The sequence below is a fragment of the Anomaloglossus baeobatrachus genome, chromosome 6 (genome assembly GCF_048569485.1).
Source record: "Anomaloglossus baeobatrachus isolate aAnoBae1 chromosome 6, aAnoBae1.hap1, whole genome shotgun sequence".
Lineage (NCBI taxonomy): Eukaryota > Metazoa > Chordata > Amphibia > Anura > Aromobatidae > Anomaloglossus > Anomaloglossus baeobatrachus.
The window spans coordinates 540560848-540670859 of NC_134358.1; the positions used below are offsets into that span (position 1 = coordinate 540560848).

The 110012-nt window shown below is 46.6% G+C and overlaps 2 protein-coding genes across 3 annotated transcripts in view; one reads left to right on the top strand and one right to left on the bottom strand.

Moving 5' to 3' along the window:
* Window positions 1-5273: 5273 nt before the first annotated feature.
* Window positions 5274-62308, top strand: SLC25A40 (solute carrier family 25 member 40). The gene is made up of 11 exons (XM_075315610.1): window positions 5274-5401; window positions 21195-21298; window positions 21466-21525; window positions 27381-27487; window positions 35421-35488; window positions 35904-36025; window positions 36534-36707; window positions 37585-37694; window positions 43268-43349; window positions 50850-50930; window positions 60671-62308. Exons 2-11 carry the CDS (start codon window positions 21199-21201, stop codon window positions 60787-60789), a joined length of 1023 nt encoding a protein of 340 aa, XP_075171725.1. The 5' UTR covers window positions 5274-5401; window positions 21195-21198; the 3' UTR covers window positions 60790-62308.
* A 19707-nt stretch (window positions 62309-82015) lies between these two features.
* The window catches only part of RUNDC3B (RUN domain containing 3B), a 192181-nt gene continuing 164184 nt past the window's right edge, over window positions 82016-110012 (bottom strand). For both annotated transcript variants that reach the window (XM_075315611.1, XM_075315612.1), the window contains 2 exons: window positions 84064-84182; window positions 82016-82685 (listed from right to left, as the gene is read on the bottom strand). In XM_075315611.1, coding sequence (XP_075171726.1) covers window positions 82540-82685; window positions 84064-84182 — 265 coding nt within the window. In that variant the 3' untranslated portion in view covers window positions 82016-82539. The remainder of the gene's footprint in view (window positions 82686-84063; window positions 84183-110012) is intronic.

Below are 110012 nucleotides of genomic sequence, written 5' to 3' on the forward strand. Positions count from 1 at the left end.
GGCTCCACCCACCGAGGAGTTCACAGGCCTGGAGGCGGGAACCCAAGTAGTCTAGCTCAGGCTCTGGAAGAGTCAAGTGCAAGTTCGAGTGTAGAGCAGACAAGTTCACGGGCAGTCCTGTGTCCAGGCTGTCCAGTGACTACCAGGTGGCTGGGTCGTAGCCAGTCGCCACTGGCAAGGAGGCAGACGGTAGTGGCCACCTGCAGGAGACCGGGAAAACGACCGGTGGAACCGTAAGGGACCGGGACAGGGTAGTGGCCCGCCGGAACCGAACCGGGGAGCCAACTGGATACCGGAGTACCAGGCAGGGTACTCAGACCCCGAACTAGGCTAGAAGCCACCATAATAGTCAAATTAACTGATTACGGTCTGGACCTCAGGGGTTCATTCCCACCTAAGTCCCGATTGAAGGCAACAGCCCAACCATTCCGGATAAGTGCCACCGCCAAGGGCAAGAGATCCAAAGGGCCAGCGTCTGCGGGCAAACGGGCTCCTACGACAGATACACGTTGGGGAGCGGACTACCGGTGTCTAGACACAGGAGTCAAGATTCACCCACAGAGGTGCAGGAGAAAGGCGGGCACCACCAACCTATTCTGGGAGAAGCTGCAGCCGGCTGCGGGCCCCGTTCATCACTCCGTTTGGTTTACCAGTGACTCCAGTGTCTTGTGTCAGAGTGAGTCCAGCAGTGCCATCAGGCACCGCGCCGCGCTGCACCGCAACACTACACCCTGCACCCAGGCCCCGGCCCGCCGGACCCCGGGAACAACATCCCCTACCCACGGAGTGGTCAACACCTAGCTGTACTACTACACTGCTCCCCGGGGGTCCCCACACCTTCACCGCAGCAGTGGTGTCTACAATCACCACAACCCGTGGGTGGCGTCACGAACTATCATTTCAAACCAAACAACCAAATCCCCGTGTGTAGCGCCAACTCCCTTGCAGAGCGACGTGACCCCCGGGTCTGTGAGAGGCTCGAGCCACCACTCGTAGTGCGAGCACAGATCCGAGCGGTTTGGTAGGCACAGCCGAGCCCGCGGGGCGGTACACACATTGAGTTTTTTCTCCTTGCAGATTTAAATCTGCATCATGTTAGTTCTTTCAACATTTTTGATGCAGATTTCTCCCATACTAATGAATGAAAAAAATCTGCACCAAAAAATGCAGTTAAACACCCCCCTCCACACATTTTTCCTGCCAAGAGATGCAGGAATGGTGCAAATATTTTTGCGCCAAATACAGTACTTAACGTGTGCACATACCCTAATAGGCCGTGATAACAAGTCACTTCTCTTTTCTATCCAGCACCCGGAGGGGGTCACGGAGGACATCATAGAAGCATGGAGACAGCACTAACCCAAAGTGGGGCACCAATTTTCACCTATCGGCTCAAATTTTTAATTTTCAGAATATAATAATTTTATTTTCAGAATATAATCCAGAATATACACTATACAGCACTCTCCACTTTGCTCACCTATAAAAAAAAGTCTGAATATTTTAATGTGTTAACCCTATATATATATATATATATATATATATATATATATATATATATATATACATATACATATATATACACATATACACTGAAGGCATCGCTCTGATCAGCACAAGAGATCGCCCCTAGGGGGACTAGTAAAATCAATGGAAAAAAATAAATAAATAAAGTGTTTTGTTAAATATGTAAAAATTAAAAAACGTTCAAATCACCCCCTTTGGCCCCATTAAAAGTAAAACAATAAAAAATAAATAAAAAATACACATATTTGGTATTGACACATTCAGAACTGCCCGATCTATGACAATATAAAATCAATTTATCTGATTGGTAAAAAGCGTAGTGAGAAAAAAGTTCCAAACACCAAACTTACGTTTGTTTCGTTGCCGCAACATTGCATTAAAATGCAGTTAAAGACGATCAAAACATCACATCTACCCAAAAATAGTATAATTAAAAACGTCATCTCAGTATGAAAACAATTCTAAGTCTCGGAAAATGACAAAGCTGCAATTTTTATTTGTTTATTTATTTATTTTTTTTACAAAATTCTGAATTTTTCACCAGTTAGATAAAAGTAAAAGTATACATGTTTGGTATCTACAACCTTGTACTGACCTGGAGAATCATAATGCAAGGTCAGTTTTACGGTATAGTAAACATCTAATATATAAAGCTGAGTGTGTGCGTGTGTGTGCGTGTGTGTGTGTGTGTGTGTGTGTATGTCCGCTAAAGGAATCCGCACCGTCGCATTTACAATCACAAAATTTTGCGCAGACGCCTCATGTGACCCAGGAGCATAGTAGACTATGTTTTGACAGGAAAATTTAACCCCACGCTTTACAGTTACTCTCCAAAAAACCTGCCTCCATTAAAGTGAATGGAGCCTGGAACTACAGGTTATTAATAGCAGCTGTGATTGCTGTAGAAACAAAGGACATTGTTAGTATAAGAAGCTTATGTGTGAGGTAATAAGATGTCGGTGGGGAGACAGATAGAGAGAGAGAGAAAAATAGAGAGACAGACAGGGAAAGAGACAGAGAGATAGAGACAGACGATGAACGAGACAGACAGGGAAAGAGACAGATGGATAAATAGACAGACCTGGAAAGAGACAGACCTGGAAAGAGACAGATGGGGAAAGAGACAGACAGAGACAGGCAGACAGGGACAGAGACAGGCAGAAAGAGAAAAAGACAGACAGAGAGACAAAGACAGATGGGGAAAGAGACAGACCTTGATAGAGACAGACGGGGAAAAAGACAGAGAAATAGAGACAGACAAGGAAAGAGACAGACAGAGACAGGCAGACAGGGAAAGAGACAGAAAGGAAAAGACACAAAGAGATGGACAAAGACAGACAGGGAAAGATACAGGAAAAGAGATGGGGAGACAGACGGGGAAAGAGACAGACCTGGGAAAAAGGCAGACCTGGAAAGAGACAGATGGTGAAAGAAACAGAGAAATAGAGAGACAAAGAAAGAGACAGACAGAGACAGGCAGACAGGGAAAGAGACAGACCTTGAAAGAGACAAACCTGGAAAGAGACACGGGGAAAGAGACAGACCTGGAAAGAGACAGACGAAGAAAGAGATAGACGAGGAAAGAGACAGACAGGGAAAGAGAAAGACGGGGAAAGAGACAGACGGGGAAAGAGACAGACGGGGAAAGAGACAGACAGAGAAAGAGACAGACAGAGAAAGAGACAGACAGGGAAAGAGAAAGACGGGGAAAGAGACAGACGGGGAAAGAGACAGACAGAGAAAGAGACAGACAGAGAAAGAGACAGACTGAGAGACAGACAAAGACAGACGGAGAAATAGACAGATAAGGAAAAAGACAGACCTTGAAAGAGACAGATAAGGAAAAAGACAGACCTTGAAAGTGACAGACCTTGAAAGAGACAGACTTGGAAAGAGACAAAAGGGTAAAGAGACAGACGGGGAAAGAGACAGACAAACAGACAGACACAGAGATAGAGACAGAGATAGAGAGACAGACACAGAGATAGAGAGACAGACACAGAGATAAAGAGACAGACAGACACACCGAGATAGATACAGATAGACTGATATACAAGGACAGAGAGATAGAAACAGAAACACAAGGAAAGAGACAGACAGAGAGACAGACAGACAGCGACACACAGACAGAGACTGGGAGAGAGACAGAGAGACAGTTACTATCCCGAGCAATGCCCGGGTACTACAGCCAGTTGTAAATAAAATAAAATAAAAAAAAAACAATTGTGCAATTGCACTTTTGCAATTTCACCATTTTCTCAGTACACTATATGCTAAAATGAATGGTGTCGTTTAAAAGTACAACTCATCCCATAAAAAGAAAATCAAACCCTCACATGGCTATATTGATGCAAAAAGAAAAAAGTTATGACTCTTGGAAGAAGGGGAGGAAAAAAACAAAACGGAAAATCACCGGGGTGTAAAGGGGTTACAGGGTACCAACCACCAGGTTTTTGCCCCATAGACTAGAGGCAGTGCCATAAGGGAGCTAGTATGGTAATTAACATTATTCCTTTAGATGAGAAATCCAATACTTTATTGGAAAGGGGCTGCAAGCATTCTAGTGTTCCCAGCCTACGGCTTGGCGCCATTGTGTTTCTAAGGCACCTTCCCCTGTAGAGAGGTGTCTGAAGAATTAGGTTCCTAGTGTGTTCGTTCCCGCTAGCACATCAGTCTGCTGTCTGTCTCCTGATACTGACTGTTGTCTGTAGCTCTTATCCCGTCCTGCCAGTCTCTGAACTGAACCCTACTTGCCAGCCTTCTGTCTCCACTCCCACTCTGTCCTGCTTGCCCTTCCGTATCTGCGCACCTGACCTTCCGATCAGCTGCTGCGGTACCGGGAAATGCTCTGGAGTGGTACCTGGCCTCTACTGGCATCCTAGTCCATCCTCATCATCAGAGCCTTTGGTGAAGACTCAGTAGGCACTTAGTCTCTGTAGATTTGATGGGTTGTTACCGACATCTGGTGAGAAATTAATTTCAATAGCATCTTTAGAAATATATTTACTCAGAAGATTGTTGACATGTTCAATATTTATTTCACACTTTTTTTAAAGTAAATTTTTCATGTTTTTTTTATGCAGAAAATTCCATGACTATGGTAAAATACAGGTAAAATATATCTTTGTACCGTATTAGCCAGTAGAGATAAAAAAAGTTTGTTTTAAACAAACTTTTTTTATGGTAAAATATAAATCACACTGCAAATATCATGGCTGTTGTTATTATTGTGTTGTTGTTGTTTTTTTTGTTGTTGTTGTGCTATTTAAAAATGTAGTATTTTTTGTGTTTTCCCAAAGGCTTAAACAATTTATAAAACTAAGGTAATGGAATAAAAACACATACAAGTTATGGTATTTAAATAAAATGTATGAAGGAGCCTATCAGAGGTTTATATAGCGAATCTGCTTTATTGAATGTTGACTAGCATGCAGCAGAGCAAATGTCAACTGAGCTAGCCAATGAGTAAACAACGTCGCGTCATGTGACTGGACTGATGACAGTAGCGGCCATGTTTGTGTCGGGCAGAGTGTTCTTTCGTAAACGTAAAACAGAGGGGGGTTTTCTTCCAACATTCCCTTCGCTCTCTATGATCAATCAAGAACAGGTAGATCGTGATAACGCGTTCATTCTCTCCGGTAATATGGACGTTGTACTGGCTGAATGCCCTTTTTAAACATGGCGGCAGCTGCTCACGTGTCGCTGTGTAGTGGGCGTGCATGTTGCGATTCAGTCCACCAGGCGGCGCGTCCTGGCTGTCCCACGTGTTTCTTCGGGGTCATCCACAGGGAGAATGAACTGTGATCTGTGTTGACAGCCGGAGGATTCCCACCAGCGACTGATCACACGGGTCAGCGGACTGCAGGGGGCAGAGGTACAGTGCAGCACGTGGCAGGAGCAGGGCATGCTGGGAGTTGTAGTGCTGGGATGGCACTGCCATCTGCTGATATGTATTATTCTATAATCTGGGTGGGACAGATCCCGTATAGCGGGTGCCCTTGGGTGATGGAGTGCTGGTGCTTTGCTCCTGGAGGGCATCATAATAATATTAATATTTATATTTTGGAGTCCAAACAACTTTCTGATCTCGAATTCTAAATCTTATTATATTTTATTAGTTTAGACAAGTATGCAGATGCGATAAACAATGATAGTTTACATCTCATGAACCCTCTTGCGTATATTTAAGTAAATATATAAAATGTCCTTCCAGGGTGTACAGTCATGGCAGACATTGGGGACCTACACTAAACCCTGGCTGCCATGATGACACAATCAGATACAATCATGGCAGCCATCTGGACCTAACCATTGTGTTGCTGTGACCCTGGAAGACAGACGCATGTTGCCCATTTTTCACCCCTTATTTGCAGCATTCGGAAACTGCCAATGGCATCAATGAGGTTAAACTGCAGTGATCAGAGCTTGGACTTGTCGGCTGTACAGCACAGTCTGCACCCACGCTGTATGACAAAAAGCGCAAAAAATGCGAACACACTGGTCCAAGATATAATGCAAAATTATTTTATTATAAATAGAACAGGTGAAGGGGGAGTAAAAGTAGGAACATCACTAAGGGCAATACAAAACTGCAAAGATTAGTGCTGGTATATATCAGGCTATTGCATCAGACTATAGCGCAACAAGGTTATTTGTATTGTATTTTACAAAGGCAAGCATATGACCAATAGCTTCGCAATAGTGTCAGATGTAACAATTGTGCCAACCAATGTAGTTCCAATGTGTGTATAGTATTAGGCACACCGGAGAAGCAATGAGCTAAAACCCAAAGTATATATAGAGAAACAATAGAGAGGCCTATATAGTTCCAATATGTGTATATAATATAACAGTGAGGACATTAAAATGTGTGTGTGTGTGTGTGTGTGTGTGTATATAATAAAAATATATATTTCTTCATCGTTCCTTATGGGAGACCCAGACCATGGGTGTATAGCTTCTGCCTCCGGAGGACACACAAAGTACTACACTAAAAGTGTAGCTCCTCCCTCCGGGCTATATACACCCCCTGGATGACTATATCCAGCCAGTTTAATGCTTTGTGTTCAGGAGGTCACACACACACATGCATTCTCATCTGATTTTTGATTTTTCATTTTTGATTTTAAAGAATTGGAAGAAAAGCGGGTCCAAGCTGGACTCCCGGCATGTCCCTTCTCACCCCACTGTGTCGGCGGTGCTGTTAAGGTTGATTTTACAAGGCTGGAGCCTTACATGCCGCGCTCCTTCACCATCCCTCGGGCTCTGGCTTGAAGTGGGAACCATCACGGTTCTCACTGCTTTGCAGGAGACCGGTCTCCATCCGCAGCCCTTTCAGGACCCTGCTGGACGGAGTGCTCATCCCTCAGGGACCTGGCCCTGCGTCTCATAAGCTAAGTATTGAGACATTATTGGAGGGTCCCTTGTACGTTTATTGTGGGAAGAGTGTGTTTTTTAACTTGCTGTGGTTTCCGGCCGGTTCTCTGTTTTTTTTCCTGAGAACCGCGCCGAGGGTGCCTGCTTGTCGGCCGCATGTAAAAATTTAGGCCCCGGCTTCGGCTGCGGCCTAGTTTCGTTTTCACTGCCCCTGCATGTCAGTCATGCAGGGAAACAGTGTGGCGCCGCCCACCGGCCGTTCAGCAGAGGGGAGGACACTCCTCTCTGAGGAGATGTTTCCCTCCCCTGTATTTCTCCTTGGCCCTCCGGTTCCCGCTCCTGGACTAAACCCCGCCCCCCCTCCTCACTCCGGCGCCATTTTATCAGCGTTCTCACACTGATCGGCGCTGGCTGCTGCAGGTTCTGCATCTGTCTGGGGGTCCGAGCTGTGGAATCCGGAGGGCACACAAAACGGCCTGGTAAGCCACAACCTCTGGTTGTGGACTTTCTTGTACACTCTCTGGGGGTCATTCTGAAGGAGTGTGTTCTTTACTGCAGAGCCTCCACCTCAGCAGCATGTCTCTCACTAGGAGCAAGGCTGCAAGGCTTTACTCTATATGCACTGCATGTAAGCTCATACTGCCTGAACAGAGCACATATCCACATTGTGATGCCTGCTCTAACATGGTGGTGCCTCAGCCTGGAGTCTCCCCAGTGGTCCCTCCGGCTGCTCCGGCCCCGGTGGCTGAACCCCCGACTTGGGTAGCATCGTTTTCTAATGCTATTTCCCAGTCCTTTGCCGACTCCATGGGACAGCTGTCCCGGACTCTGCTGACCATGCATCAGCCCCCTTCTCAGGGCGCCTCTGCTGCTCCGACTCGCTCTGCAGAGCTCACAGAGGATTTTCCATCTGTTCCCAGACCCCGTCCTCCTAAACGGAGACGCAGGGACTCTTCTCCTTCCTCGTCCCACGGCTCTGATTCACGAGCTGAATTGCAGGGCGAGGAGGATGCCTTTACTGTGGGCTCGGACGCTACCTCTATGTACCCCATTGATTTATCTGAGGGTGATGCGGATGTTAGTGATTTGATTGTGTCCATTAATTCCGTACTGAACCTCAATCCACCAGTGTCAGAGGAACAAGCCTCTCTGGTAGAAAAACACCAGTTTACCTCGCCTAAGAGGGCAAGGAGTATGTTTTTTAACCACTCCAGTTTTCAGGCCACTGTGACCCAAACCCAGGGCCTGTCCTGACAAACGCTTTCCAAAGCGTAGTTCTGATGACCGTTTTCCCTTTCCACCTGAGGTGGTCAAGGAGTGGGCTCATTCACCTAAGGTAGATCCTCCGGTGTCCAGAATCTCAGCCCGGACAGTTGTATCTGTGGCGGATGGCACCTCACTTAAGGATTCCACTGACCGCCAGGTTGACCTTCTGGCCAAATCTGTATATGAGGCGGCAGGGGCCTCGTTCCCCCCCGTCTTTTGCAGCAGTGTGGGCTCTTAAGGCCGTCTCTGCTTCTCTGGCAGAGATGCATTCCCTCACCAGGGACTCTATGCCCGAAATGGTTGCCTTAACTTCCCAGGCTTCGGCTTTTTCATCCTATGCCATGTCTGCCATTCTGGAGGCTTCTCACCGCACGGCGGTGGCTTCCGCTAATTCCCTCGCGATCCGCAGGATCTTGTGGCTTCGAGAGTGGAAAGCAGACACTTCTTCCAAGAAGTACCTTGCTGGGCTCCCTTTTGCTGGGTCCCGGCTGTTTGGTGAACAACTGGATGAAATTATTAAGGAAGCTACTGGCGGGAAGAGTACTTCCTTGCCACAAACTAAAGCCAGGAAACCTGTCCAGGGCAGAAACCAGTCGAGGTTTCGTTCCTTTCGTTTCTCCAACTGGTCGTCCTCTAAGCCCTCAGCCTCGTCCACTAACTCAGCCAAGGATCGAAAAACCAGCTGGCGCACCAAGCCACGTCCTCAGAAGAACGGAGGAGACGCTGCCACTAAGGCAGCCTCCTCTTGACTATCTGGCCGCGCCAGCAGCGTCCTTAGTCGGTGGCAGGCTCTCCCACTTTGGCGACGTGTGGTTTCAACACGTCTCCGATCAGTGGATGCGGGATATCATCTCCCACGGCTACAGGATAGAATTCTCTTCCAGTCCGCCAAACAGATTTTTTCTGTCCACTCCCCCCTGCTCCAAGGCTGCCGCCTTCTCACAGGCCGTGGCATCCTTGCAGGCCAACGGAGTAATTGTTCCGGTTCCCGCCCGGGAACGGTTCAGAGGTTTCTACTCAAATCTCTTCCTAGTCCCCAAAAAGGACGGTTCCTTTCGGCCCATCCTGGATCTCCAGCTTCTCAACAAGCATGTTCAGGTGCGGCACTTTCGCATGGAATCTCTGCGATCAGTCATTGCCTCAATGACTCAAGGAGATTTTCTAGCATCCATCGACATCAGAGATGCCTATTTGCATGTGCCAATTGCAGTTTCACACCAGCGTTGGCTACGTTTTGCAATCGGAGAGGAACATTTCCAATTCGTGGCTCTTCCCTTCGGGTTAGCCACGGCCCCTCGAGTATTCACCAAGGTCATGGCAGCAGTGGTTGCGGTTCTGCACCTCCAGGGGTTGGCAGTGATTCCTTACCTGGACGACCTTCTAGTCAAGGCTTCATCCAGTGCAGACTGTCAGCGGAGTGTCTCGCTCACTCTCGCCACACTTGTTCAATTCGGGTGGCTTGTCAATCTGCCCAAGTCCACTCTGACCCCGACACAGAAACTTACGTACCTAGGGATGCAATTCGAGACTCTGCCGGCACTTGTGAAGCTGCCCTTAGTCAAACAGCAGTCCCTTCATCTGGCGGTGCGCTCTCTGTTGAGGCCCCGTCGTCATTCCATCAGACACCTCATGCAGGTGCTGGGTCAGATGGTGGCGTCAATGGAAGCGGTTCCCTTTGCCCAGTTCCATCTGCGTCCTCTGCAGCTGGACATTCTCCGCTGTTGGGACAAGCGGACCTCTTCCTTGCACAGGCTGGTAACTCTGTCGCCACAGACCAAGAGTTCTCTTCAGTGGTGGCTTCAGCCCCTCTCTCTGTCCCAGGGACGCTCTTTTCTGATCCCGTCCTGGGTGATTCTCACCACGGATGCCAGTCTATCCGGCTGGGGAGCAGTGTTTCTCCACCACCGAGCACAGGGCACTTGGACTCCGTCCGAATCAGCCCTCTCGATCAATGTGCTGGAAATCAGAGCTGTGCTTCTAGCCCTCGTAGCCTTTCACCACGGGACTCGCAGCCGCCTAGCTATGTTGGAGGTATCCTTCAGTAGACGGAGGACTCCAAGTCCACCATATCCGCAGTCCACATCCCAGGCGTAGAAAACTGGGAGGCATATTATCTCAGCTGTCAAACCGTGGACAGCGGCGAGTGGGCCCTGCATCCGGCAGTGTTCCGGTCAATCTGCTGCAAGTGGGGCACCCCGGAAGTGGACCTAATGGCATCTCGGCACAACAACAAGGTCCCGGTTTACGTGGCTCGCTCCCACGACCCTCAGGCCTTGGCAGCGGACGCGCTGGTTCAGGATTGGTCCCAGTTCCGTCTGGCTTACGTGTTTCCCCCTCTAGCTCTCTTGCCCAGAGTCCTGCGCAAGATCAGGATGGAGGGCCGTCGGGTCATAATCATTGCTCCAGACTGGCCCAGGCGAGCTTGGTACCCAGACCTGCTCCGTCTGTCCGTAGAGGTGCCGTGGCATCTCCCGGACCGCCCAGACCTTCTCTCACAAGGTCCGTTTTTCCGCCAGAATTCTGCGGCTCTCAGATTGACGGCGTGGTTCTTGAGTCCTGGATCCTGACGGCTTCCGGCATTCCTTCTGAAGTCATCTCCACTATGACTCAGGCTCGGAAGTCTTCCTCGGCCAAGATTTACCACAGGACTTGGAGGATTTTCCTGTCCTGGTGTCGCTCTTCCGGCCATGCTCCTTGGCCTTTTTCCTTGCCGACCATCCTGTCTTTTCTACAGTCCGGTCTCCAGCTAGGACTGTGCCTCAATTCCTTCAAGGGACAGGTCTCGGCTCTGTCAGTGTTGTTTCAGCGGCGTATTGCCCGACTGGCCCAGGTGCGCACCTTCATGCAGGGCGCATCTCACATCATTCCTCCATACCGGCGGCCTTTGGATCCCTGGGACCTTAATCTGGTCCTCACGGCTTTACAGAAACCCCCCTTTGAACCTCTTAGGGAGGTTCCTTTGTTTCGACTCTCACAGAAAGTGGTCTTTCTGGTGGCCATAACTTCTCTCAGGAGAGTTTCTGATTTGGCTGCGCTGTCTTCGTAGTCACCCTTTTTGGTTTTTTACCAAGACAAGGTGGTCCTCCGTCCGACTCCGGACTTTCTCCCTAAGGTGGTGTCTCCTTTCCACCTTAACCAGGACATTTCATTGCCTTCCCTTTGTCCGGCCCCTGTGCATCGCTTTGAGAAAGCGTTGCATACTTTAGATTTGGTGCGGGCGCTCCGGATCTATGTGTCACGCACCGCTGCTCTCAGGCGGTGCACCTCTCTTTTTGTACTGACCACAGGTCAGCGCAAGGGTCTCTCGGCTTCTAAACCGACCCTAGCTCGCTGGATTAGGTCGGCCATCTCCGACGCCTACCAATGTACTCAGGTGCCTCCCCCGCCGGGGATTAAGGCGCACTCGACCAGAGCTGTCGGTGCCTCTTGGGCTTTCAGGCACCAGGCTACGGCTCAGCAAGTCTGTCAGGCTGCCACTTGGTCTAGTCTGCACACCTTTTCAAAGCACTATCAAGTGAATGCTCATGCTTCAGCAGATGCGAGCTTGGGCAGACGCATCCTTCAGGCGGCTGTCGCCCATTTGTGAAGTTAGGTTTTGCCTACTTCGCAGTTTCTGTTTATTACCCACCCATGGACTGCTTTGAGACGTCCCATGGTCTGGGTCTCCCATAAGGAACGATGAAGAAAAAGGGAATTTTGTTTACTTACCGTAAATTCTTTTTCTTATAGTTCCGACATGGGAGACCCAGCACCCTCCCTGTTGCCTGTTGGCAGTTCTTGTTCCGTGTGTTTTCACCGGCTATTGTTGTAGACAGAGGTTCCGGTTGTTCCGGGTTTTACTCTATCTCTACTTATGGGTGGATGTCCTCCTTCAGCTTTTGCACTAAACTGGCTGGATATAGTCATCCAGGGGGTGTATATGCTCGGAGGGAGGAGCTACACTTTTAGTGTAGTACTTTGTGTGTCCTCCGGAGGCAGAAGCTATACACCCATGGTCTGGGTCTCCCATGTCGGAACTATAAGAAAAAGAATTTACGGTAAGTAAACAAAATTCTCTTTTTTTATTTGTGCTAAATTAGAACAAAAACTGTTTCTTAAAAACAAAAATAAATAAAAAAAATATATATATATATTTTTTTTTTAAGCAAGTCAGTTTTTGTTCTAATTTAGCACAAATATATATATATATATTTTATTGTATTTTATATATATATATATATATATATATATATATATATAATGTAAAAAATACAATAAAATATATATATTTATTTGTGCTAAATTAGAACAAAAACTGACTTGCTTAAAAAAAATTATATAAATATATATAATATTTTTTTTAAGAAAATCAGTTTTTGTTCTAATTTAGCACAAATATATATATACAGTTAGGTCCAGAAATATTTGGACAGTGACACAATTTTCGCGAGTTGGCTCTGCATGCCACCACATTGGATTTGAAATGAAACCTCTACAACAGAATTCAAGTGCAGATTGTAACGTTTAATTTGAAGGTTTGAACAAAAATATCTGATAGAAATTGTAGGAATTGTACACATTTCTTTACAAACACTCCACATTTTAGGAGGTCAAAAGTAATTGGACAAATAAACCAAACCCAAACAAAATATTTTTATTTTCGATATTTTGTTGCGAATCCTTTGGAGGCAATCACTGCCTTAAGTCTGGAACCCATGGACATCACCAAACGCTGGGTTTCCTCCTTCTTAATGCTTTGCCAGGCCTTTACAGCCGCAGCCTTCAGGTCTTGCTTGTTTGTGGGTCTTTCCGTCTTAAGTCTGGATTTGAGCAATTGAAATGCATTCTCAATTGGGTTAAGATCTGGTGATTGACTTGGCCATTGCTGAATGTTCCACTTTTTTGCACTCATGAACTCCTGGGTAGCTTTGGCTGTATGCTTGGGGTCATTGTCCATCTGTACTATGAAGCGCCGTCCGATCAACTTTGCGGCATTTGGCTGAATCTGGGCTGAAAGTATATCCCGGTACACTTCAGAATTCATCCGGCTACTCTTGTCTGCTGTTATGTCATCAATAAACACAAGTGACCCAGTGCCATTGAAAGCCATGCATGCCCATGCCATCACGTTGCCTCCACCATGTTTTACAGAGGATGTGGTGTGCCTTGGATCATGTGCCGTTCCCTTTCTTCTCCAAACTTTTTTCTTCCCATCATTCTGGTACAGGTTGATCTTTGTCTCATCTGTCCATAGAATACTTTTCCAGAACTGAGCTGGCTTCATGAGGTGTTTTTCAGCAAATTTAACTCTGGCCTGTCTATTTTTGGAATTGATGAATGGTTTGCATCTAGATGTGAACCCTTTGTATTTACTTTCATGGAGTCTTCTCTTTACTGTTGACTTAGAGACAGATACACCTACTTCACTGAGAGTGTTCTGGACTTCAGTTGATGTTGTGAACGGGTTCTTCTTCACCAAAGAAAGTATGCGGCGATCATCCACCACTGTTGTCATCCGTGGACGCCCAGGCCTTTTTGAGTTCCCAAGCTCACCAGTCAATTCCTTTTTTCTCAGAATGTACCCGACTGTTGATTTTGCTACTCCAAGCATGTCTGCTATCTCTCTGATGGATTTTTTCTTTTTTTTCAGCCTCAGGATGTTCTGCTTCACCTCAATTGAGAGTTCCTTAGACCGCATGTTGTCTGGTCACAGCAACAGCTTCCAAATGCAAAACCACACACCTGTAATCAACCCCAGACCTTTTAACTACTTCATTGATTACAGGTTAACGAGGGAGACGCCTTCAGAGTTAATTGCAGCCCTTAGAGTCCCTTGTCCAATTACTTTTGGTCCCTTGAAAAAGAGGAGGCTATGCATTACAGAGCTATGATTCCTAAACCCTTTCTCCGATTTGGATGTGAAAACTCTCATATTGCAGCTGGGAGTGTGCACTTTCAGCCCATATTATATATATATATAATTGTATTTCTGAACGTGTTTTTGTAAACAGCTAAAATAACAAAACTTGTGTCACTGTCCAAATATTTCTGGCCCTGACTGTATGTGTGTGTGTATGTATGCATGTGTATATATATATATATATAATATATATATATATATATATATATATATATATATATATATATATATATATATATATATATAATTGTGCTAAATTTCTTTCTTAAAAAAAAAAAAAAGATATAAATATATATATTTTTTTTAAAGAAAGTCAGTGTGTGTTCTAATTTAGCATATATATATATATATAATATAATATATATATTGCGTCATTTATCCTTATCTTTGCGCCTACTTGACGTAGGAGTCACACCTGATACATATATATATATACCACAATTAGAGACTTGGGATGGTGCATTTCCTCAATATCATTATTTTATTAGTTTCAAAAATATTAAAATCATTTTCCATTAACATACATATGTGCAAAACAAGGTCACAAAGAATTTTTTTCTCACTGGACTTGCTCCAATACCACTGTTATAGGTTATATGGCTGCACTGGTTTGTTATTGGCATATATCTGCCTCTGTAACTACACTTAGTACTTTGTTTTCCCACCTCCTTCTGGGTGTACAGGTGTACTTAGATACTGCTCCTAATGTCTCCCCAAACTTATCAATTAGTGCTGTGAATTCAATGTTTCATGGCGGGGTTAATTCTCCTGAGCAGTATTATAGTGCAGCGCAGCTCTTACTAACCTGTGTGAAGTTCAATGTGGTTGTGCCGTCCTTGGTCCCGACGCGCGTTTCCCTACTTCTTCAGGGGACGTGTGCCTATAATGTTGTGAGCTGTGCCTTTATATATCGGTGCTTTGAATGAATAATTCCCGTCACCTGTGTAGTGACGTCTGTGGAGTTTCCCTTTGTGACGCGTAATCACTCCTACTTCCGGGTTGGCGTGCCGATTCAGAGTTCCGGCATTTGGAGCGCACGCTGCGTGTCAACCACCACGGTATTGCTACCATGGAGACCGAAAATGCGCATGCGTGCCAAGTTTGCCGTAATGTCAGAATCGGCTCCCTGGATAGCAGGAGCGATCACGCGTACAGGGTAGTTTTATTATCTAAGGCTATGTGCGCACGTTGCGTAAATTCATGCAGTTACTCTGCGCTTTGTAGCGCAGCGTAACTGCATGCGTCCTGCGTCCCCTGCACAGTCTATGGAGATTGTGCAGGGGCCGTGCGCACGTGGCGTTTTAGAGCGCAGCGCTTCGGCTACTGCCGAAGCGCTGCGCAAAAAGAAGTGACATGTCACTTCTTCCGTGCGCTTTGCCGGCAGCTCCTGCTCTGTCTATGGCAGGAGCTGCATGCAGAGGGCACGTTCTCGCCGGCATCATGCGCTTCAGAACGGAGCTTTTCAGCTGCGCTCTGAAGCGCACCTTTTACGGTGCTGGGCTAGTACGCAACGTGCGCACATAGCCTTACAGCTGCTAGTGGTGTCGGAGGGTTAGATGTTAATAAATTAGCAATAATGTCTTCCTGTTTTTTATGTAATTATTGTTGATGCTCCCAACATAGTTAGTAGTTAGTCTGGGGGTTTTTACTATTCTTAGTTTTTACCTCTGTTAGTTCATATGGTGGTATTAACTGCATTTTGCTAGTATGGGTGGGGAACTCATTTATTATTATTATTATTTTAGTTTTTTATATATGTATATATTTTTTTACATCCATATATATTTTTTTACTGTTCTTTTATTATTTGTTTATGAATTTTTGTAATCTCTATATATGTGTCAGCCAGTTATTGCTGTACTTATTATTATTGTTGTTTTTCTTTTTATTTTTAATTTTGTTGTTTATACTTATTGTTAGTGTCAGTCTTTTAATTAGTTTTATAATCTTCGAACATATGCTAGTTGTAGTAAATCTGTTTTTTGGAGGTTCATTTGCTATCTCCTTCATATATATGTTTCTAAAGACCTTGTAGTGAGTAATCAGTTTTATATTTATAGTGAATGTAGTGATTAGCCCCTCTAATTTCCCCCCTCGTCTAGCTACCGGCTTCTATCAAAAAACTACCCCTTACTTATTCAACTACTAATTCTCTTCCTACCAAAAACATCAATTCAACCATCACAAAACAGTTATTAAGAGATATCAATTATTACATGCAATGGAAGATGTCCTTTTAAATTTCATCTGGAGAGGGACTAGCCGTTTCTCCTCTTTTGGATCCGTTAATTCTTTTTCTCTCTTTCCTGTTGGAAAGTCCAAAGTTGTCAACACTTCTTCCATAGAATATTCAAGGCCCCATCCTTGTCATGTACATTATAGATTGATTGGATTCTGGGATAAACAAGAAAAGATGGTTAATGCCTATATCAATAACTACACCCCATTTGGGGCTCCTACGGTTGACCACCTGCTTAAGCTGTCCTTAATCACTGTCACTGCACCCTATATATATGGTTTAGATGTTAAACATATGTGTATATGCATAGACATGAAAGTGACGTTAAAACCCGTACTAAAAAACTATCAAGATATATATATATATATATATATATATATATATATATATATATATATATATATATATATTATATGAAAGCCTATAGTTCCAATATGTGCATATGGTTTAGTCAATGGAAAACCAATAGGGGTCTAAAAACTCCAAATAAATACATAGGATGTGACTAATCGGATTAAGCAGATATTCTAAACAGATTATGAGATTATGCTAGGCAAGAAACAATATCACCCCAATGGTAGTGGGGATACAGCACAATCATGGGAATAGAAATACATGTAGTCTCCGGTGGCTACAGAACATAACACAAGAGTGGAAAGATATTTACCTTGTTAGATAGTACCCATGGAGAAAATGCGCATTTCGGCAAGAGCCTTCATCAAGGGGCATGTATGGAGTGAGCTCAGCTTTGTCTGTTCCATGCTGGATTCAGTGGGCCGTTCTTCTGCAGTTGTTGCAGCCCGGGGCCTGAGCCGGAGCGTCTGGGGCCCATAGTGGAAATTGACTCCAGGGGCCACTCTATGGTTGTATGGCAATACCTGTTAGCCATTATCCCCGTTATAGTGGAGCGCAGCATACAGCAATGAGGTTCAGTGGTCGCCAGTCTTTGATAAGCTGGTGGCCATTTTAATGCCACTTATATGAGCCATGCGTGGCCTCTAATAGACATGTGGTCGTTCTAACAACTGCGCCTAAAGGCAGACCCCCTCTATATCCAGCATGAAGGACCCTGGGCCCGGCGGAGGATCATCCAGTGTCCCGCCGTGTTTGGCTTTGTCAGGTGCTGGCACTGCCTCTGCTGAGCATATAATTGGTACAATCCAGGGGTTTACCGCCATCTTCAAAACAGCAAGTAACTTCTGTCACAGATGTATCATTGGACTGTAAAGCGGCCATAAACTGTTCTTGTACAGGGGCCCTTTTCTTTCTGGGTCCCCCCCACTGCTGCTGAACGTGATAGTTTCCCAACCGGTCAAGAATCATGAGTTGGGGGTTGCTTTTATGATGGGTGATAAAAACTGAGATATCCTGACCCCAGCACAAGCCAACTATTCGAGATTTATTATGATTGCTGTGGGATCTAAACATGGCTGAGCAAGCGGGGAGCTCCAGGAGCAATAGTGCTGGAGGCTGCTCGTGGCTGTGCATGGATATTAATTATATGCCTTTTGTTATGAAGCAGCTTGGTTTATTTGCCGGACCTGTGCTATAAAGATTACATTCCTTACGTGAACTTTCGTCCCGGCTGCTTCCTGCCAAAAAAAGTTATTGAGCAATTCTACACAGTAACCAGATAATAAGGGTCCTTGTTATACCAGTCGGTTATTAACGGGGGTGTTTAGGGTTTGGATTAAACCATGCTACACACCTGCTTCTGGAAAAGCCGGGTGACAACCGCTTGTGCAGCATTGCAGATTTTTTTTCCAGTTGCACAGATTTTTTGGGGGAACTTAATGTGGTGCTGGACCCATATATACTGTGTATATATAGCCTGGACCAGGGGTGGACCGGTAATTTTCACGAGGGGCCAAATGAGAGACCGTGACTGTTGTGGAGGATGAACCAATAGGCTGAAATTAATTCTGCTCATTATTAATATTAACATATTACTCGTAAGTAATTATTATAATTGCACATTTTTGAAATTGTATCACTCAATATTGAGCAGAATTAAGCATGCTGCCTGCCCTTTATATGTAGTAGGCGTCCCCGCCTATCTCCATATACAGTAGGAGCTCCCTTATACTGTATACAGTAGGAACCCTCGCCTAGCCCCTTATATATAGTAGGAGCCCCCACCTAGCTCCCTTATATATAGTAGGAGCCCCCACCTAGCTCCCATATATACAGTAGGAGCCCCCACCTAGCTCCCTTATATATAGTAGGAGCCCCCACCTAGCTCCCATATATACAGTAGGAGCCCCCACCTAGCTCCCATATATACAGTAGGAGCCCCCACCTAGCTCCCTTATATACAGTAGGAGCCCCCACCTAGCTCCCTTATATATAGTAGAAGCCCCCACCTAGCTCCCTTATATACAGTAGGAGCCCTCACCTAGCTCCCTTATATACAGTAGGAGCCCCCACCTAGCTCCCTTATATATAGTAGGAGCCCCCACCTAGCTCCCTTATATACAGTAGGAGCCCCCACCTAGCTCCCTTATATACAGTAGGAGCCCTCACCTAGCTCCCTTATATATAGTAGGAGCCCCCACCTAGCTCCCTTATATATAGTAGGAGCCCCCACCTAGCTCCCTTATATACAGTAGGAGCCCCCACCTAGCTCCCTTATATACAGTAGGAGCCCCCACCTAGCTCCCTTATATACAGTAGGAGCCCCCACCTAGCTCCCTTATATATAGTAGGAGCCCTCACCTAGCTCCCTTATATATAGTAGGAGCCCCCACCTAGCTCCCATATATACAGTAGGAGCCCCCACCTAGCTCCCTTATATATAGTAGGAGCCCCCACCTAGCTCCCTTATATATAGTAGGAGCCCCCACCTAGCTCCCATATATACAGTAGGAGCCCTCGCCTAGCCCCTTATATATAGTAGGAGCCCCCACCTAGCTCCCTTATATATAGTAGGAGCCCCCACCTAGCTCCCATATATACAGTAGGAGCCCCCACCTAGCTCCCTTATATATAGTAGGAGCCCCCACCTAGCTCCCATATATACAGTAGGAGCCCCCACCTAGCTCCCATATATACAGTAGGAGCCCCCACCTAGCTCCCTTATATACAGTAGGAGCCCCCACCTAGCTCCCTTATATACAGTAGGAGCCCCCACCTAGCTCCCTTATATATAGTAGAAGCCCCCACCTAGCTCCCTTATATATAGTAGGAGCCCTCACCTAGCTCCCTTATATATAGTAGGAGCCCTCACCTAGCTCCCTTATATACAGTAGGAGCCCTCACCTAGCTCCCTTATATACAGTAGGAGCCCCCACCTAGCTCCCTTATATACAGTAGGAGCCCCCACCTAGCTCCCTTATATACTGTAGGAGCCCCCGCCTAGCTCCCTTATATACAGTAGGAGCCCTCGCCTAGCTCCCTTATATACAGTAGGAGCCCCGCCTAGCCCCCTTATATACAGTAGGAGCCCTCACCTAGCTCCCTTATATACAGTAGGAGCCCCCGCCTAGCTCCCTTATATACAGTAGGAGCCCCCGCCTAGCTCCCTTATATACAGTAGGAGCCCCCGCCTAGCTCCCTTATATACAGTAGGAGCCCCCGCCTAGCCCCCTTATATACAGTAGGAGCCCCCGCCTAGCCCCCTTATATACAGTAGGAGCCACCGCCTAGCCCCCTTATATACAGTAGGAGCCACCGCCTAGCCCCCTTATATACAGTAGGAGCCCCCGCCTAGCTCCCTTATATACAGTAGGAGCCCCCGCCTAGCCCCCTTATATACAGTAGGAGCCCCCGCCTAGCCCCCTTATATACAGTAGGAGCCACCGCCTAGCCCCCTTATTTACAGTAGGAGCCCCCGCCTAGCCCCCTTATATACAGTAGGAGCCCCCGCCTAGCCCCCTTATTTACAGTAGGAGCCCCCGCCTAGCCCCCTTATATACAGTAGGAGCCCCCGCCTAGGCCCCCTTATATACACAGTAGGAGCCCCCTTATATACAGTAAGAGCCCCCTTATATACAGTAGAAGCCCCCGCCTAGCCCCCTTATATACACAGTAGGAGCCTCCTTATATACAGTAGAAGCCCCCGCATAGCCCCCTTTTATACAATAGAAGCCCTCAGCTAGATCCTTTATATACAGGCACACATACAACACACTTTCTGTTGTTTCAGGAGATGGCATAGCCACAATAGTCAGACCCTGATCCCATCTTCTGCATTGAAGCATCTAATGAGCGTGTAAAAAAAAAAAGTAACTGTGAAGGGAGAAGGAGGAGGTGAGCTTTGACACTGCGTATTGTAATTGGCGGATTTTGTGTTATGAGCTGTGTATACAGATATCAAGAGGGAAGTGTACCCTCTATGTGCTACATTGGAGGCCCACCAACAAGTAAAGCTCTCGCTCTACAGGTCTCAATTTCCCTTTAAATGAATATAACATGGAAGGCCTATCATCAGAATATTGTTTATTATCAGGATCCAATCTGTTGTTTATTTGCTGTTTGTTTAAGCAGCAAGCTCTTATCACTGCTTGGACTACAGTGTCACCTGCAGGGCAGTCTGACACTCCACCTCCTCTGATTAACACCTCGCTGTTATTGTACAATCTCTATACAGCGCCTGGTGTCGGCGGTAGCAGCTTTCTCCGCTCTGCTACATGGCTAAATCTAAATATTCTGATTGTGTCAGAACGGCTGCAGCCAGTAATCTAAGTGATACATCATTGGATTCAGGATCTCTTTGCCTACATCATGCTGCTCGCAGACGAGGTAACAAAAACCTGCTGACAGATTCCAATTTAATGAAAAATTTTCTTAGGGTAAGAACAACAAATCCAGGATTTATACTCCCCTGTGATTCCAATGGATAAATGCTGGGATATGTCGGGTTATCTAAATATTGTAATCTTCTCTTAGAAAAATGAAGGCTGAGGATGAGCCGACGCTGGCGTCCACCAACATCACCCCCGTGCAGCAGATAATGGCTTCCTCCGCGGGCGCGCTGCTGACATCGCTCTTTGGTAAGAATCTGGTTTTGTATCCGAGTATCCTGCGACATTTCTATATGACACTTCCCTGTTTGGCTTTTTAGTTGCCCTCAACATATGATGCAAAAAGTGATGGCCGGTTATAATCGAGCTCCTGATATACTATGTACGTTACCTAACTTTGTCATTCCTTCTTCTAGTAACGCCTTTGGATGTTGTAAAGATTCGTCTTCAAGCTCAAAGCAAACCCTTCACTAAAGGTGAGTATTATATCTGTGCACGTAAGGACCCTATACAGATCGCCACCTCCAAATACCCTCCAAAATGTGAATTCCCTCTCTTGTGCATTAAATTTAATGCTTGAGACCAATCTAAGCGACGTGGTGCCCATCGTCCCCACCGCAACGCCATTCTTGGTGACGATGGCTTACCACCATTGTAGCAGTGAGGAAACTGAAGTCCCCCATCACTGCCATCTTTGTACTCCCATGAATCCCAACCAACAGCTGGACAGCGAAGAAGGTCCCGACTTTTACTGCATTTATATATTCTACTCATTTATATAGCGCTATTAATTCCACAGAGCTTTTCAGATCTGATCATCACTGTCCCCATTGGGTCTCACAATCTACATTCCCTATCAGTATCAGTCTTCGATTAAGGACGCAGTTTGTCCGAAACACGTACCTATTCTCATATACTGCTATAATGCATGTATTTTAACATGGAAGGATGACTTTTAAAACTCTTTTGAAATAAAGAAGAATTTTAATTTAAAGCTGAAAAAAACCTTTTTACCTTTCTGACATTCCCTATCTGTATGTCTTTGGAGTGTGGGAGGAAACCCACGCAAACACGGGGGGGAACGTAGGATGTGAATCCAGGATCTCAGCGCTGTAAGGCTATGTGCACACGTTACTTTTTATGTGCTTCTTTTCTGCATATAAAAAAGCATGTTTTGGCAGGAAAAAAGCAGCTACAAAAATGCACATTTTTTATTGTGTTTCTGCATTTTTTTACGTGTGGTTTGTTTTTTATTGTTTTGGGGGTTTTTTTGCAGTTATTCCTGGCAATTTCGGGATTTCAGGCACTGTACCCCTGCAATTGCTGCCGGGCCTCCAGCTGATGTTACAGCCAGGACCCGGCATTCACTGGCGATTGGGTCCCTGTAATGCGATCACAGGAACCTGAGCAACCCTGGGTCATCACAATGACGACCCCGAGTTACTGACCTATGGAAAGCCTCACAGACCATGCTGTATGCATGGATTTGTGAGGCTTAGGGGTACTTCTCACATAGCGAGATCGCTGCTGAGTCATGGTTTTTGTGACGCACCAGTGACCTCATTAGCGATCTCGCCGTGTGTGACACTGAGCAGCGACCTGGCCCCTGCTATGAGATCGCTGCTCGTTACACACTGTGCTGGTTCATTTATTGGACGTTGCTCTCCCGCTGTGAAGCACACATCGCTGTGTTTGACAGCGAGAGAGCAACGATCTGAATGTGCAGGGAGCAGGGAGCCGGCGTCTGGCAGCCTGCGGTAAGCTGTAACCAAGGTAAATATTGGGTAACCAAGCGAAGCCCTTTGCTTGGTTACCCGATATTTACCTTGGTTACTAGCGTCCGCCGCTCTTAGGCTGCCAGTGCCGGCTCCCTGCTCCCTGCACACGTAGCCGGAGTACACATCGGGTAAATAAGCAAAGCGGTTTGCTTATTAACCCGATCTGTACTCTGACTAAGAGTGCAGGGAGCCAGCGCTAAGCGGTGTGCACTGGGAACCAAGGTAAATATCGGCAAGCGCTTGGTCACCAAATATTTACCTTAGTTACCAAGCGCAGCATCGCTTCTAGGCGTCGCTGGGGGCTGGTCACTGGTCGCTGGTGAGATCTGCCTGATTGACAACTCACCAGCGACCATGTAACGACGCTCCAGCGATCCTGACCAGGTCAGATCGCTGGTAGGATCGCTGGTGCGTCGCTAAAGTGTGACGGTACCCTTACTGTACAGATATAATCCCCTGTAGTGATAAAGCATTGCAGGGGATTATAGGAACACAGAAACAATTGACATACTTTGGGCATGCGTTTTTTCTTGCAGTATTGATTAAATCTGCAAGGAAAAATGCATTAAAAAATGCAAAGTGTGCACAAAGCCTAAGACTGCAGTGCTAACCACTGAGCCACCGTGCTGTTTTTTTTTTAGTCCAAAAATTTAAAAAAAAATTTAATTTCTTTGTCGCTCCATTGGGAGACCCAGACAATTGGGTGTATAGCTTCTGCCTCCGGAGGCCATACAAAGTATTACACTCAAAAGTGTAACCCCTCCCCTCTGCCTATACACCCTCCCGTGCCTCACGGGCTCCTCAGTTTTATGCTTTGTGTGGAAGGAGGCACACATCCACTCACACATCTCCATTTTAGTCAGCAGCAGCTGCTGATTGTATCGGTTGGAAGAAAAGAGGGCCCCCACGGTGCCCCCGGCATGCTCCCTTCTCACCCCACTATGTCGGCGGTGGTGTTAAGGTTGAGGTACCCATTGCGGGTACGACGGCCGGAGCCTCATGCCGTGTTTCCTTCTCCATCCCTGAGGGCTCTGGTAGAAGTGGGATCCGAAGCGGTCATCCAGGTTCTGGGACCGTGCTCCCTCCGCAGCCCCTGAGGGAATCTGCTGGACAGGAGCTTATCTATCTTCAGGGACAGGGCCCTGCATCCATGAGGTACTCTGTGTCCCCATGGGGACTGTGTATGGAGCGCCTGGGTTCCGGACGCCGCAACTGTATGCTCAATTGTGAAGACCGGGGACTACCGCGCCGACCGCGCCTGCTTGTCGGCCGCGGTATTAAATTTAGTCCCCGGCTTCATCGCGGCCTAGTGGAAAACTCCCGCCCCCGGGCCTGTCTATCAGAGATAGGGGCGGGACAGCCGACCTGACGTCGGATATGAGGGCCGGGGCATCCTGTATGCTCCCTCCCCCCTCTCTGATCACTGTGGGGACCCCAGATTCCCGCACTTTTCCTAACGCCGCCCCTGGCTTTACTCCTCCCCTGAGAGCTCCGGCAGCCATCTTTAGGACATTCTGCCGGTGGAGAATCACACAGAACAGCTCTGCAGCTCTGGGAGACCAGGCAGGGAATCTGGAGCGCACACACCCCGCTTTTTAGCGGTCGGTAAGCCGCACCGGTCACTCGGTGTTGGTCCCCTCTGGTGCCGGTATAGATACGTATATATATACCTTTCTGTTCGGCCGGGCTGTATACCCTTTTTTCTGTATACCCTCAGTGATCACGCTCCTAGGACACAACAGCATGTCGGTCACAAGGAGCAAGGGCACTAAAGCACAGGTTTTTTTTGCGACATGTACCTCTTGTAGGGCCATGTTACCTGCGGGTTCCACCTACCCTCACTGTGAGCAATGCTCGACCCCTGTTACGCTTGCTCAGCCGGAGCCTCGGTCACTAGTGGGCCCCTCGGCTCAGGCAGACCCCCCTGTTTCTACTGTCCAGGTGGCAGCGACTGAGTTTGCAGTTTTTGCTGACAAGCTCTGAGTCACTCTCACAATCCATGGCTCAGTCTATGGACAAATGGTCTGCCAAGTTGCTGGAAGCCCTGCAGTCCAGACCGGTCCTTACACAGGCCCCGGACCCGGTTAGATCGGCACCTCCAGGTCCCTCTGGGTACACCCCGGCCGGGGTGGGCCCCAGGTCTCACGTGGAGGACTCCTCCATGGACCACAGTCCCAGACCAGCTAAGCGGGCTCGCTTGGAATCATCCCCGACTTCCTCACGCTGCTCGGGTTCCCAGCTTGAGGACTCTCTAGAGGACGAGGCGGAGGTCGCAGCTCAGGGCTCGGACCCTGATGTTGCTCTCAATCTTGATACACCTGAAGGGGACGCCTTAGTAAATGATCTTATCTCGTCCATCAATCAGGTGTTAGATCTATCTCCACCGCCTCCACCTATAGAGGAGTCGGCCTCTCAGCAGGTTTCCCAAACGTATACGGAGTGCATTTTTTGATCACTCTAACTTCAGAGATGCTGTCCAGAAGCCCAGAGCGGTTCCGGACAAGCGCTTTACTAAGCGCCTTACTGACACACGTTACCCCTTCCCCGCTGACGTAGTTAAGGGTTGGGCTCAATGTCCTAAGGTAGATCCCCCAGTCTCCAGATTGGCGGCTAGATCCGTGGTTTCGGTTGCAGATGGCTCATCACTAAAAGATGCCACTGACAGGCAGATAGAACTCCTGGTGAAATCCATCTATGAGGCCACGGGAGCGTCTTTTGCCCCGGCTTTTGCAGCCGTGTGGGCACTCCAAGCTATCTCAGCTTGTCTGGCTGAGATTAATGCGGTCACACGTACGTCTGCCCCGCAGGTTGCATCTTTAACCTCTCAGGCGTCGGCGGGGTGCTGACGGCTCTTCAGAAACCGCCTTTTGAGCCGCTGCGTGATGTCTCCTTATCACGTCTTTCGCAGAAAGTGGCATTTCTAGTAGCAGTTACTTCTCTCCGTAGAGTGTCGGAGCTTGCAGCACTGTCATGCAAAGCCCCCTTCCTGGTTTTTCACCAGGATAAGGTGGTTCTCCGTCCTGTTCCGGAATTTCTCCCTAAGGTGGTATCGCCTTTTCATCTCAATCAGGATATCACCTTACCTTCATTTTGCCAGTCTAGGTAGGCAGGTCCTTCAGGCGGCGGTTGCCCACCTGTAAGAGGGAGTCGTGTCGGCTCTTGTTATAAAGGTATTCTTTTACCCACCCAGGGACTGCTTTTGGACGTCCCAATTGTCTGGGTCTCCCAATGGAGCGACAAAGAAGAAGGGAATTTTGTTTACTTACCGTAAATTCCTTTTCTTCTAGCTCCTATTGGGAGACCCAGCACCCGCCCCTGTTCCCTTCGGGCTAGTTGTTCTTTTGTGTACACATGTTGTTCATGTTCAATTGTTTCATGGTTTTCAGTTCTCCGAACATCCTTCGGATTGAATTTACCTTAAACCAATTATAAGTTTCCTCCTTCCTGCTTTTGCACCAAAACTGAGGAGCCCGTGAGGCACGGGGGGGTGTATAGGCAGAGGGGAGGGGTTACACTTTTGAGTGTAATACTTTGTGTGGCCTCCGGAGGCAGAAGCTATACACCCAATTGTCTGGGTCTCCCAATAGGAGCTAGAAGAAAAGGAATTTACGGTAAGTAAACAAAATTCCCTTCTTTTTTCTTTTTTTTTTTATCACTTTGGTTTTAAACATTTGATCTGTAAAATAGAAAATTAATCCGTAACGAGGAGAAAAAAAAAAAAAAAGCAAAATGCCAGAATTGCTGTTTTTCAATCTCTGAATCTTCCTCTAAAAATGCAATAAAAAGTGCTCAAAATGTGCTGGATAAATAAGAACATCAGCTCATTGAGCAATGACGACAAAAAAAGCCATCGTGCACCTTCAATAATGAAAGGACTTAGAAAATGACAACACAAATTAAAATGTATTTATTTATTTTTTTTTTAAATCAGATACTTTTTTATTAAAACAGAATACATACAACAGAATAACAAATAGGCATCCAAATTAAATTTATCACATCTATTACCCCTTTAACTCCCCCTCCCGCCCCCCTCCCCCACCCCGGCAGCAACACTTCTCCCCGATACTACATAATGTATTTATTTTTTACACAATTCTGAATTTATGTATTTTTAAATCAGATGCTTATCAATATACCAGTTTTTAGTATCGCAGCAAGCGTACTGACCTGGAGAATTGTGTGTTACCAAACAGTCAACACCGTAAAAGCAAAACCCCCAAAAAGAATGGAATTATTGGAATCTTTCCATTTTTCAATACAATGAATTGTATCCTGCCAAGCCCTAAAATAAGTTTATAGCTTTTGGAACAAAGGAATAAAAAAAAAAACAACAAAATGCTAAAAATGAAACTTTTTTTTGGACAGACTGGGGTTGATAATAGACTGTAAAACACAGATCTTCATTAATCCCCCTCCCCCCTTTATGTATTCTACATGCCAGCACTATATATTGTATACAGTACACTATCGGGGGGGGGGGGGGGGATGTCAGCGTTCGGTGTTGGCCGTCTCTGCAGTATTGATATTTCTATCCTCTTGTCCTTTATTAGGTAGATGCTTCGTGTATTGCAATGGACTGATGGATCACTTGTGTGTGTGTCTGAATGGGAACAGCAAAGCGTGGTACAAAGTGCCGGGGCGATTCTCCGGAACCGCGGTGAGATCATGGGTTACTATAATTGATTGTATTTCTCAAAATCTTATTCTGTGGGGACTTCTCCGGACCCCACTGACGTCTGTTTCCTCCAAACATTGCAAGTTATCCATCCCTCTTCATTTGAATATGGGATAACTTTCTGATCGCAAACCATATTTCGATCTTAATAGAAACCCTGGTGCTGTAGGATTCGCCAGATATATAAGATGCATTGCTTAATATATTTAGGTCATCTAAGGGTGTCCTTGCGTCACAAACTATAATCTGACCACTTAAGATTTACTATTTGTGAGATGGACCGGTTTCCACTCAACTTGTTTTGTTTTTTTTCTCTGTAAGCAAACTAGGTTGTTCCAGGAAAACTTTCAGCAAAATTTCTGCCTGTAGCTCCTCCCCATTCTGCCTGTAGCTCCTCCCCGTTCTGCCTGTAGCTCCTCCCCGTTCTGCCTGTAGCTCCTCCCCGTTCTGCCTGTAGCTCCTCCCCGTTCTGCCTGTAGCTCCTCCCCGTTCTGCCTGTAGCTCCTCCCCGTTCTGCCTGTAGCTCCTCCCCGTTCTGCCTGTAGCTCCTCCCCGTTCTGCCTGTAGCTCCTCCCCGTTCTGCCTGTAGCCCCTCCCCGTTCTGCCTGTAGCCCCTCCCCGCTCTCTAGCGCCTCCCCGCTCTCTAGCGCCTCCCCGCTCTGCCTCTAGCTCCTCCCCGCTCTGCCTCTAGCACCTCCGCCTCTGCCTCTAGCGCCTCTGCCTCTAGCGCCTCCCCGCTCTCTAGCGCCTCCCCGCTCTGTCTCTAGCTCCTCCCCGCTCTGCCTCTAGCACCTCTGCCTCTAGCACCTCCCCCTCTGCCTCTAGCGCCTCTGCCTCTAGCGCCTCCCCGCTCTCTAGCGCCTCCCCGCTCTGTCTCTAGCGCCTCCCTCTCTGTCTCCCTCTCTGCCTCTAGCGCCTCTGCCTCTAGCGTCTCCGCCTCTAGCTGCTCCTCCATAAAATTTTAAAAGCACCAACTGTCATCTTCTATTTCAGTTTTGCAAATAACCTTCCTGCACTAAATACAGTTTTAACTACTGAGTACAGAGTTTAGCGAAATCCACTTTATATTCTTATTTTTGTGTATTAGTGAGTTATTAAATGAAAAAAAAAAGGAAAGTCACCATCGTTTTACTTCTTGTAAAGAAACGTTGCAAGTGCTTTAACACAGCAGTGACTAAATGTTTTCATACTTTTCTACATGGACTTTATTTTTTCCAATTTTATGGTATAGGATACCATCCCTATTTTAATTTTTTTTTTTTTATACCGTATTTTCCGGTGTAAAAGGCTACTTTCACACATCCGGATTTTTGCTCTGCGGCACAATACGGCATTCTGCAGAAAAACCGCAACCGGCTTTTGTAACGCCGGTTGCGTTTTTTTTGCATAGACTTACATTAGTGCCGTATTGTGCCGCAGGGGCTTGCGTTCGGTCCGGTTTTTGCCGCATGCGGCAGATTTAGCCGATGCCGCGGCCGGATCGAACGTTCCCTGCAACGTTTTTTGCTCCGGCAAAAAACACCGCATCGCGCCGCATCCGGCCGCTGCGGCGCATTTTTCAATGCATACCTATGGAGGCCGGATGCGGCGCGATGCGGAAAAAAACGCATCCGGTCGCCGCATGCGTTTTTTTTTCCACTGCGCATGCTCAGTAGCATGCCGCAACCGGAAAACAACGGACGGGCCGCATGTAAAAACTTATGCAACGGATGCGGTGTTTTCGACGCATCCGTTGCATAGTTTTCACAGCCGGATTGAGCCGCAGTGCTCAAACCGGATGTGTGAAAGTAGCCTAAGATGACTTTTTAACCCCTGAAAATCTTCTCAAAAGTCGGGGGTTGTCTTATACGCCGGGTGCCGTCATGGCTTTACACACAATAAAAGATATTCTCACCTCTCCTCTGCCTTCAGCTGTTTCTTGCAGTCCTCAGGCACACAGACTCCTCTGTGATAGCGTGAACGGAGCAACCACTGCAGGATGTCGTCATGGCTTTACTACAGTTGAATGCTTTACGGCTCCACAAAGCATGCAACTGCTGTAAAGCGCTGATAGTAGCGGCGGCCCTGTATATTGGACACGCTTTACTGCAGTTGAATGCTTTGTGGCGCCTTAAAGCATTCAACTGTAGTAAAGCCATGATGACATCCTGCAGTGGTTGCTCCCGTTCACACTATCACAGAGGGCTCTGTGTGCCTGAGGACTGCAAGAAGCAGCTGGAGGCAACGCGAGAAGGAAGGAGAGGTTAGTATCTTTTATTGTGTGTAAACAATGGTATGATAGGGGACAGAAGGGAACCATCAGGAGGACATTATTAAACAATGGAGACATTACTGCAGGGGACATTAAGGACAGGTCACATTACTATACAATGGAGACATTACAACAGGACAGCATTATTAAACAATGGGCTCATTACTGCACAGGACATTTACAGCTGGGGACATTAGTATACAATGGAGACATTACAGCTGGGGACATTAGTATACAATGGAGACATTACAGCAGGGGACATTACTATACAATGGAGACATTACAGCAGGGGACATTACTATACAATGGAGACATTACAGCAGGGGACATTACTATACAATGGAGACATTACAGCTGGGGACATTACTATACAATGGAGACATTACAGCAGGGGACATTACTATACAATGGAGACATTACAGCAGGGGACATTACTATACAATGGAGACATTACAGCAGGGGACATTTCTATACAATGGGGATATTACTATACAATGGAGACATTACAGCTGGGGACATTACAGCAGGGGCATTGCTATACAATGGAGACATTACAGCAGGGGACATTTCTATACAATGGAGACATTACAGCAGGGGACATTGCTATACAATGGAGACATTACAGCAGGGGACATTGCTATACAATGGAGACATTACAGCAGGGGACATTGCTATACAATGGAGACATTACAGCAGGGGACATTGCTATACAATGGAGACATTACAGCAGGGGACATTGCTATACAATGGAGACATTACAGCAGGGGACATTGCTATACAATGGAGACATTACAGCAGGGGACATTGCTATACAATGGAGACATTACAGCAGGGGACATTACTATACAATGGAGACATTACAGCTGGAGACATTACAGCTGGAGACATTACAGCTGGAGACATTACTATACAATGGAGACATTACAGCAGGGGACATTTCTATACAATGGGGACATTACTATACAATGGAGACATTACAGCTGGGGACATTACTATACAATGGAGACATTACAGCAGGGGACATTACTATACAATGGAGACATTACAGCAGGGGACATTACTATACAATGGAGACATTACAGCAGGGGACATTACTATACAATGGAGACATTACAGCAGGGGACATTACTATACAATGGAGACATTACAGCAGGGGACATTTCTATACAATGGGGACATTACTATACAATGGAGACATTACAGCTGGGGACATTACAGCAGGGGCATTGCTATACAATGGAGACATTACAGCAGGGGACATTTCTATACAATGGAGACATTACAGCAGGGGACATTGCTATACAATGGAGACATTACAGCAGGGGACATTGCTATACAATGGAGACATTACAGCAGGGGACATTGCTATACAATGGAGACATTACAGCAGGGGACATTGCTATACAATGGAGACATTACAGCAGGGGACATTGCTATACAATGGAGACATTACAGCAGGGGACATTGCTATACAATGGAGACATTACAGCAGGGGACATTGCTATACAATGGAGACATTACAGCAGGGGACATTGCTATACAATGGAGACATTACAGCAGGGGACATTGCTATACAATGGAGACATTACAGCAGGGGACATTACTATACAATGGAGACATTACAGCTGGAGACATTACAGCTGGAGACATTACAGCTGGAGACATTACTATACAATGGAGACATTACAGCAGGGGACATTTCTATACAATGGGGACATTACTATACAATGGAGACATTACAGCTGGGGACATTACTATACAATGGAGACATTACAGCTGGGGACATTACTATACAATGGAGACATTACAGCTGGGGACATTACTATACAATGGAGACATTACAGCAGGGGACATTACTATACAATGGAGACATTACAGCAGGGGACATTACTATACAATGGAGACATTACAGCAGGGGACATTACTATACAATGGAGACATTACAGCAGGGGACATTTCTATACAATGGGGACATTACTATACAATGGAGACATTACAGCTGGGGACATTACTATACAATGGAGACATTACAGCTGGGGACATTACTATACAATGGAGACATTACAGCTGGGGACATTACTATACAATGGAGACATTACAGCAGGGGACATTACTATACAATGGAGACATTACAGCAGGGGACATTACTATACAATGGAGACATTACAGCTGGGGACATTACTATACAATGGAGACATTACAGCTGGGGACATTACTATACAATGGAGACATTACAGCTGGGGACATTACTATACAATGGAGACATTACAGCTGGGGACATTACTATACAATGGAGACATTACAGCTGGGGACATTACTATACAATGGAGACATTACAGCTGGGGACATTACTACACAATGGAGACATTACAGCTGGGGACATTACTATACAATGGAGATATTACAGCTGGGGACATTACTATACAATGGAGACATTACAGCTGGGGACATTACTATACAATGGAGACATTACAGCTGGGGACATTACTATACAATGGAGACATTACAGCTGGGGACATTACTATACAATGGAGACATTACAGCTGGGGACATTACTATACAATGGAGACATTACAGCTGGGGACATTACTATACAATGGAGACATTACAGCTGGGGACATTACTATACAATGGAGACATTACAGCTGGGGACATTACTATACAATGGAGACATTACAGCAGGGGACATTACTATACAATGGAGACATTACAGCAGGGGACATTACTATACAATGCAGACATTACAGCTGGGGACATTACTATACAATGGAGACATTACAGCAGGGGACATTGCTATACAATGGAGACATTACAGCAGGGGACATTGCTATACAATGGAGACATTACAGCAGGGGACATTGCTATACAATGGAGACATTACAGCAGGGGACATTGCTATACAATGGAGACATTACAGCAGGGGACATTGCTATACAATGGAGACATTACAGCAGGGGACATTGCTATACAATGGAGACATTACAGCAGGGGACATTGCTATACAATGGAGACATTACAGCAGGGGACATTGCTATACAATGGAGACATTACAGCAGGGGACATTACTATACAATGGAGACATTACAGCTGGAGACATTACAGCTGGAGACATTACTATACAATGGAGACATTACAGCAGGGGACATTACAGCTGGAGACATTACTATACAATGGAGACATTACAGCAGGGGACATTTCTATACAATGGGGACATTACTATACAATGGAGACATTACAGCAGGGGACATTGCTATACAATGGAGACATTACAGCAGGGGACATTGCTATACAATGGAGACATTACAGCAGGGGACATTACTATACAATGGAGACATTACAGCTGGAGACATTACAGCTGGAGACATTACTATACAATGGAGACATTACAGCAGGGGACATTACAGCTGGAGACATTACTATACAATGGAGACATTACAGCAGGGGACATTTCTATACAATGGGGACATTACTATACAATGGAGACATTACAGCTGGGGACATTACTATACAATGGAGACATTACAGCAGGGGACATTACTATACAATGGAGACATTACAGCAGGGGACATTACTATACAATGGAGACATTACAGCAGGGGACATTACTATACAATGGAGACATTACAGCAGGGGACATTACTATACAATGGAGACATTACAGCAGGGGACATTTCTATACAATGGGGACATTACTATACAATGGAGACATTACAGCTGGGGACATTACAGCAGGGGCATTGCTATACAATGGAGACATTACAGCAGGGGACATTTCTATACAATGGAGACATTACAGCAGGGGACATTGCTATACAATGGAGACATTACAGCAGGGGACATTGCTATACAATGGAGACATTACAGCAGGGGACATTGCTATACAATGGAGACATTACAGCAGGGGACATTGCTATACAATGGAGACATTACAGCAGGGGACATTGCTATACAATGGAGACATTACAGCAGGGGACATTGCTATACAATGGAGACATTACAGCAGGGGACATTGCTATACAATGGAGACATTACAGCAGGGGACATTGCTATACAATGGAGACATTACAGCAGGGGACATTGCTATACAATGGAGACATTACAGCAGGGGACATTACAGCTGGAGACATTACAGCTGGAGACATTACTATACAATGGAGACATTACAGCAGGGGACATTTCTATAGAATGGGGACATTACTATACAATGGAGACATTACAGCTGGGGACATTACTATACAATGGAGACATTACAGCTGGGGACATTACTATACAATGGAGACATTACAGCTGGGGACATTACTATACAATGGAGACATTACAGCTGGGGACATTACTATACAATGGAGACATTACAGCTGGAGGCATTACAGCTGGAGACATTACTATACAATGGAGACATTACAGCAGGGGACATTTCTATACAATGGGGACATTACTATACAATGGAGACATTACAGCTGGGGACATTACTATACAATGGAGACATTACAGCTGGGGACATTACTATACAATGGAGACATTACAGCTGGGGACATTACTATACAATGGAGACATTACAGCAGGGGACATTACTATACAATGGAGACATTACAGCTGGGGACATTACTATACAATGCAGACATTACAGCTGGGGACATTACTATACAATGCAGACATTACAGCAGGGGACATTACTGTACAATGGAGACATTACAGCAGGGGACATTACTATACAATGCAGACATTACAGCAGGGGACATTACTATACAATGGAGACATTACAGCTGGGGACATTACTATACAATGGAGACATTACAGCTGGGGACATTACTATACAATGGAGACATTACAGCTGGGGACATTACTATACAATGGAGACATTACAGCTGGGGACATTACTATACAATGGAGACATTACAGCTGGGGACATTACTATACAATGGAGACATTACAGCTGGGGACATTACTATACAATGGAGACATTACAGCTGGGGACATTACTATACAATGGAGACATTACAGCAGGGGACATTACTATACAATGGAGACATTACAGCTGGGGACATTACTATACAATGGAGACATTACAGCTGGGGACATTACTATACAATGGAGACATTACAGCTGGGGACATTACTATACAATGGAGACATTACAGCTGGGGACATTACTATACAATGGAGACATTACAGCTGGGGACATTACTATAAAATGGAGACATTACAGCAGGGGACATTACTATACAATGGAGACATTACAGCAGGGGACATTACTATACAATGGAGACATTACAGCAGGGGACATTACTATACAATGGAGACATTACAGCTGGGGACATTACTACACAATGGAGACATTACAGCTGGGGACATTACTATACAATGGAGACATTACAGCTGGGGACATTACTATACAATGGAGACATTACAGCTGGGGACATTACTATACAATGGAGACATTACAGCTGGGGACATTACTATACAATGGAGACATTACAGCTGGAGGCATTACAGCTGGAGACATTACTATACAATGGAGACATTACTCGGGTCGGCTTACACTCGAGTATATACGATATATTCCAAACTCTGTAATTTAACTGGAAACGTTGGGGGTCGTCTCATACTCTGGAAAATACGGTACTTTTTTTTTTTCTCTTTTTAATTTTCTTTCTTCTTTCTTTAGGATGCTTTTGTCCAAATTGTGAGAAATGAAGGCATCCGGTCTCTATGGAGCGGGCTGCCACCCACATTGTAAGTGCGATTATTTATATATTTTTATGTGTTTTTCAAGTTTGGCGGATGTCTTTAGACATGAAACAAGTTTTTCTGAGACCGTTTTGGGGAAAACGAAAATCCTTCAATCGGGTTTTCGATAACTCGACACAGCGGAGTTTTCAAAAACCAAAACTTGAAAGTTATGCAGAACTCAATTCAGAAAATTCTCTTACTATTTTGAATTTATTTTATTTTTGCTATATTTTTTTTTTTGTCACTTTTCCACTATGGAACAATATAATATTGTAGCGTAGTTACGTTACATTAACTGACACTCAGTGAAGTGGACTCATTGGATCGCCATCTTCTGACCGCTAACTATGCGGCCCTGCTGTTTCCCCTATTGGGGGGGGAGTCTATGGATATTACTGTGTAGTATTTTTGTCCACAGAGTAATGGCGATACCTGCGACTGCCATCTACTTCACCTGCTACGACCAGCTCCGGGACCTACTGATCCATCGTATGGACAGTGCAGAGACCGCCTGCCTTATTGCTGGGGCCACAGCCAGATGTAAGTCCTTTCCTTTGGTGGACAATCACTTTCTGACCTCTGGTTTTTAGTAATTCTTTGTATTGTGCTGTTCCTCCATTATTCATCCTGGAAATTAATTAATCCACAACTGTGCTTTGCTATTCGTCTGGTCTACAGTCTGTCATTACACTGTCACATATGTGCAGATGGTCAGACTGTGTGAAGACCTACCCTATTTCCAACAGCAATAGTAATACCATTCTATTCATCCATTTCCAGGAGGAGTAATAGAGGAATGTCACAATTTTATTGGCATTTCATTACATGTTGGGCTGAATATGTGCCTACTGGAATAAGACTCTCACAGATTTTAGCTCTGCTCGCCTCTTAGTTTTGGCGCATGTTGGGATGTCCGCGCTGCGCTACTGAAACTGATGCTGCCGTAAGTTTGTCCGGCAGCGTTTGGCCTGACTGCAATCTGTCACTTGTTAGAAACTATTGCGAAGATAATACAAAACCAACCCTGTGTATTCTTCGTGTTTTCCAGTGGGCTCCGCCACCCTCATCAGCCCATTGGAGTTGATCAGGACAAACATGCAATCTCGACCGCTGTCCTACAAGGAGCTGACGTTGTGTATTCGCAGCTCTGTGGCCAAGGAAGGCTGGCTGTCCTTGTGGAAAGGATGGGGCCCCACCATCCTCAGAGACGTGCCCTTCTCTGGTAGGTTCTTTTCTGAAATGTAAAAGCCAAATACACAATCTCTGACCATTATTACTCCTATTACATCGGTTGTATTGTTTTGTTCTTTAAGTCATCCTAGACCCAACCTGCTTCCCTCTTGATACACTATTACTTATCTTGTATTATACTTCAGAGCTGCACTCACTATTCTGCTGGTGCAGTCACTGTGTACATACATTCCATTACTTATCCTGTACTGATCCTGTTTTACATCCTGTATTATACTCCAGAGCTGCACTCACTATTCTGCTGGTGCAGTCACTGTGTACATACATTCCATTACTTATCCTGTACTGATCCTGTTTTACATCCTGTATTATACTCCAGAGCTGCACTCACTATTCTGCTGGTGCAGTCACTGTGTACATACATTACATTACTTATCCTGTACTGATCCTGTTTTACATCCTGTATTATACTCCAGAGCTGCACTCACTATTCTGCTGGTGCAGTCACTGTGTACATACATTATATTACTTATCCCTGTACTGATCCTGTTTTACATCCTGTATTATACTCCAGAGCTGCACTCCCTATTCTGCTGGTGCAGTCACTGTGTACATATATTACATTACTGATCCTGTATTATACTTCAGAGCTGCACTCATTATTCTGCTGGTGCAGTCACTGTGCGCATACATTACATTACTGATCCTGGGTTACCTCCTGCATTATATTCCAGAGCTGCACTCACTATTCTGCTGGTGCAGTCACTGTGTACATGCATTACATTACTGATCCTGTATTACATTCTGTATTATACTCCAGAGCTGCACTCACTATTCTGCTGGTGCAGTCACTGTGTACATACATTACTTACCCTGTGTTTCAGTAGTTTCTGCTCTTTCTTCTGCAGCGATGTACTGGTATAACTATGAGCTTGGAAGAAAATGGCTTTGCCAGAGATATAACAAGACGGAACCAACTTTCTCCATTTGTTTTGTATCGGGGGCCTTATCTGGATCCGTAAGTTATATATTATGAATATTATTAGCCTTACACACTCCACATTAAATGATGTGTTTTGTTGGGGATATGCTATATGATATATAGCATGTTTTATAGATTTATACACTTTAGAGGGATTTCCAGTTTCTTTCTTTTTTTATATGTAAAAATAATTATTTCAGCTGTGCTTTACCCCATTAGAAGGAGCAGGAAGTCTTTGCCATAGGAAAAAAAAATGAAAAACAAAAACTCCTTTCTTTGTCGCTCCATTGGGAGACCCAGACAATTGGGTGTATAGCTTCTGCCTCTGGAGGCCACACAAAGTATTACACTTTAAAAAGTGTAACCCCTCCCCTCTGCCTATACACCCTCCCGTGGACCACGGGCTCCTCAGTTTTATGCCTTGTGTGGAATGAGGCACACATCCACTCATGCATTCTCAACTTAGTTATGTCGGTTGGAAGAAAAGAGGGCCCCCACGGGGCCCCCGGCATGTTCCTTTCTCACCCCACTATGTCGGCGGTGTTGTTAAGGTTGAGGTACCCATTGCGGGTACGGAGGCTGGAGCCACATGCCGTCTCCTTCACCATCCCTTATGCGGCTCTGGGAGAAGTGGGATCCTGAGCGGTCATCCATTTGCTGGGACCGTGCTCCATCCGTAGCCCCTGGTGGAACCTGCCGTACCGGAGCCTCTTCAACCCCAGGGACCGGGCCCTGCAACTTAAAGGTACTCTGTGTCCCCATAGGGGACCGTACAGAGAGCGCACCTTCTTCCCGGAAGCCGCGGTAGTTGTAAAACTGAGGAGGCCGGTGGACTTCCGCGCCGACCGTGCCTGCTTGTCGGGCGCGGCCTCAAATTTAGTCCCCGGCTTCACCGCGGCCTAGTCGCGAAAATCCCGCCCCCGGGCCTGCCTGTCAGGGGTAAGGGCGGGATTCCCGACATGACGTCGGATGTGAGGGCTGGAGCATCCTGCATGTATTCCTCCCCCCTCACTGACCACTGTGGGGACCCCAGATTCCCGCTCTTTGCTGGCGCCGCCCTCGGCCCCACTCCTCCCCCGAGAGCTCCGGCGGCCATTTTCTGGCATTCTGCCAGTGGACGCTTCTCAGTGAACACAGCTCGGCGGCTCCGGGGGATCCAAGACAGGGAATCTGGAGGACACACTCCGCTCGTTAGCGGTCGGTAAGCCACACCGGTCACCCGGTGCTGGTCCCCTTAGGGTGCCGGAATAGATATATATATATATATATATCTGTTCGGTCAGGCTGTATACCCTTTTCCCATATACCCTCAGTGGTCACTCTCCTAGGAGACAACAGCATGTCGTCCACAAGGAGCAAAGCTACTAAGGCACAGGTTTTTTTCGCGGCCTGTACCTCTTGTGGGGCTATGTTGCCTGCGGGATCCACCTACCCCCACTGTGAGCAATGCTCGACTCCTGCCACGCTTGCTCAGCCGGAGCCTCGGGCACTGGGGGGCACCTTGGCTCATGTAGACCCCCCTGCTCCCCCCTGAGCAGGCTGCAGGGACAGAGTCACCGGTGTTGGCCTCTTTCGCTGAGAAACTCTCTCAGTCTCTTTCTCAATCCATTGCACAGTCTATGGACAAATGGTCTTCTAAGCTCCTTGAGGCATTGCAGTCCAGACCGGACCTTTCACAGGCCCCGGCCCCTGTTAGCTTGTCTCCTCCAGGCCCCTCTCGGTCCGCGCCGCTGCACGCTCCCAGGTTAGCCCCTAGGTCTCAGGCGGAGGACTCCTGCCCGGACCGCAGTCCCAGACCGGCTAAGCGGTCTCGCTGGGACTCTTCCCCGACTTCCTCACGCTGCTCGGGATCCCAGCTTGAGGACTCTCTGGAGGACGAGGCGGACGTGGGAGCTCAGGGCTCTGACCCTGGCTTCGCCCTTAACCTTGATACACCTGAGGGGGACGCCTTAGTAAATGATCTTATCTCGTCCATCAACCAGGTGTTGGATCTCTCACCACCGCCTCCTCCTGCAGAGGAGTCGGCTTCTCAGCAGGAGAAACACCAGTTTCGGTTCCCCAAACGTACGCGTAATACGTTTTTTGATCACTCTAACTTCAGGGACGCTGTCCAGAAGCCCAGAGCGGTCCCGGACAAGCGCTTTGCTAAACGGCACACTGACACGCGTTATCCCTTTCCATCTGAAGTCGTTAAGGGTTGGGCTCACTCTCCCAAGGTGGATCCTCCAGTCTCCAGATTGGCTGCTAGGTCCGTTGTGTCTGTTGCAGATGGCTCATCCCTGAAGGATGCCACTGACAGACAGATAGAGCTCTTGGTGAAGTCCATCTATGAGGCCACGGGCGCGTCTTTCGCCCCGGCCTTTGCAGCCGTGTGGGCTCTCCAAGCAATCTCGGCTTGTCTGACTGAGATTAATGCTGTCACACGGAATTCTGCTCCGCATGTTTCGTCTTTGACCTCTCAGGCATCAGCCTTTTCGTCCTACGCCATGAACGCCGTCCTGGACTCCACTAGCCGTACGGCTGTAGCATCTGCTAACTCCGTGGCAGTCCGCAGGGCCATGTGGCTGCGCGAATGGAAAGCAGACTCGGCTTCCAAAAGGTTCTTCACTGGTTTGCCTTTTTCTGGCGACCGTTTATTTGGCGAACGATTGGATGAGATTATTAAGGAATCCAAGGGAAAGGACTCCTCCTTACCCCAGTCCAAACCTAAGAGACCTCAGCAGAGAAAGATCCAATCGAGGTTTCGGTCCTTTCGTCTCTCCGCCAAGCCCAATCCTCTTCGTCCAACCGGCCGGAGAAAGGCCAGAGGAACTCCTATGCGTGGCGGTCCAAGTCACGCCCCCCAAAAGGCCGCAGGAGGCACTGCCTCCAAGACGGCCTCCTCATGACTCTCGACCTCCCCTAGCCGCATCCTCGGTCGGTGGCAGGCTCTCCCGCTTTGGCGACGCCTGGTGGCCACATGTTCAAGACCAATGGGTGAGAGACATTCTGTCTCATGGTTACAGGATAGAGTTCAGCTCTCGTCCTGCGGCTCGTTTCTTCAGAACCTCTCCGCCCCCCGCTCAGGCCGACGCACTTTTTCAGGCAGTGGACGCTCTAAAGATAGAAGGAGTTGTGATCCCCGTTCCCCTTCAGGAACGTGGTCGCGGATTTTACTCCAACTTGTTCGTGGTGCCAAAAAAGGACGGGTCATTTCGTCCCGTTCTGGACCTCAAGCTACTCAACAGACATGTGAGAACCAGACGGTTTCGGGTGGAATCTCTCCACTCGGTCATCACCTCGATGTCACAAGGAGACTTCCTAGCATCGATCGACATCAAGGATGCTTATCTCCATGTGCCGATCGCACCCGAACATCAACGTTTCCTGTGTTTCGCCATCGGAGACGAACACCTTCAGTTCGTGGCATTGCCTTTCGGCCTGGCGACAGCCCCACTGGTTTTCACCAAAGTCATGGCATCCGTCGTGGCGGTCCTGCACTCTCAGGGCCACTCGGTGATCCCCTACTTAGACGATCTCCTAGTCAGGGCCCCTTCTCGGGTGGCGTGTCAACAAAGCCTTACCGTCGCTCTGGCGACTCTCCAGCAGTTCGGGTGGATCATCAACTTCCCGAAATCCAAGTTGACACCGACCCAATCACTGACTTACCTCGGGATGGAGTTTCATACACAGCCAGCGTTAGTCAAGCTACCGCGGGACAAACAGCTTTCTCTGCAGGCAGGGGTGCAATCACTTCTTCGGAGTCAGTCACACCCCTTAAGGCGCCTCATGCACTTCCTGGGGAAGATGGTGGCAGCTATGGAGGCAGTGCCGTTCGCGCAATTCCATCTACGGCCACTCCAATGGGACATTCAAATGGGACAAGAGTGCGGCTTCCCTCGACAAGAACGTCTCTCTTTCCCTTGCAACCAAAACATCACTTCAGTGGTGGCTCCTACCCACATCTCTGTCGCGGGGAAAATCCTTCCTACCCCCAACCTGGGCTGTGGTCACCACGGACGCGAGCCTGTCAGGTTGGGGAGTGGTTTTTCTCCACCACAGGGCTCAAGGAACCTGGACTCCGACTCCGATAGAATCGTCCCTTCAGATCAATATCCTGGAGATAAGGGCAGTATATCTAGCCCTATTGGCGTTCCATCAGTGGCTGGAGGGCAGGCAGATCCGTATCCAGTCGGACAACGCCACTGCCGTCGCATACATCAACCACCAAGGCGGCACTCGCAGTCGTCAAGCCTTCCAGGAAGTCCGGTGGATTCTGCAGTGGGTGGAAGCCACAGGCTCTACCATCTCCGCAGTTCACATTCCGGGCGTAGAAAACTGGGAAGCAGATTTTCTCAGTCGTCAGGGCATGGACGCGGGGGAATGATCTCTGCACCCAGACGTGTTTCGAGAGATCTGTCGCCGCTGGGGAACGCCGGACGTCGATCTCATGGCGTCACGGCACAATAACAAGGTCCCGGCCTTCATGGCACGGTCCCAGGATCACAGAGCTCTGGCAGCGGACGCTCTGGTCCAGGATTGGTCGCAGTTTCGACTGCCTTATGTGTTTCCCCCTCTGGCAATGCTGCCCAGGGTACTACGCAAGATCCGGTCCGACTGCCGTCGCGCCATTCTCGTCGCTCCAGACTGGCCGAGGCGGTCGTGGTATCCGGATCTGTGGCATCTCACGGTGGGTCAACCGTGGGCACTTCCAGACCGCCCAGACTTGCTGTCACAAGGCCCGTTTTTCCATCTGAATTCTGTGGCCCTCAACCTGACTGTGTGGCCATTGAGTCCTGGCTCCTAGCGTCTTCAGGGTTATCTCAGGATGTCATTGCCACCATGAGACAAGCCAGGAAGCCAACGTCCGCCAAGATCTATTACAGGTCTTGGCAAATCTTCCTATCCTGGTGCACTGATAACGGTTTTCCTCCATGGCCGTTTGCCTTACCCACTTTTCTTTCATTCCTTCAATCTGGAATGGACAAGGGTTTGTCCCTCGGCTCTCTCAAGGGCCAAGTATCGGCGCTCTCCGTGTTTTTTCAAAAGCGTCTAGCCAGGCTTCTGCAGGTCCGCACGTTCCTGCAGGGGGTCTGCCACATGGTCCCACCTTACAAACGTCCGTTGGAACCCTGGGATCTTAACAGGGTCCTGACGGCTCTTCAAAAGCCGCCTTTTGAGCCGCTGCGGGATGTCTCTCTCTCCCGTCTTTCTCAGAAGGTGGCCTTCCTGGTGGCAGTCACATCACTTCGGAGAGTGTCTGAGCTTGCAGCGCTGTCATGCAAAGCCCCCTTCCTGGTTTTCCATTTCCAAATGGTTTTCCATTTTCCAAAAAATTATTTGTGCATTAAAAAAAATAAAATTAGTGTCATTCATCACTTTTTCATTCTATAGCTTCTTCTGCCCTGTCATAGGAGGAAACGCCTTTCCTTTTCTGTGTCGAGATCATGTGGCACAAAGCTCCTTGGTTCCTGCACCCTGGAAAAAACGTTATTCTAAAGGGGCAAAACAGATTTTTGAACGCTGTGGCTCTTAAAATCTTATAATTGATGGGAGTCCTCGTCCTCGCGGTGGCTCTGTGAACCGTGAGCAGTTGCTTGTTGAATGATGGATTCTGCTTTGTATCTTAGGTTGCCGCTGTCGTAACGTTACCATTTGATGTCGTGAAAACTAGAAGACAAATCGAAGTTGGAGAACTAGAAGTCTTACAAAGTAAGTGCGGGAGCTTTGTCATTTCATAGAATCATAGAATGGTAGAGTTGGAAGGAACCTCAAGGGCCATTGGGTCCAACCCCCTGCGAGTGCAGATTTTCCTAAGTCATCCCAGCTATGTGTTTATCCAGTTTCCGCTTGAAGATTTCCATTGATGGTGAGCTCACCAACTCCAGTGGTCGCCTGTTCCACTCCCTGACTGCCCTCATTACCTCCCTTGGTCGCCTGTTCCACTCCCTGACTGCCCTCACTGTCAGTTTTTCCTAATGTCCAATCGGAATCTCTTTCCTTTAAGTTTCATCCCGTTGCTTCTTGTTCTTCCTTGTGCTGATGAGAATAGGGTAGTTCCCTCTGCACTGGGACTACCTTTTTTTTTTTTTTTTTAAATCAGGTTCATTTTTATTTAACATCAAAATTATACAACACATAAAATAATTCCCTCCATAGAAATATCACAGAAAGGGAAAAAACCTTTAGTCAATAAGAAAAACCACACAAATAACATAATAAACAATGCACCCGCAGTCCACGTCTCATTTCAATATGGGTCTCAAAGTGCATATTATTTCCCAATATATTCTCCATAGTATAGCTTACCCAGCATCATTATGACATTATATATATATATATACACATATACATACACGCACGCACGCACGCACACACATATACATGCACACACATATACATGCACACACATATACATGCACACACATATACATGCACACACATATACATGCACACACATATACATACACACACATTCCAGCAGTACGCATATCACCCTATTTGAGGAAATTTGTTAACCGGTCAGAAGGAGAAGGACCTGGTCGCTCGCACTGTCCTGCAGTAACGCCGAGGAGGGAAGGCCTGGGGTATCCAACCATGCCCCCCAGATCTTATAGAACTTTTTCAATGCATTTCTTTTAAGGTATACTCCTCTCTCCAGTCGAAGTATAGCGTTTACTCTTTCCCTAAAATCCCCGATGACCGGAGGCGCTGGGTCCAACCAGTGGTAGGCCAACAGTTTCCTAGCCTGGTACAAGAGACGTGTAATACCGACCATTACCGGCGAACTCAAGTCCACCCCCCCCTCCAGTAGACCCAGGATACATATAATAGGTCTTGGCTGTAGACGGATATTGAAAACTTGTCTAACCAAATCTAGTACTGCCCTCCAGTAATCTTCAATGTTCCCACAGGACCACATCATATGCATCAGATTCGCACCTTCCTGTCCGCACCTAGGACACAGATCATCCATCCTAACTCCCATCTTATGCAATAGACTAGGTGTCCTATATACTCTATGTAACAGGAATAGCTGTGACAGTCGTTGGCCTTCAGATACAGCAAGGCTTGGAGTCTGAGACAGGACCTCACCCCACTGTTCCTCTGTCATAGGGCCTAGGTCCCTCTCCCACTTCTCTCTAGCCTGCAAAGGGAATTTGTCGAGGTGTCTAGATAGCATCACTGTATACAACCTAGAAATAATACCATAGGAGCGATCAGATGTCAACAATTCAGTAAGAGTGTGATTCCGCTCTATCCTAATGTCCATACGACGTGTCTGTGTCTCATAGGCATGACGGAGCTGCAGGTATTGGTAAAAGGAACTGTGCGGTATCCCAAACTCAGCTTGAAGCTGGTCAAATCTTTTAAGTATATTATTCTGAAGAATCTGAGACACCTGATGCACCCCCCTGCTCACCCACATTCTCCAACCCGGGAGTCTCTGCAGCTCCGCCAGTCCACGATTATGCCATAAGGGCCAGTACTCAGTCATTCCTGATATTCCCAGCAACTGCTTCCCTCTATCCCACACCTTGTACATCAATGATAATGTTGGATATAATGTTCCTCCTCTGGGTGAGTATCCTGCATCCAAAAAAGCCACTGGGTGTCCCCATTCTGCAAGGCCCCTCACCAATTTGCCCCCAGCGTCATATGCCTCATCCTTTCCCCACCCCCTGAAGTGCTGCATCTGTGCCGCAACATAATAAACCCACGGGTTGGGGACTGCCAGACCCCCATCCTACTTCCCTCTCTGCAGGGTCTCAAGGCGGATTCTAGCCTGCTGCTTTTGCCACAAGAGTTCCCGAAACAAAGTGTTGATTTTACGGAAAAATTTCCAGTGGATCCATATTGGGGCGTTGTGGAGAAGATACAGAAGTTTGGGCATCAGTACCATTTTTAGTAGATTAGCACGGCCAATAAGGGACAGTGGGAGTCGACACCAGGCATCTATCTTGTTCCTAAACTGAGCCAACACTGGTTCCAGATTTTGAGAGTAGTAATCACGCGGTCGGGCACTAACCACAATCCCCAGGTATTTAAATTTATCCACCGTCGGAATTGGCAGCCCCAGAGTACTAAAATTAGATGGGAGTGGATCTATAGGGAGCAGGGCCGATTTCTTCCAGTTTATTAGGAGTCCCGAGCGCCTACCAAATTCTATAATAATATTTATTGCTGGGCCCACCGATGTCCCCACCTCCCTGAGATACAGCAACAAATCGTCCGCATAGAGGGAAACCTTATGCTCCAGACCGCCTATCTCAAACCCCTTTACGCCAGCGGATGCACGAAGCATAGCCGCCAATGGCTCAATTGCCGCTGCAAATAGTAATGGAGAGAGAGGACAGCCCTGTCTCGTGCCCCTGGCCAAATTAAAAGACGAGGAGGTACAACGATTAACTCGAATCCTGGCCCGCGGAGAGGCATATAACAATTTGACCCAGCCAATAAATCTGGAGCCAAGACCCAATTTCTCCAAAACTACCCATAGGAAATTCCATTCAATACTGTCAAAGGCTTTGGCTGCATCTAATGACAGGACTGCTCTCTCCTTGTTTCTCCCCTCAGAACTTAGCTGTATCCCCAGGAATAAACGTCGCAAATTAATGGAAGTAGATTTATTGGGGATGAATCCAGTCTGATCCTCGTGGATCACTGACGTGATCACCCGGGACAATCTGTTAGCTAGAATTTTAGCAATTAATTTAATATCTAATGTAAGCAGCGAGATTGGGCGATAGGAGTCAGGCGCGGTCGGATCTTTCCCGGGTTTTAAAATCAGAACAATAATAGCCTCCCTCATGGATACAGGGAGGGACCCCTTCTCCTCAGCATCTCTGAACACATCCAAGAGTCTTGGCAGCAGCAGATGGGTATATAATTTGTAGAATTCACCCGGGAGTCCGTCCGCACCTGGGGCCTTTTCATTTTGGATTTGACCGAGCGCCTCCTCCAGCTCCTCCAGGTCTATATCTCTATTCAGGGATTCTCTCTCACTATCTGACAGACTGGGGAGAGTGATCTCCTCCACAAAGTCCCCCAGTTCCTCATCCCCATAATGCGATTTAGAGGAGTATAATTGGGTGTAATACTGTTGCATGACTTCCACAATCCTCCCGCTGTCCCTCACCTCCTCTCCAGTGTCAAGTTTCAATTTGGTGATATAGGTCAATCCCTCCTGCGCCCTAGCAATTGTAGCCAAGAGATGTCCCACACTCTCCCCCTCCGTAAAGTACCGCTGCTTAAGGAAAAAGCGTTTGTTAGTGGCCAAGGAAGTCATATGGTCTCTCAGAGCTCTCTGTGCCCTCTCTAAGTCCCGCTTGGCATCATCTGTAGGGTTAGATATAAGAAGTCGTTCTGCATCACCTAAAGTGTCCGTCAGATACTTAGTGCGCTCTCTTGTTTTCGCCTTTCGGGTGCAAATTTCCCTAATATATGTCCCACGAACATACGCCTTCATTGCGTCCCACACTATATGTTTAGATGCCGTACCGTCATTTATCACAAAATATTCCCGTATAGTGTCAGTCAGAGTGCCCCCTATCAGTTGTATCCAAAAAGGGTTGAGCCGCCAAGGTATCCCCGCCAGCCGGTCTGGGTCCCCAAGCCTTAGACGGACCTGTAGTGGGGAGTGGTCAGACACCCCCCTGGCCAGGTACGTGACTGAAGCTACACAAGGCAGCAGCTGAGCATTTCCAATGGCCAGGTCAATCCGGGACAGTGAATGATGAGAACTAGAATAGCATGAATACTGCCGGACCTGCGGGTTTCTAATACGCCAAATATCTACATATCCCACCTCCTCCATCAGTCTAGCAAGGGATGTAGCTGCCGCCGCCTGTGAGATATTCCCTGTATGTAACTTATCCCAATACGGGTGCAAGTAATTATTATAGTCTCCTACTAATAGGGTGGGGACCTCAGGGAGGGAAGCAACAAAATTGAGGATACGTTTCAATGGTTCCCCTGTGTATGGCGGCGGAATATAAATTGCAACTAGAACACAGCGCACATTATGAAGGACACAGTAAAGACATACAAATCTACCCTCCTGATCCACAGAAGCTTTAAGACACTCAAACGGCACTGTCCTGTGTATCAGGACACTCACCCCCCTGGAATGTGTGGTATATACAGAGTGGTACTCATGGGCTATCCATTTTTTGTGGAGCAAGTGGAGCCGCTCCTTCACCAAGTGCGTTTCTGATAAGAATATTATGTCTGGCTTAAGCTGCTGTAGAAACAGAAAAACTGCACATCTTTTAGTGGCTTCACCCAATCCTCGCACATTCCAGGCCACTATATTAACCTCCTTCGCCATAAGGGTGAGTGCACATATGTAACAGCAGGGGGCAGCAAGCGGGGACCCCCGGACCCATCTGCAGCAGTTCCCATAGATGAGCATAGACCAAACAGGTGCATAAAACAAAAAGGTCAAACAACATAAAAACATACACAGTAAACCAGGACATTCCTCTCAAACAGAGGGAAGTGGGGCTAAACATAACCGTAAGAGCACATAACGGTTTAAATTCCTGAACAGTCATCAACTGCATAGTAACCTATCTGGGTGGCTCCTGCCGACCGTCCATAAGTGTTCCAGCCGGGAAACATAGCAAGGTCACCTCAGCAAGTCCAACAGCAAGGAATCCGCAATAATCCTCAGCGGTGATTTCTGCGCAGTCCTTTTTCATTGGTATCGAGCCATGCGGCTGCATCCTTTGGAGTGTCAAAAAACTTTGTCCCACCATCCGCCACCACTCGCAGCCTGGTAGGGTATAACATTGAGTAAGAGATCTGCAGCTGCCTCAGGCGTTTTTTGACATCAATAAATTGCGCTCTCCTCTGCTGGATTTCAGTGGAAAAATCCGGGTACAGTGAGACCTTATGGCCGTCAATAGCCAGATCCTTAATCTCCCGGGCTCTGCGGAGCGCAGTGTCCCTGTCCCTGAAGTGCAGTAGCTTGAGGAGGATAGGACGAGGGGGTGCCCCTGGTGGTGGGGGTCTAGTGGGGACCCTATGTGCCCGCTCAATAGTGAAGAAAGGAGAAAACAGATCCATACCCAAAGTCTTGGGGAGCCACATTTCAAAAAAAGCTACTGGATTATTGCCTTCTGCCTTTTCTGGGACCCCGACCAGTCGGAGATTGCTTCTGCGGGATCTGTTTTCTAGATCGTCCACCTTAGCCCTAAGCAATGAGATATTGTGGATTGCTCTGCCAAGGTCCCGAGTCAGAGGGGGAAGCTTATCCTCTGTGGCACTGACCCGGTCTTCCAGGGCCCCCACCCGTACATTGACCCCCTGCAACTCGTGCCTGATAGATGAAATGTCCATTTTAATTCCTCCCATCTGTATGTTCAAAGTGGCTAGCATATTGTTGCAGGTGTTTACTGCTGCAAGCACATCACTGAGGGTGGGCTCTGCTCTCCCAGGATCTGTGTTTTCATCTGCAGCTCTAAGGTTGTCCCCCTTCTCCACAATACTGGCAGCAGCCAACATACTCACAGCTCCCTGCTGCTCTTCCTCCTCCATCAGTTCTTGTCCTGGGATCTGTAGCTCCTGCACGCTGAGGTCACACTGCTTAACAGCTCCAGGTATCTCAGGCTGATCTCGTGCAAACTTGCTGAGGCGAGCTATTGCATCAGACGCCCTGCCCCCACCTGAAGCTCCAGCGTCCATGAGTGTGGCCTGTGTCCCGCGCTTCTTATCAGCCCGAGTTCTGGTCATATCACTCAGGTCTTTGAAGCCCCCTCAGTCTAGGAGAGGTCACCACTCCAGGAAAGCAGTAAAACAAACTTTAACCCCAGCTGGACAGGATTATACAGGAGTTTTTTGCAGGAGCTCTGGCTACACAAGTCTTCCTCACATGCTGCTCAGGCCACGCCCCGGGACTACCTTTCAGAGATTAGTAGACCGCTATTAAATCTCCTCTCAGCCTGTTTCTTCAGTTTGTATTTCTTTCAGTCTGTATGAAATGATGCATTTGTAGTGTCATTTGTGTGTATACACACACACACACACACACACACACATACACACACCCGCAGATATCCATAAATTAAGTTACTTGTAATAATCAGAAATGACAAAAGAGTATTGATTACTTGAAGAGAGGTGCAAAAATCCATGGAAAGTCATGGCACCAGCTGAAATCTATCAGTAATTACAAAAGAAATCTGCCGCTTACTGAAAAATATCAGCTAGTTCAGCTGCTGGTCGATAAAAAGCGGTCTCATTACTAAGGTGTCACACAAGAAACATCTCATGGTGGGTAAAACCAGTGAGCTGTCTCAATACCTTTACAACCTTAATGTTGTAAAACATTCTGAAAGCATTCGTTACAGAAGAATTTCCAAACTACTGACGGTTCCATTGAGCACATAAATTGGAAGTAGTGTAAGCAGTGGCCATAATCCAGAATTAGGAAGAACATATTTTACCCATAATCGGCCACGACCCGGTGCTCACCACAAGATTTCAGACAGGAGTGAAAAGAATTATCAGAGGAATTGTCCAAGAGCCAAGAACCACCTGTGTAGACCTACAGAAAGACCTGGAATCAGCAGGTACAATTGTTTCAAAGAAAACAATAAGTAATGCACTCCCCTTCCATGGCCTGTATGCACGCTCCTGTATGCACGCTCCTGTATGCACGCTCCTGTATGCACGCTCACCACGCAGGACTCCATTGCTGAACAAAAAACAGGTTCAAGAGTGTTTAAAGTTTGCTCAACAACATTTAGACAAGTCTGTAAAATACTGGGAGAAAATAGTCTGGTCAAAGGAAGTGAAAATTTAACTCTTTCGATGTCACAATGCACACAATGTTTGGAGGCCAAAAGGCAAATCACTCGAAAAATACCAACAACATTGAAGTGTGGAGGTGGGAACATCATGGTGTGCGGCTGGTTTTCAGCATACAGCACTGGCAATCTTCATATAATTGAAGGGAAGATGAATGGACAAATGTACAGAGACGCTTGGATGCCCTCAATGGTGGAGTATGTCCTACCATTCTACAGACTAGTCAGTTAGGACAGCAATACTACGCCTGAATGAAATTTAGCTTTACAGTTGACTTTATATGTACTCAAAATAATGTTAAACCTCATCCGGTTCAAAATGCTGTTAGAATTTTTATGCTTTTTTTTTTTTTTCATTGGGTTTGTCTTTTATGTTTTTTTTTGTTGTTTTTTTTTTAAGATTCACAGAAAAGATCAACTTCGACTTGGAAGATAATGTATGCAATAATATCTGAGAACGGCTTTCGGGGTCTTTTTGTAGGTAAGTTTATTTACTGGAATTTTCATTATTATCCTTTTTATTTTTTTTTTCTTGGTTGCTCCTTGTGCCATGAGTACATCATCAAAGGTTAAAAATGAATGGCCATTCACTTGTTTGCCAGCAGGTGGCGCCGCTGGCACTAAACACTATGCATATGTGTCATGGTTTCTCTCCACGCTGCAGCAGATTTCAAGAAACTCTTCAAAGGACCCCTTTGACTTATTTAGTGGCATTGAATCCTACAGACCCGTCTCTAATGTCCCTTTCTTCTCGAAAAATGTCTGGAATGCTTCATGTAGTCTCGTGTAATCTGCTATTTCTCAGATTATTCTCTTCTTGATACTTACAATTTGGTTTCCGCTCCTTACCCTCTACTGACACTGTCCTTAATAAAGTCTCTAATGATCTACTTACAGCTAAATCTAATGGTCACTACTTCCTTCTGATTCTCCTGGATCCTCTGCTGCATTCGATACTGTGGATCACCAGCTCCTCCTCACTATGCTCCGTTCTATCTGGCTCAAGGACACCTGGTCCTCTCTCCTGGTTCTTCGCCTACCTCTCTGACCGCTACTTCACTGTCTGTTTTGCTGGCTCCTCTTCCTCTCCTCCTCTCTTACTGTCCGGGGTCCTCAGGATTCAGTCCTAGGCCCCCTGCTCTTCTCTGAATACACCATCCCTATTGGACAAATCATCAGTAGATTCGGTTTCCAGTACCATGTGTATGATGATGACACCCAATTATACACATAGTCTCCTGTAGACTACAAAATACAAGCGATTGTCTTTCCGCTGTATCCCACATCATGTTCTCCCTCTGTCTAAATATGTCAAAAACTGAACTCCTTGTGTTTCCCTCCTTCCCTAATGCTAACCTTCCTAAACCCAATATTACTATTACCACTGCTGCACGAGGTTCAGCTATACAGGTCCACACCAGACTGTGTCCTGGGGTACAACAAGAACATTGGGGAGTTGATCTCTCTCCGATCAAGTCCTTCAGCCCTGTAGTATCATTCGTAAAGCTAAGGTGTGGTACGAGAAGCAGCCCATGCTCATCGTACCGGTGGCAACGTTCTATCACAATGTGCAGGCAGACCGGTACCTTCCTTAAGATCCAGGAGGTAGTGATCAAGGCCCAAATGTTTGGAAGTCAGGAAGGAACGGGCTTCAGTACTTCTGGAACTGAAGGTGCTCATGTTGTACCAGGGCAACATTTCTGAGGTGAAGTCCCTTAAACAGCAAAGAGAGGAAGGTCACAAAAAGGTGTCGAGTGTATTACAGATGGGGGAATAAGGAAGGACACCATTTGGCAATGCGACGCCTGCCCCCCAAAAATGTAGACTGTTTATGAATGAAAGCTTCAGAGTCTACCACACGTCCGTGAACTACTAAATTAACATATGCCAACCTGACGTTCTCTACACATCTTGTATATGTCACTAACGTTTAGAAATCACATACCAGGAAAACCCTAGATCAATTCCAATATAGGGTCACTTGTGGGGGGTTTCCACTGTTTAGGCAATTCAGGGACTCTCCAAATGTGATATGACAGCCGCAAACCATTCCATTAAAATCTGTGCTCCAAAACGTTCCTTCTTTTCAGAGCTCAACAGTGTGTCCAAACAGTAGTTTCCCACCACATATGGGGTATCAGCGTACTCAGTTGAAATTGCCCACCAAATTGTTATCCTTGTGAAAATGAAAAAATTGCTGTTAAAGAAACATTTTTGTGGTAAAAATGTATTTTTTCATTTTCACTGCGCAACTTTATAAAATTCAGTGAAGCACCTGGGGGTTTAAAGTGCTCACCAAACATCTAGATACATTCCTTGGGGAATTAGCTTCCAAAATGGGGTCACTTGTGGGGGTTTTAACTGTTTTAGGTACATCAGGGACTCTCCAGATGCGACATGGCATCTGCTAACGATTCCAGCAAAATCTACATTGAAAAAGTCAAATGTCACTCCTTCCCTTCCGAGCCCTACCGTGCGCCCAAACAGTAGTTTTCCACCACATATGGGGTATATACTCAGGAGAAAATGGACCTCCAACATTTTATTCTGCATTTTCTCCTGTTAAAAATGCTAAATTTAGGGCTAAAGTAACATTTTTGTGGTTAAAAAAAAAAAAATGGTTTTGTACATTTTGTTGTAAAAAAAATAATAAATTGGTGATTTTTAACCCTTCAAACTTCCTAACAAAAAAAAAATTGTTTAAAAATTGGTGCTGATATAAACGACATGTAAGAAAAGTTACCGTATTTTTCGGACCATAAGACGCACTTTTTTCCCCAAAATGTTGGGGGAAAGTGGGGGGTGCGTCTTATGGTCTGAATGTAGGGCTGCGTGGAATGAGGGTGCTGCGGTGGAGCGGGTCATTGGGGGTATGAGCAGGCTGCAGCAGCGCCTGCCGTGACCACGTGGACCCGCTCATCTAATATGCGCGCCCATCCTCCCGCCCATCATCTCTCAGCGCTGACAGGTGGGCGGGATGATGGGCGAGGGATAAACAGCCGGCCCACATGATCACCCCTGGCAACTACAGCCTGGAGTGATCATGTGCGGCTGTATTCACTGCCCCCCGTGCATCATCATCGCGGGGTGCAGTGAATCAGTACACTCACCTGTCACCGTTCCCCTGCAGTACCGCGATCTCCTCCTGGCTGCTGGCGGCCGCTGAATGGAGCCGTCCCCGTTCCCCTGCAGCACCGCGATGTCCTCCTGTCTGTGCCGTCGGCCGCTGAGTGGAGACTAGCGGTACGCACAGCGATGACGTCATCGCTGTGCGCACGTTTCCACACGCAGCCGCCGGCAGCCAGGAGGACATCGCGGTGCTGCAGGGGAACGGGGACGGCTCCACTCAGCGGCCGCCGGCAGCCAGGAGGAGATTGCGGTACTGCAGGGGAACGGGGACGGCTCCACTCAGCGGCGCTGACACAGACGGGAGGAGGAGCGATGCTGCAGGGAGTGAGGTGAGGTAAGGTGAGTATGAACGTTTATTTTTTTTTATGTGCCACAGGATGCGGGCCGTATACCAGCATGGGGGTGTATAGCAGGATGGTTGTATATTATGAGCAGGATGGGGGTATATTATGAGCAGAATGGGGGTATATGAGCAGGTTGGGGGTATTATACTGTATATACAAGGCAGGAGGATCATTACCAGGATGGGGTATCTTAGTAGAGAATTTGGGGATATTACCCCCATTACAGTGTCAGCAGCAGATCCTCGCCCCATAACAGTGTGTCATGACTCCATTTTTTGCTTAAAATTTTATTTCTTTGTCGCTCCATTGGGAGACCCAGACAATTGGGTGTATAGCTTCTGCCTCCGGAGGCCACACAAAGTATTACACTTAAAAGTGTAAACCCCTCCCCTCTGCCTATACACCCCCCCGTGCATCACGGGCTCCTCAGTTTTATTGCTTTGTGGAAGGAGGCACACATCCACGCAAGCTCCACATTTTAGTCAGCAGCAGCTGCTGACTATATCGGATGGAAGAAAAGTGGGCCCATACAGGGTCCTCAGCATGCTCCCTTCTCACCCCACTCTGGTCGGCGGTGCTGTTAAGGTTGAGGTACCCATTGTGGGTACATAGGCAGGAGCCACATGCTGTTTTCCTTCCCCATCCCTTAGGGGCTCTGGGTGAAGTGGGATCCTGACCGGTCACCAGGCGCTGGGACCGCGCTCCCTCCGCAGCCCCTGGGGGAATCTGCTGGACAGGAGCCGGGTATCATCAGGGACAAGGCCCTGCGACTCTGAGGTACTCTGTGTCCCCTTGGGGACGGCGCATAGTGCGCCTGGGTAATAGACACTGCAGCAGCTGCTGGGTGTGTTAGTGCGCCGGGACTACCGCGCTGGCCGCGCTTGTTTGCCGGCCGCGCTTATAACTTTAGTCCCCGGCTTTTGCGGCCTAGTGCCGCATATTCCCGCCCCCGGGCCTGCCAGTCAGGGGTAAGGGCGGGACGCTGCACTGGACGTCAGCGCTGAGGGCAGGAGCATACTTTGTATTCTCCTCCCCCCTCACTGAGCACCGTGGGGCACCAGATTCCCGCACTTTTACAGGCACGCCCACGGCCCCCTCCTCCTCTCTGAACGCCGGCAGCCATTGCTACAAGACGCTGGAGAACTTCAGAGGGGAGACAACTGAGCTCCACAGCTCTGGGAGGCCCAGGCAGGGATCTGGTGGTCACACAACCGCTGGGAGCGGTCGGTAAGCCGCACCTGTTACTAGGTGCTGGTCCCCCTGGGTGCCGAATTGTATATTTATATGCTTTTAGTGTATACATTTACTCTGTACGGCCTCACTGTTAGCGTTTGGCTATATACCCTCACTGATTATTCTAAGAGGAGAAACAGCATGTCGTCTGCAAAAAGCAAGGGTGCCAAGGCACAGGCTTACTTTGCAACCTGTACCTCATGTGCGGCAATGCTTCCTGCAGGTTCCACCTACCCTCATTGTGTGCAATGCTCGGCCCCTGTGACACTCACTCAGCCGGAGTCTCAGCCACTGGTGGGACCCCCGGTCCAGGTGGAACCTCCGGCCCCCACTGTCCAGGTGACAGGGACAGAGTTTGCAGTATTTGCTGACAAACTTTTTGAGTCTATGGATAGATGGTCTGCTAGGATACTGGAAGCTTTGCAGTCCAGACCTGTAACACAGGCCCCGGGCACTGTTGATTCATTGCCCCCATGCCCCCCTCGGTCGGAGCAGCAAAGAGCTCCTGGGTCAACTCATAGGTCCCACGGGGAGGACTCCGACACGGACCGCAGTCCCAGACCGACGAAGCGGGCTCGCTGTGAGATTCCCTCGACTTCATCTCACTGTACAGGTTCTCAGCATGAGGACTCTCTGGAGGATGAAGCAGATGCGGCAGATCAGGACTCTGATCCTGACGCCGCGCTCAACCTTGATACGCCTGAAGGGGACGCCATAGTAAATGACCTTATAGCGTCAATCAATCAGGTGTTGGATCTTTCTCCTCCACCCCTTCCGATTGAGGAGTCAGCTTCTCAGCAGGAGAAATTTCATTTTAGGTTTCCCAAACGTACACTGAGTGCGTTTCTTGATCACTCCGATTTCAAAGACGCAGTCCAGAAGCACCGAGCTTTTCCGGATAAGCGCTTTACTAAGCGACTTCATGACACACGTTATCCCTTCCCCCCTGACGTAGTCAAGGGTTGGGCCCAGTGTCCCAAGGTGGATCCTCCAGTCTCTAGACTGGCGGCCAGATCCATAGTTGCAGTGGCAGATGGTGCATCACTCAAGGATGCCACTGACAGGCAGATAGAGCTCCTGATGAAATCCATCTATGAGGCTATCGGCGCGTCATTTGCTCCGGCATTTGCTGCCGTATGGGCACTACAAGCTATCTCAGCTTGTCAGTCTGAGATTAATGCACTCACACGAGCCGCAACTCCGCAGGTTGTGTCATTAACCTCTCAGGCGTCGGCGTTTGCGTCCTACGCCATGAATGCGGTACTAGACTCTGCGAGCCGTACAGCGGTAGCATCCGCCAATTCAGTGGCAGTCCGCAGGGCCATGTGGCTACGTGAATGGAAGGCAGACTCTGCTTCCAAGAAGTTTTTAACCGGTTTGCCGTTTTCTGGCGACCGCCTGTTTGGCGAGCAATTGGATGAAATCATTAAACAATCCAAGGGTAAGGACTCGTCCTTACCCCAGTCCAAACCTAACAGACCTCAACAACGGAAGGTACAATCGAGGTTTCGGTCCTTTCGGCCCTCAGGCAGGTCTCAATTCTCCTCGTCCAACAGGCCTCAAAAGGATCAGAGGAACTCAGATTCATGGCGGTCTAAGGCACGTCCTAAAAAGACCGCCGGAGGAACCGCTCCCAAAGCGGCCTCCTCATGACTTGCGGACTCCCCTAACCGCATCCTCGGTCGGTGGCAGGCTCTCCCGCTTTTGCGACGCCTGGTTCCCACATGTCCAAGACCGATGGGTGAGAGACATTCTGTCTCATGGTTACAGGATAGAGTTCAATTCTCGTCCTCCGATTCGTTTCTTCAGAACATCTCCGCCCCCCGAGCGAGCCGATGCTCTTCTTCAGGCAGTGAACTCTCTGAAGGCAGAAGGAGTAGTTATCCCCGTTCCCCTTCAGCAATGGGGTCACGGTTTTTACTCCAACTTGTTTGTCGTACCAAAAAAGGACGGATCTTTCCGTCCCGTCCTGGACCTCAAACTGCTCAACAAACACGTGAAAACCAGACGATTCCGGATGGAATCTCTCCGCTCCGTCATCGCCTCGATGTCCCAAGGAGACTTCCTAGCCTCAATCGACATCAAGGATGCTTATCTCCACGTGCCGATTGCACCAGAGCATCAGCGCTTCCTGCGTTTCGCCATCGGGGACGAACACCTTCAGTTCGTGGCACTGCCTTTCGGCCTGGCAACAGCCCCACGGGTCTTCACCAAGGTCATGGCAACAGTGGTTGCAGTCCTACACTCTCAGGGACACTCAGTGATCCCTTACTTGGACGATCTTCTTGTCAAGGCCCCCTCTCGGGTGGCATGTCAACACAGCCTGAACATTGTTCTGGAGACACTCCAGAGGTTCGGGTGGATCATCAATTTCCCAAAGTCAAAACTGACACCGACACAATCGCTGACATATCTCGGGATGGAGTTTCACACTCTCCCAGCGATAGTGAAACTTCCGCTGGACAAACAACGATCACTACAGACAGGGGTGCGATCTCTCCTCCGAGCCCAGTCGCACCCCTTGAGACGCCTCATGCACTTCCTAGGGAAGATGGTGGCAGCAATGGAGGCAGTTCCATTTGCACAGTTTCATCTGCGTCCTCTTCAATGGGACATTCTCCGCAAATGGGACAGGAAATCGACGTCCCTCGACAGGAACGTCTCCCTTTCTCGGGCAGCCAAGGCATCCCTTCAGTGGTGGCTTCTTCCCACTTCTTTGTCGAAGGGGAAATCCTTCCTGCCCCCATCCTGGGCTGTGGTCACGACGGACGCGAGTCTGTCAGGGTGGGGAGCGGTCTTCCTCCACCACAGGGCTCAGGTACCTGGACTCAGCCAGAGTCCTCCCTTCAGATCAATGTTCTGGAGATAAGGGCAGTGTATCTAGCCCTGAAGGCGTTCCAGCCGTGGCTGGAAGGCAGGCAGATCCGAATTCAGTCGGACAACGCCACGGTGGTGGCATACATCAACCACCAAGGCGGCACGCGCAGTCAGCAAGCCTTCCAGGAAGTTCGGCGGATTCTGCTGTGGGTGGAAGCCACAGCCTCCACCATCTCCGCAGTACACATCCCGGGCGTGGAAAACTGGGAAGCGGACTTTCTCAGTCGCCAGGGCATGGACGCAGGGGAATGGTCTCTTCACCCGGACGTGTTTCAAGAGATCTGTTGCCGCTGGGGGAAGCCGGACGTCGACCTAATGGCGTCCCGGCACAACAACAAGGTCCCGGCATTCATGGCACGGTCTCAAGATCACAGAGCTCTGGCGGCAGACGCCTTAGTTCAGGATTGGTCGCAGTTTCACCTGCCTTATGTCTTTCCTCCTCTGGCACTGCTGCCCAGAGTGTTACGCAAGATCAGGTCCGACTGCCGCCGCGCCCTCCTCGTCGCCCCAGACTGGCCAAGGAGGTCGTGGTACCCGGATCTGTGGCATCTCACGGTAGGTCAACCGTGGGCACTACCAGACCGACCAGACTTGCTGTCTCAAGGGCCATTTTTCCATCTGAATTCTGCGGCCCTCAACCTGACTGTGTGGCCATTGAGTCCTGGATCCTAGCGTCTTCAAGGTTATCTCAAGAGGTCATTGCCACTATGAGACAGGCCAGGAAACCAACGTCAGCCAAGATCTACCACAGGACGTGGAGGATCTTCTTATCCTGGTGCTCTGATCAGGGTTTTATTCCATGGCCATTTGCCTTGCCCACTTTTCTGTCTTTCCTTCAATCCGGAATGGAAAAGTGGCTGTCTCTCGGCTCTCTTAAGGGACAAGTCTCGGCGCTCTCTGTATTTTTTCAAAAGCGTCTAGCAAGGCTTCCGCAAGTACGCACGTTCCTGCAGGGGGTTTGCCACATAGTCCCCCCTTACAAGCGCCCGCTAGAACCCTGGGATCTGAACAGGGTGCTAATGGCTCTTCAGAAACCACCTTTCGAGCCAATGAGAGATATTTCTCTTTCTCGCCTCTCGCAGAAGGTGGTCTTCCTAGTGGCAGTCACATCACTTCGCAGAGTGTCTGAGCTAGCTGCACTGTCATGCAAAGCTCCCTTCTTGGTGTTTCACCAGGACAAGGTGGTTCTGCGTCCGGTTCCGGAATTTCTCCCTAAGGTGGTATCCCCTTTTCATCTCAATCAGGATATCTCCTTACCTTCTTTTTGTCCTCATCCAGTTCACCAATGTGAAAAGGATTTGCACTTGTTAGATCTTGTGAGAGCACTCCGGCTCTACATTTCTCGTACGGCGCCCCTGCGCCGCTCGGATGCGCTCTTTGTCCTTGTCGCTGGCCAGCGTAAAGGGTCGCAGGCTTCCAAGTCAACCTTGGCTCGGTGGATCAAGGAACCAATTCTTGAAGCCTACCGTTCTTCTGGCCTTCCGGTTCCTTCAGGACTGAAAGCCCATTCTACCAGAGCCGTGGGTGCGTCCTGGGCATTGCGGCACCAGGCTACGGCTCAGCAGGTGTGTCAGGCGGCTACCTGGTCGAGTCTGCACACTTTCACGAAGCACTATCAGGTGCATACCTACGCTTCGGCAGATGCCAGCTTAGGTAGGCGAGTCCTCCAGGCGGCGGTTGCCCACCTGTAGGAAGGGGCCGTCTTTCGGCTCTATTACCGGGGTATTCTTTACCCACCCAGGGACTGCTTTTGGACGTCCCAATTGTCTGGGTCTCCCAATGGAGCGACAAAGAAGAAGGGAATTTTGTTTACTTACCGTAAATTCCTTTTCTTCTAGCTCCAATTGGGAGACCCAGCACCCGCCCCTGTTCCCTTCGGGCTGTTGTTCTTTTGTGTACACATGTTATTCATGTTGAATTGTTCTTTGGTTCATGGTTTAAGTTCTCCGAACATCCTTCGGATTGAATTTACCTTAGACCAATTTATAAGTTTCCTCCTTCCTGCCTTTGCACCAAAACTGAGGAGCCCGTGATGCACTGGGGGTGTATAGGCAGAGGGGAGGGGTTTACACTTTTAAGTGTAATGCTTTGTGTGACCTCCGGAGGCATAAGCTATACACCCAATTGTCTGGGTCTCCCAATTGGAGCTAGAAGAAAAGGAATTTACGGTAAGTAAACAAAATTCCCTTCTTTTCTATTTTCCTGCTCTAAAACCAGGGTGCGTCTTATGGTCAGGTGCGTCTTATAGTCCGAAAAATACGGTAACTATTTTGTGTGACATAACTCTCTGGTTTAAGGGCATACAAATTTAAAGTTAGAAAGTTGCACTTTTTTTTTTTTGCCAAATTTACAATTTTTGTTTTTTTTGTTTTTTTTTTTTACAAATAAACGCAAAAAATATTGTCTTTAAGAGGAAAATTTAAGTATAATATGTCACAAAAAAAACAATCTCAGAATCACCAGGATCTGTTGAAGTGTTCTAGAGTTATTGCCACATAAAGTGACACCGGTCAGAATTAAAAATGGACTGGTCATGAATATGAAACCGTCCTGGATTCACTGTGGACATCCCCTTGAAGAACTTATCCTTTACGGCATATAATCTCTGACATGGAGTTTAATTTTCCCTTTATTCCAGGTTTGAGTCCTCGCCTAATCAAGATCGCACCCGCCTGTGCCATAATGATCAGCACCTACGAATTTGGAAAATCCTTTTTCCGCAAGTTTAATAGTGAGCGGGAGTTGAAAACTTTGTGATTTTGGGTACAGAATCACTTCTCTGATGTCCTGCTTTTGTAGCTGTCGGTAAACCATTGCCGCTGATTGGCAGGGGTCTTGATCAAGTATTTGGAGGTGATGGAAAGCGGAGGACTATATACTAAGCTGTACGCGATATAGAGCCATACAGGGAATGTGCGCACTATTGTGGGTGACTATAGTGGCCTTTGATGGATATCTCGAGAGGTAGCTCCATGGCTGTGTTATAAGGTAACAGGTGAATATTGGAAGATGGCTACAAGATGGGAACGATTTCTAACGGCATTGTGAAAATGTGTAAATCTGTGATTGTTCAGTAACGCAAATATTTTAAAAGTAACTATGGCTTTAAAAAAACTTTTGAAATGTCATAATATATTTTACGTTTTGTTCCGTGGTAATTTGGGTGACGAGAGCCCATTGATTTATAAAATAACAGGGTAAAAGTGGGGGTCAAAGTATTTAGTATTGACTCTAAGCACCTCAACCGATCTCGTAGAAGTCTATGATCCATATGTAGGTAACCCAACCTCTCTTCGGAGAGCAGAGATGACAGCCAAGGGTGGAAGCATCCATCGGCTGAGATCCTCCAGCGGCTGAGATCCTCCAGCGGCTGGGATCCTCCAGCGGCTGGGATCCTCCAGCGGCTGGGATCCTCCAGCGGCTGGGATCCTCCAGCGGCTGAGATCCTCCAGCGGCTGAGATCCTCCAGCGGCTGAGATCCTCCAGCGGCTGAGATCCTCCAGCGGCTGAGATCCTCCAGCGGCTGAGATCCTCCAGCGGCTGAGATCCTCCAGCGGCTGAGATCCTCCAGCGGCTGAGATCCTCCAGCATCTTTCATCAACTGGTGATGGCAAAGGTTTTATAAAGTCTATTACCCTTTAAAGGAGCCGTTTACCAAAATGTTTCTACTGTCTTGGGCTCTGTTCACACAACACATTGCCAGATTCGTCACCCAATTGACTTAAAATGGGGTCCATCAGGTTCTGACAAGGTGAAAGTGGTTTTGACATCATATTTGATGGAATCTGCATTGGATGCTACAAACAGATCCAAAAGTACAGATGGGAACAGAACTTTCTGTGGGGAGGGGGCGACACAGATTACGGATAACACATCTTGAACCTCATTTGATAACGGCCTATGACTTTGGCTTAAAATGTATCAAGGTGCGCCAAGAATGTTGATGCAATGTCAGCCAGACAATAGTTTGTACAAGGGTTATACATAAGTGTCCAACATTTCTAGCAACATGGATCAGGCCTAGCATCCAGCCTGCACCACTGTGATATACTTGGTGTATTTTCAGACTGGCCAATAGTGGTTTGCGATGCCTGTATACAGAAATTGTACATTTGACCCTCTTTTACCTAATATGTTCCTTATGAGTTATTACAGCATTATTCCCAAGATGGTAAGTCATAAGCGAGTTTCGATATACCTTGTATTCACGATACTCGTAATGGGAACTGTCTGATACTCGCGTATTCATTCTGAATAGTATGTGTAATGCAAGTCAATTGGGAATACTTGTAATGTAATGAGTAACCTGAATGCTGTACTATTCGCTACTCACACGAATAGTACGGCATTCAGGTTACTCGTTACATTATGAGTATTCCCCATTGACTTGCATTGCACACACTATTCGGAATGCATACGTGAGTATTAGACCGTTCTCGTTACTAGTGATGGGCAGTCCGGCTCTTTTTGGTGATCCGGTTCCCATGGCTCCGCTCACCAAAAAGAGCCGGATCTTTCAACTCGTTCTCGGCTCCTTATTAAATGTGTTCACCCCAGGTGAACACATATTTAAGATTATAGTAACGCCGCAAAAAGCCCGCCCACCCGCGGCTAAACCCTTCCCACTTACAAGTGACCAATTAGATTGTTGAGTAGGCGGTTTAGCCGTGGGTGGGCATGGTTTCAGCTGCGAAAAGAGCCGTGTAGAGATTTTAGTGGCTCTCACTGGTGATCTGGCTCCTGTCTGTCCCAGCAGGGAGTAGGATCTTTGTGTCGGATCGTTCACGACCGACACATCGCTACTCGTTACGAGTATCGCGAATCCGACTATTTCGAAACTTGCTCATCATTACTCTGCTCCTTTGAAGATGGGGCTCTGGATTGTTGAAGATGGGGCTCTGGATTGTTGAAGATGGGGCTCTGGATTGTTGAAGATGGGGCTCTGGATTGCTGAAGATGGGGCTCTGGATTGTTGAAGATGGGGCTCTGGATTGCTAAAGGTAACGGCAGATAACTTACCAATAGCTAGAGTCTATCTTACCAAGCCGGGAATTGCTCCTTAACCCCCATAAGTGTTATTTATCTATAGTGATCTTGGTAGCCTTTGCATTACTAAAGATTGCCCATGTCACTGAGGCCTTTATTTATTCATCTTACAAGACATCACTAACAAAAAAAAGCCATATTAAAGGGTATGTTCCCTTTGGTATCAATGTTTTTCTCTTTAAGAAAAGTGGACCTCCGCTGGTCTTGTATAAGTAACATAACAAACACTGCAGGTACTAATCCTCCTCCGATACAGTGCTGACTATCTTGTATCGGTGGTTTTGGCTGCATTGATGACGTTGTGTCAACGCTACCATCACTCACTGCGCATAAAGGGTTGTGCTTTCTCATTATCAGAGCTAAGTGATTGGCTGCAGTGTTGATCTGTCAACGTGATGTGGCCCCTCTATCCAAAACACTGAGATCTGAGCAGTGGCTGGACCTGGGGAGGGTGAGGACCTGCTCTTTTAAGTTATATTTATCAAGCTTTGGGGTGCATTTTTCTTAATGTGGAAAACTTAATAATTCATGAATATGAACGAACACTTTAATTTTATTTGTTGTAAATAATTCTTTATAAACTATATTAAATACTATATAAAATACTATATTTCAGATGGGTAATGAAGAATAAATGTTGTATTTTGTGCGTTTTCATTTGTTAACATATAAATATATATATATGTAAAGAAAGGTACGAGTGTAATGGTATTGGTCCTATCATCACATTAAGTTGCATCATGGAGGAAGATATTTCGGTTGCTCACACCTAATAAACTGAGGCCTGTAGGGCAGATTTATGAAAACTGTCTTTGTAGCCCCTAGCAACCAATCACAGCGCAGATTTCATTTTTGTAGACCAGAATATGAAATGAAAGCTGTGCTGTGATTGGTTTCTAGGTTCCACAAAGTCAGTGTTCATTTTTTAACTATTTCACAAATCTGCCCCATAGGTCAGGAACTTATGACCTTCACGTGGCAACGTTTTCAATGCAAATCAAATACATTCCAGCTGTCCCAAATGTTTTCTTTTTTTGCGATATCTGAGAAACAAAAGGGTGTGGTTTCCACAGACACAACCTATAAATTTAGATAGGACTTATAGCATCCCAAAATGATCAATATTAACATTGGTAACCAGCAGCAGCACCACTGCTTATTCAATGTGTGAAATTAGCCTTACGAGTACTGAGCCCCTGAGCATGGTAGTGCCCGCTCATCACTAGTTACAAGTACTGAGCACCTGAGCATGGTAGTGCCCGCTCATCACTAGTTACAAGTACTGAGCACCTGAGCATGGTAGTGCCCGCTCATCACTAGTTACAAGTACTGAGCACCTGAGCATGGTAGTGCTCGCTCATCACTAGTTACAAGTACCGAGCACCCAAGCATGGTAGTGTCCGCTCATCACTAGTTACGAGTACAGAGCACCCAAGCATGGTAGTGCCCGCTCATCACTAGTTACGAGTACAGAGCACCCGAGCATGGTAGTGCCCACTCATCACTAGTTACGAGTACTGAGCACCCGAGCATGGTAGTGCCCGCTCCTCACTAGTTACGAGTACTGAGCACCCGAGCATGGTAGTGCTCGATCATCACTAGTTACGAGTACCGGGCACCCGAGCATGGTAGTGCTCACTCATCACTAGTTACGAGTACCGAGCACCCGAGTATGGTAGTGCCCGCTCATCACTAGTTACGAGTACAGAGCACCCGAGCATGGTAGTGCCCGCTCATCACTAGTTACGAGTACAGAGCACCCAAGCATGGTAGTGCCCGCTCATCACTAGTTACGAGTACTGAGCACCTGAGCATGGTAGTGCTCGATCATCACTAGTTACCAGTACTGAGCACCCGAGCATGGTAGTGCTCGATCATCACTAGTTACGAGTACCGGGCACCCGAGCATGGTAGTGCTCGCTCATCACTAGTTACCAGTACTGAGCACCCGAGCATGGTAGTGCCCGCTCATCACTAGTTACGAGTACTGAGCACCCGAGCATGGTAGTGCTCGCTCATCACTAGTTACGAGTACTGAGCACCTGAGCATGGTAGTGCTCGCTCATCACTAGTTACCAGTACTGAGCACCCGAGCATGGTAGTGCTCACTCATCACTAGTTACGAGTACTGAGCACCCGAGCATGGTAGTGCCCGCTCATCACTAGTTACGAGTACTGAGCACCCGAGCATGGTAGTGCTCGATCATCACTAGTTACGAGTACCGGGCACCCGAGCATGGTAGTGCTCACTCATCACTAGTTACGAGTACCGAGCACCCGAGTATGGTAGTGCCCGCTCATCACTAGTTACGAGTACAGAGCACCCAAGCATGGTAGTGCCCGCTCATCACTAGTTACGAGTACAGAGCACCCAAGCATGGTAGTGCCCGCTCATCACTAGTTACAAGTACTGAGCACCCGAGCATGGTAGTGCCCGCTCATCACTAGTTACGAGTACTGAGCACCCGAGCATGGTAGTGCTCACTCATCACTAGTTACGAGTACTGAGCACCCGAGCATGGTAGTGCTCACTCATCACTAGTTACGAGTACTGAGCACCTGAGCATGGTAGTGCTCGCTCATCACTAGTTACCAGTACTGAGCACCCGAGCATGGTAGTGCTCACTCATCACTAGTTACGAGTACTGAGCACCCGAGCATGGTAGTGCCCGCTCATCACTAGTTACGAGTACTGAGCACCCGAGCATGGTAGTGCTCGATCATCACTAGTTACGAGTACCGGGCACCCGAGCATGGTAGTGCTCACTCATCACTAGTTACGAGTACTGAGCACCCGAGTATGGTAGTGCTCGCTCTTCACTAGTTACGAGTACTGAGCACCCGAGCATGGTAGTGCTCGATCATCACTAGTTACGAGTACCGGGCACCCGAGCATGGTAGTGCTCGATCATCACTAGTTACGAGTACCGGGCACCCGAGCATGGTAGTGCTCGATCATCACTAGTTACGAGTACCGGGCACCCGAGCATGGTAGTGCTCGATCATCACTAGTTACGAGTACCGGGCACCCGAGCATGGTAGTGCTCGCTCATCACTAGTTACAAGGACCGAGCATGGTAGTGCTCACTCATCAATAGTTGTTATATTTGTTAGGGATATTCAGTCTACCAACAAGCTTCTTAAGTTAGTAGTGTCTTCCATCAGAACGCCAGCAGCCAAGTGTTATTCTGTATTTCACACTGCCGTATTAATGAGAAACTATATAGATGGAGGACTCTGTCTGGAAGACAACCTGAAGGTTCATTGAGTGACGGCAAGCAAAGCTCTTACTGTATAACTAATCCTGGTATTTAACACTCCTGTCATGGTTGTACATTCGTCTTGTCGGACTCCTCGCTATGGTCAGTGTTGTTCATTCATCTTACAAGGCATCACTAACAAAAAAAAGCCATGTTAAAGGGTATGTTCCCTTTGGTACCTGTTTTTCGCTTTAAGCAAAGTGGACCTCCGCTGGTTTTATATACGTAACAAACACCACAGGTACTCGTCCTCTTCCGATACACTGCTGACTATCTTGTATCGGTGGTTTTGGCTGCATTGATGACGTTGTGTCAACGCTACCATCACACACTGAGCATAAAGGGTTGTGCTTTCTCATTATCAGAGCTAAGTGATTGGCTGCAGTGTTGATCTGTCAACGTGATGTCGCCCCTCTATCCAAAACAATAAGATTAGATTAGTGGCTGGACCTGGGGAGGGTGAGGACCTGCTCTGTTATATTATATTTATCAAGCTTTTTGGGGTCCATTTTTCTTAATGTGGAAAACTTAATAATTCATGAATATGAACGTACACTTTAATTTTATTTTTGTTGTAAATAATTCTTTATAAACTATTTTAAATACTAAAACTACTATATAAAATACTATTTCTTTGTCGCTCTATTGGGAGACCCAGACAATTGGGGTGTATAGCTACTGCCTCCGGAGGCCACACAAAGTATTACACTTAAAAGTGTAAGGCCCCTCCCCTTCTGGCTATACACCCCCCGTGGGATCACGGGCTCATCAGTTTTCATGCTTTGTGCGAAGGAGGCACACATACACGCATAGCTCCACTGTTTAGTCAGCAGCAGCTGCTGACTATGTCGGATGGAAGAAAAGAGAGCCCATACTAGGGCCCCCAGCATGCTCCCTTCTCACCCCACTTTTTGTCGGCGGTGTTTGTTAAGGTTGAGGTACCCATTGCGGGTACGGAGGCTGGAGCCCACATGCTGCTTTCCTTCCCCATCCCCCTTCGGGCTCTGGGTGAAGTGGGATCTTACCGGTCTCCAGGCACTGAGGCCGTGCTCCATCCACAGCCCCTGGGGAATCTGCTGGACATGGAGCTGAGTATCGTCAGGGACAGGGCCCTGCTACTTCAAGGTACTCTGTGTCCCCGCACAGACCGCGCACAGTCACACTGCAGCATTGCTGGGTGTGTTAGTGCGCCGGGGACAACAGCGCTGCGCGCTGGTGCCATTCCTATCTACAGCTCTGCTGAGTGGGGACATGCATTTGAAACTGCCGCGCCGGCCGCTGTTCTCAGTTTTTTTCGCTGCGGCGCGGCTGGGACTTGTGGTGCGCCGGGCTTTTGCGGCCTAGTTTCGGTTCGTTCCCGCCCCCAGGCCTGCCAGTCAGGGGAAGGGCGGGACGCTGTATAGAACATCAGCGCAGAGGGCTGGAGTCTGTTTTACATACTCCAGCCCTCACACTGGGCACAGTGGGACGCCAGTTTCCCGCACTTTGTTTGAGGCACGCCCACGGTCCGCCCCTCTTCACAGGACGCCGGCAGCCATTCCTGTGTGCAGCCTGAGCTGGAGAAGGGGGACTGGGAGACTCAGACACGGGATTCTGGCGACCACACACCCGCTTTTGAGCGGGCGGTAAGCAGCCCTCAAGGGCTGACCCCCACTAGTGCCGAAGTGTACATTTGTATTTTTCTGCTTGCATGCTATACATTGCACTGTACGGTCGCTGGTGATTCTCTGCTATACTCCCTCCTAGATTACTCAGAGGAGACAACAGCATGTCGTCCGCAAGAAGCAAAGGTGCCAAGGCACAGGCTTTCTATGCTGCTTGTACCGCATGTGAGACTGCTCTACCGGCAGGTTCCACTGACCCCCATTGTGTGCAGTGCTCGGCCCCTGTGGCACTTGCTCGGCCGGGGCCTCTGCTAGAGGTGACCCAGGGAGAACCACCTGTGAATACTGTCCAGGTGACAGGGACGGAGTTGGCAGTTTTTGCTGACAGATTGTCTGTGACTATGACTAAAATTCTTGAAACATTGCAGTCTAGACCAGTAACTCAGACCATGGGCACTGTTGACTCATTGCTCCCTGGTCCCCCTCAGTTGGAACAGCTTCAGGCTCCGGGGGTGTCACATGCATCCCAGGGTGACGGTTCTGACACGGACGACAGTCCCAGACAGCCTAAGCGGGCTCGCTATGAGCGGCCCTCCACTTCATCACACTGGTCAGGGTCCCAGCGGGACGACTCTCTATATGATGAGGCAGAGGTAGCTGCTCAGGATTCAGATCCTGAGACTGCTCTCAATCTGGATACTCCTGATGGTGACGCCATAGTGAATTATCTTATAGCGTCCATCAATAGAATGTTGGATATTTCTCCCCCAGCTCCTCCAGTGGAGGAGTCAGCTTTACAGCAGGAGAAATTCCATTTCAGGTATCCCAAGCGTAAATTAAGTACTTTTCTGGACCACTCTGACTTTAGAGAGGCAATCCAGAAACACCACGCTTATCCTGAGAAGCGTTTTTCCAAGCGGCTTAAGGATACACGTTATCCTTTTCCCCCTGACGTGGTCAAAAGCTGGACCCAGTGTCCCAAGGTGGATCCTCCAATCTCCAGGCTTGCGGCTAGATCCGTAGTTGCAGTGGAAGATGGGGCGGCACTTAAAGATGCCACTGACAGACAGATGGAGCTCTGGTTGAAATCCATCTATGAGGCTATCGGCGCGTCTTTGGCTCCAGCATTCGCAGCCGTATGGGCACTCCAAGCTATTTCAGCTGGTCTTACACAGATTGACACGGTCACACGTACATCTGCTCCACAGGTGGCATCCTTAACCTCTCAAATGTCTGCATTTGCGTCTTACGCGATTAATGCTGTCCTAGACTCTACGAGCCGTACGGCAGTGGCGTCCGCCAACTCCGTGGTTTTACGCAGAGCCTTGTGGTTAAGAGAATGGAAGGCAGATTCTGCTTCCAAAAAGTGTTTAACCAGTTTGCCATTTTCTCGTGACCGACTGTTTGGTGAGCGTTTAGATGAAATCATTAAACACTCCAAGGGTAAGGATTCATCCTTACCTCAACCCAGACAAAACAAACCCCAACAAAGGAGGGGACAGTCGGGGTTTCGGTCCTTTCGAGGCTCAGGCAGGTCCCAATTCTCCTCGTCCAAAAGGACTCAAAAGGATCAGAGGAGCTCAGATTCTTGGCGGACTCAGTCACGCCCAAAAAAGACAGCCGGAAGAACCGCTACCAAGGCGGCTTCCTCATGACTTTCAGCCTCCTCTCTCCGCATCCTCGGTCGGTGGCAGGCTCTCCCGCTTTGGCGACATTTGGCTGCCACAGGTCACAGACCGTTGGGTGAGAGACATTCTGTCTCACGGGTACAGGATAGAGTTCAGCTCTCGTCCTCCAACTCGCTTCTTCAGAACTTCTCCACCTCCCGACCGAGCCGATGCTTTGCGGCAAGCGGTGTCCACTCTAAAGGCGGAAGGAGTGGTGACCCCCGTTCCTCTTCAGGAACAAGGTCACGTTTTTTTACTCCAATTTGTTTGTGGTGCCAAAAAAGGACGGGTCGTTCCGTCCCGTTCTGGATCTAAAACTGCTCAACAAGCACGTACAAACCAGACGGTTCCGGATGGAATCCCTCCGCTCCGTCATCGCCTCAGTGTCTCAAGGAGATTTCCTAGCATCTATAGACATCAAGGATGCTTATCTCCACGTGCCGATTGCTCCACAGCACCAGCGTTTTCTACGCTTCGTTATGGGAGACTAACACCTTCAGTTCGTAGCTCTGCCCTTCGGGCTGACGACAGCCCCACGAGTCTTCACCAAGGTCAGGGCAGCAGTAGTAGCAGTCCTGCACTCTCAAGGTCACTCTGTGATCCCGTATTTGGACGATCTACTGGTCAAGGCACCCTCTCAAGAGGCATGCCAACACAGCCTGAACGTTGCGCTAGAGACTCTCCAGAGTTTCGGGTGGATCATCAACTTTTCAAAGTCAAATCTAACCCCGACCCAATCGCTAACATATCTTGGCATGGAGTTTCATACTCGCTCAGCGATAGTGAAGCTTCCGCTGGACAAACAGCGTTCACTACAGACAGGGGTGCAATCTCTCCTTCAAGGCCAGTCGCACCCCTTGATACGCCTCATGCACTTCCTAGGGAAGATGGTAGCGGCAATGGAAGCAGTCCCTTTCGCGCAGTTTCATCTGCGTCCACTACAATGGGACATTCTCCGCCAATGGGACAGGAAGTCGACGTTCCTTTGACAGAGACGTCTCCCTTTCTCAGGCGGCCAAGGAATCTCTTCGGTGGTGGCTTCTTCCCACCGCATTGTCGAAAGGAAAGTCCTTCCTACCCCCATCCTGGGCAGTAGTCACGACAGACGCGAGTCTATCGGGGTGGGGAGCAGTGTTTCTCCACCACAGGGCTCAAGGTACGTGGACTCAGAGAGTCCACCCTTCGGATCAATGTTCTGGAAATCAGAGCAGTGTATCTTGCCCTACAAGCCTTCCAGCAGTGGCTGGAAGGCAAGCAGATCCGAATTCAGTCGGACAACTCCACAGCGGTGGCATACATCAACCACCAAGGCGGAACACGCAGTCGGCAAGCCTTCCAGGAAGTCCGGCGGATTCTGACGTGGGTGGACGACACGGCATCCACCATATCCGCAGTTCACATCCCAGGCGTGGAAACTGGGAAGCAGACTTCCTCAGTCGCCAGGGTATGGACGCAGGGGAATGGTCCCTTCACCCGGACGTGTTTCGGGAGATCTGTCGCCGCTGGGGGATGCCGGACGTCGACCTGATGGCGTCACGGCACAACCACAAGGTTCCGGTTTTCATGGCACGGTCTCACGATCACCGAGCTCTGGCGGCAGACGCCTTAGTTCAAGATTGGTCGCAGTTCCGGCTACCTTATGTGTTCCCACCTCTGGCATTGTTACCCAGAGTGCTGCGCAAGATAAGGGCCGACTGCCGCCGCGCCATCCTCGTCGCTCCAGACTGGCCGAGGAGGTCGTGGTACCCAGATCTGTGGCACCTCACGGTAGGCCAACCGTGGGCACTAACAGACCGACCAGACTTGCTGTCTCAAGGGCCGTTTTTCCATCTGAATTCTGCGGTCCTGAACCTGACTGTGTGGCCATTGAGTCCTGGATCCTAGCGTCTTCAGGATTATCTCGAAAAGTTATTGCCACCATGAGACAGGCTAGAAACCATCCTCCGCCAAGATCTACCACAGGACATGGAAGATATTCTTATCTTGGTGCTCTGCTCAGGGAGTTTCTCCCTGGCCTTTTGCATTGCCTACTTTTCTTTCCTTCCTGCAATCCGGGTTGGAAAAAGGTTTGTCGCTCAGCTCCCTTAAAGGACAAGTCTCAGCGCTATCTGTATTTTTTCAGAAACGCTTAGCACGACTTCCTCAGGTACGCACGTTCCTGCAAGGAGTTTGTCATATCGTCCTTCCTTACAAGCGACCGTTAGAGCCCTGGGATCTGAACAGGGTTCTAATTGCTCTCCAGAAGCCGCCTTTCGAGCCTATGAAGGATGTTTCCCTTTCTCGTCTTTCACAGAAAGTGGCCTTTCTAGTGGCGGTCACGTCTCTTCGGAGAGTGTCCGAGCTAGCGGCACTGTCATGCAAATCTCCCTTCCTGGTTTTTCACCAGGACAAGGTGGTTCTGCGTCCGATTCCGGAGTTTCTCCCTAAGGTGGTATCCCCCTTTCATCTCCATGAGGATATCACCTTGCCTTCCTTGTGTCCTCATCCAGTTCATCAATTTGAAAAAGGTTTGCATTTGTTGGATCTGGTCAGAGCACTCAGGATCTACATTTCCCGCACGGCGCCCTTGCGCCGCTCGGATGCACTCTTTGTCCTTGTCGCTGGTCAGCGTAAAGGATCGCAAGCTTCCAAATCCACACTGCCTCGGTGGATCAAGGAACCAATTCTTGAAACCTACCGTTCTGCTAGGCTTCCGGTTCCCTCAGGGCTGAAGGCCCATTCTACCAGAGCCGTGGGTGCGTCCTGGGCATTACGGCACCAGGCTACGGCTCAGCAGGTGTGCCAGGCCGCTACCTGGTCGAGTCTGCACACTTTTACCAAGCATTATCAGGTGCATACCTATGCTTCGGCGGATGCCAGCATAGGCAGATGAGTCCTTCAGGCGGCGGTTGCCCACCTGTAGGAAGGGGCCGTTTTACGGCTCTATTACGAGGTATTATTTTACCCACCCAGGGACTGCTTTTGGACATCCCAATTGTCTGGGTCTCCCAATAGAGCGACAAAGAAGAAGGGAATTTTGTTTACTTACCGTAAATTCCTTTTCTTCTAGCTCTAATTGGGAGACCCAGCACCCGCCCTGTTTTCTTAGGGATTTTTGTTTTTTTCGGGTACACATGTTGTTCATGTTGAATGGTTTCAGTTCTCCGATGTTTCTTCGGATTGAATTTGTCTTTAAACCTGTTATTGGCTTTCCTCCTTCTTGCTTTTGCACTAAAACTGATGAGCCCGTGATCCCACGGGGGGTGTATAGCCAGAAGGGGAGGGGCCTTACACTTTTAAGTGTAATACTTTGTGTGGCCTCCGGAGGCAGTAGCTATACATCCCAATTGTCTGGGTCTCCCAATTAGAGCTAGAAGAAAAGGAATTTACGGTAAGTAAACAAAATTCCCTTCATTTCAGATGGGTAATGAAGAATAAATGTTGTATTTTGTGCGTTTTCATTTGTTAACATACAAATATATATATATATATATATATATATATATATAATGTGTAAAGAAAGGTACGAGTTTAATGGTATTGGTCCTATCATCACATTAAGTCGCATCATGGAGGAAGATATTTCGGTTGCTTACACCTAATAATCTGAGGCCTGTAGGGCAGATTTATGAAAACTGTCTTTGTAGCCCCTGGCAACCAATCACAGCGCAGATTACATTTTTGAAGACCAGAATATGAAATGAAAGCTGTGCTGTGATTGGTTGCTAGGTTCCACAAAGTCAGTGTTCATTTTTTGACTATTTCAAAAATCTGCCCCATAGGTCAGGAACTTATGACCTTCACGTGGCAACGTTTTCAAGGAAAATCAAATACATTCCAGCTGTCCCAAATGTTTTCTTTTTTTACGATATCTGAGAAACAAAAGGGTGTGGTTTCCACAGACACCACCTATAAATTTAGAAAGAACTTCTAGCATCCCAAAATGATCAATATTACTGTTTGTAACCAGCAGCACCACTGCTTGTTCAATGCAGGGAAAAGCGGTGATAAGAAAACCTGAGCAGTGAACGTATCGCTGACACAAGTGTCATATCTATGTGGTGCCAGGGCCCACCACAGGATTCTCCAGTCCAACCTTGTTTAACTATGAAATCATATGGCGCGTTTTATAAACTATCCCAGTGACCTTTATAGCCCATAGTAGCCACGTGTTGTATAGAAAAACATGGCTACTTTTGTGTTTCTAGAAATTGTGCCACTGCAGCCCATAGGGGGTGTGTGGTACTGGCTCAAGTTGAAGTAAACACTGGTATTCCCATGAATGAAAGCAAGAAATGACTAACATCCATTAATGGCAGTCTTGAAGCTGTCTTCATGAAAACCCCCTTTAGGCCGGTGTTGCGTGTATCTCGCATGAGTCTCGCGTTGTATCACCCGGCACGGACTCACACTCTCCTCACAGGAGCGGGTCGGTTGCATGTATCTCTATGCAGCTGAGACTCTCCTGTCCGGAGAGTGTGTGGCCTTGACGGGTGATGCAATGAGAGATACACGTGAGGAACTCGCAAGTGTGACACCGGCCTCCGTGCTACTATCATGGGACACAGATGGGTGAGTGTCTTGGGCTTCTATGCACATCCGTCACGAAGTACCAGAAAAAAAACCTTTTATTCGCTTGAGTAATGATTATACTCCTCCAAAATAGCTGCGGCCATTGTGCGCTGATGACTGGGACACATTAACGTGCCAACAATGTATTCTGCTTGGAAACCTCGATGTGCCTTCTACATTGTCTGTCTAATTTGGATTACAAAAGCTGTGGATTCGAAGCAGTCTTCAATTTTTGTTTGATTTGCTCTAAAAATAAAGTGACTTTTTTTTTCTAATTCTTGTCTAGTCTTTCTTTTCGTGTTTGTATTTTTTTGCTGTATTTTTGCTGGATTTGAATAAAAACAATGAAAGTGTGAAGAAACTAATGTCACACTGAAGTGGTCAGATAAGATCCCGGGATATTCATAGCAGCACAATGTGTTTTCAGAGCTGCAGGTGGGTACAATGTGAATTTCATGACGGCAACTCATAATTTCACTTTGTAGTGTCCAGGGCTGTGGAGTCGGTAAGCCAAACCTTCGACTCAGACTCCTCAATTTCCCTTGCACCGACTCAGACTCCACAGCCCTGGTAGTGTCTATGGCCCCACAGGCGTGTGTGCACTCCTGACATCAGTGCTCTTGATGAGATGGCGAATGGAGTCCTGGATCTCCCTGATCATCATTGGTTCCTGGACAGTCTGTGGGGGCTACTCGACAATGTCAGATGCACTGATAATGTCCCAGACGTTTTCGGTCTGGGAAACGTGAGGGAAAGTCCATGGCATCAAAGCTCTCATCATATGGGCTCTTACTGCTCAATCTGGCCATAGGAGGCCAGGCACTGTGCTCCACAAGAAGTAACCAATGGCCTCTGCACTAGTGTAAGGTCTGACAATGGCTCTGAGGATTTCATTCCACTACCTAATAGCAGTCAGGGCACCAATGGAGATCAACGCCCAAGCATATTACTCCCCAGACCATCACTGACCCGCCGATCATGCTGCATGATGTTGCAGGCAGCTTAACGTTCACCACACACTCTAGACTCTGATGTTTGTCATCTATGGTCCTTGTGAACCTGCTGTCAGGGGCGAAAGAAGGAGGCACCAATAACAGACCTGCCAATTCTGGTGTTTTTTTTGCCATGCTGGGCTGTGAGCAAAGGTCCCAATAAAGGATTTTGGGTCTTCATCGAGTCTGACAGTTTTGTCAGAAATATGTAGAACTAGAAAAAAAATGTATGCACACAGCATGGTCAAGTTGTTAGTAGCTGGGTTCATAGACCCATGAAACAGTCAGATAAGACTGCACTCTTGAGTTGGATGCAAAAAAACTTTTATTCCTTTTAGGCCTGTTTTACACGTCAGCGATTCTGGTACGTATGTGACAGGTTTTTATACGTATCAGAATCACAGACATACGCAGACCCATTATCAATGGGTCTGCAAACACATCGGTGATTTCTCACTGACCACGTGTCTCTGTGCGGTGCGTGTCCGTGTTTCCCCATGGAGACAAGTCTGTTTTTTTCTGGCATCACTGATGGTGTGATTCATGAAACACAGACCAGAATAAAATGTCGCTTTGAAGAAAAAGAAAAAACAAAACACTTTTTATACTCCCCTTCTCCAGCAACGCTGTCTCCGGCCGCTGCTGCCTGTTGCTTCCAGCTTGGCTAATTATTCTCATGTTAATGCATTTATGCACTGCACAGCCAACCCGGAAGTAGCAGCAGCTGTGACACAGCAGTGGCCAGACACAGCAGAGATTCAGCACCACGGACAGCAGGAGCAGGGACAGGTGAGTTTGGAGTACCTGATCTGCATATACTATCACTGATCAAGGATAGCACATGGAGAACACGTGTGCCGTGAAATTAAGGCACCTGGAGGGACATATGCGTTTTTAACACATCAGTGAAAAAAGTCTGTTTTTCACTGACGTGTGAAAAAGGCGTAAGAGGGGTATTTAAAGGGGTATAAAAGCCAGAGCACCAATTTTGTGATTGTAATCGAAATAACGTTTCGGCCTAGAAGGCCTTGTGCACAAAATCGCTGTCATTTGTGACTCATTGTGGTAGGCTCAGATAGATGAGATCTGTTCTATGGATCCCTGTCCCCCGGTAACAGCCAGAACTCCTGTGCCAAGGTAGCCAAGGGACGGGAGTGCCGGATGTTATTAGGGGACAGGGATCCAGGAAATGCTGCATACACAATGGAGAGGGGTTAATAGTTGCAGCTATCTCTTATGGCTTACACCGCGTATTCATTCTGAATAGTATGTGTAATGCAAGTCAACTGGGAATACTCACAATGTAATGAGTAACCTGAATGCTGTACTATTCGCTACTCGCATGAATAGTACAGCATTCGGGTTACTCGTTACATTATGAGTATTCCCCATTGACTTGCATTGCACACACTATTCGGAATGCATACGTGAGTATTAGACCGTTCTCGTTACTAGTGATGGGCAGTCCGGCTCTTTTTGGTGATTTGGTTCTCATGGCTCCGCTCACCCAAAAGAGCCGGATCTTTCAGATCGTTCTTGGCTCCTTATTAAATGTGTTCACCCCAGGTGAACACATATTTAAAATTATAGTAACACCGCAAAAAGCCCGCCCACCCGCGGCTAAACCCTTCCCACTTACAAGTGACCAATTAGATTGTTGAGTAGGCGGTTTAGCCGTGGGTGGGCATGGTTTCAGCTGCGAAAAGAGCAGTGTAGAGATTTTAGTGGCTCTCACTGGTGATCTGGCTCCTGTCTGTCCCAGCAGGGAGTAGGATCTTTGTGTCGGATCGTTCACGACCGACACATTGCTACTCGTTACGAGTATCGCGAATCCGACTATTTCGAAACTTGCTCATCATTACTCTGCTCCTTTGAAGATGGGGCTCTGGATTGCTGAAGGTAACGGCAGATAACTTACCAATAGCTAGAGTCTATCTTACCAAGCCGGGAATTGCTCCTTAACCCCATAAGTGTTATCTATAGTGATCTTGGTAGCCTTTGCATTACTAAAGATTGCCCATGTCACTGAGGCCTTTATTTATTTTTTCTTTGCCATATAAGAAATTATGACCTTTACCAACGTTATTGCCTTAGTATCCTACTACAGTAGGATAAGTTTAATAAGTTATGAACAATCAATTCTTTCCAATACTCATTTTCCATTGGATTGGTGTGTGCATATTTTTTGCTGTTTTATAAATACAGAAGTTGAAATCTTTTTTGAATTGTTGCTGTCTCTAAATGGGCCTTTTAAAGGGGCTTTCTAGTCCAAAGTATTTTTACAAAAAATTAGTTCAGCGGGGGTTGATTTCTACAACTATGAATCCCAGTCACTTACTAACCTCTTGATCATTGAGTGGGGAATGTATGGAGCTTTGGTCAAGTGCCTCATAACATATACAGGGTAAGACGACTAAGGGCAGCTCTGTTTGTTCATGCTAGCAAAAAAAAAGGAAAATTTCACTGCAAAATCGTCATTCAAATTTGGCTGCAGATTTTATCACACTACATTTAAAAGTATAATATCTGCAAAAGCAATTGACTAGTGATGAGCGGACACTACCATGCTTGTACTAGTCGAACGCTTGAAGGGCTCAACTCGTCTACTGAGTATAATGGAAATCAATGGTGAACGCTATAGCATTTTTCCGGAAAAATGCTAGAGTTCCGCATTGACTTTCATTATACTTGGTACACAAAGTGCGCCCGTCCGAGCATCTGACTGCACCTTAGGAATACAGAGCATAGCAGTGCCCACTCATCACTAGTTACGAGTACTGAGCATCCGAGCATGGTAGTGCTCACTCATCACTAGTTACGAGTACTGAGCATCCGAGCATGGTAGTGCTCACTCATCACTAGTTACGAGTACAGAGCACCTGAGCATGGTAGTGCTCGCTCATCATTAGTTAGGCTAGTTTCATACATCCGGCTTTTCGCCGGTTTGCCGGATACGGCGCACGCCAGTACAGTGTATATGGTACAATGGCAGCATGACAAGTGCCGGTCACATGCTGTCATGTGACCGGACCATGTGACCCGGAAGTTGCGGCGCTGCCATTGTACTGTATACACTACTGGCGTGCGTCGAATCCGGCAAACCGGCAAAAAGCCGGATGTGTGAAATTAGCCTTATGAGTACTGAGCACCCGAGCATGGTAGTGCTCGCTCTTCACTAGTTACGAGTACCGAGCACCCGAGCATGGTAGTGCCCGCTCATCACTAGTTACGAGTACTGAGCATGGTAGTGCTCACTCATCAATAGTTGGCTCATCAATAGTTGTTATATTTGTTAGGGATATTCAGTCTACCAACAAGCTTCTTAAGTTAGTAGTGTCTTCCATCAGAATGCCAGCAGCCAAGTGTTATTCTGTATTTCACACTGCCGTATTAATGAGAAACTATATAGATGGAGGACTCTGTCTGGAAGACAACCTGAAGGTTCATTGAGTGACGGCAAGCAAAACTCTTACTGTATAACTAATCCTGGTATTTAACACTCCTGTCATGGTTGTACATTCGTCTTGTCGGACTCCTCGCTATGGTCAGTGCTGTTCATTCATCTTACAAGGCATCACTAACAAAAAAAAGCCATGTTAAAGGGTATGTTCCCTTTGGTACCTGTTTTTCACTTTAAGCAAAGTGCACCTCCGCTGGTTTTATATACGTAACAAACACCACAGGTACTCGTCCTCTTCCGATACAGTGCTGACTATCTTGTATCGGTGGTTTTGGCTGCATTGATGACGTTGTGTCAACGCTACCATCACACACTGAGCATAAAGGGTTGTGCTTTCTCATTATCAGAGCTAAGTGATTTGCTGCAGTGTTGATCTGTCAACGTGATGTCGCCCCTCTATCCAAAACAATAAGATTAGATTAGTGGCTGGACCTGGGGAGGGTGAGGACCTGCTCTGTTATATTATATTTATCAAGCTTTTTGGGGTCAATTTTTCTTAATGTGGAAAACTTAATAATTCATGAATATGAACGTACACTTTAATTTTATTTTTGTTGTAAATAATTCTTTATAAACTATTTTAAATACTAAAACTACTATAAAATACTATATTTCAGATGGGTAATGAAGAATAAATGTTGTATTTTGTGCGTTTTCATTTGTTAACATACAAATATATATATATATTTATATATGTATATATATATATATATATATATATATATATATATATATATATATATGTGTAAAGAAAGGTACGAGTTTAATGGTATTGGTCCTATCATCACATTAAGTCGCATCATGGAGGAAGATATTTCGGTTGCTTACACCTAATAATCTGAGGCCTGTAGGGAAGATTTATGAAAACTGTCTTTGTAGCCCCTGGCAACCAATCACAGCGCAGATTACATTTTTGAAGAACAGAATATGAAATAAAAGCTGTGCTGTGATTGGTTGCTAGGTTCCACAAAGTCAGTGTTCATTTTTTGACTATTTCACAAATCTGCCCCATAGGTCAGGAACTTATGACCTTCATGTGGCAACGTTTTCAATGCAAATCAAATACATTCCAGCTGTCCCAAATGTTTTCTTTTTTTGCGATATTGGAGAAACAAAACAGTGTGGTTTCCACAGACACAACCTATAAATTTAGATAGGACTTATAGCATCCCAAAATGATCAATATTAACATTGGTAACCAGCAGCACCACTGCTTATTCAATGCAGGGAAAAGCGGTGATAAGAAAAGTTGAGCGGTGAACATATCGCTGACACAAGTGTCATAGCTATGAGATTCAGCACCACGGACAGCAGGAGCAGGGACAGGTGAGTTTGGAGTACCTGATCTGCATATACTATCGCTGATCAAGGATAGCACATGGAGAACACGTGTGCCGTGAAATCAAGGCACACGGAGGGACATATGCGTTTTTAACACATCAGTGAAAAACGTCTGTTTTTCACTGACGTGTGAAAAAGGCGTAAGAGGGGTATTTAAAGGGATATAACAGCCAGAGCACCAATTTTGTGATTGTAATCGAAATAACGTTTCGGCCTAGAAGGCCTTGTGCACAAAATCGCTGTCATTTGTGACTCATTGTGGTAGGCTCAGATAGATGAGATCTGTTCTATGGATCCCTGTCCCCTGGTAACAGCCAGAACTCCTGTGCCAAGGTAGCCAAGGGACGGGAGTGCCGGATGTTATTAGGGGACAGGGATCCAGGAAATGCTGCATACACAATGGAGAGGGGTTAATAGTTGCAGCTATCTCTTATGGCTTACACCCTGTTGACATCATTAGATAGGGGAGCCAGACAAGACTTTTTAATTTTTCAGCCATATAAAGGCTGTTCCACCTCCTTCCTACCCCCCCCACACACTTCAGGTTTAGGTATTTTTTTGAGTTTTCTATATATTTAGAAAAAAAAAATGCAATGAAAAAATGTATTTACATTTTAACAATCGTGATTTTACATTTTTGGGGCTAAAAATATAATTTCATTAATTTAATAAATATTTATATGAGAAATATTATATTAAATGCTGCTTGCCTGTATGTTTGATTAATTCTGATGAAAGTTACTCCATTCCGGTGCTGTCAAACGCACATATCCCCCATTCCCCCCACTCACTCGCTGATGGCATCTGGCAGACATTATTTTATTATTATCAGCATACTAGGTCAATTATTTGGCCTGGCTGACCAGCAAATCCCAATAACGGGTCAGTGGGCGAGTTCGGCAGCCAATCCCTGTTCCGTTATCAATACGATTCTGGTGCTTTTTGGATTGACGTTCCGTATTCTCACCTGGTTGTGGTCCTCTTTAGTCTTCTGATTAAACCTTGGGTTGACCCTTGGTCAGCCTGACCTTTTATTTCCTCCCTTTTGCTTCTGCTTTACTCCATTCGATCTGACCTGGCTTCACCGGACTACGTATTTGGACTGATTTTGTCCTTGTCGCCATCTCTCTTTGATACTGACCTGGCTTCTTGTTAGGTTTAATCCTTCAGTCTGCTCCTCCCGTCAGCAGTTGCTCCATAGGGCCCTGCAGCGAAGGCCGGCTCCCTGTATGGTGGTTAAAGGGACTGTCAACACAGAACGTCTGTTCAAACCAAGTACAGGAGCGCAGTGCACCCTTGGTGTGGCAAAACAGTTCCGTACACATCCCACCTATTTGTTTTCCCCTCTTTCTCCGCTTTTATAAATCCAGAGCTGTCAATCAAAAATGACGAGGGCAGAGATGTCAATCAATCAATACAGATTAGGACAGAGCTGTCAATCAAAGCGGGGAGCACGGAGGTAGATGAAAAATAAGTAGTTGGGAAGGAGCGCTGAACTGTTCGGCTACACCAAGGGTGCACTGAGCGCCTGTACTGGCTATTCTGTATTGACAGACTCCCTTAATAAGGAAGAAGACCAAAGACCGCATGTGACCGGCGCTGCCAGTGTACTGTATACACTGTACTGGCGTGCACCGCATCCGGCGAAAGCTGGATATGTGTACTCGGCCTAAGCTGGCTGGCTAGCGCTGAGTCTGATTATAGAAGTTTCCTTGAGTTGATGGGTTTCTTACATGTGTTTTGGCGGTTTCTTGTATTATATAAGCCGGCACGGTGGCTCAGTGGTTAACACTGCAGTCTTGCAGCGCTGGCGTCCTGGGTTCAATTCCCACCAAGGACCACATCTGCAAGGAGTTTGTATGTTCTCCCCGTGTTTGCATGGGTTTCCTCCCACACTCCAAAAACATACAGTTAGGGACCTTAGATTGTGAGCCCCAATGGGGACAGTGTTGCCAATGTATGTAAAGTGCTATGGAATTAATAGCGCTATATCAATGAATAAATTATTATTATATCTGGACGAAACCATAAAAGTCAAAAGTCTGAATAAATAACTGAAATATTTGCGGTCAACCCATGTTTTTTATTTGTGTTTTGTACTTTTTAATGGAAGTTTTAACCTTGCACATACAAAAATAGAAAAAAAGGCCCATGTGTTCAGCCGTGTAGACCCGCAGATGGCACAAAAAGGAAGAAAAGCTTACAACCCGAAATAAAACAACGCAAGGACAAGCAGATGGCGCCACATCACCGTGAGACAATCAGTGGTTTAGTGTACAACGCATTTCAGTCCAGTGCTAAGCTGCATACTTGGATGGAATGGCAAATACTGGCAACATACTGGGGCATTGATCACAAGCGGGCAGTGGCACTATGACTAGCTGTACCATCTCAATGTGCAGGTGCCGGTCAGACCCGCTTCAACTGGGGAAAAATATATTTTTTAAAGCAATACATTCTGGACAGAAAATGGGTTTTTATAAGATTTTGTGCCTTCTTCTGCAGTCGTCCAGAGATGGAGTATAGTCTGCATATGAAAAGAAAAAAAAGAGAATAAGCTTGTCCTTTTCTGTAAACGTTCTCGGTTCATGATGGGGTCAGGCCCGGGCTTGTCATCTCTGTGGTGGGACTGGCAAGACATTCGCTGGATTTGAGGCTTGCGAGGGACTTGTAACTTGCAACAGAGGTGAGGGATCCACAGAGGCCAAGTAACGAAGGAGTTTCTTCTTTACCTGCCAAATACAAAGCAGATACGAGAAGTTCAACAATGTTCTGCTCCTTGCATTGTCCACCAAGAAAGGCTCATGTTGGAAATTAAGTATTGCATTTCATCTACTGTGTTTCCCCGAAAATAAGCTCTATCAGACATTTTTAGCGTAACGGTTAACTATAAGCCCTACCTCAAAAATAAGCCCTAGTCATGGTTCAAGAATGAAGTGTCCATGCAGCTAAAAAAAGGTAAATACTGCAGGACACTTCATTATAGAAAGCAGACACCCCAAAAGAGAGAAGAAAGAAAACAGAAGACCCTGCAATAATACCAGATGCCAAACGGGAGGACCTCAAGTGGATCGCACACACTCCCACATCAGATCACACACACACACACTACATCCAGCGATACCGATTGCTTCCGGCAGGCAGAAAATTCCGGAATGCAGTGGAGTGCATAGAGATCCTGCGGGTCCTTGCGATCCACTGCACCGCGTCCTAGGATTCTCTGCAAGCCGGAAGCAATTGGTATCATCGAATGTGTTGAGTGTGTGTGTACGAGTCATCCACACTAGCCGGCATTGAGGCCCTGTGGAAGTGCACAATACTTAGATCTGCCCTGCGCAGGACCGCAATGCTGGCCTGTGTGCATGATGTAGGACATGTCATGCACCCAGGCTTCAGAAGAAGGAGGACAAAGATGGCCGAAAGAGAAGGTACCGGAGAACGGAGACACCCATTCGACCATCTGCACCGCACTTAGGCAAGTATTATAAAGTGATTTTTACATTATACACAGTGGCCTGGGCTCTTATATACAGCTTTCTAACATACTGTATGTAAGAGCCCACAGGTGGTGGCCACAGCTTATAGTCGTCAAATATGGTGACAGGTTCCCTTTAAACACTACCATTTTTGGTTTTCAGTTTCGCTTCCACGCACAACATTCCAAAAATGCATTATATTTGTCATCCATTACACCCCTACTTCTTGCAAACATAAATTCAGCAGGTTGGTGGAAGTGGAAGGAATAAAATGTCAAAATGACTTCAGATTCAGACTACACAAGGTAGTCTGTTACTATGGAGACACATAGGCCTGCAAACGAGCTGCAGACACAGAATATTTGTAATCAAGTACACATTAATTAGAGCAATGCAAAATAATAGCTCCTAAAAACGGCTTCATTTTAGAGGCGGAGAGTAAGTTGGGGCTTTGAGTGAACTACTGAGTCGTGCGAAGGGCTAAGGGGATTTTGTTAGGGTCTTCAAGTTCTTGCATCACATCTAAGGGTGATATTTTTTTTTAAAGCGAATTATAGTTAGAAGGTTATAAGATATGCCGGTATGCATTATAAAAACAAATAAAATAAGATAACAAAATTGAGAAAGTATTCACCTCCACTTAGGCGGGAGCTGTCATGTTTTCCATTGCCATCCTGAGAATGCCCAGGGTCAAACGAAATCTGAGATAGGCTGGCATCAGCAGATAAGTGCCCAAAACGATGGTAAGATTTACTGAAAAATAAGAAAGTGCCAAGACATTAACTGTCGTGTCTACGCCTACATCATGTTATCTGTATTTACCCCTCTTATGTAACATGGCTAGTAGACGCCGCATATATCACCCTTTATGGGAGATTTGCCTCCTCAGCTTGTGACCAGGAAGATCTCAGAAGATCCACCCAGACTATCCAGGAGAGAAGGGAAGTAAGTATGAATGCTAGATGATAACCCTTCTAGGAGCAGTATCAGTAGCCATATTTGTCACTAGCCATATTTTCCTGTATGTATATGGACACTATAGGGAGCAGACACCTCGCAAGCAAAATACACTCCTTCTATGCCTCTTGAACTCCAAATTAATAAGATCTGTTTTACGAGCGCTCGGGAAATCAACACAGCACACACCTAGTATGGTGTACTCAAAGAATTCTCCTTTATTAGTACATGTGATCAGTTCATATAGGGTCATAGACAAAAGGATAAATCCCCTCTGAAATATACACCAATAAGAGCAGTAGGGGCGTGAACAGAAATGTGAAACGTCCCCGCCCATCAGTGTTAGCTGAATCGTAAGAAATCATTAGATATAAGACAAGATGGAAACTAAGAACAAAATGGATTCTGTTCTCTCACACACCTTCGCCATTGCTCTTCTCAGTCTGTACAGTGAGAAACAGCACAAGGATACAGATGCTACTGCGGCTTATATCAATTTACATCTCTGCAGTCACTTTCTATTCTCAAGAGTCAAGTAGGCGGTCCTAATCTGTGATAGTTGTCAATTACTGATGAGGATCACCTACTGGACTCCTAAGCATAGAACTTGGTGATATTTTAAAGAATATAATACAAGTTATAAAAAAATCATTTAAAATATACTGTAGATGTATACACAAACACATATATATATATACACTTACTAAGTGGCAAACGTTTGGGCACCACTGATATGAATTACGGTTATTGTGAACAGATAAGCAAGCTGGAGGTGAAGTGATCTCTAAAAGTCAAAGATCACACATTTCCTTTGTATTTTCGGCAAAAAAAAAAATCTAATAGATAGATAGATATATATCTATATCTATCTATCTATCTATCGCTAATGACCTACTAACCACCAAGGCCAAGCGACACTACTCTGTCCTCCTCCTCCTGGACCTGTCCTCTGCCTTCGACACAGTAGACCATTCCCTCCTGCTACAGATTCTCTCATCTCTGGGCATCACAGACTTGGCCCTATCTTGGATCTCCTCATACCTAACCGACCGAACTTTCAGCGTCTCCCATTCTCACACCACTTCCTCATCTCGCCCCCTGTCTGTCGGTGTCCCCCAAGGTTCAGTTCTTGGACCCCTGCTGTTCTCCATTTACACCTTCGGCTCATAGAGTCCTACAGCTTTCAGTATCATCTCTACGCTGATGACACGCAGATCTACATCTCTGGACCTGACATTACTTCTCTACTAACCAAAATTCCACAATGTCTGTCTGCTATTTCATCCTTCTCTGCGCGATTCCTAAAGCTTAACATGGACAAAACAGAACTCATTGTCTTTCCTCCTCCTCACTCATCTCCTCCAACAAGCCTTTCCAACTCCTCCCCAGTCTCACAAGCTCGTTGCCTTGGAGTAACCCTCAACTCTGCTCTATCCTTCAAGCCACACATCTAAGCCATGTTCACCTTTTGCAGACTACAACTCAAAAATATCTCCCGCATCCATGCTTTCCTTAACCAAGAATCAGCAAAAACATTAGTGCATGCCCTCATCATCTCCCGCCTCGACTACTGCAACCTCCTGTTCTCTGGCCTCCCTTCCAACACTCTTGCACCCCTCCAATCTATCCTAAACTCTGTGGCCCGCTTAATCCACCTCTCCCCTCGCTATACCCCAGCCTCACCACTCTGCCAATCCCTTCACTGGCTTCCCATCGCCCAACGACTCCAGTTCAAAACATTAACCATGACATACAAAGTCATCCACAACCTGTTTCCTCCTTACATCTGTGACCTAGTCTCCCAGTACCTACTTCACAAGATCTCCTTCTCTACTCCTCTCTTATCTTCTCTTCCCAAAATCGCGTACAAGATTTCTCCCGTGCCTCCCCCATACTCTGGACCGCTCTACCTCAGCATATTAGACTCTCCCCTACTGTGGAAAGCTTCAAGAGGAACCTGAAGACCCACCTCTTCCTACAAGCCTACAACCTACAATAGCCCTCAGTCCAGTACACAACTCCGCAACCAGCTCTATCCTCACCTACTGTATCCTCACCCATTCCCTGTAGACTGTGAGCCCTCGCGGGCAGGGTCCTCTCTCCTCCTGTACCAGTCTGTTTTGTATTGTTAATGATTGTTGTACATATACCCTCTTTCACTTGTAAAGCGCCATGGAATAAATGGCGCTATAATAAGTAAATAATTATATAATATATATGTATCTCTCCATCCGTGTGTGTGTGTATATATATATATATATATATATATATATATACATATACACACACACACACACACATATATTTACATATACACAAACATCTACATTTTAAAAATTGGGCTGATCCAAACGTTTGGACACCTTTGGAGATTTGTGTACTCAGATAACTTTGACCAAGGATTCAGACCTTAGGCAGCTTGTTAGGGTTATGGCTTTTTCACTATCTTTGTTAGGAAAGGACAGGTGAAGCAGATTTCACAGCTTTATAAAAAAAAATGGCCTCCTCTAACTTTGTGCCAAAAAACAGCAGCCATGGGTTCTTCTAAGCAGCTGCCTAGCACTCTGAAAATGAAAATAGTGAAGGCAAACAAAGCAGGAGAAGATAGCAAAGAATTTTCAAGTTGCCCTTTTGTTAGTTCAAAATGTAATTAAGAAATGCCAAAAAACAGCAGCCATGTGTTCTTCTAAGCAACTGCCTAGCACTCTGAAAATAGTGGAGGCCCACAAACTAGGAGTAGGCTATAAGAAGATAGCAAAGCGTGTATAAATTTCAATCTGCTCAGCTCCTCCTGATCTACAAACATCATGTTTAATGTGACAGGTTGCCTTTAATTTCACGTTCTTGCTTAAAAGTATCATTTTTCCTGGACTCAAGAATCACAATTATTTCAAAATCACATTTAATATATTCCTTCTTACATTATTTCCCTTTTTTTTCTATCTAATGATATCTAGCAATGTCAAAATATTACAGCGAGAAAAGTATGACAAGATATACACGTTCTCCGGAGGTATTAATGGCTCGTGAACAAGTCTGCACCGCTCGATGCAGCCGACATAGGAGGCCTTTTACTGCTTATTTTTGGTACTGAGGTTTTGGTAATTACAGTACTTAGAGAAAAAAGTAATGTGCAAGTTTCAGAATCTTTGATTGGACAAATCTGTATGTAAGTTTAGTGAGAGACGATTTACACTGAGGATGCTAAAAGTGAAAACAACAGTATCTCTACAAATAAAGCATCCATGATACCTTCCTAATACTAGAGCACCCCAAAATAGTAGTAAAATACTGCAGTAAGTGTACAGTCTACCTGCAGCCCCACCACAGAAGAAATTATGCATTACTTGTAGGGATGAGTTTGTGACAAGTTCAGAGTATGCAGCTCAACGTGATTAATCTATGAAGAAGCATTGTTCTGAGAACAAAGCTCCATAGAAATCGATGGACGTCGTGGGACATTACATTTTGGATTACGTCGGAACTTCCAGGATTTCTTTTCAATTAATAAATTGGTGAACAAGGGTGTCTTATTCAACTAAACTTTTTTTTTTAAACTTAGTATTGGAGGTGTCTAATAGATGCCTATCCATTACTAACCTCTGGTCTTGATGCCAGCTGTCAATTCATAGCTTCATCAACCCCAAAAGTAATACCCCAATTGCCAGTGCACCAGGGCATTCGGGAAGAGCAAGGCAAAGCACCCTAATTGGCGCATCTAATGGATGCACCATTTCTGGGGCAGCTGCAGGCTGCTATTTTTAGGCTTGGAAGGGCCAAGGAACCATGAGCCTTCCCAGCCTGATAATGCCAGCCTCTAGCTGTCTGCTTTACCTTTACTGTTTTTGAAAAATAGGGGGAGCCCACAACATTTTTTTAAATTATTGAATTAAATAAGTTTAAAAAACGACATGGGCTCCCCAATATTTTTGATAACCAGCCAAGGTAAAGCAGGCAGCTGTGTTTTATCTGCTGCAGATTTACCAGTTCTCGGAATGCTGATTTCTGTAGAACCCTGCCCACACCACTGATTGGCAACTTTCTGTGTACACGGTGCGTAGGCAGAAAGCTGCTAGACAGTGGTGGGGGCACGGTTAGGCCTTGTGCGCACTAGGCGTTTTTTACTGCGTTTTTGTGCTGAAAACGCAGTGACATTGCTTCCCCAGCAATGTCTATGGGTTTTCATGAGTGCTTTCCGCACACAGCGTTTTTTTGTAGCTGCGTTTTTGTGGTGACCACAAAAATGCAGCATGTCAATTATTTCTGCGTTTTTCACTGCGTTTTTCACCCATTGAGTTCAACGAGATGTTCAACAACGCAATGAAAAACGCATATAGCTGCGTTTCTATGACTAAAAACGCAGCTATAAACGCAAGGGGTGGGCAGTAAAGTGACGTGTACAGGAAGAGGATTCCTTCTGTTGGTAAACACAGAAGCATGAATCCTCCCGGTACCGTCACCGCTGCGTCCACAACCTGCCCGGTGCCATGTCAGCTCCGTGCGGCGCCATGGCCGGGCGGGAGGTGGAGGCAGCGTCGAAAACAAAAGTGAACAGTAGAAAAAAAAAATGTCATACTCACCTGTATGCAGGGTCCCGGTGCCATGCCCGCTCCCATCTCCTCCCGGTACCGCTGCTCTGGCTGTGTGCAGTCTCCCCGAGGCACGTACGAAGCTTGCAGGACCTGGCGGTGGATCACCTGATGCAGTCACCTGACGCATCAGCTGATCGTAATTCTCGCGGTGTCGCCGGCTTTTTCGCGCCCGGCCGGCTATCAGCTGATCCTGCCGTCAGAGGACTTCATCAGCTGATTACCGGCAGCTCCTGCAGCAATGGGACAGGATCAGACTCTCATCCGATCACTCCAGGAGCTGCCGGTAATCAGCACAGACGTGAGTATTTTTTTTTTTTTGCACTGATGCATCAGCTGATTGTATAATCGGCTTTTATACAATCAGCTGATGTGTGATGTGATTCACGTCCTTTAACCTGACACATCATCTGATCGCTTTGCCTTCCAGCAAACCGATCAGATGATATTGGATCCGGATTGGACGGCGCGGGACCCTTGACCCAGGATTACTGCGGAGGGGGGTTCTTTTTTTCAATAAAGATGGAGTCACTAATTGTGTTGTGTTTTATTTCTAATAAAAATATTTTTCTGTGTGTTGTTTTTTTCTTTTATCATTACTAGAAATTCACGGTGGCCATGTCTAATATTGGCGTGACACCATGAATTTCGGGCTTAGGGCCAGCTGATAATATACAGCTAGCCCTAACTCCATTATTACCCAGCGAGCCACAGTCACCAGGGTAGCTGGAAGAGTTGGATACAGCGCCAGAAGATGGTGCTTCTATGAAAGCGCCATTTTCTGGGGTGGCTGCGGACTGCAATTCGCAGCGGGGGTGCCCAGAAAGCTTGGGCACTCTGCACTGCGGATTCCAATCCCCAGCTGCCTAGTTGTACCTGGCTGGACTCAAAAATTGGGCGCAGCCTATGTCATTTTTTTTTTTTTATTATTTCTTGAAATTCATGAAATAAAAAAAAAAAAAAAAAAAAGGGCTTCCTTATATTTTTGATTCCCAGCCGGGTACAAATAGGCAGCTGGGGATTGGGGGCAGCCTGTACCTGCCTGCTGTACCTGGCTAGCATACAAAAATATAGCGAAGCCCATGTCCTTTTTTTTCTTTTTGGGCTAAAAACTCCTGCATACAGTCCTGGATGGAGGATGCTGAGCCTTGTAGTTCTGCAGCTGCTGTCTGCTCTCCTGCATACAATGAACATTTTGAAGAAGGAAATGACATCAGACCTTTTTTTTTTTTCATCAACAATCTTTAATGGCATTGTGCACTGATTAAAAACGCAGTGAGCAAAAACGCAGCAAAAAACGCACCAAATCGCGGTAAAAACGCATGCGTTTTTGTCGCGTTTTTTAGCCGTGGGTGTGTTTTTGGAGACAAAAACGCACATAAAAACGCAGCGTGAAAAAAACGCCTAGTGCGCACATACCCTTATACACAGCTCATGAATATGGAGGACTACATGGCAGCTGGTTTATTATTCCTCTAGTGATAATCTCCTGCTGATAAAACAAATCTACATTAAGCAGCCCAGTAAGTGACAAATTATGGGAATCAGAGTCTCTGTCTCTAAGATCAAATGGCACAAACCTGCTGACAGATTCACAATACACTTCAGATATTGTCATAGCTCCTCCAATCAGTGCTTCTTGGATGCAATGAATGAGTGACTGCTGTACTATGGAATCAGGGTGTGCCGAGCTGTAAGTTTGGTGAGTGGCAGCTCAGTAATCTAATCTGGTACTGGGAGGTGCTCAGTTTATTCAGGTGTTTACTGTGATTGCCCAACTAATTAGCTGAGTAGTTCATCCCAGAACACGACCAGTCGCAGCATTCTGCTCAGTGGTTCTTGCTGGCCCAGTTGATCTGCGCTCTTTGTTCTGATCTATTGTTGCCAGACCTTGGACCTCATCTGACCTTCCCTTTTCCTTGTCCCTTTGCTCTGATCTGCTATCCTGTGGGTATTCTGACTCCAGACCATGACCTGACTATGCCTCTGTTTATCACCTTAATCCCTGATGTGCTCTCCTAGTATCTGATGCCGAAACGTTTTAGTACCCTGCCTCACGACATGTCATTAGTGACTAGAGTCCCATTATGACTGGCTTTCTACTTTTTTCCCCTACCCATGGATCTAGTTCGTACACTCTGATCAGGTGGCGAATCTGACCGAGGTGGTTCAGGATATGGCCATTGAACACCAGAAGCTAAAATCCTCACAGTCCCAGTTGCTGGGTCAGGTTTCTAGTACTATGAGTGAGCGCTTCCCAAAGTTCTCCACTACCGACTGTAGTTATGACTTCTGGACCTTCTGACATGCAATTGGTATCTCTTGAACCTGTGGTAGTACTTCCTAATAATTTTTCAGGGGACAAAGACCAGTTTATAGATTTCACTTACAGCTGTAAACATTTTTAACTTGAGACCCCGGTTCAGGGAATGAGTCCCAGCCGGTGGGATAATCATGTTCCTATTCCGAGGGTGCTCTCAGGCATGGGCATTTTCTTTGTCTTGCTAGCCCCAGAACATTTTTCTGTTGATGCCTTTTTTTGACACATTAGGAATGATCTATGACAAATCCAGGGTCCAGGTGGCAGAGGCAAAGATCATGAACCTGACGCAAGGTGGGTGCACCACTGAGGACTATAGTTTAGAGCTTTGGCAATGGTCCTCTGAAGTCCTGTGGAATGACGCAACTCTCAAGTGCAAGTTCCACAGAGGCGTTATGGAGGCTCCTAAGGACACTGGCTCTGCATACTTCACCTTTTCCCTTGGGGGAGGCCATGACTCAGGCTATTCATATAAATTGAAGAATTTGTGAGAGACATAATGAATGACAAGAAGTTTCGGTCATTCTTAGAAAAGACGGTGATGCGATCTCGGACTCTGTCTCTATTGATGTCACACTGGATATTTCCTTAAGGACTGCTTGGCACTCCCATGCAAGCATGTCGTCCGGAATAGACTTAAGGGTGCTTTACACGCTGCGACATCGCTAACGATATATCGTCGGGGTCACGTCGTTAGTGACGCACATCCGGCATCGTTAGCGACATCGCAGCGTGTGACACCAAGGAGCGACGATCAACGAGCGCAAAAGCGTGATAAATCGTTGCTCGTTGACACGTCGCTCCTTTTCCAAATATCGTTGCTGCTGCAGGTACAATGTTGTTCGACGTTCCTGCGGCAGCACACATCGCTGTGTGTGACACCGCAGGAACAACGAACATCTCCTTACCTGCATCCACCGACAATGCGGAAGGAAGGAGGTGGGCGGCATGTTCCGGCCGCTCATCTCCTCCCCTCCTCTGCTATTGGGCGGCTACTTAGTGACGCAGTGACGCCAAACGCCCGTCCCCCTTGAAGGAGGGATTGTTCAGTGGTCACAGCGACGTCACAGAAAAGGAATGTGCGTGTGAACGCTGCCGTAGCGATAATGTTCCCTACGGCAGCGATCACCAAATGTCGCACGAACGACGGGGGCGGGTGCTATCGTGCACGACATCTCTAGCTATCGCTAGCAATGTCGCAACGTGTAAAGCCCCCTTTAGTCTGGGTTTTTGTCGAGGAGGTCACCCAAACTTCCAGGTACTTTTTTACTCCTCAGAAAAATTACTCCTTAATGTGGAACTACTTTGCCAAAATTGGCCATTATCAGCATACACTTTCATTTGCTGTTGATCTGCAACTAATTTAATTGATTTAGAAATAGTTTTGAGACTAGGATTACGGTCAATTAGGTTGGAAGGACCCCTTCAAATTGTTGCCATCGACAGGACGCAGTTACTCCAGAAACTTGTCTAGCTGGCAACAATGGAATTCACACTCTTCATGCCGAATCCATCTCCGGTTATGTATTGGATAACTTACCTGCGAGGTTGGTGTTGGGAATTCCATGGCCAAGTACTCAGAATCCTGTCAATGATTGCTGTCAGAGGAATATTTTTAAGTTGAGTCCCTATCCTCATTAGAAAGGTCTTAAAGGTAAGGTGTCGCGGTTTTATATAATCAAACATAAATGATTACTTGTAAGATAACATGCAGTTATAATGTTATCTTGCTTTAAATAATGTTGTCTTTCAGTTTTTATAATGCCGGAAAGCTGGCAAAGGGGGCAGCCATTTTACATTCCAAGTTCTAGCACAACAGTGCAGGCTCAAAATACAGCACCTCATGGACATAAGCGATAGTGGTCAGGTTCCGACCCCATTAGTTCTATTACAACTGTCACTGCTGTGAAATGGTCACGCCTATTTTGGCTGCCTAATTCACAGCCGTGGGTGTGTTTAGCCGCCATTTTTTCATAGACCACGCTTTGGGCTGGGCTGCATTTTTCTCCTACAGGCAGGATCTGAAAGCACAAGTAATACCAGTACCTACTGCTTCTGTCATAACAGATCCTAGATTGCTGAAGAAAAAAGCTGGAGAACAGTGCTGTATACCGACAGCAGGAGTGGTGGATGAGCAGCGTGGAGCGGTGGAGGTCCTGCACTTTCCCCCTGTCACCTGCACGGGATGGGAGAGTACCGGTATGCTACTCCTCCCCCGCCGCTGATGCCGCTCCCCAGTCCCCACCTCCCGCCGCTACCACCAACCCCCCCGCTTGTGTGTGCTCACCGGCCTCTGCTCCTAGCAGCTCAGTGGGGCAGCACGGTATACCGTGGCTAAATACCGGTATGGTGTCATCCCCCCCGCTGCCGACACTCGACTGCCCCCGCCACCACCAACCCCCCCGCTGCCGCTGCTCCCCCACTGGCCTCCTCCTCTGGCCTCTTCTAGCAGCTCAGTGGGGCAGCACGGTATACAGTATATCTCCCTGTGTATGTGTCAGCCTGCAGAGCGTTGCTCCTCCTAACAGATACACAGGAATAGACTGCAGAGAGTCGCTCCTCCTGACACAAGACACCGGAGGAGCAACACTCTGCAGGCTATAGCTATAGATCCCTGTGTATGTCAGGAGGAGCAACGCTCTGCAGTATACAGCAGGGAGCGCAGTATACATTGAAGCATTAAGCCAGCTGTCTTTGGTGATACTTTACACATTAGGATCACTTTGCGGTCACCCACAAAATGGCTCGGCACTATGTCTCTACATTTCATCTTCCCTTATCTTTTTGGAAACTCCCAGGTTGGGAGGGGGAGGTGACATCACACACAGGAGAGCAGATTCTGCCCACTTTTACTGCAGCTGTAATGGGAGCTATTTCTACAGTAGGATTTCTGTAGGATTTCAGCAGCTTTTTCCCCTAGTGCTTAAAAGTGGAAAATATCAAACTTTTAAATTTATTTTTAATATTTTGCTCAATTAAGCCCTTCAGTCCCAGAGCCTTTTCCGTTTTTGCGTTTTTGTTTTTTGCTCCCCTTTTTCCGAGAGCCGTAACTTCTTTATTTTTCCGTCAATCTTGCCATATGAGGGCTTGTTTTTTGCGGGATGAGTTGTACTTTTAAATGAAACCATACGTTTTACCATATGGTGTACTGGAAAACAGCAAAAAAATTCCAAGTGTGGAAAAACTGCAAAAAAAGTGTGATTGCACAATAGTTTTTGGGATATTTTATTCACCGTGTTCACTATATGGTAAAACTGATGCGTCATTGTGATGCCTGAGGTCGGTGCAAGTTTGTAGACACCAAACATGTATAGGTTTACATGTATCTAACGGGTTAAAAAAAAAATCACAAGTTTGTCCAATAAAAGTGGCGTACGTTTTATGCTATTTTCTGAAACCCATAGCGTTCTCATTTTTTGGGATCTATGGCTCAGTGACGGCTTATTTTTTGCGTCTCAAGCTGACGTTTTAATGGAATAATTATTGCGCAGATGCTACGTTTTGATCGCCTGTTATTGCATTTTGCGCAAAACTTGCGGCGACCAAAAAACTTCATTTTGGCGTTTGGAATTTTTTTGCCGCTACGCCATTTACTGATCAGATTAATTGATTTTAGATTTTTATAGATCGGGCATTTCTGAACGCGGCGATACCAAATACAGTGCCTACAAGTAGTCTTCAACCCCCTGCAGATTTAGCAGGTTTACACATTCGGAATTAACTTGGCATTGTGACATTTGGACTGTAGATCAGCCTGAAAGTGTGAAATGCACTGCAGCAAAAAAGAATGTTATTTCTTTTTTTTTTTTTAAATTGAGAAAAGTTTATTCAGAGGGTCATTTATTATTCAACCCCTCAAACCACCAGAATTCTGTTTGGTTCCCCTAAAGTATTAGGCTATGTGCCCACGGTGCTTTTTTTTCAGCACAAAAAAAGCTGCTTTTTTTGTGCTTTTTTTCTTGCTTTTTTTCATGCTTCTTTTCATGCCTTCATGCTTTTTTTCTTGCTTCTTTTCTTGCTTCTTTTCATGCTTTTTTTCTTGCTTCTTTTCTTGCTTCTTTTCATGCTTCTTTTCATGCTTTTTTTCATGCTTTTTTTCCTGCTTCTTTTCATGCTTTCATGCTTTTTTTCCTGCTTTTTTTCATGCTTCTTTTCATGCTTTTTTTGTTACTATTGAATGCTTGTTTCAGCTCATTAAAGTTGGATATGAAAAAAAAGGTGTTCTGATATCATTTCCCTCTTCAACACATTTTCTTCAATCTCCATTTTGGAATAAAAGTGACAGAAAAATGATGATCCATTAGATCGTTTACCGGCGTCGGTATTCACCAGCTCATGCAGGTGAATAGCGGCGCCAGGAATCAGGTACTCAGAGATCACTGTTGCTATAGTAACTCGCTCATTAGGTTACTATGGCAACGGTGGCAGCGGTGATGTTACCGCTTACCAACCCGCAGTCTCTGCTCACTCATTGAGTGATTAGACAGCACGAGGAGCAGAAGTGTTCTTCCTTCCCCGTGCTTTCTGATGTAGCAAAGCTAGATCGGTGACAGAAGACCAGGATCGAGGAGGGGTGAGAGGGAGTAATAAAAATGGAGTCCCTAAGTGTGTCTGTGTATTTATTTCTAATAAAGTATTTTTTCTGTGTGGTGTTTTTTTTTAACCCTTTATTGGAGATTCTAAATGGCCGGGTCAAACTTGCCCTGACATTAAGAATCTCGGACTTAATACCAACTGTTAACACAAAGCTGGTATTAACCCCTTATTACCCAGCATGCCACCCGACACCAGGTCCGCTGGGAGAATTGGACACAGCGCCAAAAGATGGCACTTCTATGAAAGCACCATTTCTGGGGCAGCTGCAGACTGCAATACGCAGCAGAGGGCCCAGAAAGCTTGGGCCACTCTGCGCTGAAAATTCCAGTCCCTAGCTGTCTGGTTGTACCTGGCTGGACACAAATATTGGGCGACGCCCACGTTATTTTTTTTAGATTTTTGGCAAAAAAACTCAAGGAAAAAGGGCTTCCCTGGATCTTCCATTGCCAGTGAAGGTAACACCAAGCAGTAAGGGTTAGCAGCTAGTAGCTGTTTGGGTTACCCTTAGCTAGCAATAGAAAATGCAGCGGAAGCCTACGCATTTTTTTTCTTTACCCCTAACCCTTTTGGGTTATGTGTTGTTTTGTTTTGTTTTTTTTAAATAAATTTAAAACAAAATAAAACCAAAAAATCGACATGGGTTTCGCCATATTTTTGTATGCCAGCCAGGTACAGCAGGCAGGTACGGGCTGCTCCCAAGCCCCAGCTGCCTATTTGTACCCAGCTGGGAACCAAAAATATAGGGAAGTCCTTCTTTTTAATTATTTCATGAATTTCATAAAATAATTAAAAAAAAAAAAAAAACCACGTGGGCTTCACCCAATTTATGTGTCCAGCCAGGTACAACTAGGCAGCTGGGGACTGGAATCCTCAGCATAGGGTGGCCCAAGCTTTCTGGGCCCCCCCCCGCTGCGAATTGCAGTCCGCAGCCACCCCAGAAAATGGCGCGTTCATAGGAAGCGCCATTTTCTGGCGCTGTATCCAACTCTTCCAGTGGCCCTGGTATCGGGTGGCTCGCTGGGTAATAATGGGATTAGGGCCAGCTTTGTATTGTCAGCTGGCCCCAAGCCTGAAATTCATGGTGTCACGCCAATATTAGACATAGCCACCATGAATTTCTAGTAAAGATAATAAAAAACACAACACACAGAAAAATATTTTTTATTAGAAATAAAACACAACACAATTAGTGACTCCATATTTATTGAACTAAAGAACTCCCCTCCGCCGTAGTCCTGGGTCGAGGGTCCCGCGATATCCAATCCGGATCCAATATCATCTGATCAGAAGGCAAACTGATCAGATGATGACACATCATCTGATCGGTTTGCCTTCTGATCAGATGATATTGGATTCAGGTCTTTGAACCTGACACAGGTTCAAGGACCTGAATCAGATTATACATCAGCTGATTGTTTAAAAGTCCCATGGGCTCCAGGACCCGCTGGTAAGCAGCTGATGCTATCACTTGATAGCATCATCCGATCGTTTATGTCCAGCGAAGATCAGCTGATTTATCATCTGATTGTTAAAAAGCCGGCAGGCTTTTCACCGCTGGACGTAAACAATCAGCTGCTTACCGGCAGGTGCTGGAGCCCATCGGACGTGACCCGGGAGTCTGCAGAGAGGTGAGCAGCGGCGGACGCTGGTAACGAAGGTAAATATCGGGTAACCAAGGTAAGGGCTTCTTGGTTACCCGATGTTTACCGTGGTTACCAGCGTCCGCAGAAGCCGGCTCCTGCTGCCTGCACACGTAGCAGAGTACACATCAGGTAATTAACCCGATGTGTACTGTGGCTAGGTGTGCAGGGAGCCAGCGCTAAGCGATGTGCGCTGGTAACCAAGGTAAATATCGGGTTGGTTACCCGATATTTACCTTAGTTACCAAGCGCAGCATCGCTTCCACGCGTCGCTGGGGCTAGTCACTGGTTGCTGGTGAGATCTGCCTGTGTGACAGCTCACCAGCAACCCGTGTAGCGACGCTCCAGCGATCCCTGCCAGGTCAGGTTGCTGGTGGGATCGCTGGAGCGTCGCTTAGTGTGACGGTACCTTAAGGTGAAGAGTTCATCAGCGGCGGATCTCCAGGAAACAACGGTGATCCTCCTACATGAACTGTATTCACCTTGTGACATCCCCGGACCTCCCTGTAGAGTGGTGTCGGTAAAACACTGCAAGAACACTGAATGCCTGGTGCATGGCACAAGGTGAACACAGTTCTTGCAGGAGGATCACCGGGGGTTTTCGGGGTTCACCTTGACGTCAGCGGGGGTTGCCTGCATGTATGTGGCATAGGCTGTGCACCAGGCATTCAGTATTCTTGCGGTATTTTACCGCGACATCTCTTTGCAGGGATGTCCGGGGATGTCAGGAGGTGAATACAATTCATGCCGGAGAATTACCGGGGGCTTTCCTGGAGATCCCCCGCTGGGATGAACTATTGTGACGTCAGCGGGGGTCCCTGCATTGTTTACCCTCACATGTCACTGCAGGGAAGTTCGCTGAATACAATTCATGCAGGGGGATTACCGAGCAATGCCCCCCCCCCCCCCCCCCCCCCCGCATTCCTGGAGATCCCCGCTGGGATGAACTCTTTACCTTGTGACATCAGCGGTGGTCCCTGCATTGTTTACCTTGACACCTCACTGTATAAGTTCCGGGATGTCAGGAGGTGAATACAATTCATACAGGAGGATTACTGTGGGATTTCCTGGAGATCCCCCGCTGGGATGAACTCTTTACCTTGTGACATCAGCGGGGGTCCCTGCAGAGGTGTCCCGGTAAACAATGAGAAATAAGGAAATAGCTGCCAATGCTGGCTATGTGGCTTTCTTCTATGAAGGAATCTACATAGCCATAGCTTTCTTTTCTCCCTAAAAACGCCCAAACGCATAAAATATAAAGCAACGTGGGCATTACACATGCTTTTTTCCCTGACTCCATTGAAGTCAATTGGGGAAAAAAGCAGGAAAAAACGCTAAAACAATTGACATGTTGCTTCTTTTTTCAGCAAGAAAAAAAGCAACTGAAAAAGAAGCAACGTGGGCACAGCAAGTCCCGATTCTCATAGACTTTGCTGGGATGCTTTTTCCTTGCTTTTATTGATTAAAAAAAGCAATGAAAAACGCTAGAAAAAACGCTGTAAAAACGCCCTGTGGGCACAAGGCCTTAAGAAGTATTTCAGGCACAAAGAACAATGAGCTTCACATGTTTGGATTAATTATCTCTTTTTCCAGCCTTTTCTGACTAATTAAGACCCTCCCCAAACTTGTGAACAGCACTCATACATGGTCAACATGGGAAAGACAAAGGAGCATTCCAAGGCCATCAGAGACAAGATCGTGGAGGGTCACAAGGCTGGCAAGGGGTACAAAACCCTTTCCAAGGAGTTGGGCCTACCTGTTTCCACTGTTGGGAGCATCATCCAGAAGTGGAAGGCTTATGGAACTACTGTTAGCCTTCCACGGCCTGGACAGCCTTTGAAAGTTTCCTCCCGTGCCGAGGCCAGGCTTGTCCGAAGAGTCAAGGCTAACCCAAGGACAACAAGGAAGGAGCTCCGGGAAGATCTCATGGCAGTGGGGACATTGGTTTCAGTCAATACCATAAGTAACGTACTCCACCGCAATGGTCTCCGTTCCAGACGAGCCCGTAAGGTACCTTTACTTTCAAAGCGTCATGTCAAGGCTTGTCTACAGTTTGCTCATGATCACTTGGAGGACTCTGAGACAGACTGGTTCAAGGTTCTCTGGTCTGATGAGACCAAGATCGAGATCTTTGGTGCCAACCACACACGTGACGTTTGGAGACTGGATGGCACTGCATACGACCCCAAGAATACCATCCCTACAGTCAAGCATGGTGGTGGCAGCATCATGCTGTGGGGCTGTTTCTCAGCCAAGGGGCCTGGCCATCTGGTCCGCATCCATGGGAAGATGGATAGCACGGCCTACCTGGAGATTTTGGCCAAGAACCTCCGCTCCTCCATCAAGTATCTTAAGATGGGTCGTCATTTCATCTTCCAACAAGACAACGACCCAAAGCACACAGCCAAGAAAATCAAGGCCTGGTTCAAGAGGGAAAAAATCAAGGTGTTGCAGTGGCCTATTCAGTCTCCTGACCTTAACCCAATTGAAAACTTGTGGAAGGAGCTCAAGATTAAAGTCCACATGAGACACCCAAAGAACCTAGATAACTTGGAGAAGATCTGCATGGAGGAGTGGGCCAAGATAACTCCAGAGACCTGTGCTGGCCTGATCAGGTCTTATAAAAGACGATTATTAGCTGTAATTGCAAACAAGGGTTATTCCACAAAATATTAAACCTAGGGGTTGAATAATAATTGACCCACACTTTTATGTTGAAAATTTATTAAAATTTAACTGAGCAACATAACTTGTTGGTTTGTAAGATTTATGCATCTGTTAATAAATCCTGCTCTTGTTTGAAGTTTGCAGGCTCTAACTTATTTGCATCTTATCAAACCTGCTAAATCTGCAGGGGGTTGAATACTACTTGTAGGCACTGTATGTGTATATTTTTATTTTTTTTAACCCTTTAATTTTTAATGGGGCGAAAGGGGGGTGATTTGAACTTTTAGGTTTTTTTATTTTTTAAAACATTTTTTTTACTTTTTTTTTTTTTTTTAATTTTACTAGTCCCCCTAGCGGGCTATAGCGATCAGCAATCCAATCGCTCTGCACTATCTGCAGATCTCAGCTACAGAGCTGAGAACTGCAGATATGGTGCTTTACTTTCAATGCCGGCTGTATTCCGGCATTGAAAGGAAGTGACTCATGTTAGCTACAGGTGTCATCACATGACCCTGTGCTACCATGGCAACCACCGAAAGTCACGTGATCACGCACGTGACTTCCGGTGGTGGCGGCGGTTAGTGAAAATCATGGCCGCGCGCATATACCTCTCACTGCCAGACTTTGGCAGCGAGATGTAAGGGGTTAAATGTTCCGGGTGGAATGCGATTCCACTCGGAACATTCAGGCACACGTCAGCTATTAAAAACAGCTGATATGTGTGCGGATCGCCGCATCTTGCCCACGGCAGGGGGCGGGGCTTAACGTCACACACTCCATGACGGATATATTCGTCAAAGGTCGTGAAGGGGTTAAAAACAAATAATATTTAAACAAGTCATTAAAACATTAATAGTTTACATTTTTTGTTTTTTTTACGGCACCTCCCATTTAATTCTGTACAAGTATTCTCCACTAGTCGGGAAGGTCTGCCGAGGTACCTGAAAAACTTGAGTTCTCGGAAAACTAGGCAGAAATATAACCTCCACATTGTCCTTATGACTGTGCTTTCAAGCTGATCCCTAATGCCAAATAACCCGAAAGCTCACCTGCAGCATAAAATATGTAAATAAAAGGGTCATATTCATTCTTCCTCCTCGCCTGTAACTGCTGAACTTTTCTTTGTTAAAAAGATGGAGGTCGCCATCCTTTGCTTCGATTTCCAGGAATTAAACAAAATTCCGATTAAGAATACTTACCACCTTCCACTTATCCCCGACCTATATAATCAGCTTACAGGGGCTAAATGGTTTTCCAAACTTGATCTTAGAGGGGGCTTATAATTTGATAAGCATCCAGAATGGTGACGAGTGAAAGATGGTGTTTTCCGAGGGCCCGTTTCAAAATTGTGTAATGCCTTCTGGATTAACCAATGCGCCAGATGTTTTTCAAAGGTTTATGGATGATATTTTTTCTGATTTTATTCTAATTTTTTGGCCTGATCTCTATTCACACTATGAACTTGGCCATTTTGTGAAAATTATTTGTTTGCGAAGGTGGAGAAATTTACTTTTTCTGTGTAAAAAAACATGGTTCCTGGGGTTCATTGTTTCAGCTGAAGGGTTTAAGATGGATTCTGGGAAGGTGCACACCATAATTGATTGGGTACAAACTCGAAATCTTAAAGCATTGCAACAATTTCTAGGATTTGCTAGTATTACTACAGAAAATGTATGAGAGGTTTACTTCAGATTGTCAAACCTCTCACTGATCTCACACGTAAGGGTGGGTGGATCTTAGGTTTTGGTCGTCAGATGCTATTGAGGCCTTTAATAAATTGAGAGTGTTTTACGTCCTCCTGTTCTTATTCAACTCGATCTTTCGTCTACAGAGATTAATTATGAAGTTAGGAATCGTGAATTTCTTGCTGTCAAATTAGCTTTTGAAGAATGAAGACATTTTTGGAAGGATCTATTCATCAAGTCTTGGTTGTGACGGATGATAAAAATTTAGCTTATATTGAGTTAGCCAAATGGTTGACAGGCCAGATGGTCCTTGTTTTTCTCTAAATTCAATTTTTCTTAATTTCAGGCCAGGTCTAAGAATGTGACGGCTGACGCTTTGCCACGTAGGCTTGATTCCGTTTCTCCTCCAGAATTTCCATCTTCCAACCTCAAGGTATAGTGGCTTTTATGGTATCCTTGGAATTAAAAGCAGAGATCCATGAAGTCCAGTCCATCCTCTATTCCAAGGTCCAAATTGTTTGTCCCTGTGTACCTGAGATTACAGCTGTTGCAAGAATTTCATGATTCCGTTTTGAGTGGTCACCCTGGGATCACAGCAACCAAGAAGGATAATGCTAGACTCTTTTAGTCGGCATCCATGCATAATGATATTAAAGATTTTGTGTCCACTTGTGAAATTGTCACATGCGATTAAGTCATAGTCAACCGGCTGGGAAATTGGCTCCATTGCCAATTCCAGGAAGACCGTAGACTCATTTGTCATGGATTTCATTACTGATTTGCCTTTGCTTGGTGGAAAAACTGGGATATGGCTGGTAGTCAACCAATTCAGTAAAGAAGCCTACTTTGGTTCGTTTTTAGCGTTACCTAATGCCGAGACCCTTTCCATGTTGTTTATCAATCATGTGGCAAGATTGAATGGAATCTTAGCATTGTAACTGATTTGTCTCCAAATTTTGGTGAGCTTTTTGTAAAAATTTGGGGACTGATTTGTAATTTTCTTCTGCTTATCATCCTGTAATCAACAGTAAGGGGTACTTTGCACGTTGCGACATCGCTAGCATTGGCTAGCGATGTCCAGCGCGATAGCACTCGCGATATCTTGTGATTGCTGCCATAGCGAACATTATCGTGACTGCCGAACAATCCCTCCTTCAAGGGGAGGTGTGTTCGGCGTCACCGCGACGTCACTAATCGGCTGGCCAATAGAAGCGGAGGGGCGGAGATGAGTGGGACGTAACATCCCACCCACCTTCTTCCTTCCGCATTGCCGTCGGGACGCAGGTAAGGAGATGTTTGTTGTTCCAGCGGCTTCACACACAGCGATGTGTGCTGCCGCAGGAACGAGGAACAACATCGTACCTGCAGCTGGAGCGACATTATGAAAATGAACGACGTGACACAGATCACCGATTTCTGACTGTTTCACGCTCATTCATCATCGCTCCTAGGATTTACACATTGCGATGTCGCTACCAGCGCCGGATGTGCGTCACAACAACCGTGACCGCGATGATATTTCGGTAGCGATGTCGCAACGTGCAAAGTACCCCTAAGACAGAGAGGACAAATCAGTCGTAACAAATTTTAAGATGTTTCGGCTCAACAACACAACTATTCTTCATTTTTACCTGTTGCAGAGTTTGCCTTTAACAGTCAGGTCAATCAGTCCGCTGGAACCTCACCTTTCTTTTGTAATTATGGGTTTCATCCCCATTTTGGTGAATTTTCTAGGATGCGTTCTGGGTATCTTGGAGTAGATATATACATACAGAAACTCAGAGGTGTCTGGAGAGGTTCAAAAGAATATTGCGGTATACCAACTTAGTCAAAAACAGAAGGCCTATAGGAAGTGTTCGACAGGCCCAATCTTCAAAGTAGGAGAGAAGGTTTGTCTATTTTCCAAATATGTTAAGCTGAAGGTGCCATCGACAACGTTGAGTCCTAAATTTATTGGCCCATAAGAAATTCAGGTTGCCTTTAAATTGAGGCTCCTTCGCTCTCTTTGTGTGCCTGAAATTTTTCACACATCCCTGTTAAAAGAACGTCCCTTCAGTGTTGTCTCCCTCATCCCTGCCTCCTCCTGTTTCCGTTGATGGGGGGTTTAGAGTATGACGAGCAGGGGATTGTGGATTTTTGGAAGGTCTGGAAATTCCTCTAATATCTGGTTCATTGGAAGGGATACGGACGCGAAGAGGGATCCTGTGTTCCAGCTCGTTCTGTGAAGGCCAATTGTTTGATCAGGTCTTTCCATAGTAGGTTTCCTGGGAACCCTGGGAGTCTGGTGACCTCTAGAGTCTGTTGGCCTCCACCCAGTGTGTCTTGGATGCAATGAATAACTCTTTGAAATCAGCACATGCTGAGTGTGACGACATGGACTCTCATGGGTTAAAGTTTCTTAAAATCCAGCCAGACAACATGATAGATTGTCTATAGACAGGGGAGAAGTCCCTCATTGTTTTTACAAGACTCTTGTTGACTCAATGTAATTGTGTTGGCCACTGAAAGCCAGACGTCTTGTTCTGCAGACATTTCCAGTAACCATTGTATTGTAGTTGTGTATTGATAATGTAATTACCTTAGTAGCCATTGTCTAGTCAGTGACTTGCCGACTCCATGTAGATATACTGAGTCTTTCTATGCACATCATTTAAATGAACATTATCCATGCAGCTTGAAATTCATCCAATGGGAGAAGCAATCTTGTCCAACCAATCGATGAGGACGCAGTGTATCCTAAGGGAAAGTTATGGCTATAAAAGGGACTTCTTTAAGCCACCAGGGTTGATGAAGGTTGATGGATGCTGATGGATCCAGTCTAAGCTCTTTGGAGCTGACTAGAGGATCAGGATATCTTATGGCTTCAATCTAGGGACTCCGGATCCGGTTGGAGACCATATCCGCAGCCTAGGGATTTCGACTCCGGTTGCCAGGATTTTAACATCAAACCAGGACTACCTAAGGAGGACACTCAGGTTGGGACAGTTCAGTCACCTGTTACAGACTTTGCAGACCTCAGACAGCTTGGAACCTGTGAGGCATGGACATTCTAAATCCCTGGTGAGCCAGCGGAAGGGTGAGACTCTGTTGCCTGTTACATTTGTGTGTTTTGCTGGTTATGTGTTATGTGCCGTTAATTGTTTGGGGATCCAATAAAGTCTAATTATTGTGGTTCCCTCACCCTGTTTTGTCTGAGTAGTGTTACGCCCACGGTTAAGGAGGCCGGCGTTCAGTTGGGATGAGCCCTGAGCCACGCTGTCTTTCTAAAGGCGGCGGGTTTTAGTGGACGAGAGCACCCACTGAGCCCCGTGTCTCCACAATTGGTGGCAACGGTGGGATACTACTCAGCCTGGTTTACCCAGGGGAGCTGCAGCGGACTGGTGTTTTTGGACACCGTCCAGGGCTCAACAACCAGGGAGGCACATAAGCATACCCAGCAGGCCATAGGGGAGGCATTCAGGTTTCGGACGCTGCCATGTCCAACCCCACCAGCTGAGCCATGGGACAAAGACAAGAGAGGAGTTACGACCGCTGCAGTAAATGGATGCTACAGGATCTGTGCCAGAGGCGAAAGATTATCTACTGGAACGCTGAGACTCGGTCAGCCTTGATCCAGAAAATTAGTCCGTTGGGATGCCCAGAATGATGCAGAGGACGATGAGGATCCCGCCGATATTGACCCAGAGGATTTAAACTATGTGCCACATCATGGATCTAGTGACAATTGGGAATCAACTTTGTCCAAAATGGCCCAAGCCACAGCGTTGTTGGATGCATTGGGGCCTAGATCCTCAAGAGAAGAGAGGACTTATGTTCTGGAATATGTTTATGGGATTCCAGCTGCAGTACTGCTAACACCAGCCGGTCGAGAAGGATGGTCCCGCTACCCAGCAGAAGCTGCGCCAAAACAAAGGACTACAAACAGGGCCTGTGACTCGCCCAATCTATGGCGCTGTTATACATGTGGGCGCAATGGACATATAGATAAAGATTGTCTCCAAAACCGAGGCCGCATGCTTGGAGCCCGTCTGCCACTCCAACCAGTCAACATATGCCGAGATGAACCAACGAGACCTGAGGAATGCTACTCCCAAGAAACACCAATAGCTGAGGAAGTGGTTTATCCAGTCCACACCCTACGGCAGACCGGACACCGTACACCAGCCAACCTCCATCCCCACATCCAGACGGTCAAGGTCGGTGATATACAGGCTCAGGGACTTCGAGACATTGGATCTTCCATCCCTCTGGTAAGCCCAGTTATTGTTTCTCTAGAAGACCCTGTACCAGATTCCCAATTATCCATCTCCCTGGCTGAGGGCCACCGCTCAGACGTCCCTCTGGCATGTGTGCAGTTGGACCTAAAAACCAACCAGGGAGAGGTCGAGGTGGAGCTTGTGGATAGCCTCCCCACACCTGGTATTTTGGGGACCATCCAGGAAGTGATCGATGTGGGGATTGTGAACAGCCTCCCCATACCTGACATTGTGGAGACTAATCAGAGCAAGGCTGATGTGGAGCTTATGGACACCGTCCCCACACCAGTTACGTTAGGGTCTGACCAGGAAGAGGTCCATATGGAGTTTATGGACAGCCTCCCCACACCTGTTGTTTCGGGGACTAGCCAGGATGAAGTTGAAGTGGGGTTCATAGATGGCCTCACCAAGCCTGTTGTTTCGGATACCACTCAAAGGGAAGTGAAAGTGGGGCTTGTGATTTACCTGCTCACACCAGTCATTTTGGAGAATGACCTAGGACAAGGACTATCCAGTCAGTTTAAAGAAGCCATCACCCACCTCCAAGCCAAGCAGGACCCTGATGTGGATCTTTCTAACATCTTTTCCAGGGATGGTTTGCATTCCCGGTCTCCATCATCCACTTCTGAGCCAAGAACCGTGAGTAAGCCTAACCACACTGTGGCTATTGACTGGGGCTTGATTGATAGTGGGAGATTTGTGCAGGCCCAACTCATGGACCCCACCTTAGTGCTTGTCCACAATATGGCTGCTCAACTTGGGGGAGGTAATCAGGGGGAGGTGAATAGATGCAAGCCTCTATTGCTGACCTCACCATTAAAAAGGACAATGCCGTCAAGAGGAGAAGGATGATCGGAAGCCTATCATGTCTGGCTAATATTAAGAAGGGGGAGGAATGTGACGACATGGACTCTCATGGGTTAAAGTTTCTTAAAATCCAGCCAGACAGCATGATAGATTGTCTATAGACGGGGGAGAAGTCCCTCATTGTTTTTACAAGACTCTTGTTGACTCAATGTAATTGTGTTGGCCACTGAAAGCCAGACGTATTGTTCTCCAGACATTTCCAGTAACCATTGTATTGTAGTTGTGTATTGATAATGTAATTACCTTAGTAGCCATTGTCTAGTCGGTGACTTGCCGACTCCATGTAGATATACTGAGTCTTTCTATGCACATCATTTAAATGAACATTATGCATGCAGCTTGAAATTCATCCAATGGGAGAAGCAATCTTGTCCAACCAATCGATGAGGACACAGTGTATCCTAAGGGAAAGTTATGGCTATAAAAGGGACTTCTTTAAGCCACCAGGGTTGATGAAGGTTGATGGATGCTGATGGATCCAGTCTAAGCTCTTTGGAGCTGACTAGAGGATCAGGATATCTTATGGCTTCAATCTAGGGACCCCGGATCTGGTTGGAGACCATATCCGCAGTCTAGGGATTTCGACTCCGGCTGCCAGGATTTTAACATCAAACCAGGACTACCTAAGGAGGACACTCAGGTTGGGACAGTTCAGTCACCTGTTACAGACTTTGCAGACCTCAGACAGCTTGGAACCTGTGAGGCATGGACATTCTAAATCCCTGGTGAGCCAGCGGAAGGGTGAGACTCTGTTGCCTGTTACATTTGTGTGTTTTGCTGGTTATGTGTTATGTGCCGTTAATTGTTGAGGGATCCAATAAAGTCTAATTATTGTGGTTCCCTCACCCTGTGTTGTCTGAGTAGTGTTACGCCCACGGTTAAGGAGGCCGGCGTTCAGTTGGGATGAGCCCTGAGCCACGCTGTCTTTCTAAAGGCGGCGGGTTTTAGTGGACGAGAGCACCCACTGAGCCCCGTGTCTCCACACTGAGCTGTTAGTTTGGTGACTGACATCTCTGTCAGCCAATCTGGTACTAGGGTGTGATGAGCGGATACTGGGAGGTACTGGGTTTCTTCAGTTTTTCCCTGTGATTGCTCAGCTACTTAGCTGAACTTAGCCAGTTGCAGTATTCTGCTCAGTGGTGCTTGTTGTCCTAGCTAATCTGTGCTCTGCAGGGCCGCCACTAGGAATTTCAGGTCCACATACTGGCAAAATTTTGGGGCCCCCATGAGACTCCACCAAGGCTCCACCCCAGTTCCGCCTCCACCCCTCAAACCTTCCACACTCATCGCCATTCTTGGAAAAACGTGTGTGTGTGTAATATATATATATATATATATATATATATATATATATATATATATATATATATATATATATAGCATTGCTTTCAGACCTCAAACAATGCAAAGAAAACAAGTTCATAATCATTTTGAAACAACAATACTAATAATGTTTTACCTCAGGAAGAGATGAGAAATCAATATTTTGTGAAATAATCATGATTTTTTAATCACAGCTGTCATGCGTCTTGGCATATTTTCCACCAGTCTTTCACTTTTGGGTGACCTTATGCCACTCCTGGTGCAAACATGTAAGCAGTTCTTTGTTTGATGGCTTGTGACTATCCATCTTCCTCTTGATTACATTCCAGAGGTTTTCAATGAGGTTCAGGTCTGGAGATTGGGCAGGCCATGACAAGGTTTTGATGTCGTGGTTCTTCATTCACACATTGACAGACCTAGCTGTGTGGCATGGCGCATTGTCCTGCTGGAAAAAAACAGTCCTCAGAGTTGGGGAACATTGCCTGAGCAGAATGAAGCAACTGTTTTTCCAGGATAACCTTGTATGTGGCTTGATTCATACGTCCTTTGCAAAGGTTAGGCTTATGGTTTCTATAAAGATCACATTCAGTGCAGTCTACCAGGGAGAGGAATATGGTGGTCAGACCCATCACCTATATTGTGGAATACTTAGTAATTCTTTCCATATTCATTGTATATCACAGTAGAGTCAAATCTTTTGGTCATCGGTCTGACAGGGGATGGAGATAAACTGTAACTTATTCCAAATGCAATGATCTCAGTGTGCAGGGAGGGGGAGGAGGTGAGCTTATCTGAGCCAATGCCATGTTCAGCGGATCACCTATTGTGAGTGGTAGATCCTGTGTTATCTGTATAGGGACTATTATACATGGTCATCGTACCTGTGATGATGATGATGAAATGACTGCGGAGAAGTAATCTTGACAGACTATTGTAATCGCATGGAAAATTAAAAAAAAAAAACTAAAAATTCTTAAAAAATATACTAGCGTTAAATACTAGGTCATTTGCTGATGATACATTTGTATAATTTATTGTAAAAGAATTACTGCAGTCATAAAGGGGATGATTTGTAAAACTATGGTTGCAATACCAGACACAGCCTGCAGACAAAAGTTGCGCTATTTCTCCAAGAATCCCTTTAAACTATGAAAATCTTTCCACTTTTCTGAAAATACACAATAAAGTTTATCCAAAAGTCATTATTATAATTGCTGCTATTAATACATTCCTGCTATGTGTGTATGGAGACTGCAGAGGAGATTACTCCACCAAAATGTAACATTCTGACTAATGAATTAGGTGATATTTAAAGCCTCTTGAAATGCCATAAGACGGTAGGTGTTCTGCTCTCATACACACTTAACCTTTTCTCTATTTTTCTTGAAGAGAGAATAAAAAAAAAAAAAATCTCCTGTGAAAAAAAAAGGTAAACTATCTCCCAGTTTCCTTACCCTTTAGATTGTAAGCTTAGAGGGATATTCCGCATTTCTGCTCCATTTTAGGAAAGGACACACGGCAGAAGGTTCAGAAGTGTGTATTTTCAATCCATGTGACGAATGGATTACACAAAGACCCACAACAGTAGCCCGAAGAATTGACACAAACATGCATAGTCAGATCGCCTGGGTATTTCTACTGATTAGAGCTGCACAGCGCTGATCAGCATAAATGCAGTGTTCC

What these genes read in the sequence shown, in the direction of transcription:
- SLC25A40 (XM_075315610.1), top strand. Translation starts at nt 21,199, where the DNA reads ATGAAGGCTGAGGATGAGCCGACGCTGGCGTCCACCAACATCACCCCC. An exon ending in GCTGCTGACATCGCTCTTTG is followed by an intron (nt 21,299 to 21,465) that starts GTAAGAATCTGG and finishes TCCTTCTTCTAG; the next exon opens with TAACGCCTTTGGATGTTGTA. An exon ending in GGCGATTCTCCGGAACCGCG is followed by an intron (nt 27,488 to 35,420) that starts GTGAGATCATGG and finishes TTCTTTCTTTAG; the next exon opens with GATGCTTTTGTCCAAATTGT.